The 120,634-nt window shown below is 37.2% G+C and overlaps 1 protein-coding gene across 6 annotated transcripts; it reads right to left on the bottom strand.

Moving 5' to 3' along the window:
• Window positions 1-16,905: 16,905 nt before the first annotated feature.
• Window positions 16,906-108,846, bottom strand: STXBP6 (syntaxin binding protein 6). 6 transcript variants are annotated; one of them, XM_085580422.1, is made up of 7 exons: window positions 108,038-108,188; window positions 88,873-88,935; window positions 71,828-72,013; window positions 39,415-39,545; window positions 37,465-37,630; window positions 21,147-21,304; window positions 16,906-19,987 (listed from the first exon to the last, which is right to left on the bottom strand). In XM_085580422.1, the coding sequence occupies exons 3-7, from the start codon at window positions 71,979-71,981 to the stop codon at window positions 19,964-19,966; spliced, it is 633 nt and encodes a 210-aa protein (XP_085436548.1). In that variant the 5' UTR covers window positions 71,982-72,013; window positions 88,873-88,935; window positions 108,038-108,188; the 3' UTR covers window positions 16,906-19,963. The 6 variants fall into 6 exon arrangements, with proteins under 6 accessions (XP_085436548.1, XP_085436549.1, XP_021394993.1 ...); XM_085580423.1 differs by lacking the exons at window positions 88,873-88,935; window positions 108,038-108,188 and adding an exon at window positions 108,724-108,846; XM_021539318.4 differs by lacking the exon at window positions 88,873-88,935.
• Window positions 108,847-120,634: the final 11,788 nt, after the last annotated feature.

Here is a 120,634-nt window from a genome sequence, read left to right on the forward strand (position 1 = left end):
AAACATAGGATTTAACAAAAAAGCTTCCTCATTCTGTGGAACCACCTGAACAATAATTTCCTTGATAACCAGCAGCCAAAAAAAAAATGGCAAGATCCATGGTTTTCTCAGAAATGTTGCCACATAGCAGTGAAAACCTCTCTGCTCTGAACGCCATTCTTCTGTAAAAGACTATGTGGGGTTTTTTTTGCAAGTTCTTCTCATACAATCTCATTGATTCAAAATTTGCACTCTTAGAAGAGCAACCTTCCCTTTGCAATTGGTGGAGTTGGTAGGAATGTCTCTTTTGACATTATTTTATGGATTTGTTTAATGATTTCTATTTTTAAGGTGCTTTGTATAATTTTCTCATGTTTCCCTGTCAATGATATTTCAAAATCCTACTCCATTGCTCATTTTCTTTCTATTTGATATTTTGTGGCTATACTTATTTAATGCAGGGTTACAGAGAACTGAGCAACACTTATAGTTTCTCCCACAATGTCTTTTATTTATTCCATTCACAGCTCTCCAGGTAAAACTGAAAAACAATTTTAGTAAGAGACTAAAGACAGTCAACTGTGACAATGAAAAAGGAATATCAGATGTTTTATTGAAGCTCATTATGTTATAACCACTATATAAAAGATTAGTGCCGTTTATAAGCATTAGTACTCATTTCCATAATTATCTGTTATTGTGTTTTACAAAGACCATTGAGTTACCAAGAAAGATTTTGCAATGTGTCAATTCGCAAAGAATTCCATCCAGCTCCTAGTGTATATTCTGTTATCCATGTTGACCTGCACAGGGGAGAGGAATAATTGCTTTTCGGACCTTGTCTCCTAACCATGTGAATAGCACAGGACATGCTCAGGTTAAAAAGCATTTTGGTGATGTCCATGGAATGTCCATGTGAACCTGAGTCCTACAGTTAGAAAGGCCTAATAAATTACCTGGTGATTACTGCTGTCCACACATCCTTCTCCCAAGACGAGGAAAACTCTCCAGTATGGAATGACGGGATTTATCAGGTGAGAAGCCCAGACACTGGAATGGGACTGAACAAAAACACACACCTTTATTCATGATAATATATTTATAATCAGGTACAATTCCTGTGCTAATGTATGAGTATAGACAAATACTTCATTATTGGAACATATCACAGAGCAAAATAATATGTTTAAAAAAAAATACTCAGCAAAAAAATCAGGTGATTGAAAGATGATGAAATGGATGGAAATTGCATATATCCTATGATTGCATTGAATGAAGAATAAAACATGGCTAAGGAAGAAGACCATAAGTATGTTTGGTTTACCTTTTTATTATATATATATTTTAATTTTATTTTAATATTTTTATGTTTTAAAAGCTGCAGAAATGTGCTTTCGGAAAAAAATTAAATCTTCTGAATGTTCTATTATAGAAAACAAAAGGAAAAACTGGGCAGAGGATGGCTCATGAATTTCAAAAATAGCTCATGAATTTGCAAATGTGCCTGCTTAGTGCAGATTGCAGGAACACCTCCTCAGACATCATGCTCTATAATACACTTCAACATGGTTACTTGAGAGGCAGTAAACGAACTGCAGTTCTTGTCCCCTATGTTTAATCAAAAGCAAACAGCCAAAATTGTGCCAGGTTTAATTCACAAAAAAAAAAAAAAAAAAGCACAGAGGAAATTAATGGGAGCATATCAAGTCTCTAAAAAGGTGCCATGAACCTTTCTAGGACAGCAGCATTTGCATAGCAAACCATCTAGAGGCTGAAAACCAATTTAAGAAAATAGAAAGCATCTATCGTTTGCACCAGCTGGGCTGCGGTGTTGTGACACAAGAAAATGTTTACTCTGAACAGCTATTAGCAGGATGTCAAAACAGACTATATTTCAGCATCTTCAGGGTTTATGACTGCATTTTGTAATAAAAAGTACAGTTAGATGTTGACTTGTTCTCCAAACAGAGAAAATATTAATAGCCTTAATCAGCTAGCCTTTTGCTTTACTCATTATATTTGGATTAAGTATTAAAATACAGACCTTCTGAACTATACCTCCAAAACAGAATAGAGAAATCTCAGATGTGTCTCCACCAGCTTCAGTGAGAGGCAATAACTGCTTATCTTTTTATAATGCTGGAGTTTTAAGGTCACCACTTCTTTTCTTTGAGCTCTAATTTTTTAAGAAAACATATTTCTTTCTTTTTAAAATAGGTTAACCAGACTGCAAACTAAGAAATTCAGTGTTTTCAGAATAGCAAAACCAAAATATATGAAAGTAAATTTTAAAATAATTAGAAATTTTCTGATTATTCTTTTATTTAACTGGCCACTGTGAGTACTTCTAAAAGCAAAATGAAAATTATAAATATCATTTTTAATACTTATTGTCACACATCCAGTCTTAGTTGGTCTCCTGACGGATAACACAATAACAGTATAGAACTATATAGATGTTAGTCTGTATACAAGAATGCTTTGTTAGTTCCTGCAAGCTGATCCATGTGAATGTCATGAGAGCTGCACATGTATACAAGTGTTTTTCAGAATTCAGTTGTGCTGTTCAGGTCTGACAACAGTAATTTGCTTACAGCATCTAATACAAGTCTAGCATTTTGGAAAAGGATTGTCATTAATTATTAAAAGAATGTCATGTTTCAAAATATTTAATACATCTCTAGAAATTCCTATTGCTAGAGACCTGTGATTATGAAATGCTTTTGTCTTTCCTTGAGAAACATGCCCCTCACAATGTCCAAGGTTGAAGGAAACCTTGTATATGTAACTTCATTTTATACTGGCAGCTCAGCAGTGGTCTGAAAAAAAGAATCATAGAATGGCTTGGGTTGGAAGGGCCCTTAAAGGTCATCCATTTCCAGCTCCTCTGTCTTGGGCAGTGACAACTCTCACTAGACAGGTTACTCAGAGTGCCATTGAGCCTGGTCTTGAACACTTCCAAGGATGGGGAGTCAACGAACTCTCTGGGCAATGTGTGCCAGCGCTTCACTACCCTTAAAAAAAAGCATTTCTTCCTAATCCCCAATCTAAACCTACCCTGCTTCATCTTTAGGCTATCTTCCCTTGTCCTTTTGCTACATGCCCTTGTGAAAAGTCCCTCTCCAGCCTTCTTGTCGATCCCTTTAGGTGCTGGAAGGCGATAAGGTCTCCCCAGAACCTTCTCTTCTCCAGGCTGAACAACCCCAGCTCTCTCAGCCTGTCTGCATAGGAGGTGCCCCAGCCTTGTAATCAACTTGGTGGCCCTTCCCTGGACTTGTTCCAATAGGTCAATGTCTTTCTTGTGTTGGAGGCTCCAGAGCTGGATGCAGTACTCCAGGTAGGATTCACAAGAGTGGAGCAGAGGGGCAGAATCCCCTCCCTCACACTGCTGCTTTGAATGCAGCCCAGGGTGCTGTTGCCTTTCTGAACTGTGAGGACATTGCCAAATCTTCTTGAGGTTTTCATCCAAAACCAGCCCCAAAGAAAAAAGAATCAACTAAATGACTTTTCTGCTACTAAATTTTCCAAAAATCACATATTACTGCAAGAAGCATTTCCTTGCAGATCTCTGGTATTTTATGATTTTCATAATGCACATTTATTATTTGGCATTTAATTACATGTAAGAAAACGACAAAGCAGCAATTTTTTGTTTTGTTTTTAATGCAATGTTTAGGCTGTCAGTCCCTACTTTGTATGTGATCCATCATCCAAACTATTCTGAACAGTGAATGATGAGTTTGGCTATGATTTCTCTGTGGTGTTTATCCCTGAATATAGTCCAAGTCCTTCTCAAGCAGTATTGATTTTCAGAGTACTTACTAGGGTGGGAAACATTATTTCCCACTTTATTTGTAGACTAAAAAAAACCCCCACATTATTACTTTAAGGTTCATGAATTGGAAAATTTATGGGACCTCAGTTTTTGAGCATCAGAACATTTTCTAAGACCCACTGTGGCTGAAGTGCAGCTGTATCAGTGTATACTCGGAAAAGTGAACCTTGAGGCATTAGAAAGAAATGCATTGGATTAAACAGGGAGAGAATCACACTCACATCAGATGAAATAACAGGGACAGAAACTCATTCCCCAAGGAAATCATTACCTGCCTGAATCCTGCAGTCACCTTTTCTCATTCTTCAGGCACTGTATCTAAAAGGGATAAAAGATGGACAAAAATTCCACAGAGTTACATCTGCAATACTATCATGCCTGGAACTAAGCCAGAGATCTGTGGAGAAAAGTTGGTGGCGTGACTGCAAATACTGAACCATAAACCTAAGAAAGTTAGTTACAAGTTGATAGTACATAAGCAGACTGGGTCTTTCTAACTATCAAAAGCCCAATTTTGCAAATTTAGTGTCTATGTACACCGATAGATATGGACATGTACATTATCAGCATATTTATATCAAACTTGCATACTCACAAAAGCATCTCAAAAATACAGACTTAAAGGTATTAACAAGATTACTGTTTCTTTACTGGTATAGGCATCTTATCATCTCTTTCAGCATCTATGATAAAGAATATTACATCCAATTAAAATTGCAATGAGAATTTGATCAGAGAGAATGTGGCTATACCTTATGATCAAGCCTGTTGAAGATGAGAGCCTTGCTTTTCCAAAATGCATAATGGGATCCCAAAATACCAAATGTGGTCAGAATCTAGCTTGACTCTCCTGCATAAATGCTACTTACATATCTCATCATTCATATCCAAGACTATAATGAAATTATTTAAGGAATTGAATGGGAAAAGCCTAAAGGAAACAGAGAGAGCTGCAAGAAAACCTGTCATATTTTTTGTGCCTAACCTTTGACCTATATCTTAAAGGGATGTATTCTTTCATTTCTGTCAGAATTTGCTTCTTGGTCTATACTATATCAATTGCAATTTTATATAAGAAAGTGTAGAGTTCTCTTCTGCTTCTGCATAGTCAGCTAGGAGGACAAAGTTGTTAATGAGGATATTTTAAGCCAAATTCTCCACTCATGTACATTACTGCAAACACATCACTCACCAAAGATAACCTGGAAGTGGTTTTAATCATGAACAAAGTCAATTAAAATGTGTGGGCTTATTCCTATAAATCCAAAGGTGATTTATGCCTTCACATTTGAATTACCACCTTCTCCAAAAAGCAGGATTACTTTATGAAAACAGCAGGTTACCAATGACAAGTAAAGATCCAGAAACCCTGAACTCAGTAAGTATTATGTGGCAAAATCATCCACCGACAGTCACAGAGCTGTATCAGGTAGCTTTGAAGTGTTATCCTGTTAAATTCGAACACCTTTGGTAGAAAGTACAATTTTTTTGCTCTTGATTTTTTGATACATTTTAACAGGAAGAGGAAAAAAAGATTTCAGCAAAAGTACCCACTGTTCCAATCACTTGCAAAACAGTAGGAGCCATTTTAATGGACACAATTTAAAATAGACCTTTAGCAAGCATGACCTTCTATTTAAAACTGAAAAATATAATGAAGTAATTCTCATGTTAAAATATAGCTAAGAAAAAGGCATAAAATAAGAGAATAGAGTTCAAATATTTTAACTTAAGAATAATTCTTTAATGCAGTGTCTTATCAGACAATTAATCTTTTTTCTTTCAGAAAGTGAAAAGAAACCAACCACAGCCACTAATGCACTCATTTTTAAACACCTTTGTTTTTGTAAAATAAAGCTAATAGCAATTGAGTTTAATCTTTTGGCATTCGCTATCTCCCCTTACTTCCATTCACAGGAGTTAAAGATACGGTGCATTGGATAACAGGTCAGAACCACATGTTTCATTGCAAGGTTAATCTCGTATATATTTGACCATCAACTAGTTCTAAAACTTGATATTAAGCAATGTTGGAAATAAATGCACAAGTGGTAGATTGATGGCTGTAGGGCCTAGTGAAAATAATCAACAATTACTCATTAAAAATGATATTTGTGATTTAGGCCATCTGAAGCATAATTAAAAATTAAGAAATAATGCTAGTATTGTTTAGAATTTTGTCTATTTTCTTTAATTTTTAATGAACAAAATGTAAAATTTTAATGAACAAAATTTACATTTTTGTCTATTTACTTTAAAAAGTGACTAAGGCTCATCATACAGTATCAGAGATTCAGAAGGAAGCTAGTTTCTTCAGCTAAGGAGGCGATAAAAAAGAAGCAACAGCAATGGAAGTTTTTCCTACCTGCCATGTACCTTAGCTCCTGAAGACCTGACAATGTTACCAAGATCTTCACCTCATCTGTTAGCTGAGATAATATCCCATATTTAAGGGATAAAACCTGGCTGGGAGTGGGACATCCTGAGAAGTTCCTTATCATTACTGGTTTCTGAAAAAATTAACATCAGAAAAGTTTGTAGATCAAAATCTCTAGGTCACTACTTTTGACCCACTAGGCAACATCAGACACTGACATGCACAAATTGCATATGAAATATCTAATTCAAACATGAGTTCTAAAACCATGTAATGTATTCAACTGCACATAGGGTAAGGTAGAGGTATTTAATAGAAATGTATACACTTCACTCTTATATCTTTCTTCTGTCCTTGATGTTTGGAGATACAATCCAAAACACTAAATGTTCTATATGTAGTGAACAAAAAGCAATCTAACAATTCTTTTCTAAGAAATTTTACATTTTTTTATATTCAGAAAAAGCTTTACAGAAGTTTTTACATTCATGTTCACTATTATGTGTGAATAAGATAAGGAAAGTAGAGAAAAATAACATACTAATGCTGCTAGACTTGGAGTCACATCCATGTTTTGTACTGTTACAACTTAGCTGTTCAGTTACATTCACAAAGATCTAAACAAGTCAGTTTTAATTAAAGGCAGCTGTGGACTTCAGACCCTGCTTACAGTGTTCAGTGACATAGTTCAAGACTATTCAGAAGTGTGACAAGCCAATCAATTTCATTTTTTTTCCTTCATCCTTGATCTTCATACTTCTAATTCCTTCTAATTTCCAAGTGGCCTTAGAGAGAGAGATGTAGTTCAGAGTAACTTCAATAGATTTTTCTACAGTGCCATGTACTGAACTGACACTTTATAACAGTCCTCAAGGAAAGGTCACTTACAATCTAATTTAATTCATGATGTAATGAGTTCATTTGAGGAGCCAGTACAAGGATAATGATGATGTGAAATCCAGTTTGATGGAGTCTATTTAAGTGAACAGTTAATAGAAAAGAGATCAGAAGTCATGGCACCATTATCAATATGGATGAAAAGGATATTGAGGTTATCTGCCCTGAGAGAAAATAAATCATAGCGCCATCATTTCTGGTCTTCATAAATGCAATGCAGTAATGCCCATTCAACTGTATTTACACCATTAAGAAATATTTTCTATTGTCTAACTTAAATATGTTTCCTGAATTGTAATACCATGGCTTCTAGTGCTATCTATTATGAAACACTATTGTTTTTGTTCTTCATGTTGTCTTTTCATATATTTGAAAGCTATGAGGACGCTGGACTTCATCTTCCCCAACAGAAAGCCATCATGTATTCTATGATTTTCTATGCTACAATAATTGACCTGAATACATTCAGACTTTACCCACTGCTTACATGTTACAGATAATTTTTATTGCCCTGCAGTTCCAGGCTACTCTTTGCTCATGTCAGACTTCTCTTTGTGGAAGAGAGAATGAGTGCACAAGAAATATTGGAAATTTTTACTTTATTTTTACATACCAAAAGTAACAAAAAGTATTTGTGACTTTGTGAACAATAAGTTGTTTAGAGTTTTTCACCTGGAAAACTTAAAACAAACAAACAAACAAACCCAAACCATAGGAACTTTATAGTCTGTTTTGTAGTGAAAGAGAAATAATGAAGAGGAGCATGCTGGGGATTAAAGGATAGCAAAACTGTATTAAGCAAAAGAGATGGCAATAAGGATAATAGCAGTGTATTCCAGCACTGATAGTTGAATGTTGCATATACTTGGGGAAAAGAACTGTTCCAGAAAAATGAAATTATTGCTCAGGTAAGATATCAGAAAAAATAAACAAAAGAAATTAAAAAATGCCAACAGAACTACTTTGAGAGAAAATTGTGTCTATTTGAACAGGAAAAATATTTGTTCACATGGTATTAATATCCCTGATGTTTGTTATTTCATATTTCTTGTCATGATGAGGCATTAGCTATGATATTTTACAGCCATATGTTCTACTGGTCAAATACATAAGACAGCCGTTTAACATACAAATCTTACCTCTGCTTTGTTAAAAAACAAACTTTCATGGCAAGCTCCTTAAAATATATTTGATGCAAACAACATGGGTGTTTGGATGAGTGTTAGAAATGTGTTATTTTAAAGAACTGATGTGCTTACCAGATCTTGAGCAAAATTCCCTGTACAGTATCCCAGCTCCTTCCATATGACTACAATAAAACTGCAAAAGCTGAACAGCGTCACCAGCCTTCCTTTTTTTGGGCTAACCAGACAACCTGAGTGCATATGAGGTCTTCTCTGGATAAAGGCAACATTTATTGCAGCAATATTCCTGCCTCCTCTTGTACATTTAACTAGTTTCTGTCCCTCCAATTTGCTGGAATAATCCTTCCCAACAGTACAGGACCAGCCTGTAATTTGCATCTAATAATAGACCAAACCAAGAGGTTTCTTGCTGCTCAGCCTTGCATTCTCTTCCCCATGCCACCAAGTGTGTCACGGAAGGGAAAGTGAGCAAGTGGCTGCATGATATATAGCTGCCAGCTGGTGTTAAATCATAACAGCATTGTATTACTATATTATTTCTAGGAACTGAATTATTAAAAAAGATAAAATTCAAAGATTCAAAATGAATTTTTTGAGAGGGAAGGGGGCTTGTTTGGGGTTGGATTTGCTTGTTTGGGTTTTTTCTGGTGATTTTTTTTTATTGTTATTGTTGTTTGGGGGTGGTTCTTTTTGTTTTTTTCTTTTTGTCCTGGCACAATTAACACCCTTTTGTGTGCCTTTGTTTAGTGTGTTTCTATAGAAACATTCATAAATACCATAAATACATATTTCTAAAGTCAGAGAAAATATCAATGCAAAGACTTGGGTAATTAAAGAACATTCTTCACACAGCAGCTTGGGTTGGCTTCTTGGTTGAAGGTCAGAGATATCATCTGCTTAAACTTCATTCTGATCAATCTGTCAGAACTCCTGTTTCTGCCCTTCAGCGCTGAACAGAAGCTGAATTTAACAGAGAGCAGGTAATCAATACCAGTTATGTACTGTAGCAAGGTGAGAAGGCACATTATTTGTGAAGGATGATTAAGGAAAAAGTGAATTATCTCAACAACCAGCTATCTCACAATAAAGATCAATTAATAAAACATTGTAGTTCAGAAACACATCTGAAATTAAATTCTGATGGGAGAATTCCTTTTTTTATACTTTATTTTTTTATTGGTAATGCATTAACTGTATACTAATACTTCCTATATTGTATGTAATGACAATGACAATTTATCCTAAAGATTTAAAGACTTTAGAGCTTTTTTTCAATTAAAATTAATATCGCTATAAGCAAACAAAAGTGACTTAATAGATGAGTGCATCAACATCTGATTGCTAAAGACTTATTGTGACATAGACAAATACCTACTGTTTCAAAAATAATTTTCTTAGACAATCTTTAAATTTTTCAGTTTCCTGGTTCAAATGACCTCATCATTTATCTTACTGAGATACAAATGAAAAACTGGGATACAGGTTAAGAAATTCTGCAGGAAAGTAGAAGATTTTTATGTGCAAAATGGGTCACATTGTGGTAATGTTACAAATTAGAGATATAATGTATTGGAGTATGGTTTTGATGTTGCATGTGCATATGTAATGGAAATTCTACAAACTCATTCTGTGCATTTGTGAATTGTTTTCTTTTCCATAAAAAGCCATGAAGAACTACTAGCTGGGTGTGAGTGAGACTTGTACAAGTTTGCAGTCAATTCCAAACTCCAGGGACAGTGCTTGAGAGATGAATGATGAATGTTTACATAAAAAACTGATGTAATTTTGATTTTAAAAAGTGAATAAAAAGGGGGATAAGCAGGGGTATGGGGGAAGAAAACCTATCCAAATAAAAGAATCACTAAACATCCAAAGAGAGCCTCCCTCATGCCAATATGGTTGCTGCATTGTTCTATTTGCAAATCAGTAAATATGTAATTTACAGGAAATTGAAATGAACTGCTGTGCCTGCAGAGGCTAATGATCATAAGCTGATCCAGTGCATGCATTGCCATACCTAACTCTATTGTGACCCAAAGCTATATTGACCAAAATATTTAAATTTTAGTTCCTCTGATTTTAAGTGCACATTGTAATTCTAACTTTAGCAATCACTGCAGTTAAGAAGGCAGAATTCTTTGTATCTCTTCCTCAGATGCTCCAGAAAGCCTGGCAAGCCCCTTTTTATTTCTTATAACAATCACAATTTGGAAATCTCTCACTTTTCAGATCTTAATCCTAGAACAGAAAGACCGCATCTTTCATTATTCTGTCTTGCATTCCTTGCCTGTGCTTCACAAGCCATTCTATGGTGATCTCAGAATTAATCTATTTCCTGGGTTCTACTTCCTGTAACTTACATTTTTGAGACATAAACAATGTTATCTTTTCAAGCTTTTCAAAGAAGGTTTAAGTAACAATTTATGATGTTGGGCAGGGTAGTCTCAATCTCTCTGTTTGGTCAACACTGAAGAAAAATGTTCTGTGCCACTTATCCCATTTGCTCTTTTCCTTGGGCACCTCAAAAGGGCTTCAAAACACGTGGCTCAGTGCCATCCTTTGTGACCAGGTACCATTCTTTCAAATGGAAACAAAGGGAAAGCAAAAGAGAAGGACCATTTGTTACCTAACTCAAGGATTATAATGAGGCTAAAGTTCCACTCCAAAATCTGAAATCTCAAATCCAGAGGTATCCAAGTGTATCCTTGACCACAAGTCAATTTTAACTATCATGCTAAGAACACCTACAGCAATAATAAATTGCACTATAGAATGTGTACTGTATTTGTAGTTTGTAACATTTAAGAGGCCAAATTAATAAATTGAAAGTTATTTTCTATATCATTGAATGAACTTGCAACACTACAAAAAAGACCATCACAAAATTCCATGTACTTCAGTAAAATAATCCCTTAGAGTAGACATAGTTTTAAATGCACCACATTTATGTCTTAATTACTAAGACATACAGAGAAGATTGACAAAATATGCTTAATACACAGAGAAGAACAGCAGGAAAACCAACCTATTAAGTACACATTGCAATAAATACAAAAAATTCTGTGAATTTCTCTCTAAATAAGTGCAACAGCATAAAAAGACACTTGCATGTCTTGTTTTAGACATATCATATGGAATCTTTGAAAATTTTCCTGGACAGCATGCTGTTTGCTGTACATCAAATTCAGAAGTGCCTTAATGTATTGTGCTGCAGCTCATAAAAATCTCAGAGCTGAAGCTGGGGCACAGAAATTGCCAAGGGAATTTAAGACTATACAAACAACCCTTACCTATCATAACCTCCTAGAAAGCCCCTGCTCTGTGTTCTCTAGGGATTCCAGTCAACCCTTCTCTTCAATTTAAAAAAATAAAAGACATTATTACTACCATTCCCTAAGCATTTCCATCATTTTTTACATTGATATAGCAAGAAAACTCCTGAAGCTATTTTATTTGGAGAGATTCCTAGGTTCCCCTGGCACAAGAAGCTGCCTTTGCAGCCCGACTTGGGGAATCATGGTCTGGCAAAATGCTATTCTGTTGATTTACAATCCTTGGAATGTAAAATGTATGACAGATTTTAATACAAGATCTACTAAGAGAGGAATTAATATTTACCAATATAAAATATTTGATTAAAACTTGACAATATTACATTGGTTTGACAAGTCATTACAGCTCATTGCACAAGTTGTCATTTCCTAAATCCACGATAGTGTATCTCAGATAGAAACTATGCTGTATAATAACAAAATAGAGACACAGACTTTATGTTCTTTTAGTAGTATTATTAAAAATACATATATATATCAGAAATGAAAAATTCCAGATGTGAAGACTAGTATCTGGAGGCAGATACTAGAAGCTTTCATTTAACCCCACTACAGGACAAGAAATCTTAGCAAAGCTGGTTAAATAATAAACTGTCAACACTGCAAAGATCTTTCATGTGAAAGGGATGACCACTTAACATCTTCTTGTATTTTCTGCCTATTTAGAAGGAAAATTAGGACATCTGTTTGCTTCTCATTTGGGTTAAACTAAGCTCTATTACATTAGCATTTGATTAGGAATGGAAAAGTTGCTTACTGCTTTGAGCATTAAACTTGAAAATGATTGAGTTAAAGCCATTATGAGCATATCTTGAAATTAAGTTACCTATGCTGGTAATTAGAGACAGCTAAACTGGTGTTAAAAAACAGTCTCCCTACTTTTCTGTTTATAATTTTTCTTGAATTCCGTAAGATCATGCATTCTACATGAATGCCTTGGTCATTCCCTTCATGACAGCCACAAATAACATATTTTTTTCATCCTGAAATGGTGAGTTCTGTTGCTCATTTATGTTCAAGGTGGCCCAGGTAGCATTTCGTTAGCATGACTGGTGTTTCTATTGCCTCCAGTGTTCAGCACATGACTCCCCTATGGGTCGCATACATGGGTAGTGACAAGTCTTGTTTTTATGAGTACTCTCATCCTATTTGTACCACATTGTTTTTTTGTAATATACCTTTCAACTGAGAATCAGAATGCTTTATTTCAAAATTCCAAATGAAGGGGCAGAAAATACTGTGAAGTATGTATTAATTGCATTCTGCTGACATGAGAAAACTACTCAAGTTTGGCTACCTGAAATATTTTTTGCAGTATGAATTCCTATAGCAAATACCATACTAGAATATGAGAATTTCTGATGCTTTATTAGGATGTATTTCCTTTTCTTGAATTATTGAATTAATTTTCCCATTATTTTAGGAGGGAGGGTTTATTTGTTTCAAAATGGCAGTTTAATGGAAGCTGACACTAAGCACTGTGTGTCTCTGACACAGAGATCCTTTTGTCCTTAGACTAAATCAGAGAATGTCAGAGAACTGTTTGAGCACAAGGCAATAGACATTTTTTCCTCACAGCTGCTGAAGCTTGTGACAAGAGGCATGCACACACAGCATTCCCTGAAATGCCTTAAACTGGCTTCTTTCATTGATACAAAGGCATTCGGCCTGAAAGCTGCATAATCCAACTAGAGCAGCAATGAGATTTTATTGCTGCTTTTTCTCCGCTTTCCTTTGGTGCCTCTCTTTCTCCAGATATGTTTTGCAACAACAGATTGATCCTTGCAAACAGCATATACTGCATGCCATGAAAGATACTATACTGCTGGAGCAGAAAGAAAAAATGTCTTGTGTTGGCTTTGGCAGTGGTTGATTTCCTTGACAATGGTAATTATATGGTTGTGTTTTGGATTTGTGCTAAACACAGGGTTGATAATTTAGAGGTGGGTTTTTTTACTGCTGAGCAGGGCTTAGAGCCAAGGCCTTTTCTGCTTCTCATACTGCCAGGCTGGTGAGGGGGCTGGGGGTGCATGGGAGGCAGAGAGGCACAGCTGGGACAGGTGACCCCAATTGACTAAAGGGATATTCTAAGACCATATGGTGTCACACTCAGCATATAAAGCCAGAAGGGGCAGAAGGAGGAGGTGGGGACATTTGGAGTGATGATGTATTAATTCTTTTCTTGCATTGCTTGTGTGCGTGGTTTTTACTTAATCTATTAAACTGTCTCTATATCAACCCAGTTTTCTAACTTTTATTCTTCAGATTCTCTCCCAGTCTCATTGGAGGAGGATTGAGTGGTTGCATAGTGCTTGGTTGCTAAGTGGGGTTAAAGCAAGACAGAGAGAAGCATGCTTTTGTATCCGATTTTTTTAGCAAATCAAGAAATCTAGAAGTATTTCCATTATAATGCTGAAATTTTCTATTAAGACTGGAGAAACTGGCGTTTATATTCTCAGATCTCAATTCTACTCTGCTCCATTAATTTACTGTAAATTACTTACTTCCAGAGCTAATTTTATACCTATGTTAAAGAAATCTGATGTTTCTCTCTGATTTCTTGTAGGGTGAAACCTGCTATGTTTAAGGTAGCGTATCATTTATTACCTTGTATAAATGATAACTTGTATATTTTATTACAGCTTCATCACAGACTTTGGAAAAAAAGCCTTTTGAAAGAGTAAGGAACACTTCAGCTGGTGATACAGCACTCTGAATTTCTGACTGCAAAATCTTATCCTAAATATTTCAGACATGCTGAAACATCTTCACTATAAATTTGCCCTTGTGGTGTGAAGTATCCTCATTTCATGTGCAGTACATGCCTACATCTTCATCTACAAACAACAACAATCTGCAGTCAATAAATAATGCAAGAGCAACTATTCAAACACCAAAGATTGTACTTCATGTTGAAATCTTGATAGCTCAGCTGTGGAGCCACCCCTTAGGATGAGATACTTTCAAGTGATCAACATGAAAAAAACACGACACTGAATATTGAAGAATATTCAAAATGGGAACTAGGTAGGACAGTTGGGGTATTAAAGGGAACTGTAGATAACCTTGCACATGTACTATGCTAGACAGAGGAACAGATTCTGTGAAGCCTACCCAGTCAAGGAATATAAACACATAACCTTCTCCTTTTTCAGTGCCATTGCAGAGATTGCCACCTAGAATAGACTTAAAAAAAAAATACAAACCAAAAAAAGGATTTTAATCTAACATCTTCTAAGTCTGGATGATTAGCAAATAGCTAACCATTAATTATGCTTTTGACAAGAATGGATGCCAAAAGTTGTGCAACCTTGCCTGGTAGATAAATGGTACCATTCTCAGCCATCTGTCTTACAAATGATGCTATATCTACAGCTATTATTTCACTCAGACACTGGAAGCTCTGCAATTGTTCATGGTCCCAGTGAAGAATAATACCTGTCATGCAGTTTCATTGCTCTGACTTTTAATAGACATGTTTTCAGCTTGTCTCAAATACCGAACAAGTGCACATGAGGAAGCACCAGAAAAGAACAGGTAAGATAAAAAACCAAGGGCACTCACACTTCTCTCTATGTAGGTTTAAAACACCTCAGAACTGTCCTGAAGAAAATTGCTGCCAAAAATTGCAAATGGTTCTTTACCCATTTGTGAGAAAACACCAGTCTGCTGCTTTTGCTGATACAGTTTTCTTCACAGAAGCAAGCAAGGGGCTGTGTTTTATATCTGGAAAGAGTGCTGATAATTGAGGGATGTTATCACCCTTTTAGCTACCATGAACCTCTGAAACTTTGAAATATCAATTAGTATTTTGTTAGATATCTATTTTCTACACTTCTTAAGCCACCTGACGTGCCTAGTTAACAAGGCAACTCTGGATACTGAACACTGAAGATCTAATATAATACTATGCCTCTGTGTAACAGACCTTTACACTCAGTTTACCTTTGTTCAGTCACTGTAAAAATAAATAGTGAAATACTTTTTGAGCCTGTAATCCCATGTCAACCCCTGCCAAAGCTAGCCACTATCACTAGAAAATGTTGCCACAATTTAGACTGCATGAGGTAACAGCAACAGAAAGACAGTAACAGCTCAAATAGAAAAAACATAAATGAAACAGACATTAAATACCATTCAGCACTTCCAGATGATGCACAAAGCAGGCTGTAATAATGTGCTACGAAGTAGAAGTTGATGCTTTGAAATTATTAGGGAAGCTGCTGTTTACATAAATTCATATCATTACCCCAGTGGCAGTTGACCACTTCCATGAGGGATTAACTTTGAAATAAGAGAAAGCCAGGAACACACTAACATACTTAGGAAACCTAACATATTGAACCAGCAAACATCCATGCTTGAGCTTCTTTCATGAATCAAAGATGACAAAGCCCTATTATCTTTTCCTTAATTTATACACAGCAACAAATAAGGCTGATGAGTTATGAAAATCGTAACATCAATTTAAAAAATGACATGGTGAAATTGATCTAAAAGAATGTTCACAAATGAAGTGAACATTTTGTCTTTCTATCCTATAGGATAAACATATAATAACAATAGAAAAGAACTGACAAATAGTCATGTTCAATCTACAGCAAAATGCTGTTCAGATAAAATTAGCTTTTGATCCATCAGAGATCTATTTCTTTCACTAAGAGGTTCATACAGGCTAGGCATTGGGGATGTATGGTACTCAACATCTATGGATAACAAATTCAAGTTAAACTTACCTAGTAACTAGAGTAATTGAACATTTGACAGTACTTGCCTACAAGAAATTTTTGAGATTACGACTTCAGAGATCACAATTAAGCCTGAAAAGAGACATGGCAGCAAAGTCACTTCATATTGGATATGGTTCTTGTGCAAGTAGACCTCATTTGAATCCAAGGGATTGCTTCTCTGTGTGTAGAAGAATTCTACCTTTATAGTTTTATTCTTATAGAGTAATTAAAATTGCTTGTGCTTTGATTAAAAAATTATCAATAAAATTAGATAGCCAAAAGAAGATACTAACAACTTGAAAATAAGCACTTCAAAAGAATGCAAAGTAAATTATCAGGATTCTTTTTAACCTACAGAGCCTTTAGGTAGGGTTCTAACTTCAATCTGTGGTAATTATTCTTTGAAATTTGCTTAGACAGGAAATGCTTTAACCTACTACTAACCACTACTTCTTTTAATTACAGTACACTAGAGAAAATTTTTATCACTATAACAGAAAATTTTTATTCAGTTTTGCTAAGGTTTAATATAATTTTGCTAGAGTGAAAAAAACCTAACTCAAAAAACAATTGATATTTTGAATAGAGAACTGCAATAATCCAAAGACAGTTTTCATCACAGTAAAGTATTTAATGACAAAAATCAGGGTTTCCAGTAGTAAGTCAAGAGAGCAGGTCCCACTTTTTTTTTTTTTTCTTCTCTCCCCAGAATAGCACAAAATAATTTCTACATCTTTGAGAACTTCCAAGGAATTGGTTACAATAGATATCAGCAAATATTACAATTCTGACATATCATGGCAAAATCTACCTACCTTTAAGATCAGTTTTAAGAGCACACATTTTTGTTAATATTTCACATAATACACAACTTTTGCGAGACACAAAAGTAACCTTTTATGACAGTTTGCAGTACAGCAGTCAATTCTAACAATACATTTTTTATTCTGTTCAGAACTTTAAAAAGATAAAGAAACTATTAATATTGTTACAATTTACAAATACATTCTTTCATATGAAACATTAATCTGAATCATAGTATATATTATATACATGACTATCTAATAATACTAGGTTCTATACACTACAAGCTCCAGAAGGAAACTGCAATGCTCTAATAAGATTTACCTTTGGATAAACATTTATACACCTTGATTTGTTTTCCCTAAAAACTACCAAACCTTGTAGTTTAATCAACAGAAAAAACAGAGTAAACACACAAAACCACTTTTCCTTCATTCAGAAGACTTAGGTTACTTAAAGTTCCCACAGTAAATGGCTTTTGATGGTTGGATTAAAGTCCTGAGTTATGACAAAAACAATACACTTAACTGGAAGATAGGAAATAACCCCAAATGCTGAAAAACTCAGTGGGACTAAACCAATGTTTAAGTACAGTTCAGCTCAGAAGAGGTTTGGATCTTGGCAGTGCAATTACGATCTTGTCCTGTCCAGCTGATATTTATGTAAACACTGGAAAATATATGCCTTTTTATCTACATTTAGACAACTAATTATTTTCAGGCTTATCTTACCTGGGTTTTAGACATTTCTTAATTATTTGCAAGCTTAGAGGACTGGCTTGATGACAGCACCTTCTCTTGAGAGAAAGACTTGTGAGGTTAGCAGCAGAATATAATTTTAAAAGAATGGAAAATATGACAAGAAGACAGCTATGTGGTCAAAAATGTACTCCCTGACTGATTTATAACCCATGTTAAAAAAAAAAAAAATAGTCTAGCATTTTGTATCCAGCAGAAGTTTAATTTCTGTTTAAAAAACAGATACTGTTTTCCTGGTTAACTGCAGAAATACCCAGTCATTACAATAGCATTCCAACATTTCCAGGACAAGCATTACTTACACATAACACAAGAGTGTTGAGAACTTGTGTTATTAATGAACCTCTTCTGATTTATAACAGAAGTGGCCAAATTCCCTTTCAGTAGGTGCTAGATTTGGTAACTGTTGGAGCTGGTGCTAAATAGAGCTAAATGATCCTATGGTACTACACAAATGACCCATTCTCTCAATTCCCTGTGTGAAATTAAATAAAAAGCTTAATACAAAACTGTTTAAATTACAGGAAAAAAAAAAATCCCAAAACCAAAACAGATGTTAAGTTGGAATGCAATCAGCTAACTAGACAGTGTGCTTATTTCAAATGAGAATACTTTCCAAAAGGCAAGCATCTTTTTACAAAATGGGCATTTCCATGAAATTTTTAGTTATTTCAGCTTGCAGTAAGTATTCTCAATTACTACAATAGCTTTTATCTCTCTTACAAGCACTGCTCTGAGGATTTTAGACTGTTGTGTCATTAATAATGCAAAAATCATATTCTACAATGAATACAGTACATTAACATAATGCCAGCTTTTCTTGGCTAAGATGAGGGCAAAAATGAAGAGTAGGCATTTTCAGGAGATGAAGGCTGTACCTTCTGCAGGAATTTCTTTTCTAGCTTACTGGTTTAAAAAAATAAAAGTGCAACCTCTTTTTCTTTTTTTTTCCTTTTCATTCTTGAAGCATATTAGACCATCTTATAAATGTTAAGGAAACAGCTGTGAAGGAAAAAGGTAACCTATTTATTTTTGTAAGAGAAATACAGTGCATATATTGCATATAGTGAATACAGATGAAGTAGTCATCCTTCCAGTGATAACATATTGAAAGCTGAGACTCAAACTAGAAGTTGATTCTAGTGTACCAAGACATGCTTTTTTGAAAGCCTCTATATTAAAAATCAGACAACTTGCTAACAGAGAAGTCATTAAAATCAGACACATTTCTAAAGTGTTCCAAAAACTGTGGAATTTATGAAAAACAGATGTCTTGAAAATAGTGCACTCTCATCTTCCCAGGCCTTTGCAGTCTCATTTACATGGGCCTTTAGCCACACAGTTATAAAGAAATGCTATTTTACAACAAAACTGCTAAATTATAGATTGTGTTTGAGGCACAGCTATGTGCGTATAGATGTAAAAATGACTTTTTCCCTCTATTTTGAAACTTCAAGCATACATTTGCTAGGTCTCAGTATACTATTCAAATAATCAGTCTGAAAGTGAGCATAGGAACATGTAAAATACTGATATGAATGAAATTTAGATATGCACTTCTGAATGCTGGTGCACATGCAACACTTTCCTACATTAGAAGAAACAATTTTTTTCTGTTTCTCAGGTCACTTTGTCCTCCACTATAGCTACAAACCCAGATGGTTAATTGTAACATTCATTCACATTCTGCTGATGCTACATTAAATGAAGAAAATTATACCCCTTCTTTGGATTTTATTTCCACATACATGTCCACAATCAGTTCAATCCTTTTTTTTTTTTTTTTTGTACAACCATGGAAGAATATTACTATTTTAATCCTGATCAGCTTGTCATTTGGTCCTTTTCAATGTCTGCTTTCACTCCTGTAACAACTGAAATACAGGTAGAAAGTACCGCAGGACTGTGTAGCCATATTAAAAAAGAGGAACAAAAGGAAGTCAGAAAAGTAGAAACGCAACACTTTTTCCTGCACAGAAACTGAAAGAATGCATCTCCACTGAATGGGAAGGAAAAAGCACACAGAAGAGACTGAATCTCCTGTGAAAGTTGCTGATTGTAGCCTTTTCAGCTTCTCTTGAGAAGATTTCAGCTTTGGGCAGTATCTCAGCATTTGTGCTTCATGGCAAGCTGAAAAAGAAAGAAAAAAAAATAATTAAGGAGATATCACCAAGAACGACAGCTGTATCAACTTAATGTGGCTAGTCTGGATAAGAGTTTGTAAGACCAATTCCTCAAAAGATGCCTGAAATCCACTAACTTCTTTGCACAGGGATATACAGTCATTCCCCTTCCTGGGACACACAGGCAAAGCCTCTCTCTGCCATGCTGAGGAGGCAGGATTTATCTGCTTTCCCAGCTATGTTTCCTAATGTTCCATTATTTTGCTATCTGTGAGGAAGGCTAGAGCAAGGCACCAGAAACAAAGACATGCTTAGATGAACAGTAATTTTGATCCAATTATTTTGATTATTAACTACAATCAGAAATTCCAGATAATTAATTTTAAACACCTATTTAAGAGCTCTGACACTACAGAATGATGAAAAATAAAGGACTGATTGCCTTCCCACCTCTGTGATTACCAATTATTTCTATTTCAAATAATTCAAAAATGCACTTAACTGGGAATGAGAGGGAGAAGAAAGAGATGAAAAGAGTTAAAACCTGTATAAAATGTGTATGCAAATGGACTTTGCAAACCAAGCAGAGAGCTTAGTTCCATATAATAAAAAATTGCTATCTGTAGATAATAGCATGCTAACAATGCTGAGATGAGTGAATCCTCTGGGAAAACACCTAGAAAACAGAACTGGTAGGGGCAGTTAAAATTCACTTATTTGCTATCGGTGAAATGATGACCAATAAATGATTCAAACTAAATTGACATAAACCTTTGATACTCAAGGATATAGTTATAAATATGCTTTTCAAAAAAATTAATATTTGTAGTGATATACTAGAATTGCATTTCAGCATGAAAGAACTTAAACCAACACTTTTCTTTCTTTCCTCAAACAGAATATTTTTTTTAATTGTGTCCTTGGCAGCCAACTCTGAGAAGTTTTTATTATACAGAATTTATAAGTTTGAGATCCTGTGCAGTCACCAACAAATGGAAAGGATGTTTTAGAGGCAAAGAAGGTGTCACAAAGAGGATTTGATACACACCCTGAGCTAAAGTCAAGCCTTTATACAACTAAGTATAGATACATGCTTTCATTCAACAAACTCTGACAGCCAAATGTCTGACTTCAACTTACTGAGTCTTATCCTGCTGAAATCTTACCTTATGTGCAGTTTCTGCGAACTGCTGAGCACTGTTTTTCAGCTCCTCTGTCTTTTCTTCTGCACGACCTAGCCTTTCACCACGCTCATTCAAGGCCTGACTTGCCTTCTGTACTGCACTTGTCACACTGTCTGCTGCTGAATGGAGTATGCTGTTTCCTGCAACAGCAAAAGAAGCCATTAGAGCACTCAAGTATATACATACTTTGTATTAAATACAAAGGAGTACATAATAAATACATAATAAATACATAATAAATACATAATAAATACAATGGAGTATGCTGTTTTCTGCAATAGCAAAAGAAGCCATTAAAGCACTCAAGTATATACATACTTTGTACTAAATATAATTAATTGAATGTATCATGTTCTAGAGCTGGTGTGCTATCTGGACTGGGCTCACTTCACAATAATCTCTCTTGAGGTGGCTGTAGAGAGTGATGAACTCTCCTCTGAGCCTCCTCAAGGCTGAACAAGCCCAGCTCCCTCAGCTGTTCCTCAAAAGACAAGTTCTCTAGATCTCTCACCAGCCTTGCCGCCCTTCACCGGAAACACTCCAGCGCTTCAATGCCATTTTTAAAGTGAGGGGCCCAAAACCGAATTGTGGCACCCGAGGTGTGGCCTCCCCAGCGCTGAGCGCAGAGGGACGTCCCTGTCCCGGTCCTGCTGGCCACACGATGCTGACACGGGCCAAGATGTCACCGGCCTGCTCGGCCACCTGGGCAGCGCCGGCTCCCCTGAGCTGGGGCTGCGACCCAAGGGCAGCCCCGGCACTCGGCCCCAGTGAGCCTCAGCTGCTGTCCTTAGTCTGAGCCCCGAGTCTGTCCAGCCCCTCTGCAGAGCCTCCTTCCCTCCAGAGGACAATACTCCCACCCATCTTAGTAACATCTCTAAACCTGCTAAGATTAGATGTGCCCTCAATCCCCACATACATATCATCACTAATATGTTAAACAGGACTGGTACTAAAACTGAGCCCTGGAAAACACTGCTAGCGACGGGTCGCCAAGTGGATTTAGTTCTGTTCACCACAACTCTCTGGGCCTGGACATCCACCCACATTTTTATTCATCAAAGAGTCCATCCATCCAAGCCACAGGCAGCCAGCTCATCCAGGAGGATGCTGTGGTAGATAGTGTCAAGCACTCTACTGAGTCTAGAGAAACAGCATTCACAGCTTTCCCCTCATCTACTGAACAAGTCACTTTGTCATAGAAGGGTACCAGGGAAGTCCAGCAGCACCTTCCTCCCATAAATCCATGTTGGTTGGCCTTTATCTCCTGGTTGTTCTGGCTGTCCTCATTTTTTCCCACAGCATTAAAACCAAATATATAATGCTCTTAAATGAATTATTCTGGTAAAGGTATGAAACAAATTCAAGCACTACAGCAAATCTACTGTTAAAGTCTGTTCTTACTAACTTACAAAGACAAGTGAAAACAGACGCAAACACACTGCTTTTATCTGAGAAGTGTACCTACTTCAAAAATATTCTTGGGTTAAAAAATCAAACCCAAACATTAGTTTAAAGGGCAATTTTGCTACTAGTTTGCTGTAGTTTAGCCCTAGCCAGCAACCAAGCACCACACAGACTCTTGCTCACTGTCTCACCAGCAGGACCAGGGAGAGAACTAGAAAGGCAAAAATTAGAAAACTCGGGTGAGATACAGACACTTTAACAGAGAAAGCAAAAGCTATGCACTAAAGTAAAGTAAAACAAGGAGTTAATTCACTCCTTCCCATCGGCAGGCAGGGGTTCAGCCATCTCCAGGAGAGCAGGCACCCATCACACAGTAACAGTTCCTCATAAAAACAAATGTGATTACCCCAAACTTCCTCCCCTTCCTCCTTCTTCCTCTCACCTATGTACTGAGCATGATGTCATATGGTCTGGAATATCCTTTTGGTCAGCTGTCCAAGCTGTGTCTCTTCCTCCCAACCTCCCATGCAGGACCAACTTCCTCGCCAGCACGGCCAGTACAAAAAGCAGAGAAGGACTTGGTTCTGTGCAACTCAAGAGTTGCAAGACCAACTCAGCAATAACAAAAACATCTCCATGTTATCAACCCCATGTTCACCACAAATCTACCACACTGCCCTGTACCAGTCACTGTGAAAAAAAATAATACAGCTGAAACTAGTACAGTTTCATCAGAAAAAAGAACAAACAATCCTTTCAGATACAATTTTCAAACAATAATCCTTTCCTTAGAAAGGCCAAACAATCAATAATAGTGAAACTGAAGGCTGCCCTGAGTAGCCTGTGGAGCATGGTACAAGCTACATATGCAGGAATTCCTGAGATAAAGAAAACTGCCTTACAATTTTATTAAACTAAAACTCAACTAAGTATTAAACTATGGAGGTGAGGGAGAGACTTAAGAACCTACACAAAGTGACTCACATATGATGAGTCAATATGAGAAATAGCAATAAAAGAACACCTTGGCTTTCTAAATACCAATATTGTTATATTTTGCACATGAGGAGTTAAAAAAAAAGTATATGTGGAACTGCTACAGGCTTGGGGTTTTGTTCTATTGTTGCATTTAGAAAAGGAATATAATAGCTGGCATTCTTGTTGAAGAGATTCATATCTAACAATACTGTGAGCTGGAACTTTGCAGAGACAGAAATTAATCTTTTCAAGTGATCTCTGTTCAGAACCTGAGGAGTTTGATTGTAAAACCAAACACCTTTACATCCTGCACATTTTCTTAATTTGAAATTTTTCAGTCAATTGCTATTTCGTTCATAATTTTTTTAAGGAGATTATTATTTTGGCTTCTGTTTGGGTAGCTTTTCCAATAAACACATGTACTGAGCAACACTGCACTGGAAATAGTTTTCCTTTTTCTGGTGGTGTGATCTAATGGCTTTGGCCTCTTGTATAATGTTAGTTCTCTAGGACAAGAGTTTTAAAAGCTCCTAACACTGAATTAAATCTGTTTTTTTACAACATCACAAAGCCTCTGCTGAATTCAAGGAAAGCAGGCTATATGGATAAACTTATAAAACTAAGCATCTTCCAAAGTCTTAAAATGTGCTGGGCAGCAGACTTTAACATATTTCTGACCTTCTGTCATGTAAATAGAAAACCACAGGACAAAAATATTTTTTCATTTTCTATATTCCTAAACATAATCTTTATTTTCTATACTTCTAAAACTGTTTGTAGATTTATGGCCAAAGATTGGTATCTATTTCTCCACATTATTTTCAGCAAAGAAGAATGAACTTGAAAGTTTGGCACAGTGACAGTAACTGTTTTTCCCTCTAACTAACACAATATTGGGTTTTCTCCAGGTAAGATCTGCTGTATTTTCCCATGAGCAGTGACTTACAGAGAAGCTGCTATTCTGAGACTGTTCTGAAGAACTTCTGGAGTATCCTTACCAATGGAATGTCAGTAAAACAATAAAAAAAAAATCTGCTCTCATCTATGAGCAACTCAGAAACCCACATGTCAGAAGTCTACAGAATTTCATCAGTGTATTTCTAGAGCATGTGTAGGTGGTTGCTGGTATGACTGACTATGCCTCATCCCTGTATTAGTATCACTGCAGGAATAGCAACACTTGCACTGGATGTACTGGACAATCACTCTTATGAATACAAAATATACAACCTGCAAAACTTTTAAGCTGTTCTTCAGGAGGTAACTATTCTGATTCATAATATCCTGAGAGATGTTTTCCATGTCAATGGATTCCTTTAGGATTTCAGTAAAGCTACTCAGACTGTCTTATATATCTTATATATATGATATGTCTTTCACAGGATCCTTCTGGACAAAATGCCCAGCACACAGCTGTATAAACACATCATGTGATGGGTGAGCAACTGGTTTATGGCTCAGGTGCAAAGGGTTACCGTGAATGAGGTGACATTACACTCGTGACCTGTCACTAGTGGGGTTGTGCAGGGCCCGATTTTCAAAATCTTCAAAAAGGACTTGGATGCAGGACTCGTGTGAGCAAGTTTTCAGACAATACTAAATTGGGAGGAGCTGTTGACTCCCTTAAAGGCAGAGAGACTCTGCAGAAAGACCTTGACAAATTAGAGGGCCATGTAATCACCAGCTACATGAAGTTCAACAAAGGAAAGTGCTGGATTCTGCACTAGGGATGGAGCAACCCTGGATTTATGTATAGACTGAGGAAGAAGATGCTGGAGAGCAGTGCCATGGAAAGATCCAGGTCAATGTCAAGTTGAATCTAAGTCAGCAGTGCTCTGGCAGCCAGGAGGGCCAAACCGGTCCTGGGGGCCATCAGGCACAGAATGGCCAGCCAGGCAAGGGACGGATTGTCCAGCTCTGCTTGCCTCATCCTGTGTGCAGTTTTGGGCACCACAACACTCAGAGGATATGACGCTACTGGACAGTGTCCAAAGAAGGACTACAAAGGTGGTAAGGGATCTAGAGGAGAAGTCATACAAGGAGTTTGGCTTGTTCAGCCTGAAGGATACTGAGGGCAGACCTCACAGCAGCCTACAAGTTCTCATCAGGGGAAGAAGAGGAGCAGGCACTGACCTCTTCAGTTTGTTTTTGATATTAGAAAAAAGTTTTTACCCAGAGGGTGGTTGGGCACTGGAATTGGCCCCCAGGGCAACGGTCACAGCACCAGCCTGACACAGTTCAAGTAGCATTTAGATAATGCTCTCAGGCACATGGTGTGACTCTTGGAGAGTCCTGTGCAGAGCCATGAGCTGAACTTTGATGATCCTTGTAGGTCCCTTCCAACTCAGGGTATTCTACAATTCAAGCTGTATCAAGAGGCTCTTACACCCTATGAAGTCAGCTTCAGCACTTTTATCATGCAGAATGAAAAGTACATCCTTTAGCCCCATACCCAATACCTGAAAGATACAGGAATACTGTCATAATCAAGTATGCAAAGAAACTAAATGGTCTCTAGAGATTCCATTATTTAGATTGCATAATCTGTTTTATCACACGTTCATAAAAGGTTCATTGCATTCTCTATTAGCCATATCAAATATATTTCAGCTCAATGCAGAGATTTATCTTTAGATTTGTGATCAGATTCTACAGTGACTGATTTGCAAACACAAGCATTAAATTTTAATTGTACATGCATTAATAAAACATTTAGCAACTACCTATTTCTGAGAAGGAAATAAATGCAGTTAACTTTTATTATTTGTTATTAGTATTCTTGCTGTTAGCGTTCATTTTCATACTGTTGCTTTCAGTAAAATCTTCTATCTCAACCCCTAATCTTTGCCTTTTGTGCTTTCTGCTGGAGGAGGATGGGAAACAAACGCTGTCGCAGTTTTGGTTGGAACACAAGAGAGAGGAATACCATTCCTAAATCACAATGTTGCTATAAAAGACAAAAAACAAGACTAAATAAATTTCACACTGATCTGATTTGAATGTTATGTTTCAGGAAAACTTCTGAAGATCTAAACAAAAATCAATGGAAAATTATGAACATTACAAAAATGCAAAAATCAGCCAATGTTTTCAATAAACCTTTTAGAGCAAAATAAATATAAGTGATACTTATCTAGTATATTTTCCAAGTCTACAATACTGTTTGTGGCTTTGGGGCTTTCTTGAGTCAAAGAGTACTTTTCATATATCTTGACTAAATTATTTCCATAAACTTCTCAAAAAAAACCAAAAAACACTCCTACTTTTAGCTCAAACAGTATCATTGCCAACATATCAAATACATCTGGATGATTTCTGCTGCTTTAACTCCCACATTTAAATATATGCAAACCAGAAACACAGAAATGAAAGAAAATCAACATAGACAGTTAACCAAAAGCAGCACATGAACAGAAAGAATGACTTCTGCAAACCATAGGAAATAAAATTTAATTAAGTCGTGAAGATGAGGTCTTAAAAAAAACATCCAACAAAACCATGACAAAATAAAATACCTAAATTACCTTAAGGGTTCAACAATTCAGTATTTTTATTGTTCACAAACACAGTGTATTCACATTTCTCAGAGTGGCTTGCAAAATCCCAGATCTAGAAACAGCTGTATTACAAAAAAAACAACGCTAATTATTCTACAAGGCACTAGAAAATTTTCTTCTATGGGCAGTTAAATAGGACAAGCTTTCCTGCTGCAGTCATAAGAAAAAAGAAGTTTTATCTCTGATGCTAGTGTCCTTTTATTTTAGATATAGGGGCATTAGAGTAATGCAAATAAGATTTTTTCATTGATGAGGTATCTTAATAACTAAAATACCTCCTGCTCTCCTGAGATTTTCTTTTATTCAGTACTCCACGGCAAGGATATAATGTAAATTATTAATACTTTTGAACAGCTTAATTCATTACAGAGTCAAATTTCAAGCAGTAGAATCAGAAAAATTACTTTGGCATTATCTTTGCATCTTTCTATTATAGGAATTTGTCTCTGATCATTACTCTGGTCAAAATGTTATTAATCTTGGGGTGGGGGTGAGGTATGTGGATCATGCTGTTAGTTTAACTATATTTTTAGCAAATTTATTCTTTTAAAGCAAGTATCGTCTTATAGCTATATCCCAACAAATTAAAATCAGTATTAAATTACATTCAATCATGATGATTAATATTAAATTGGGGGATTGGGCTAGTTGATCTCCAGAGGTCCCTTCCAACCCTAACAATTCTGCGATTAGTGCTTATATTAATGACAAACCATTATAGTCAAGATTATTAAGTTCACATAAATTTGCACCTTTGGGAAAAACTTCATTTCTGAAGATCCAAATGTGAAAAAACCCTGCAGGAAGAAAGTCTTCTTTGTTTTGTAGAAAGGGTAATTTCCCTTGGGAGTATAAAATCAATAATGTCCAAAAATCTTACTGTGCAGTGACATTTACCCATTACAACAATTTTGTGTTAAAGAGGCTTACTCTGGAAAAGTTCTGCAATTCAGCAGGATCTCATATTACAGCCAACCTGACAAGAAGCAGAATGTGTAATTAAAACATAGAACAGCAGCTATGCACCATGGCAAGCTTCTGTTTAAGAATGAGCTGACAAATTTAAATATTAATCTTAAGTGCTGCTCCCCCGTGGTCACAAGTGAGAGCTGTGACTGAAAAAACCTGCAAGCTTTTCTGATTTTGATCAGTTGACAGGTAAAATAATCTGGAAATGGTTGACTCCTATGTCAATTTCTACTGACATTGATATCATCCTATAAAGAAAAAGTATGTGGCTTTTTGGTTAAATCATTCCAGCCATTTCTCCCATTAGCAAAATGCTGCTCTTACTATATTTCTTCATGACCACAAGCTGAAATATTCAAACAAGTTTGATTCAAAATCAGACTATTTTTCCATAGGAAATATTCAGAATGATGAAACCTTTCATATAGAATAAGAAAATCCCCCAACCAGTGACTACTATAAAGAGTAATGTTTAATATTTTAAAGAAAAAAAAGCCTATAGTACAAATAATGGAAAATAATCAGTCATGACCCAACACTCACCACTGGCCTAATGCTCAGCTAGTCCCTGAGCAATGTCTACCTTGGGAAAGGGCAATTTCTCCTCCGGTTTTATTGCAAAGCATGCTGTCACATGGCATGGAGCACCTCCCTGGTCAGTTTTGGTAAGCTTCCCTGTTTGTGTCCCCTCCCAGGCCATTTGCTGGGGGGCAGGCAGAAGGAGGAGACCATGAAGGTCTTGACACTGTGTAAGCACACCTCACCTAAAACACTGGTGTGTTACCAACACAGTTTTGGTCACAAATCTAAAATACAACACTGTACTGGCTGTTATGAAGAAAAATAAGCTCCATCTCAGCCAAATCCAATAGAAAGCCCAATACACTTTTCCCTACCAAGGCAGTCCAAAACACGTCTCCTGCTGCAATTTTGTTGTTTTGTTTCAAATTGAATTCACCAAAGTATTGACATTTCTTTTAGGGTGGGTTAGGAGACTTAGACAGCCACATGCCCTGAAAATGAACCACAGAATTTTTCAAAACCAAGGTAGTTCTTGCAGACATTGTGTCAATACTATTGACTGAGCTTCTGCTTAAGTAGTGTTAATTATTATTGAGAAACATAATGCATTAACCTGCCACAATGGAGGCATGGAAAACAGTGCATTTGTCAACAGATTCCTAGTTCTTCATCAGGTAAGTGACTGAAAATTCTATGTTTGCTATTTAAGCAGCATATTCAAAATCACCAACTTCTATTACCACATAAACTGAAAATAAAGTTATGGTTCATGAGTAAGAATGAAGACTGAGTAAGAACTGGTCAAGATCAGGATGTAATCAGTCAAGAGTAATGGTTGGAAAACAGCAAATGAAAAATGAAGCATGTGACACAAGAGTGACTGGCTGTGCCAGCCCTTCCTCAGGGTAATCCAGGAGCTATATGTTTATAGGCAATATTTTAGCACCATCCCAATCATGTAAGATTGGCATATGTTTATGCCTGAATAGTTTTTTCTTCTAATTATGCACATTACTCACATCTGTTTCAATCAACCACTGTCAATAAAAAACAGCTTGAATATTGCTCTTATAGACAGCATTTGTCTGATCTCTTCTTCCAGCCTCCAAACTGTACTGAACCACTGAAAACAACACTTTAGAATGAAGTGAGTGACCACAGAAAGCTCAAGAGGCAACTACCAGTTTTGCTAATCTGAAAGTTTCTCCTGGTGTGTCAAGGTTCAGGTGACTCCCACATATTAGTTATATTCACCATTTAAAATCATACATTTGGTTGGAAGAAAGAATTATGCCATAAAAAAATAAATAAAAAGAGCTGCTCATTACTGCAACACAGCACATGAAGGCAAACCTCTTCCACTGCTAAGACTGCCATGAAAGTGCTCACAATAAGGAACGACTTAGTCTGGAACAATACCTGAGAAACCAGCACACACCACAATAATTATAAAGGATTAGGTGAACTCTAGGCTTCTAACTCAGGATGCTACAGTATTTAAAAATCAATGTATTTAAATTGATGAAGTTTCTACAGATGGTGGCACTTGACATACCCATTAGCTGCCTCTCCTTGCTGAGCATATTTGTTTGGTTGAAATCATCATTACCAGAGACATTTCCTAGACTAACATTAACCCATGGCTGTCCATCACATCTGTAACACAATAGCTGATTATAAAGATCCACAGGACAAACATGTTCTTCCCCTCCTTCTTCCCTGTCTGTTACACATCCTTTCATGCATATTGGTGCTGTGCTGACAGCCTTGGTTAAGAGCTTTCTTGAAAAAAAGAAGGAAGAGCCACTAAAAAGACCCAAACAGAAAAAAACCATTTCTGACCTCTCTTAAACAGCCATGTGAAAGCCTTATTAAACAGCTTGAGATAATATGCAGAAGATTATAGAAACAGTACTTCTGTGATTGTAATCCTCTAAGATTATACACTCTTGAAACTTAATGAATTCCAGTATCACACAAATGAAATGTTCTCTAGATAATTTCAATATTTAAATTATCATCCAGAAAGGACAACTAAGTGGTCTGAAAGACAAAACATTTATAAAAAGTAGAATCTTCACTGAATTTCCAGCTTTGAAAATTTGAATCTGAACTTGAATGTTAACATCAACTTCTCAATTTATCTTTCAAAGATAACTTACTTCCCAACTTATATTTGATCCATAAAATCTAGAAGTCTCAGAGCCTGGAGAGCTGGATTGCCATGAACTTTCACTCTCTTTGAAAGTAAATAAAACACTTCTGTAAATCTTTGCACCTGAATTCGGAAAGTTTATCACCTTCAAAAAGCATCAGTTATCAAGTCTGGTAATTATTTTGATCTAAGTGGTACATATTTTGCACTTAATTTAGCCTTTACTAGTCATGAAAACTTAAGAGTCATTGTACTACCAAGGGACACAATCAATGGTTCCACCTTTGTAAAAAATCTTATTCTGCCCTGAGAAGTTATAAATGTTTCAGACTAAGAAGTGATCTCAAATTTAAACTGGTTACAGTACTTTCCCCTGTTCCCATGTGGGCTAGGCAATTTCTTCTGACATATCTGGATCTTTTAATATCCATCAATACAAAAAATGGCCAGGAACAGATTTAAATATAAAAAGGTGGGCAAATGTTGTGTATTATGTTTATGCAAAGAGACTTAAAAATTAGTCTAATAAGTATTTTGTCCAAAGCATGTAAGACAGAAAAAATAAAATAATAAAAAAACCCCAGTATAATCGCTCTTTAAACTTCAATAAAACTATTCAGATTTGACCCCATACATTTCTGTCTTCCTGAATTGCAACACATGAAATAAAACCTGTAATATCAGTCATAGTAACATAGACTATTTTATATTGTAGTACATTTTAATACAATCCTAGTTTGTCACTTCATTGCTTCTGAACATTATTTACATCTCCACACAATTTATTTTGGTGTATCTGAAATCTTGTACCTTTAAGGCCAAAACAGGGCAAATTTATCTCAACTCTTATATGAAGAAAAAGCATATTTTATTCCTGCTAGTAATTAAATAATACCTATGACACTGGGAGTTAAACAGATGCTTGCAAATTATTTCTAACAATAACAAAGAACACCTTGTGCATCACAACATTATACTTCTAAAAGGTCCTACCAACTACAGAGGATGTAGAAGTCATCCTGACTGCTCAGCATCTTCATTAGCAAGCAGCAAAACAAGATAAGCCTTATTGACAACAGAGATAAATTTCTTCCTCTGCTCTCATTAGCCGTGTCAGCTCCTTAGATTTGCAAGGTACATTTTAAGATGGGGAGAAAAAAAAAAATAGTCTAGTGGGTAACATCCCAGTTTTGGCCTTGAGTTTAACCTATTTTCCACCAAAAAAAGCCAAAAAAAGAAAGGTATATGCTTTTCCTGCATTGACTGACTGAGGAATGTGTATATTTCAGATTCCTGCAATGCCTTCAGCCTATGTAGCCATTCCAGAGGTGAAGTGCTTCCTATCCAGGGTCTTGCAAACAATTCTGTCACAGCTGCACCCAGAAGAAGCTGTGAAGTCTGAGGACTTGTGTAAATGCTCTGATTTCCAGACTGTTACAACTCAATTAAGATTAGTACTCTACTCACTAGCTGAATTATGCTTGACATGTTTGCACGAGCTTTATTAATCACAACTTTGTGAAAATCTTCTAAATGAGAAACTGACAAAATAAACTTTTGGATCACTATCGAGCATGAACCTTGTAGAGCAATCACAGTATCCAGGTCCTCAACAGCCAACCAACTGTGAGCTGAAGCTCACAGTGAATGAAGAGTAAATAGTAAATAAGACTATCCAAACAAGGTCTTCTAATTTCTTATGTCAATATGGGAACTGTGAAAGATAAAGAAAATTCTAAAATGCCTCAGAATAGAAATGACATATGCTATGAAAGTAGAGAGACATTATACATACTGAACTGATCCTATCTGTGTCAACAGAAGAAGTTCAGAAGTCTGAAAATGTCAACACTAGTGAATTCCTGCTAGTCATAAGGAACTACAATGTACTAAGTTTAGAATGATTTTTGGAATGGAGACCATGCTGGACAACAAGTACAAGATAATTCACACTTCCTACTGACTTTGTTCCAATATACAGCAATGCCATTGCCTTGTGACTTTCATAGGGACTGATAATGAAAAACATGGTATACAGATTTTTCATACAGAAGATCAAGAGGTGCTTCTTTAGAGAGGTCCTTTCTGATAGACACTGGAAAGAATCCAAATTGAAAAAGGTATCAAAAGGATAAATGCAGGAACTATAAAGCAATTCATTAAGCACAATATATGTCTGCTTATTTCAAATGAGCTAGTGGCTATGTGATTTACAAACAAGATGTGGTAAAATATTCAGCGCAGGGTCATTAAGACAAAGCTGTTATTTAATGCTTAATTTGAGTCTTCTGGTCTCAAGTAACCTGAGAATTTATGTGAATTCTTAGACCCTTATTCTCAAGGGTCTAAGATGCTCAGAAACATTGAGAAATGTATCTGGGTTCATTCAACAAAGTATGTTCCATAGAGGTATTTTGCATAGCTATTAATATTGATGCACCCTTGCATTCATTTTCCAGACTGGGAAAAATGCTGCATTAAATGATGTAACAGTGAATAATGTGGAAATATAGGAAATACTGGGTTGCAGGAATAGAAAAGGAAAATTTCAATTCTTGAAACAGTTGGGCATTCAGGTGGTGGATTTTTCCCTTTTACCGATGTGTCTATCAGCTAAGGCTGCTTTTTTTCCTTCTTTATAAGAAATAGAAAAGCAATTCTATTTTACATTTCTAATAGTTCTGAAATTGTTATGAACATGGACAATCACCTTCCCACATCAGAGGTCAGCTAGATTAAAGGAAGTTTTATATAGGATGAAAAATCTCTGTCTGGTCTTGCTTGGTTACACACAAAGGTGATCAGAAAATGGCTGTCACCAATCAAGTAATCAGCAGCACAAAACAGAACTGGCATCCATCTCACTTTAAGTAAAAACGGATGAATTCCAAAATGCTGTAAAATGTATATTCAAACCCAAGCCTATGATTTATCCATACAAAATGTATCTATGTAAGTATGAATATACTGAGTATGTGCAAATCAGACTTATAACTGCAAAATCTATCAAAACCACTAAACTAATGAAGCTAGGTGAGGTGAAACAGTGAAAGATATCTTAGTAAAAGAAATCAGGGTAAAAATGGCAGTGAATAGCTCTGCCACTATGATTGTAAATTACATTCAAGATAAACTCCATCTCCGGTTAAGAAGTGCCTCAATAAGTCCTTGAGGTAGGCTGACAGGACTGACAAACAGTGTTTTTTTGTTCTTACAAGCTTTCCCTTTTAGCAGTCAATTTAGAGCTCAGATTATATGCCAAATTTCTATGGAAAAAGATCTCAACTATTCTTATCCATTCTAATTTCAATGCATAGCTTTTATGTTTAAGATCACTAAAATACATATAGTTAAGTAAAACTGCAAAGCAGAATTAATATTGACATGAATATCCAGGGCATAAAAGCAAGCATTTGAAATTATTCTGGCAGCAAAAAATTAAGTTTCTAATATTTTAATCTCTAGAATGCAATAACTGAGTATTTGGTATATGTTGGCAAGAAATACCTAAATAAATTGCAAAAAAATTGTTTCTTTTTGGGAAAATAGCTAAATTTGATGGGTAATTTCAAACCAGCAAAACACCACCAAAATAACAGATACTGCAGATAATTAATCTTTGTTGTTTTTGGTGGTTTTTTTTTTTTTTTGGGTCAAATTAATTTCTATCAGAATTAACTTACATATGAATGTCTGCAAGAGTAGTATGTTCAAATACACACTTTTTTCAATATCTATCAGGCAGGAACTGAAGCAAACAACCAAGGTATCTGACAGGAGGGAGGGCAACAATTTTCTTTTTTCCCATCCTAATTCACAGAACCATATAATGGCCTGGGTTGGAAGGGACCTTAAAGATAATCTAGTTCCAAACCCTCACTATGGACATGGATGCCACCCACTAGATCAGGATGCTTGGGGCAATTTCTAACACAAGTTTTCGTTTGTCTACTTTAGTCAGTCATTAATCTTGCTGTGTATGGTAAACACCACTGTAGGCTTAGCAGATCTCAAATGTGGTAAGCCAACATAAGTAATACTGTATGGAAAAAGTACTCGTTACCATTCTCACACTGGCATTGTATTCTTGAGGGAAAAATAGGGATTCATTAATAACTCCTGCAGGGTGTCCTACAGGAAAGGTCACAAAGGTAAAGATGTCATAATTTTGGGTTTCCAAGAATATTTTGATTAATTCAGCAGAACAATTGTTAAATACCAATGTGTAGAGGTAGGACAAAGTTTAAAACCAAATGCATTTCTAATATGCATCTAAAGGTGGCAGCAAATGTTTGTTCTTTATTATAAGGCCAGAGTTAATCTCCAAAGAGCTTCAATAGCTGTATCTCAAGGTTCTATCCAGAAATGAGATTAAATGCATCCTCAATGTCAGTTTAATGCTATGTCAAGAATCAAGATGTTCCAATGAACGCAACCTCTAAGGGATGAAATTTCTGCACACCAGCCATCTCTAACTTTGCTTTGTATAAGTAATACAACCTGACTAACACGGCCACCAAATAATAACATAACACAAAGATACTCCAAATTACACACATTCCACTATCAGAACCTGTATGTTATAAATTTACACAAGGGGAAAAAACAGTCAAAAAAAGCCCTCTAGCCCCAAAACCTGCCTTTTCTCCACCATAACATCCAGAATGCATGTAAGCTACGGAGAGCGCTCACCTAAATTCTAAACAAAAGACAAACCTGAAATATTTCACATAAGACACTAGTAGGACGAATCCTGTTACAGTCTGCCTAAACTTGAATTTGTTCTTTGTTCTCAGATTAGCACCCACACCTTCAGTCAGTTCTCATTATTGCTGCAAGTACTGATGTCATTAATCAAGAGAGAACAGTCTAGCCTATTTAACTCTGCAGACTACAATTACATGACATGCAAATGAAAATAAAGTAAAAAATTATTCTGCAGAAAGAGAGTCAGTGGCAGGGCTCTGGTCTACAGGGGGAAGTGTGTGTGTGTGTCTGTGTGTAAGAGAGAAAGGAGGTAAAAGGAGGAAGGCCATGAAGAGGGTTGGGAGTTCCACAGGAACACGCTTATTTACTTAAAGCTAAGATCCTAAGCACTTCCTGCAGAAACAGGAGCAGCATGAATTTCACTTTCTTCACTCTTATCCTTTAGGAAAGAATAAGGTTCAATAAGTTAAGCAGGCTTGTAAACAAGCCCTTCAAGTTCTTTCATCTTCAGTTCCACTTAGGAAAAACTGTTCTTCAGTGGCATTTTTTTAAAAACTGCATTAGCTACAAGATATACATTACACATATGATGGGCATATCTATATAATTACTTAAAAAAAAACATGTGGGTGCATTAATATATATATATATATTAATTCTTTTTTGTTTTGTAGAGTATTAGAAGCTAAACTGCCTAGCCATCCAAAATAAAAAAGTTTTACTTTTCACATCCCCAGAAAGTTCACAAGAACATCACTTAAAATGTTATGCTGCCTTAGCTGAGGAGATTAAATGACAAGCCTCATCTTGAAATCTGACTCCACTAAGAGTTAAGTATGATTCAAACATACTGTTTTGACTAGTTAGGAAAATACACCAACATAACAGCAACAACAAAATAACCCAAGTTGTAAATTCTCAACTGCATATAACAAATTTCAAACTATATTCTCAGGTCTCTATGTTCTTTGGTTTGCTTAGCCATATTTGGACCTTACTTTCTCTAGTCACATGAATTTGAGCTTGACAATACATTTCAACATATATTCCAGAAAATAATTCTTGCTATTTCAGCTTTTGGACTAAATGGGTTTTGATACAAACAGCTGGCTCAGTGAGGCTGACACACAGCAAGTCTCTGAAACTTAGAGTCAACTATTACTTGGTTTGCAGGTTCTGTCAAATTTAAACCTACCCACAGGAAGCTTATCACCCAGCATGAGGAAAACGTTGAGAGCTGAAGAACAGCAGAAGCACTGTATCCATGAGGAGACTTATTAGCTCCTATACAATGTCTATATGCAGCACTGTGTATGTGCACAGTCAGAATGACATGCAGGGAATATGGAAATGGTCACCATCTGCTCCTGAGGATTACTGAATACTCCCACTTTATCTAGGAAGTTGTCAAAGGAAGAATGTGGGTATGCATCATGGGACATGGCAGGGTCTAGTGTGCTGAAAAAGTAGAAGTTAAGCATATATTTATGAGTCGCAGTAGTATGGTTTATTAATAACAACTTATTTGCAGGAAGAATGGAAGTGAGAAACATTAGCAATCAGATAACCAACATGAGACTTAACGTATGAAATAGAAAAATTGTACAGTATATCTTCACCCATTAATGCAGCTCCATCCTCACCACCACACCAAGAGCAAAGGAAATCCTATTAATACGAAAAAGCATAGAATGAGAGAAGACACAAGAAATTCTGCACATTTTTTTCTTCATTTGAAAAGACACTAAAAGAAAACTATTGATTGACAAGGTTATCTGTATGTGTTATCAGTTTCAGTAGCTAAAATGAAAGGAATGACAAGGTAACAAGAGTGTGATGTGGTGCTTGGTGCAGAAAAGCTGAAGCCTAGAAGTTTACTGCTAAGTTAGCATATTCAGACCCATGATTTCAAGATGTCATTAGGCTGCAAGCTTATCTGAACAGAGAATAAATCACATGCAGATCATTTCACATCCAACTGCAAAGTATTAAGCTTTGATTCACTTACCTCCCATAATTTTAGACTGGCAGTTGATAAATTCTGGCTTCCTGTCTGTAAGGTATCGCTGACAAGTGTGATGTAGAACCTGAAAGAATGTGCATTTTTCTGAAGCTGTGTTTGCTACCCATTGGTCAAATGCATTTTCAAATAGTAAATCAAATTCTGGGGAATCCTAGAAGAAAAAAAAATAAGACTGTTGTTATTCCAGTTTTAAAAATGATTTTGAGAAAGGTATTTTCTAAAATGTATTGTGTTGCAAAAAGTAGAAAGGTCATGCAACTAATAGTCATCCTGGTATTACTGCATATTTTTGAATGAAAAAGACCAAACAGGAAGGGTTTTTTTACTATTATTTTCAATGAGGAATAGTCAGCATTGACAAAAAACAAATCTTGGATATTTTGGCAAAAATAATTTAGATCAAAACATTAAAAGACAAATTCTCATAAGAAACCATTGCTATCTTCAGATATATAATTATTTGTGTCTTCTATATTATGCAAGCATTTATATCTCTCAATACAAAATCTATGGTCACACTATTTTATAGAAGATGTGGCTCTGCTCTCCATGCTCAACCGAACAAATAAGCTAAGTCTTAAGCAAATAATAAGTCATAGTTATTGTATTTAATACATTTTTGTGAAGTGTTTCAAAGGACTCGGGATAACATGAGCAAAAGGCCACTCCCAGAACAAATCACAGTGCAGCTCCAATTCAGATTCGGCTGCCAAAATAAAAGGATTTTATGCAAGAAGTCATGCTTTATATTTCATATTTGTGAACCTTTGTTTTGCAATGTAATCTAGAAAATGTTTTTCTCCAGCTGTTGACACTAGGAGTTCACAGGGAGAGAAGTTTGAAAGAAACATTTCTAAGCTTAAGAGCTTGGTGGGACTTTCAAACTGTTATGTACCTAGCTGCATAGCAGATGCTGTAAAAGGACCTAAAACTCTTGTCCCTTATCTATTTGTCATTTCGCTTTTTTTCATAGTTCTTTTACCCACACAAAATATAATTCCACTCCTTAGGCATAGGGCAGTGGCCAAGGGCTTCTTTTTTATACCAAATTTTAGGTAGTAACTAGACTTGGTACTAGGCACTTAAGAACTAAGACTTGGGTAGAGACAATTTGGTGCACCACAGTTAAGACACTTAGGTGGCTGATCAGAGCTCAACTTAGAAGGAACCAAGGGAGTTAGTCACAAAAATATTTTGCTATAAAAAGAACACTAAATCACTTTGTAAGCACATAGCATGAGCCACATTTTTAACTTCTAAGTATGTTGTTTTAGTAGTGGAGAATTGTATTCATAAGCCTAACACATATTACTACAACTTTGTCTTGAGATAGCTCAAGGTGGGCTGCATAGCCCAAATTAAAGGGATAATTCCACAACTATTTAATACAGGATTGATTTATTTTATTTTTTGTAGTTTTTTGTTTAAATCGGTGTTCATTTGCCATTTGTAGCTAAAGGACATTACCACATTTTCTAACATAAGATAAGAAATGCCAGAATATCTGAGGAAAGGACTGTCCTAGAAAAAATGCAGGATTCACAAGATTTCACAAACTTTAATCTCAGCAACCTCTTCTGTACTTACTTCTACCTATTGCTCTATCTCACAGCACAGCTGCATGCCAAAGTAGACCCCAAGAGGCTTAAAGCTGAAGCAAACAAACTATTAATTTGCTCTTCCCAAAGGAAAGAGAAAGCAATAAGGAAAGTATGGAAAGACAAGAAGAAAAAATCCATATGACTGAGCTTTAGCCTCCTCCCATGTTTCCCATTAAAATTTACTTCACATATTCCACTTATTTCTTTTTTTGAGAATTTGCACTTAAACCTGTATCTTATATTTCCAGATGCCTTTTGAATAGAAAGAATGCCTGGTTCATAAATCGGTTACATAAAAACACAATTCATTTTCTAGGAAACTGTTCAAACTCACCCGATTAGGGTCTATACCATTGACCTGGCGAAGCTGCTCGAGCATCCACTGCGTTCTCCTGACAAATGATGTGGAGCCTTCAAATTGCTTCACCTTTGTAATAGATGCTTGAGCTGGTTTCTTGTTCGTCACTGAACATATAGAAAAACATATACCTGAAATGGGCTTTGTGATTCAGGAACATGCTGTTTACTTCACATGTCACCCATTCTGACAGCAGAATGCATTATCTTTCCAGGATAACACACTGCAAAGCGTATTCCTTATTGTCAGAATGGTGGTATGATGCCAAACAAGCTGTTTAGTACTCAAAACTGGATATATTTTAGCTGTTATCAACTTAAGTTACCAAAATCCGGCAAAAATCCCCCAAACTACAGCAAAGGTCTTTCCATTTCATTCTTACAATTACAGAATCACAGAATGGCCTGGGCTTGAAGGGACCTTAAAGATCATCCAGTTCTTATCTTCCTGCCATGGTCAGGGACACTTGTCACTAGACCAGGTTGTTCAGATCTCCAGCTGCTCTGTCCTAAACATTTCCAGAGACACGACATCAACTATCTTTCTGGGCAACCCATCCCAGTGCCTCACCACCCTCCTAGTAAAGACTTTTTTTCCTAACATCTACTCTCTTTCGGTGTGAAGCCATTTTCCCTTCTCCTATCACTACATGCTCTTGTAAAAAGTCCCTCTCCAGATTTCTTGGATATCAAATTTTACAGATGATATTTAAATACTAAATGTCTAATCTCAGCATCTCCAGAAACTGGTTTGTTTGACATATCCAAAATCTACTTCTCCAAACTTCTCTATATAGGATTTTTAATAATCCATAAACAGCAGCTTTGTCTTTGGAGCCATTAGCACTCTGCACTGCAGTGAAAGATTCACATTACATTTCCAAACTTCATCACCTCCCAAAAATGCCTGTTAGTGATGAAAAGCATCTTGATTAGATGATTGTTTCTGTATCATCCAACACATAATGCCGGGAGAGGCCAAGAGGGCTACTCTTCTATGGAGGAACCTATAAGGACCTTGAGTATGTCATCATGTTAGGCAGAAATTCAGTCTTAAGCTACATGGTGCTTTTCCCTTCGGGAAAACAGCAGCTCCTCCTTTACATCTCATACTCATGATTACTGTACACAGCCAAACAGATCTAGTTGCATTTCACCTTTCGTGTCTTAGTATTTTAGGAAACAGCCAGCATTTCTATAGCATTCAAAAAACCAGCTACACACAAACCCACCAAACATGCTCTAAAACCATCACTTAGTCCATGACAGCTTGACAGTAATATGGCAGTCACTGTAACTCTGAGAAACCCTTTGGCAGCTGGGAAAACCATCCTCACTAGCTGCTCATTATATTGCTTAAAAAACTAGAGCATTTCACCAGCCACTGAGTGGGAGTTATCTTGCAAACACGAAAAAAGTATTTTCGAAGAAAATGAAAAAATGTGGAAGCAATTACATATACCTAGATACAGTCTCTCTCTGACAAATTATTTAGGCACTTTTGCTAAGACCTTACATAATCATTATCTATTTCAATAAAAGCCAATATTTAAGTTATGCTTCAATTTTAAGTGGGTTTTTTGTTTGCTTTGCCTTTTTTAAAAACTGTAACACTATGCCTTCAAAATAAAAAGCTGTAGCAGTGTGGACAGAATATATTTCTATGGAACTCATCAATAAATGGTAGGCTCATATGGCATTTCTACATGTCGTACATGGAAATAAGATTTCTTCTTTTTAAGCAACATCGTTATTGGTGAAGTAAGAAAATGTGTGAGAAATCAGCTACAGCAATTTATGATGGAAGACATTGTGAGGTTTGGTGACTTTTTTGTATCTTTGTCCAGTCGTTCTGCAATCTTGTCACAGAGAATAAAGCACAAGTAACTTGTAAAATGCCCCAGAAGTTTGAGAAAGAAATATTTTTTGGGTTTTCTTTCAAATGTCAAAGTACAAAGCCTCAAAGAAAAGACACTAAGATATCTATGAGGGCTGGCCCCCATTTGCTATTCTCACCTATGTAACTCCAGAGCAAAAGGCAAGAAAAGATGATCTATCTCTATTCCTCCAGCATAAGAAGCTCTTCCTTCTGTCAGTAAAACAACCTTACAATTGTTTTTTCCCCCATTTCAAAATCTTATCCTCCCTATTTTCTTCCCAAAGCAAGGAAATGAAGACTAGGCAGGGGAAAGGACACTAACATATCTCCTTAATCGTTATGACAGAAGTGTGTATTACTCTGTTCTGCAAGGCTACAAGGTAGTTCAAGCTACTACTGTTCAAGTCACATGGTCCCCAAAGTATGGTCCTGGCAAGCAATGTCAGATTTTCCTACAATAACTTCCTGACAATAAGAAAAAAGAAGCTGAGAATTAAGATAGAGCAAACAGGTGCATTCTGACTTATTTAGGTCATGAGGAGGAAGATCCAGATATTCATGAAACTGTCTTAGTTTTATCATGAACTGATATTCATGATACCACGTGAATTTTAGGAAAACTGTTTCTAGTCTGCTTTACATGATGGTTGTGAGCTTTGCTACCTATCAATTCTGGCTTTGAGTTTGAGCAGCAAAACTTGCAGTGTTTCATGTTTTCTCAGAACAGTTTCACTAATACTGACTTAATGTGCAGTCTGAATTAATTCTAAAACCTTGAGCCTTCCCACTGCAATTGTCCAACTATTACCTCCTGCACACCCACCACACTTCTTAGACCTCAAGTATCTATAATACAAAGGGATGCTCTGAGAAGACTGTGGCAAAAAGAATTTAGACTTGTGTTGCTACTTCCAGGATTAACGTTTTTTTAGGTACAGAGAAAAGATGTGTTTGCAGCAAAAGACAGCTAGCCTCACTGAAAATAAACAAAACCAGCTAAAACTAGGGCAGGTTTAAATTTCCACTTGCTGGTCCAGTCTTGCCAGGTGTCAAAATGTTCATAAGTTGAGGACTGACTTCTCAGAATGGTATCTCCTATTTTTGCCCATATTTCCTCTTTCCTTCATTTGACAGTGTTGCTTTCTCACCATCTGGGATCTAAGGAGCTGAAAGCAGGGACAAGCAGCACAGTCCCACCTTCTCCACTTGCCAAATAGGACATGAGGATGTAAATGGCCCTGAATACACAGCAGTATAACCAAACATTAATTCCTTCTGTTTCTTTAGGCACAGCATAATGTTTTGACATCAAATTGGAAGAAAGAGAAGCTTTCAGATACAAAAGAGGCAAACTACTCCTAAGTCTAAACACATACTGGTTTTCCCACAGCCCCTCCCACTAGTTCAGATAACAATACGCATCATCTGTCTGCTTAAATCCGTTCTACTGCATCACTGCCCGTAACAAGTTGCCAGCCTCATGCTTCAGGATAAAAATATATGAAATGCCTCTCTCTTAATTATCATATATTCATACAATGTTTGAAATGAAGTTTTATGTAAGTAATAAATTTTCTTTCTACATGCAAGTTATCTTTATCAGTAAAAGAAAAATCAAGTACTAAAAAAATATTGGTTAACTGGGTTAAGATATTTGCTGTATCTACCCAAGATAAAGGATTAGATAAAAATGTGTTCTGGTGAATTTAAATTAAAAAATTTAAATTAAAAAATATTGCTTTGAGTTGCAATGAAGAAATGCCTTTTTTTTGTTCATGCGTATGACACCATGAAGTGTTATAACCCTGAAGTGAGTCTGTATGCTTTCCAACATGACTGTATTAATAAAAAACTGCTACTTAGAGGCAAAATGCCTTGTCTTTTTTCTCCCCAGAGATTTTTCTTTTTCACAGAACAATGTTTACATTACTTGTCCTTCAAATACCTGAATACTATTCAAATACCTGAATCCCCCATCATCCATATCCATTCCTCATTTCTATTACTCATCCTTCATTTCTATCCAAATTTTATTATTAAGATACTACAGCAATATAGTTTAAGTTACTGTTATCAAGGCAACTGCTTTTCATAGTGGCAGTTATATAGACAAATGTAGGTAACAGTGGCAAGAATGGCAGACTCCATTTTGTCTCCAGAAAGAAAGCTTCTGCTTAACTGCAAATATCTGCAAAGGAATCTTATTAAACACATTTTCACTTCCAGAATGATGACTGAACTTCCAGGTTTTGTTTGAATTGCCTTTTACTACTTTATGTTGCAAAGCAGCTAACTTTCAAACTTTTCCCACCTCCTTTTTCCTGAGGACAGTCAGCTGCATTTGAGGACTCAAGATATTTCTAGTCAAAGCCAGCAGAATTATTGTGTGTATGTTTTTAGTTAAAACCTAGTTGAGAGGACAGCATGGTGCTCAAGCAGATCTACCAAAGCAGGGTCACTGTAGGGAAAAATAACAGACATTCCAGCCAGATCCCAGGGAAGAATGATGAATTTCTCACAACCCAGACACCAAAATTTTCATCAGGGACCACTCAATTAGAATAGAGCTCAAGCAGATCCTGACCTAGAGCATTTCAGACTAGTAGCTCACCTTGTCCTGGCATGATAGAGCCTTGTCTCTTAACTGGAGAGTATTTGGTGATTGAGAATTTCAGTTCATACTATTTTTCTGGATCACTTATACCTTCAATCTTCTTTGCTCTCCTTTCCTTAAAAGGAAGGCAGCATTCTACACAGACTTTGCTGAACAGCAAGCATACTTTAAAATCACCTTGTAAGCATGTATGCACACTGCAGAAAATCTCACTTCAATTTAGCTTAGAAATCAAGGCTGAAGACACAGACCACACTGAATACATGTGTGGGCTGTCCTTTTATCACATTCTGGTCACTTCAGAACCTGAAACTGTGAGGAACCAATTAAAATCAATACCACAAAAGTACTTGTGAACTGAAGCGGAATTTGGCATAATTCCCATGCAAGTTAACAGATGTGCATCCTTAGCAGAGAGTACACTAGGAATTACCTCACCAGCCTGAAAACAATGTTTGAACTTCACAGCAAGTGTCCTGAGAGGCAGGAAGAGGCTCTGGAAAATTAAAACTTGAATTTGTTACTCAGTAACTCATACAATGAGCATGTATTTAACAAATAGTGCTTCGTTTCTAAGCTTGCTCAGGTGACTTGAGAGGCTTCAGGTTCTGAAACAAACTGGCCAACAACTTTTAAGATCCTACATTCTAAGAGAATCCTGTTGTAACAGGATAGAGGGTTTACTGGAGCTTTTAAAGTTACCTAGAAAACTGTTTTTTTCTTGATTTTACACTGAATCAATGACCTAAAATACAGCAGATGAGACTGATACTAAAGAAAATACTTTCCATTACCAGATGTAAGAAAGGACTATTACAGCCATTCAAGACAAAATCCCCAGCTTTCGCTGTACAATGGGCCTCAGTCAGAACAGCAGCAGGCAAATTATTCCATACACTTGTAACTCAAACTGTCCAAGAGAATTCTAGAGAACCCTTCACGTACACACATGGTATGAAAACATCTAAATCTCAATACAGACAACTAAAAAAGCCTGTCAGACTTCACCCACTTAAAGCTACGAAGAAATTCAAACACACTCATGCACACATCCCCAAACCAATAAACACCCTAGAAATGTGTCAGCGGGGAGGTACCTAAAAGTACAGCTGAAATGTGATATAAAGCCAAAAGAGAAAATAAATCAGTTTTAAAGTTTTAAAACATTTTAAAGTTTTATTTTGGGCTCCAGGTCAATATTGAAGTGTTATTCAACAAGTTTGTGTAGACAGAACTAATTTTGTCCATCATCTGTAAATGCCAACAATAAAACTCAATAAAAAATAAATAAAACAATAAAACGGAAAAACCCAATCTGAAAAAAAAAACTGCCATGAAGCCAGAAATAAACCCATGTCTGTTAAAAGCACTACTGCTGTTTTTTTTTTCTTTTCAAGTATCTGAACAATTGGATTTTATCTGCCCAAGTAGATAAATATTAATTATTTGAAAATATGTGTTTTGCCTGACTCTCTTGGACCAATTTCCTACAGGCAGTGAAAGCATAAATTAGTTGACAGTACACAAAAGATAAGGTAAAGGAAACTTATACTGAGGGAAGTATACTTTTTTTAAAGCAATATCCATTAGTGTGCCTAGACACAGTACACTAATAACAGGCCTTGAGGGGGAAAATCCAATTATTCTCTTTTGCAGATTTTGTGTATTAGTAATACATTTATATTTATAGCCAAATTAAAAAGAGGTGGAAGGAAAAAAGAAGAGTTCCTCAGATCCGGATTTCTCCTAGATTTGAAAGGTTATGACTAAAGATATTCTGAAGCAGATAAATGCAACAGTTTGAAAGACTAAGAAAAGAGAAAAAAAACACCCAAAGAACAGGCATGAAACATATAGAAAGTCTCAATCAGAGAGATCTATAATCTTAAATATTTAAAGTAGTTTCACTATCTAGGACACTCAGCATTTTGAACTTGAGACATCAGACATGACCCTTTAGCTTCTAGCCATGCTGTGAATGTTGGTACAAGATTTATAATGGATGGAGCTGCCTTCTGTCTTGGTGGGTGGTTCTACAGAGAACATTAGTAGTACTGCAGTCAAATTTAAAAGAAGCTCCACCATATATGAGGAGAGGAAAAATACAAAGTTCCAATAATGCAAAAAAGTCCAAAACCTTATTAGCATCTGGAGGACAGATAATTCTCCAAAAAGAAAAAGGCCGTAAGAACACAGCCTGGGTATAAGAAATCCAGAAAAATTGCCAACAATCTGAACATAGAGAGAACTGATACTACAAGCAACACTATAATGTCTTGAAGGTTTGTTCCCACTTTTGTCACTATGCATTTATGCAAAATGCAGCAAGAGTGGTGTATTTTACAGTGCTCATTACATCTCCCTGTACTTAACCCTTCTAACTGATTTTCAGCTTTCCTACAGTAGAAATTGGGGTGTAAACCAGCATATGATAAGGCAAATTTGTTACCTGGCAAGACTGTGAAAATGTGAAGAGGCCCACAAAAAATATTGACAGGTTTTTAAAACTATATATCTTGATTTATGAACTCTAAACACAAGCAGACTGAAAGACATGCACAAACTGAAAAATGAAATCTGACGTTGCAGCTTTTTTGTCTTATGACATTTTATCATCAATATTATCATTCAGTGAGGTTACTTAATTGCAAAAGATAGTACACCAAATGAAGAACTTCCTTTCCTATGGGGATTTTTTCCTCTCTTCTCCAGACTTGACAGGCAGCCCTCACCCCAGGCAGTGAATTACTGCAGACCAGGTGCAGGATTTCACATTTATCTCAGCCAAACAACAGGAAGTCCCTTTCTGTTGCCCCATTCCCACATCCAGAGCCATCTTATTAGTTCTACCTCCGTCCCCTTCAATTTGATATCACCTGCCACCTGCGGGACACAGCACATCCTGTTATCCCAACAATGGAAAAGGAAATGAACTAGGACTGGCTGCAGGATCAGCTTCCACACCCACCATGCCACCAAAAGCCATCCCATTATGACACTGAGCCACTGAGGGGACACAGAATCACATCTCTGAGCCCCTTGGTCCTCTCAGCTCTTCTCACCTCGCAGCCCACCTCTGCTATACAAATTACTGCCTACAAGGACAGTGGAAGCTGTGCTACATTGCTACAAGACTATTCCCATCTAAGTGAGGGATATTGGATCTACTCAGGTATTCATAAATTCCTTTACAAGCATCAATTTACTACTGTAATGTAGAACATTAATGTAATGAGCTAACCGTATTCTGTCTTCTAGTGTCAGTTTTATGTAACACAAATTTTTCCTTCACAAATATTTTACTTTAGAATTACTTAATTATTGAAAGCTCCAGGTCTAACACTTAAAATCAGTCCAATTCTGTAATGCCAAACATAGTGTTTAAGAGCCTTGCACTGAGCAGATTTTCAAATTAAATTTGATTTGCAATTTTCAATTTAAATAATTTTTCCATAATCTTACAGTGAGAGCTTGAATGAACTCTAAAAATACACAGAAATTAAACACTACTCTGTGTGAATAACAGAAATAACTCTGTTATTCAACTTAACTGCCCTCTTGCTGTCAGCATTTACTTCTGATCAAGTTCTATATTCTAAACATTTATGTCACTCATTTTTACTGTGCTGACCACTCTGTAAAAACTGCAAGTACTTTAAGGGAGGAGAATAAAGTAAAAGAAAAATCCAAGGTATTTCTACCAGGCTATACATTTTTTTCTCTTCCCTCCATTCAGAATTAAACTAATATAAAGAAATGGAAGAATCTCCAAACACCAGGACTAACAACTGGATTTTCAACATACACAAAACAATTGCTATTTTTCTTGTATGAACTGTATTACTATGCAACTTACATGCATTTTTGTATTTGAAGCTGTCTTTGTAAAAAGGGATTTTTTGTCAGTTGGTTATGACTTCTTGGGAATATATTTTTTATTCTCTGCTTCATATACCTCTAATACAGAAAATTCCATCCAGAAAGAGAAAGGCCTCTGTCTCTTCTAAAGTTTTATGTATAGTGGAGCATTTGCTTGATTTTTCTGTCCTCTAATACACAGTATTAATATATTATTCTAAGCCTCATAGCTTGTAAATTTGCTGCTAATAGCTTCTTCCCACTGCACAGTTCCAGTCAAGAATCACCATGACTGTTGGCTTGTCTGCTGCCTAATCCATGAAGGCTGTCCCATAATTAACATGTTAGAATCATCCATAAATACTCATTGATAAAACTAGACAAATGGTGTGGCAAAGAAGAAAATCTGTCATCTTGACTGTAAATTGTTTGGTTTAAATGTATCAATGTGTTTTTCAAGGGCTTGGAACTACACTAAAATTTGCTATGATGAACAGAATGGTTTTAATTGAGCTACCAAGTAGTAGTAGTAGTAGCAATAATACCACCACAGGTTTTTCAGTTTCCTTAAGCCATTACTCTTTGTGAAATAAAATTTTTTCTAAGCTTGCCAAAAGTCTTGAACATATAAAACCTCTATAGTGGTAGCTTCTGAGACCAGCAGCTAGCCATGTTCGCCTCAAAAGACAACAACTGGCCTTTTCAAAATAAAAAAGTCCAATATAAATATTTATTATAAAAATTTAAATGAAAATATAGTTGCATTACTGAAATTATTAGTATCTGCAGACAAAAACATGAGACTGTGTCCTGAGTAATATCTTTGCATAGCAAATCAGTATCACTGCAACACATGCATTCATATTCAGCTTTGGCAATTAGAAAGTAAATTCTGAATTCAGAAGTTACATCAAAGCACTTCCCTTAAGATACTCCATGAACTATTTCTGCTTATTCTACATGAATTAAGGATATATTTTAGAAGATACTGCAAAATTTTACTGCATTCTATGATTCTTTGTTGTCAATCTCTATACTAGAGCAATATTGCAAGTGTACAAATGTATAAAGTTAATTATTGCCTAAGATTTTTATATTCTTCCAATAGTCTAAAAATAACTTTTCCAAAGACACCACCATAAAGTAAATTGACACTACTTTCTTCACCTCCTATTAGTAATGCTATTATGTATTTTCACTGCAGGTTAGTAATTTCCTGGTATATCAATTAATGATACAGATGTTAAGTCACTGTAAGGAAAAGTTTACTGTCTAATGTCCTTTGAAATGACATTTGCCATGTGATCAAACAATCAACTAAGAACTAAAGTCATAACATTCAGAATGTAATTTACAGAATATATTGACTTCTGAGCTTAAAAGCATTAAGAAAAAGGTACACATAGATCAATGGCACATATAGCTACTTTTTAAGCTTAACATTCAAAAATCATATGATGAGAGCTGATCAACAAAAAAGGGTCAAAACTTCCTGAAGAAAATAATTTTCCTTTAAAATTGTACATTTTGTCAATTAGAATACGCTTCAACAACTTTGTCCAGTGATTTACATTACTAAATTGATCCCTCAAAAGTATTCATTTTAGTGAATAACACTTTTGTAATGCTACACAAAAATATGACACTGTCATCTCAGATTTAAAAAAATTAAATACTGTAGAATTGTAAGTTTCTGGTGTATCACTATCAACACATTAAAAGTAAAACTGAGTTAACTAAAGATACCCTATTTAGTGAGAACTTTAGCATTTACTAAAGACAGAAGACATGAAGTCCCTCTGACAGACTACAATATGTTATGCTATCTGTCCAGCTGGTTGACAGGCTGTCAAGAGGTGCAAGTCCCAGTCCAATCCTAATTTACACACATGGCCTTTATACCCACTCATCAACTGATGATGCAATCAATACCAATCCTTTCATGACTGTCTATACCAAGGACTTAAGATTGGATGTTTTATGGATTAAAGAAGCAAAAGAACAATGAAGTTCAGCCAAAGCAAGAAGAGAAGTAACTTCAGCGCCACAAGCGGTTCCAGTGAATGTTGTTTATGATTTATAAAGAACCCTCAAATTTATAAAAAATAAGTCCTGGAGAATAGTGTAACAGTAAAATAAATGTAAGCATTACAAGCAATCTATTTCTAGTTTTTAATGCCTAAATGCCACTTAAAGAGTTGAACCAGGACTTACTTCAGAGAATAGTGACTTACGTGAAAGCCAAAGAATACCTATTTGTAGTAAACACGTTTTAGACTCCTCTCCTCTGCCCCTTACCCCAGCCATCTCAATTTATATGAGTTTGATTTTTTTTGCATTTTTAGCCAGGATACATATTTTTGAAGTTATGCCAAAAATTAAGAAAAACACATATCTTATCTTGAAACATATCATCTTCTATATTCTAAGTATAACACTGTTTTACATTCTTCCTAAAATAGAGAATTTAACACTGAATTATCTGTGCTTCCTTTGCCCCGTCTTCTATTAAGACCACTCCCATCTAAATAAGAAAAAAAATCTCCTTTAACCAATATTCTTACGTAATAACTTTTTCTCATGCAGAGACAATTATACACATTCAAGAGTGACTATTCTAGCCTGGAAGCCAGCTATCCCTCTGAATTGTTTATGAGCAAGGCATTATTGGTACCACAGAAACAAATCCATATAACTCCAGTTAAAAAGTTCAAGCTTACAAGCAAAACCAGGAATACTAAACACAATATATGAGTCAGAAGGTTTGCAAAGACTGTACTATCATAAATTTTAAAAGGAATCACTTATCATTTCAACAATATATATTATCCAATACTAAAAAGGAAAGAAATATAAAATGGAGAGAAGATTAAGTAACAGTTATCTGACAAAGACAGACTCAACGTGGCTAAAGGAAAATGCTGAGCAGTGACAAGAACATTGTAAAAGTCTAAAGCATACTGGTATGAGCAAGTGAAAGTCTCATTTCTAATCAAAGGTTATTTACTTTACTGGGCTCTGCTCTACACAGTTGCAGCAAGTGGGGCTGGGAGATCCAGGACTGCAGCCCATTTATCACTGTTTCTCAATGCTTAGACCACACATTTGTATTACACATAACTACTGTCTGCACAGTTCAGACTCCTAACACTTCCCTTTTCTATCAGAGCACTGCAACAACGGTATGACAATCTTCTTAAGTCAAGAAAAAAGGAGAACAGACAAGGAGCTTTGTCACAATCTATTTTCTCCTAATGGTTCTCTTCTGCACCATTTCCCAGCCAGCCAGGCCCAGACACCAAGAGAGAACTGGATCAGAGCTTCATGTCTCAGAGCCCAATGTTTCAGGAGAAAACAGCTCCAGACCACTGTCTTAAACACACGGCCTAAGGCTAATATTTTATGTTTGTATAAATTGAGGACAATTCCATCCCTGCAGTGCCAAACTGTGTCCTGCTTCAGCAATAAATAACTGCTTTGATTTGTTCAGCCTGGAAGAACTCACTACATTGCATAAAGACTTGTTTTATTATTAAGATCTATATTTTGTGATTGGCTCTCTCAATGTTAGGAATCAATTTTTTGTACAAATAAGCTCTAAACAATGAATCACTTTAATGTTTTGTTTCTTTCAGATAAGGACACATCTTAAGGAGACAGAGGTAATTCAAAGCAAGCCAAATGTGGTGCCTTTATAGTTGGTTTCTCTGTCCTATACCCACTAAGAAAATACAGGGCACTTCCAGACCTTTTCCTTCTAGAAAATTCAGAGTATTGATTGAATACCTTAGAAACTAAAAAAATTAAACAGAATGGTTGCTGAAGAATTTCTGTTATAGAAGGGAAAAGCATTTACTATTTTTCCATAGGAGCAATAAAAATCACAAATTAGTCCCTGCAAAGACAAACCTATTCAACAAACCTATTTATTTTGCTTTCTTTTGCATACTAGAACCTTACTGAATAAATAAATTTCAGATTAGAGATATAAGCTGGGAACAGAAATTTAAAAAATGCTTCAAACAAAAATGCAAAAATCTGTGTACTTAAAAAAACACACAGGGTTTGCTTCACACTCTAAAGACTTGCTTTCACAGCTTTGAAGAATTTACAATACAAGCATATTGTCGACAGCTATCATAATTTCTGCAGGTCTGACCCTGTCTCCTAGTGAAGGTTGGAAAATCAAGTGGATATTTCCAAATCCCAAGACTGTACCAATAAAGCTATTGTATCATATTAAGTTGCTCCAGAGAGAAATTTAAGAGACATTTCCTAGAAATACAAGTTTTAAAAAATTATCAGTATTCAATAGCTTACTTACCCCTAAGTATACATTAATTGCAGGAGTTAGACATAGCACCTTAAAAAGGGGGGTGGGGGAAGGGAGAAAAAAAACCCCACAGCCAACCCTACAGGCTAATTCTCCTAATGAGAAATTTTACATTGTTTCAAAATATTAATTTCCACTACCTTTTCCATCTGGTAGTTATTCCCAGTTAGTGACCCATTGCAAATACAACCATTTCAGCTTACACTCACTCAAAACAGCATTCTGCTACTAGGTAAGATGTTCTACCAAAACCAAAGTAGTTGTACTTCACCCTGGAATACATAAATAAAACATCAAGAATAGGACATCTTGCTTTAAGGGGTTTTATTCCCCATTCCATCTTTTCAGATGAGCATTTGAGAACTCAAATTTAATTAAAATTACATATTGAAATCATTACGCCATCCCTTCCTTACTTGGCACTTTTTCTGTCACTAGCTTTTCAAGAAGAAACAACTTGTCTTTCAAAGCTTAAGTCTCTGTTCATGAAACAGAAAATGGGACATGAGAATACCTGAGAACCCCTGGGACACAGTAATTAGTACCTATCATTTGAGTTGCCTAACTCCTGCAAGAGCTGTTCATAACGCTTGCTGCAAAATTTCCCGTGGCATCAGTAAGAGGTGCCCACTGTCCTCCCAAATTTGAGAAAACTGAAATGGTTTTCTCTTACATGAACTAAAAAAAAAAAAAATCTTAAATCCACAAGATTACCTAAGAATCTAAAAAAGGTTTTGTCTGTTGGAAACAGCTATGTACAAGCAGTACATTGCAGCATCAGCTGGTTTAACAGTTCTTAAGTGAACACATCTGCATCCTAGTTCTTGGTTTTCACAGACTGACTATCACAGCTATACAGAATATGCTATTTGATACTAAAAGAAATGAGCACTACCCTAGAAAATTTAGATGCTATAGGAACAGGTATTCAAGTACTTAATAAGTTGGCACTGCTACAAGTGCAAGGGTGTGTCCCTATTAACATGTCAGGACAAAAACTGATGGTAATGAGGCCTTCAAAAGGCTCTTTAGAAGTCAATTTAGCTATACAGAATATGCTATTTGATACTAAAAGAAATGAGCACTACCCCAGAAAATTTAGATGCTATAGGAACAGGTATTCAAGTACTTAATAAGTTGGCACTGCTACAAGTGCAAGGGTGTGTCCCTATTAGCATGTCAGGATAAAAACTGATGGTAATGAGGCCTTCAAAAGGCTCTTCAGAAGTCAATTTAGCCTTTTCAGAGATTTATTGAATGTGGTATAATTGCAAAGACTGCCAACACAAGAAGTTGAACATGATCCAGAATATAGCTATAGAAACTACATCATGGAAAGAAAGCAAAGGCATTTGGACTAAAAGGATACAAGGACTAAAATTACAGGGGATGGGAGCAAAGCAGCCTTATCCCATTTGAAGGTTTCTGTCTTAATGTCTTGCTCTCCCTAGTAAAATTCAGCAGCATGATGCACAAGAAATACAGTAATAATGAACAGACTTTTAAAAGAAGCTTCTCAATAGCTTACTGGGCAATAATGTGGGAATAGCAAGGTCTCTATGTTTTAATTATATTTTAAAGGGATATCTGCTTCAGTTGTATTTTTTATGTTTGAACATTCCCCGATTAACAGGTATTGAATTTGACTAGCAAAAGTAGAAGAATACAGCCAGGACCGGATTACTTTAAATCAAATAATTAAACCACATCAACTTATCTTAAGGAGGGCTGAAAGGCATAATCAGTCAAGTGACATTTCACAGCTACAACACCCCTCCATACCAGGCATTTAAGAAGGGGTCTAAAAAAGGGGCAGAAACAGTTCCACACTTCTGTGTTGGCCAAAATATCCAGACATAAGTAATTAATTTAATTTTAAAAAGACCTTGCAGAAAGGTCATCCAAGCATCTGCCCACCCATGGGAACACAGCCATTAGTATTGTACTCCTATGAAAAAGGGTGCTATCTGATGCAATAGTTCTGCTTTAGAAAAAAGCAGTCCTGTACTGATATCCCTACTGATATCCCTACATACGCACAAGCATTAGAAGGTGACAATAAAAATAATTGCATATACTCTCCCAAACTCACCTGACACTGCCAATCAGAATCAACATTTCCCCTTAGAAAGATAAGGATATATTTGCAATACATGACATATTACGTTAATTAATTGCAATGCATATAGAAGTGAAGATTTGAGACTATCAGCAATGTTGATACTTAGTAAGACTTCATTCATTAGCAATTAAAGTACAATAGTTTGTGGAAATAAATAATATATTTCACATAAATCCAGTAGAAATAAACGTTTCAAGTCAGATATCCTCTTTACAATGGGCTAGTCATCTGTAAGGTTTAGGTGATTGAACCAGAACACTTATTTATTTGGGTTGTGAGCTGTTAATTCTGTGGCTGAGAATGCTCTTCTGCTTGTGAACAGATTCTTTCATGTAATGGGATGTTATGTCACTCAGTTCCTCTGAGTGTATATCCTAGTACATATAACTGATTCATTAAGGGGAGCCAATGGAAATTACTATTTTAGTATAAGGGGGGAATCACATTTGAAGTAAGCAGTAGGGTAACACCATTAGTTGCTGCTTAGGAAATCCCTTGCATAGTAAATCAGTCTTGTGAATTTCACTTTGTTCCTGATTTGATTACTACAACATAATATTTTTATTTTTTAATTTTAATAAATACATAACTTGTTTATGAAGACACCATTTGGTCTCAATAAATTCAAATACAGCTTTGGACAAATGCATGAAATAAATGTGTCCAGGATTTGTACCAACACCAAGCAAGAGCGACAGTGCAGAGGCAGCAGAGGTCATGGTCAGAGTTTGGTACCTCTCTGGCATAAATCAGGTACTGCTGTCAGGTGCCTCCTTCCATTGCCTTGGCTTTCACTCTGTCCCATGCCATGGCTTTCAGTCACAGGCAGAACCAGACTGCAGAGTGAGCAGGATGAAAAAGAACACAGGAAAATAAAAATATTTTTCAGCTGAATCAGTTCCTGACCTGGATCAGTAATATGACTGCACAAACTGCAGTGCCATTGGAGAAGGAGAGAATAGCAACTCCCTAGAGCCACCAAAGAAATAAAATAAAGATGTATGCTGAAGGACTTGCTTTGCAGATTCCTTTCAGACTTGTATTTCTTGTTTTTAACTTGTGTGGCTTTTCTTTTCTGTTTGCTTTTTTTTTTTTGTTTTGTGGTTTTGTTTTTTTTTTCCCCCGTTGGTTTTTTTTTTTTTCCCCCCTTCTGACACATCCCCTAGTACATTATTGAGCTAATTCCTTGTATTTCATGACTTGGACTATGTCAGTCCCCACTAGAACTAAGAGCTGACTAAATATCAGTCAAACGTCAGTTTGGTGGACAGACTTTTTTCTAATCTAATGTTTTGTAATTTTTGAAGTTCTGCTTCAAGCTGTGGTCTACCTGTTGATTTAATACTTGTTTCAAACTATTTCAAGAGAGAAAAAGCAAAAACAACCAATACTTAGTAGATTGAGTGAGAAACTATGAAGTTGTCAAAAGTTATATCACAGTAAGTCACTTTCATAAAGAAAACAGACAATACTAATTTAAAAGTTTCTTGACTTGTATTTCCTATAATTCTTTTCAAGATACTATATATGAATTGAACTCTATCTTCTGACATGAAATGAATTTAAGTATTTTACCTAATAACTTTATCTGAAATTATGCCATCTTAACATACGAGATTAAAAGAAGGGGTCTATATATCTTTCAGCAAACAGTTATATATGAAGCTATCATCAAGCAACTCAATTCCTTCGTTTTTATAAATGCAATTGCAGAATAACTCCTCTTGCCTTTGGACCCAATCCATTTTCCAATTCACCACAATGTAGCACAATGTGATACCATTAAAAAAATAGCATGTGAATTTTGTTCATGTTTTACATCTAACCTGTCTTTTACTGCTAGATTAGCCAGACACTTCTCTCCTTAACAAAACGTCTGACAAGAGACCACTAAGTACACTCTTCCATGACAGCACTGCCAATTAGACCTTGGTTGTAACAGTTAGAAAAAAAAAGGCAGCAAGAAATAGATAATTAAAATCTTACAACTACCGGTACAATAAGCACCACTGGATATATTACTAAATTCATCCAATATACCTATATTAATGCTGAGGCAAATTCTCTGGATTATTGCTAGAGATACTGCTGATCAGACAGGAATGAGAACACATGGATTTATGAAGCTGCTTAAGATACTGTATTTCACATATGCCTAAAGGGGATCCACCAGATGCATTTAATTGCAGATCACAGTAAGAAGATAAAGCACTCTAATCTGAAAAATCAAATTAAAACAGAAACACATTCACACTTAGTTCACAGAATTTTAGAATGGTTTGGATTGTAAGATACCATAAAGATCATCTAGTTCCATCTTCCTCTGCTATGTGGACAGGCCAGATCAGGTTGCCCAAAGTACCATCCAAACTGGTCTTGAACCCTTCCAGGGATGGGGCATCCACAACTTCTTGGGGTAACCAAAGCCTAACTAACACACAATATGCGAGTATACTTTTAAAAAATTCTACTTAAGTATCTAATAATTGATCTATTGCAGATCAATTATTTTAACATTATCAAACAAGGCTATTATTTCAGGATTTTCTTCATAAATCAGGTCAATTGCCAGAAAGCTGAAAATAAAACAAATCTAAGTAATAGACCTGTCCTGTGTTCAGCCTCAGATACATCCTTCTCTTTTTCCACCTTGCAGTCTTCCCTATACATAAGATCCTGACTTTCAACATTTGCAAGTTTCCCCACACAATTTGTTGCACTAGGGGTGAGACTACATGTTTGAACTACATACCAGGATCCTGAGAAACACCAGTGTGTGCTCTTTCATACCTATTTGTCTAGAAATTCCATGTATAAACACGAATTCTGTTTAAGAATGCCTGGAGTCTTCCTCAATACGACAAAAATCTCAAGTTCTACTTCACTGAGAAAGATAAAACAGCTATCAGAGTTGCATGTACTTCTCTCAATGAAGCAAGTAAACATGGATTCAAAAGCCCATGGCCTGGAATAACATTAGCTAGTTCAAGTACCTGGAGTGATACTTGGCTGAGTTACTCTCCATCCCTGCTTGTAGCTGTTTGAGAAAAATCAGCCATCTCAACATCTACTTCAAGTTCCTGGAATTCCTTACCCTTCCACATACACAGTTCAGACCAACTTCTGTGTTGAACAAGTCTGAGAAGGGGTTGTATCTTGAGAAATTATAAAATGTACAGTATTACATACAGTGTTTTGCAGGAGGAGTAGTTCTCCTATTTTTTAAGATTTTGCATCAACAAGCAAGAAATCCTGATACCCTAAGTATTAAAGATAATTAGACTTTTCAACAAATTATTTTCAAATCAGAATCTTAAACTATATGTACTATCATTGCTCTCAGACTAATAGCTCTTTCAGGGTTTTCCTTTACCAATATAGTATACTAATCAGTTAGCTTTAATAGGAATCCCAGACTTTACCAACTCATTCTTTCATCCTATGAAGGCCAATCTTAACTTTAAAAAACTATACCCCAAATTCATAGTGGATTCTTGCTGTATTAATGAATATGAACTTTAGAACTGAACAGAAAATGAAGCACAAGACTATACAAATTGCATCTGTATATCCCAGACTGCAGTAGATTTCTCTTGCCATTGTTATTAAACCTATTTTTATTTATACTTCTGTAATGAATACATAATGAAAAGGATTTAATAACATAAGCAGCATCTGCATCTTGAAAGGTGACACAAATGCTACCCACAGAGATCCTATAGAAATATGTAATACAAACAAGATACAGCCAAGACTGATTATCATATAAATGACCCTGCAGAGTTAAAAAACTCCCATCAATGCATAAACAGAAAACCATTAGATTTTATTACTGCATTATGACAATGGTAATCCATAGACTGGGGTTTTACGTATTACACAAGTGTAATCAATTGTACATTACTCATTTACCAGTACAACCCAAAAGATGGGGAAGACAATAATGTAATTTTGAAACATTCTCTGAGCTTCAGAACAACAAAACAATCCCAAAGGTGCACATATGAAAAGGGCTAACCCATGATGTCACTCTGCATTTCCTTTGAAAGTACACCAAATTCTTTAGAGATGGTCTTTCCCTGCTCAAATATTATATGATCCCTTCCAGATTCTAAGCCTTACCAACACATGGTTTGCATCTATTGATAAACATCAGATTAGTACATCAACGTCCTTTTGCATGCCTCAGTTTGCTTGTTCAATTCATTACTATAAACACTGAAAGGAATGCAAGTTCATTTATTACTGCTATAACTTCTACTATTCACTCTTTTCATACTGTATTACACTGGTGAAGAAACTCCTATAGATCACCATGGCATTTGAAATGTCCAGAAATAGCATCTTGATGCCTTGCTTAATCACATTTTGGGTGTTCTGCAGCCATCATAATTTCCAGTGAATAATATTCTTTGTAGTACATACTAATTTACGCTGCTAAGTCCCTTAATCCAGACTCTATTTCAATACAATGACTACCAAAAGCTAAAATACCAAATCTATGAACATGTGCCCCAGAGGTTCTGAGCCTCACTCACCTGTGGCTGATGATTCTGTGCTTTAAAAAGATGTGGCCAGAGAGCAGGTGTGAGCAGAGGAATTACACATCTGCACCTTGAGATGCAGGCTGCACACTCTACTGAGCACACCTTGCACAGTATGGCATCAGTTAGTCCTGATACTTCCAGACATCTGTACCAAGATCCTGTTCCACTTGCTTTAAAAAATGAAACTAAGTACTAGCCAACACTTAGGGTAATAAGGAAGTACCACACCTTGTGGAAAGGCAATCCTACAATCAACTACATTATGATTTGAGCGTTCTTGTAAGATATCTTTTGGTACTCACTATCCAAATAAGATAGAACTAAATTCTGTATAAATCACAGCCACATCAGTGTCAAACAACTCTTCTGAAGAATTAGACAAGAATTCTTAGATTTATACTGGAAACAGCAGAAGTGGGCAGTCTACCCCTTTTCTTTACAGTATTAATTACCCCTATGCAAGCTTATAGTCACATAGCAACTTGGTGGTACCTGCCTTTGTTTCAAGAATATTGATAACTAGATTATGAAACTACTGATTCAGTAAAAATAACATCTTAAAATAAAAGACATGTCAGTCAAGTTACTCCTCTTCTAGGAGTAACTGTGTGTACTCTGAGTCAGACTGCTTTGACAGATAAAGCACAGTCACGAAATAGCTTGACAAAGAGGCATGTGCCTATATTAAGTTTTCAGAATTTTATGAATATCAATTCCATCCAATTCTTGAAATGTTTGTAATATACTCAAAATGAAACAAGCCCCATACTTAAAAAAAAACAATTTCTATTACTATAGGAAAAGTTTTAATATCAGCCCTCAAACAGGGCAATTTTAGTAAAAACAATTTTAATATCAGCCCTCAACAACATTTCTGTTATGATTTAAATTAAATTTTCTGCTTAGGCAGCACTTAAAAGCAGAAAAAGTTTTCCTTTCTTCTATTCTATTCTCTATATACATGCAGATGTTTGAATAACTGTGTTATTAACATGCCACACTATTAGAAACAAAGTATTTTATGAGAAAAAAGTTAAGTCACCATATTACTTATTTTTTATCTGTATTCTTTTGCAAGAAATGCTGTGAGAAAACTTATAACAAATAGAGAAACTAGGTCTAAAGCTAATTTTAAAACATATGAAGGTGTGTGTGTTGAATTCAATTTGTACCCCTCTCTTCCATGTTAAGCCTCAACACATGGACAATGTAACAGACTAATTGTGATATGTGACGGTATTTGTAGAGGACAAAAAAAAAGCTGAAGAGTCTGTAAATTCTCTTTTCATTGAAATTAATAGGCAAAAGAGAATGAAGCATGAACAATAAAGCCTAAAAGCTTCCTAGGGGGAAAGAGTAATACACTTCAACAGGTGGAAAGGAAGCCAGAGCACAGTCACAGGAGTTTACAGAAGAATGTCAAACACTTAAAAGAATGCAACACAGTTGTTTCCAGTACTCCATCCCTACAAATGTGTCCTAATGAACATTTATTAACAGACAAAAATACAGCTCTACAAGGCTGCTCTAGTAATCATTATTTCTTCACTATTCTGTAAGCTTCTTACTTTTTTCAAATAGTTTAAAACCTAGCTCTATGGCCAAAAAATAGCCAACCATTTTTTAGGAACAGTTTCTCTGCCCTTCTGTTATGTGCAGAAGCTTCCAGCACAGAGCTGACAAGCAACTCCTAGGATTGCTTTAATCAAATATTACACAAATCAACTGAATATCTTTTGATCTCCTATTAGACAATCACTAAGAAAACATGGAGTTCACAAAACCTGCCAGAAACATCAAACATCCAACTGAAGTGCAGACAAAGTGTTCAGGGAAAATAAGAAATAGGAATTATGCACTCCATGTGATTCCTCCTGAACCTGGAATGAAGCCAAGTGATAGCATATCAAATTTTCATGGAAATGGCATAGCGGAAGCCTGGGTTTACAACTGCAGCAGGATTCTAGAAACAAAAGGAAAAACAAAGGAAAACAAAAATATGGTCCAAAAGAGCAGATGAGGTATTGAAAATTAAGAGCTTGACTTCAAGATGGAAAAGTCAGAAAGTGTATTCTTTAAAAACAGCAGGAAAATAAAAGGGGATGGAATAATCACATGAGGTTAACAATCAGCAACGTTACTAGTGTGTGTTAGGAACAGAAGAAGTTGGCATAAGTAGAGGAGGATTAGTGTTATAGTTTGTTTCAGAAAAGGATAGATTCTTGCACAGAGCTAGACAGCTGGAGATTGAGTTAAGCAGAACTAGTGCCAAGTGGACAATGGCTTGTTACTAGTGAATATTCACATTCAGGAAGGAAGTGCGCAAAATTAAAACAAGAATTAACTTGAAGTGAAACAACTATGTTTAGTGACGAAACTTCTTCAAGAAGCAATAGCCATGGCTAAATAATGCATTAATTAATCATAAAGAAAAAGGCATATTTTAGAAGTGGAAGTAACAAACAGAAACCTTGCCAAAGTAAAGCTTCCACAAATCAGAAGATTAAAAAGTTCTCCACAACTGATTTGTTTCAGAATAGGAGCTACTCACAGAAAGAGGGAATTTCAAACATTTTTTCCATTTTCTGAAGGCATTACAGTTGTGCAAAAAGGAGAAAGACATAATGAAACCAAGCTGATTGACCTAAATTATGCAGGTGTTTTTTAAAGACAGAAAAAAGTAAATTGAAATAAAGAAATGCTGTTTTAATAAGTTCACATTAAGCAGACCTGAGAACCATATGAAACCCTTTAAAGAAGTGACTGAGCGGAAACAGTGAGAAAGCAGAGGTTATGGATAAACAGAAAAAGCAGAGCAGTAGATAGTCACAGATACATGTAATTTTTACAAGATTTTCTAGACATCATTAAATTTTGAGTCCAAAGCAGTAGTACACCTCGGGTTATTCAAGTCTTTAAGACTGTGCTACCTATCTACATGAATGGTTAAAACTATTCTTGACACCATTTCTACTTGTTTAGGCTGCTGCTCCTCTGGATAATTCCAGCAGACACTCTGAACAATACCAATGCCTCACTACACACTATTTTTTTTAATATATTATTTAACAAATGAAGTCTGGACCAGATAATTATTTTAAGTCTCCTTTCAACATGGGCTGTTCTGCCATTCTCTGATTAGTGTGACGTAAGGACTGAAAAATGACTAAAGAAGGAAATATCACATTTAAAAGGCAGCTAGAGTCGTTAATGAAAAGTTGTTTTTTATCACATGGATCGCAAACCCTCACAACCATGACATACTTTAGTCCTCAGTACAGCCTGATACTTTAGGATCTCAGTACAGACTAAAAGCCCTAACTTGCAAAATGGCAACATCATGCTCCAACACATCTTTAGAGGCAAGAGAAATATGTGGTTCCACCAGCTGGTGTAGTTGCACGCATGGATTCTTCCTGTTCTGTTCTTGCACTCCTCACCCTTCTCCCTGGCCAGAATAAAAGCTATTTGACCTAAGCACAAAAAAATTTTATTAGGATATATCAGGTTCTAGCTGGAACACAAACAAACCTCACTCTTAGTTAAAAATGATACAAACACAAATCACAGAACATATCCCTGGTGTGCTACAATTTAGCTGACAAGGTGATGACTGGTCAAAGTTGGACTCAATGATCTTAGAGATCTTTTCCAACCTAAATGATTATATGATTCAATACTTCAAAAGCACAAGACAAAATCCAAAGGCAAACTTGCTTACTTTGTATTTCTGGATGGTCAGGGGAAAACAGGAAACAAAAGGAAAGCATATCTTTAAATTTAATCTTTTAAAAATGTATTTAGAAGTCCAGATGAATAAAATATGAATTCCTTTATCAGTCAGTCCATACAGTGGTTTACCAGTTTAGACTCTTCCTATTGCCACTGTAAAATCCCTCCCTTTTTCCAGTTCCTAACAAATTTCAAAGCATCTCCTCAACCCATTTTCTGTTCCTCATAGTAAAAGACATTTTTGTGCTGTTTTGTTTCCCAGCTACCTCTCATTACGGATTGAACACTGGGCAAAAAAGCAGCATTCCCTGAAATGGTACAGCTGAAGGACCGGTTGTACATTCGTACAGCAAACTTATGTGTGCTAAACCTAAGAAATACATTCTTAAAAGAAATCATAATATGTGAGTACAAAAAGAAAGGAGAACAGAAATTATTCCGGAACTCTTTAGCGCACTCTACCTAGATGTTGTTTTCTTTTGAAGTAAATTCAACAATTTTCAGCTGCCTAAAATTTTCTCAGATAGCATTCAAGACAACGTTAGATATTCCCAGACACTTAAACAGCTAAGTTTTCTTTAGCAACCTGTCATTAATGCAAGTGAATATAATGTCTGGAGGTTGAAAGCTTTTGTTTATTTCAGCTTCCAATTTTTTGCCTCGCTCAGAAAAAGCATACTTTGTGTAAATGCTTTAAATACATGTTGTAAACACTTCTCTTGCTAGAAATAAGAGAATATTCCTTAAACAGTTTTATTTCCTTCCAAGTCATTGATCCAGCCACAGCAAACTGCTCTTGCAGTTTCAACACACACTATGTGTGTTCCATACTATCTGTGTTCCACAGAGTGACATGAGGCACAGGTCTAAGAAAACTAACACAGCAGGAGCTGCTATCATACTATCCAGGAAAAGCATTTACCAGTTATTTCATCCAGCAAGACGTTTATGTAGCAGCTTCCCCTCCAGCTGAGCCTGTTCTCTCAAGACAGGTCTATGTACACAATATGAAAAGAGAATGAAATATTTAGTTTTCCAATAACTATTTAGAATTAGGGGCTAAAAATGCCCAAGAACTTCTTTGCCCGACAAGTATGTTCCAGAATGTTATAAAGTTTTCTCAAACTCAGCCCCTAAAAAATTCACCCATGAAATTTTCTTTAAAACAGTAACATCAGACAATTTGTAGGGTTTTAACTTTGTCATTCCCTGAGGCTACTGAGAGTTACTGTGTGCTGCTGAGCTCTAATGAACAGAAAAGCAGCTGACTGGGTGTGCCAGACTTTCTCTGTGAAGTTGTTCCAGCTAAACAGTTACTAGAGATTGTTTTAACTTGGACTAATGGGTAGGCTCCTCCCTGATACAAGGCCAACAAAACTTTGCACAGTTTATATTCTCTCACAGCCTCCCCACCCTTCATATGTTGTTTTTAACTTCTTGTTAGGATATGCATAATCAGAGTACAAAAACAAGTTACTAAAAATCTCAATGTAAGTAGGCTGGAGGAAAAACAATACCTGCTGTAAATGCAGAGCACTTATTCAGAGGAGCACATGTATTCTCATGCATACATGAGAATATGAGCTTGTTTTTATTGCAACAGTCTGAAACATTCAAATATTTTAACAGAGAGGGATGATCGGACAGACTTAGTTCATTAACTAATACCACCCTACTGTTCAGGTGTCTGGCTACTCAATTGGCATATGAGCTCCTGTGGTAGCAGTTTGCATAAACTGGGGGATACTGACTAAATACACCAGAAAATCAAGCATCAGTTCTGATCTACTCTTTTTCAATTTTACTTGCTTTAAAAGGATTACTTACAGATTAAAGTCCCAAACAGAAAATATTTAGATATCAGAACTGCATTATTCATCTTTTTCTTTGTCAAGGCAACAATAAAATCTACCTAATGATAGAGAAGCTTGATGTAGTATTCTAATCAGTTTAGCAGTTCCTTTGTTAAGTACTTTTTACGTGCTGCTCTGCACCAAAAATTATTTGATAGTACAAATAATTATTTGATATTTGGAGTACAGTATTTAGAGGCCAGGTGTATGGTGAAAACTTGCAGGATTTGACTCATACAGCCTGGAGTACCATAAAAGGATAAGATTTTAATCTGATGTTTATCTATAATAGTAATATAGTAAGCACTGGTCAAGAGAACTTCTGTCTTTTTTCATAAGATGATACTACTTCTAAGAGCAGAACTATACAGCAATCAACAGAAATGCCTTCTGAAATGCAACATCAAGGGAACATTCCAGATGTTTTCTGCCCAGTATGATTCAAGTTCAACAATCCATCCATCACTGCATTCAGTGAGTCAGGGTATTATATATACTACATTCCAGCACTACAGAAGCTAAGAAAACTGTTTGGAATGAATCCTATCGCAAAGCAAAACACAGCAGTTTCATGTGTTATGGTACCCCAAGAATAGCTTCTGCCAAAACTAGCAATTAGGGGATGCTCACACAGGTCTTATGTGCATGGTTGCTGTACTCCAACTTAAAGAGTTACCATGGAAATTTGTTTAGTAGAGCCTTACTTTACAGCTCTGCATTTTTATCGCATACAAGATAGCAACAAACCCTGCCAAAAGCCTCACTTGGACAAAGAATGAATAAACTATTTCTAAAGACATCATGACATTCAAACATTTTAACCTGGCATTAAACTTGATACAAGCATCTGCCATGTTCTGGGATAAACAGGGCACTGAAATACACATCATCACCACTGAAATAAGGTGCTGCCAACTCTTGAGGAATACAAACCCACCAGCACAAGTAATTACAATAAATGGATAAAACTCTACAGAGGCCACATTCTCTTCTGAACATGGAGAGGAGCAAGGGGGTCTGCAACATAACTACTTTGTGTAGTAATTCTCACAGCAATTTTTTCATACCTCCATGAAAAAAAAGCCACAAAGTCCAACTAGTAATCTCATCAAGTTTCTTTCATGATGAATGAGGCAACAAGCAGCTCCCGGTGCACAACTTCCAATCTACAGTTTTACAGCCGATTTGTTTAATCCATAAAATTTGCTGCATCAAAGCTGGCTTTGTATTTATGAATATTGAATTTATTCCTTTTAATTACTACAAATTAACATACGACTGAATAAACAGATCTGATGCCTCACATTTCCCATCAAGGTTTCAATGTCTTTGTTTTCCTCATATGTTTTCTTGTTTTTCCAAGATATCTCATTTGAGATTTTGGAAATCTTTCCAAGGAGTTTGTCTGGTTGAGGTGGATGGAAAAGGAATTTCAAGAGATCAAGTCTGAATAGAACTGAAAGCAACATTATTAACAGAAATTCTGTGTATTGACACATTTTAAAAACTGAAAGTGCTCAGAGAGTCATAGAATCATTTAGATTGGAGAACACCTCACATCATTAAGTCCAACCCTTGACCGGACATCACGATGTCAGCTATGCCATGGCACTAAGCACCACATCTGGTAATTTCTTTTGAACACCTCCAAGGATGGTAACTCCACCACCCTGAGCAGTTCATTCCAGTGTTTAAGAAACCCCCTCTGTGAAGAAGTTCCTCCTGATGTCCAGCCTGAACCTCTCTGCCATAGCTTGAGGCCATTTTCTTCTTGTCTTATCACTGGTTGCCTTGGAGAAGAGGCTGAACCTTCACCAGCTTTGTTACCCTTCTCTGGACATGCTCCTCAATGTCTTCCTTGCAGTGACAGGCCCAGAACTGAACACAGGACTTCAGGTACAACGTCACAAATGCTGAGTACAGAGGGACTGCCCTGGTCCTGCTGCCCACACTATTGGTGATACAGACCTTGATGCCATTGGCCTTCTTGGCCACCTGGGCACACACTGGAACATGCTCATCCAGCTGTTGAGCAGCACTCCTAGATCCTTTTCCACTTCACATCTTCCCAGCCACTGTCTCCAGCCTGTAGTGCTGCCTGGGGTTCTTGTGCTCCAAGTGCAGGATTTGGCACTTGACTTTGTTGAATCTCATACCACTGGCCTTGGCCCATCAATCCAGCCTGCCCAGATCCCTCTGCAGAGCCTTCCTGCCCTTCAGATCATCAACACTCCTGCCCAGCTTGGTGTAGTCTGTAATCTGTCTGAGGAGGCACCTGACCCTCTCATCCAGATGATAAATAAAGGTACAGATGATAAATAAAGGTATCAATCAGGACTGGGTGCAATACTGAGCTCTGGGGAACAATGCTGATGCACAGTAAACTGTAAAGCTTTGTCAATCTGCTACAATCCTATTCTGAAAGATTTGGAAAAAAAAAAAAAAAAAAAAAAGCCCTAAACAGCAGACACATAACTGTACACCTTTAGCTTGCCATTAGAAAATAATTCCTGCACATGAATAAGATCAATTAGGGTATCAGGAGGATGCACAGAAGCACACATACATTCCTCTTCCACCTTAAGAAGAGAAAAAAAAAGTAAACCAAAACACACCAATCTTAAGACTAAATGCTTTCAAATACATAATTCTGTAGCTTTGCTGCAAAAAAATACCCTCCTACACAAAATTCTTGTGGAAATGGACTGGTTATATTATGTTGGACAACTCAGAATCAGGAGGGATCAGAGTACCAAGACATATTAAGGATATAACAATAAAAGCATTCTATCCTCCAAAGTAGTTCATAATTTCCCTTCTATTTCAATATATGCAAAAAGATCAATAATGAAGAAGAGAAGGTTAATCTGGCTTCCAATCAAAATGTAGTAATTTTGTTTTTCAAAGACCCTTAAGAAAAGATTTTAAAATTTATTTTATAGAATGGATTTTGAAATTTATTATCGTTATAAGCAACTGATATTTGACCTTATAAAACTCCTTATGGGAACCCTGGAAAAATACCAGAAATACCTAACAAAGACAAAGTATGTTCTAACAAAGGAAGGAAAAGAGTCTTGGTTAAGAACTATATTCAATATCATAATAATTTATTATAAGTAGATGAAGGCACTTATGTTTTGACAGCTTAATATTAGCACTAGAAGCTTTATGCTGTATGTCTATATTTAATAGATATTTATTTAGCCACACAAAATACAGTACATGAATGTAACCACGCTGCACGACAATTCCAAAAACATCAGTGCTTTCCATTATCCAACTTATGGCCAGTTTAAAGCAGTAAATGTAGGTCACTAAGCATACAGCAAGAGGAGCTAGACATTATTTGCCCTACAGATACCTGAACTATTAAACCTTCACCTTAAAGAAGTCATTACCAAGATAAGATAGTGAAGAAAGAAGCTTTTTTTTTTTTTTCCTCTGTTCTGAAAAAAGGAACTTGAGTTTTGACAACAACACACAATACGAAACTTGTACTGGTCTCTTTTCCATCCTTGCTGAACATCCCAGTCTCTGCCCAGATGTTCAGCCATGATCCAGTCTGGGTCCATGGGGCTGGGCAAAGCACCACAACTGCCCTGCAGCTGTCTGCAAACAGCTGTCCAGGTCAGAGCTTGCAGAATGCTGGACCACCATTTGGCTGGTGTTCTCTTCTAGGCTGATCAAATCTCCTATGCCAGTCATGACCTTTTTTGTATAAGTAATCAAATATTTAGTAGAGTCTGACATCTAAGTGGGTCAGATTGAAAGTGAACATGATGAACACTGAAGTAACATTCTCACAGCATTTAAACAGAGGGGGAAATACTCTTTGGTGAGTAGGCCAATGACCTATATTTCTGAAGTTACCATTTAAGTATTTTATACTTAATTCAGAATTCTAAATAAGGCTAAGAACTATTTTAAAAATTATGTTTCAATTACATAAGACAATGGTGACAAAATTAAAACTTAGACCTGATCCAATAACTCTCACTAGGTCTGGTAGTGTGGAGGAGGTGATAAATATCCACTTTCAGCTTTGAATTTCTTGTCTTTTATGTGTTAAATCCTCTTTTACATTACAAAAAATCCCAGTCTTCATTTTCTCTGTTCTGCCTACAGCCACCCCACCTCTATGTTTCCCATTTGTCTACTCCTTTCTTGTTCTTCTTCAACTAAATAACTCCTTAAAGATCTGTCTTGGCTCTATTTGCCAACTTGGCTAGCTCCAACTCTAGATTAGAAAGCTGCAGGTAACCCAGCTGGTTTCCACCAGGCTGTCAAGCAGTCTTGCTACAGCTTTTTCAGATTAATCTCTGTCCAGTTTCAATTACAGGCTTTAGCTATACCTGTTTCAAGCATTAATGTTTACTTCTAACCATTCCGGTATTCAATATTGTAAAATAGAAAACCCCAGTATACCAATACATACATTACAATATTTAAAATACCAATAATAAGGAAGAATCTTCCTTACTCTCCCATCTTGCTCTGCTCAGTATTTGATTCTTTTAATGCTTCACTGCCCCATCTCTGAGGCTAATGGCATTCTCCCTGCTTGGTGTCTCTATCCACGCTTACAGAAATTCAAATAAACAGCTATGATAAAATGTCTTTTCAACACCAAACTTCAGTTTAACACTGAAAGGAAAACATTTAACTCTGGTTATAACAATCTGTGTAATTTCTCAGTTTCAAAGTGAGCAGTAAATAGAACTAGCTGTCACACTGGCTGATGTTTCATTTTCTGTACCATATCTTGGATGAAACTATGACTAGACAAGATGTTTTATATTTATAGCCCCTAAGGATATAAGGAGTCAGTTTCTATTCTTTCAACTGACAAATTCTGTTCTAAAGAGTAAATGATCAAATTCCTCTCAGCAAAGACCAAACTAAATTAGTCCAAGAAAACTATGAACATACAGATATTCCAGTCACTTTGTTTACCTAATACATAGCAAACCTGGCAAAAATGGGACAAGAGTCAAAGGCTGATAAAGGCAACTCCAGGGAAGAAATTGCAACACTCAGCACACTAAAGCACATGTTGCCTTAAATGTAAATACAAATTCAGAGCTAGCCACCATTGTGATTGCTTCACTGTATACATTACATCAAAAAAGGAAGGTAATCAAGTATATTTTGCTGTCCCAAGATACAATCCATCTTGGACTGTTTGGGGCACAGCTAAATTGCCATGACCACATTAACTTAGCCTTACTAAACAGAAACTTTTTTCTGTAACAACTTCGTGCTGCAATTAAAACCATTATTGCTTCACAGCCATTAGGAATAGGCAAAATTACAGTTTGTCCTCATCACAATTTCTTTTAAATAGAGTGGCAGAAACAGTTGCTCCCCAATGCACGGCTTTGTGCATTTGATGATTCCCGACTATGTAACTAATTGCACTTGACCCTGCTGTATTGCATAATCTTGCTGAGCAGACTGCTTGGAATGTGACATCAAGCACAGCCAGGCAGTCCTCTCCCTAGTCATTTTGTTGCCTACTGATATTACCAATCATATGTACTCTCATAACATAAACTGTAAATGTATAAGAGAAAACTTGGTCTCAGATCTGTGCAAACCCCATGAATAGTGAGCCACGTTTGAGGGTTCTTGCAATACCAATATGCCACTTTTCAGTGCCTGCCACAAAGTAATTTTATTTAGATCCTGAATGCTTTTTCTAATCACAAGTGACAAACTCTGCTTAAGTCAGGACATCCACTATTTCTTTCTTACTCATAAGAGTAAGTGTTTTACTCATAAGTCATAAGAATAAGTGTTTTACTGCTGTGGCAGTAAAACAAGAAATGCATTAAGACCATTCACTGCCTTAAAATCCATATTGACTGATACATTTGAATATGGGGTGGGGAAGTGGAAAGAGGGCTAAGTTTTACAGAATGGCAATTAAAAAAAAAAAAAAGACAAAAAAATCCACCTATTGAATACTTAGCCTACAGAAAATTGTAAGCATAGAGCACATCTCTAACCTTTAATCATGAATGAGCATATCTCTAACCTCTAATCATGAACATGGGTATCAAACACCTATGTATCCCAAAACTTACTGCACAGACCTAGAACAAGATTGCTCTTTACAAGAAGACTTAGGAAAAAAAATGGACTGATTTTGAAAAATATGACTGCTGAAAGAAGGAGAGTTTAGCTTTGCTTACTTAGGAACATTAGTGATTTGAACATTTCTTTAAGAGTTGAGAGGCTTAGGTTTCGTCTACACCATGAGAAGACTGAAGCATGCAATTCTTACATCCAAATAGAGCATCCCAACCACAAGTCTACAGAACAGCCTGGGGGAAGCAATTTTTAAATCCTTCCTTAAAGCTCTCTATGTGGGGAGAATGGCTGAGGTCACTTGGCTTGTTCAGTCTAGAAAATTGGACCACTGATAGGACCTGAGGAAATAGCATGAAACTCTCTAAGGGAAGGCTTAGGCTGGGTATCAAAAAGGTTCTTTACTCAGAGGGTGTTCAAGCCCTTGAAGAGGCTCCCGAGGTCACAGCACTAAGCCTGGCAGAACTCACAAAGCATTTGGCAATGCTTTCAGACACATGATGCCATTTTTGGGTTTACCAAAATGCAGGACCAGGAGTTGGCCTCGATGATCCTTGTGGGTCAATTCCAACTCAGGATATTCTATGATCCTACATGACAAGCAAAATACTCAGCTGTAAATGAAAGGCCTTCTGTTTTGTCTCACTGACCCCAGTATGCATGTGCAATTCCGCTGCAGTTTGTATTTTAACAGACTTATTTGTACATATGTATCTGAATAGCATCTCATCCAATAACATTCAGTAAATGTACACTTTTTGGGCAGATGTGTGATGTGCTAGAACAGTAGTAGAGTCACTGAGTTTTACCTCCTATGCTTTGAAAGTTTTAACATTATTTTAAAAAATAATAGCATAATTTGAAAGAGTCATGAGAGTCTCTTATTTAGTCCAAAAATAATTTTACTCTGAGAGTCATAGAACATTTCTTCTGGCCACTAGCTGTACTTCCAGCAAGATGCACACACTAAAAAGGAGCAATAAATCACCCTAAAATATCAAAGGTATTCACATATGCTCAGTTGGCAGACATTGAAACATGGCATAAAAAATTACATTGTATGTCACTTTATTGTTCTGCAAAGTTCATCCTTCTAAGAAATATCTTACTCTAAGGAAAGATTATTACCAAATATTCTATTTGTTCATACTCTGCAGTTGTGCTGTGAGAGAACACTTATATAAATATAAATAGCCAAGAGAACATGGTTCCTCAAGATAAAAGGTATAAGTGCTGTAATTCTCATTACATTATGAAGATTGGAATCACCCATCTCCTTATGGCTACAGACAAAAGCTAATCAGTTAATCAAAGATAAACGTAAACAAATTACTAGATGTCAAAAGTCATTAAACTTACCTGACAGGCAGATATATGTTAAATATTCACCCTGACCCCCAGTAGCTAGAAAAGGAATCTTTTTTTTTGTTCTTCTTTTCACTTGAACAGCTCCCAGCATCCTTTCATCATGTGGGGCAAAAATCTCTTTGCTGATTGCCGATTTGGCATTCATTGTAGATCACAAGTATAGTACACTGGTGCTCTCTAAAAATAAAATCATAAATATAAAACAATATTAGAATATCTTAATTTATATCAAAGTCCAGTTACTGAGGCATTAAAAACTCTGACCTTCAAAGAAAGTTTTTGTTTTTAATGCCTCAAGAATTTAGAAAATAATTTCATATTCTTAAAGGCAGAATTTTCGAAGTATTTACGTGTCTTCACTGAAGTTGTTCTCCACACTTCTTAAATTTGTTTATACTAGCTTAGCTTATTTTGGGAAGAAGCACTAGCACGTCAGTATGTTGCAAAATCTTCTCAGAGATACACCCTTTTAAATTCATGTAGCAAAAAAAGCTTCATTAATTCCCCCTGTGATAACAGAGGGGAACTCGGGTCTGTGTCCCGCGTACACAGGGACAGCACTGCAAGGGCACAGGGAAGGAGCACCGTGGCTGTGCTGGCACACAAGAAGTCACGTTCACAGGGGACAGAGACAGCTTCAGAATAGGTGAGACTGTTCTTCGGGAGCACTGCTCCTGTGACAGCACTTGATTGCACGGCTCTTGCACCTCTTGCAGCTTTAGCACCTCATCCCCTCCAACTCTGGAATTACTGACTGGGCAACTGCACAGGAAACAGTGTCAGAGACCATCGGGGTCAAGGCAGACAAAACCACACCTCTACTTTTGGGCTGTGTAATTTTGACCCAGGTCAGTTCCTCAATGTGTTTCATAACAAAACAGCACAGTTGACTTATGAGAGACATTTGTCTCAGGAGAGACATACACATTCATAGAGGAAAGAATTATTGTACAGAACAGGGAGGGAGGAGGGAAGCTGCTTAGTCATGCACATCCCAAAAAACAAACCTCACCACAGCTTGCAGAACAGCCTAACTAAAGGAGGGAGAACTCAGAGGGGACATGAGCAGGTTCTTTATGTAAGCTGTAACTCCAATTAGTTCTGCACTGGTCTTGTAACACATACAGAGACCCTCATTCATGGAAACTACTAAATGACACCTTTAATTGTTCCAATATAATGAACACTCCAATGCACATACTTTAATTTACACATTTCTGTGTTACTAAAACTTTCAAGCTGACAGATCTTTTTGACCCTTAGCTTTCTTAGTATGAAGATGATTATACTCAGGCCTGAATTACCTGATAATTCTGTCTGTCGGATCATTTGATATTTGCCATAATTTAAAAATAAATTTAAATAAACTACAGTCAAATTAGATTATGAAATAAAGAGGTTCATGGATTCATTTTTTTTGTGTGCATACAATCAGCAAAGTAATTGCCTTAACACTTTCAAGTCTCAACGTTTTGTTGTCACAATTTATGACATTCCCTTATCTTAAAAAAATGGGAAAATTTTAAAAAAAGTATATGTGAGACAGCACAACTTCATCCAAACTGAATTCACCACCTGCTAATTTTGGGATGCAAACAGAATCCTGTGCCAAAATAATCTATAGCAGTATACCTCAGTTAACCAATACAGAGGTATGTGAATTCTGACATGATTTAGCATCGGGTCATTTTACATGAACTTTTACAAAAGTGAATTGCTTTTAAAAATTGTCTCCATCAAAAGAAAAATCCAGACCAATTTCAAGGGAACAAAGAATGTATAGCTCTTTAACAATGAATCTATCAACAAGAAAACAGAATCAAAAGACTAAACTTACATGGTAGTTACTTAGAAAAAAGTTGTGAAAGAAAATGTGTTGTTTTCACATTCATCACATACTTCTCTCTTCCTCTGTTGTAGAAATATTTGCAGAGTACATCATACCAGCATTTAAACTGTTGGGACATTGCAAGCAGCTTTTGGGTTATTTTTTGTTTTTCATTTTTTTAAAAATTCAAGGCCACTGTTAACAACTATGGATTTAAACACACACACCTCCTCCTGACTAAGCTAGAGACTGATAATGTTTGCAAAACCCAGACCTTCATGTGCCTAAATGACTTTCAATGAATAGCTTTTTGGGAAAACTCACAGAAGTGCTGTCAGGTTAAAAGTGACATTCAACTGAAAAAGTGCTTTCCCGGTTGCAATGATCTGATGCTGTTAATTCTGCAACTGAAATGCTGAACAGACGTTTTCTTAATGGTCATGTAAATTAAAATATGACCTCAAAGATTACTCAGGGATGAAAAAGCTTCCTGGATTAAGAGAAGATGCAAGTTTTTCTTACCTACAGTATCATAAAATGTTAGTGTTTTATTGCTGCATGCTACTGCTATTGACATTTGCTATTGACATATAGCTTTGACATTAAGCTTGTTTTGTATACATCTACCAGAAGCTGTACACAGACACAGTAGATACCTGGATTGCGACTGGAACCTCCAACTAAAGTGTGGACTCCTGGCTTCAGACTGTGATCCTTCTGTTCCCAGAACTGGGCTGACAACAGCTTCAGAAGCCATATTCTAACAATCTAACACACAGTGTGTACTTGACACAACTGCTAAATCTGATGTGAAAACTTACACTAACACAAATCACAAAAGCCTGTTTATTTCAAGAAGAAAATAACTAACTGTGCCTGTGTACAGACTTCTGCGACTGAGATGTCAATATGGTTTAGATGAAGTTGCTTTTCATAGGTCAAAAAATCAGCAGCTGAATTCAAATAAGCAACCTTCTCCTATGCACTAGTAGATGTATGCAAAAGACATTTGTTTAAATAAGTTAAGCCTTCCAATGCTCCTTGTTTTCACAAGTGGAGATAATACAATCTCTGGCAGTTTTACTTAAAAAAAAAATACATACTTCCTCATGGAACATGAATAAGTCTCATTTTTTCCCATTCTCCAACAAAATGCCTCTTTTCATTAAAAAAAACAAACCCTCAAACCACTGCCTGTACATGCACAACTTCACGTTCCATATGCCTATTTCTTTGCACAAAAATGTTTTCTCTTGGTGCACATTCCAGGACAAATTCAAACCATCAGCAGTTTCCACTTAAGGCCCATATGAGCTCATGCACTGGAACACAAACTTTTTCCTCCAATTCATACTCAAATACAAAATAAAAAGCCGTAAAGAAACATTGTTGGAGGATGAGCACTCAGACCATGCATTACTGCTTGCAACATTAACCCCTCTGAGGTAATGGGGGGGATTTAAAGGTTTCAGTAAACCTAAGACTTCAGAAAGAGAGACCACATTTCCTACCTCACATACTTTGTTCCACATATTTACTTCCACTCAAATTATTATACTGATGCTTTTGGCTAAACAAAGACCCCATTTTTCTTCTTCAATTTTTCACTCCATCTACTACAGCATTATGGAACAGGATGTCAGCATTTACACTCTGGCCCCCAGCACACAAAAGAAACAGAGAGGGAAGATTCCTGTGTGGATTTGAAAAAGGGCCTGCAATGCGCTGCTCATTTGCATCTTGTCACATCTTTCTCTGCTACAGTTCTTCTCCATTATATTTCTATCACTAAAAGCTCCCTCTGTGAACAGCTGACTATTCCTCTAGAAGTATGTGAGGGAGCAATAATTAAGGGCAATTTCTTAAAAAGAAGATGAAAAAGAAACCAAGATAATTAAGCTGAATCCTTAATGGATTGTTCAATAACAAAAAAAAAAAAAAAAAAAAAACCACAAAAAAACCCAAAAAAAAAACCCAAAAAACAACCAAAACCGGACAGTTTTCTGGTCAGCCAGAATCTCAGATAGTTTTCAGACACACAGCCAGCAAATGTCTAATTTATCTTTACACCCACATGTTTCATAGGACTCTATGCAAATAAGTCGAAAAAGGGAGGTTTTACAGTATCTTTGTTGAGGGTATAGGTATGCAGAAAGAAAACTAATCCTCAGCATGTAGAATTCAAATAGGAGTAAATTACAATATAAAGCAAGAGCTGGAAAAGGACATAAAGGTTCCCAAAAAAAGGAAAAAATGTTCAGTATGCTAAAGCTAGCCGTTTTCAAGGATCTTTAGTTTAATCACAAACAGGGAAGGGCTCACAGGACAGGCTAACCACTGAAATGCTGCCTGCAGTGTGCAATCATCTGAGCAACCAGCTATTCCTGGAATAGTAACTCTAGCAAGCACTCAAATCTGCTTTTAATAAAGCCACTATCCTAAAAGATGACATCTACTTAAGGAAATCATTGCAAGACACTGTTGCCAAAATAACAGCTTTTCCTATTGTGATAGTTGTCTGGTATTTACTTGTTGGAAGTGTTTAACTACTTTGAATATTACAGGTCATCAAAATCCTGTATTTGCTGTCATCTCAAAAAAATAGCTAGTACAATTCTGAAAAAAAACAGAAATACATTTAAAACCCAAGGCAACTAATTTATAAATCTTTAAAGAACAAATATTATAACATATAAGTTTTAAAAGTTGCAATACATTTATTAAGTGTAACTTTATTCTAGAGGAATAATACCAAGTTTCATTAGCTCTGCAAACAAGGATCCAATCAGTAAATCAACCTTATTTGGAAACAGTCAAGGTAAAATCTTTAAAATGCCTGAACATAAAAAGTAAATCAGATCATCTGTCATCCTTCTATTTTCAAATCTAACTTTTGCTTGAAAGATATTTATTTATATTAGGACAACAGCAGCAGCCACTGCAGCAGCCAGAAAAATTATATTACTTCCTACTAACACGGGCTTATGACTTTTAGAAGTGTTTACTGAAAAAAACTCAATCATTCTCCAGAGTTATTTGTAGGCTGCCACATTTCCAATTTATTTTTCCAAACAACCTCTCAGCTAAGACTGGTTCATTTGAATAATGTATTAATTCCAAAATATGAAAATTACAAAATTGGAACTGTATTTCTAGCAGTTCAAACTAGAAACAAGAAATGTGTTTTCACTTACGTATGTAATTACAAAATAAAACTGCCCAATGAAGTTGAACAGGACATAAGCAGGCTTCAGAGAACAGTAGCTCCTAAATACAAAATTTGAATATTACATGCTAAAGAAGTAACTTCTTTCTGCCTTTTAAGTGAAAATTTATATTGTAGCCCACCTAATCCAAGACCAACATGTGGCAGAATTTACTGAAAATCTGAAATACAAGCTTTAACTTGGTTTGATTATGGGAATTTAGCAGCAATTTTTACTGAAATCCTCAAGAAGCCTTGTTTGACTCACCGAATTGCTCAAAAGCTCCTAGAATACACAAAAGAAACGGCAAAGACTGTACTGGCTATCATACTGTGTGGCCTGAGAACATGTGATGTTTTTAGTCAAGGAAAAAAAAATAGGAAAGGAGAAGTGCACAGTAATAGGATCTTACAGTCAGACAGTAAATACCTCAATGCTTGACACTTTTCTTCACCTGAGACCCTGAGCATTTCCTATAACCTTTCATTACAAGTGAAGGTGATTTGAATTCTGTGCAAGTTGTGAGGACCTACAGATTTAAAGACATAAAGAGCTCTGAATAGAATACATATTTATAAAGAGATAGTAAAAAAAAAAGGGTACTTTTGAGTTTCATCTGTAACACAATCTTTAAAAAAATACAACTAGAAGTTTGGTACACCTTCTCCATCACCCTTCAAAAAACCCATACATCTCTTTACCAAGACAGATTATCAGGGACATCACAGAAAGCCCATAAATGGGCAAATGAGAACCAGTCCCACTTGCATGTGGAAGTCAGAGCAGCTGCTTTCATTTCTGCACTCTGCTCTGCTGAGTGAAATACATACACAGAGCATCCTGGTAAGTGATACCTGTACTTCCTCAAGGCAGATGCAGCAAAAGCAGAAGATGCAGTATCACTTGGTTCTTTTGAGACTGTACCCCTAAACTGTCTCCAAATGGTACAGAAAATTAAGTAGGAGATGACATAAGAAGGCACCAGAAACATATTGAGAAATGGGTTACTATATATTCCAGGTCATATTTCATGTTCTGAAAAGAAAACAGCAATTCCAGATCTAGAAGCTAATGTCCTAGTAAACAATATCATACATCCCAGCTCACAAAAAGAATGTAATACTGAAATTAACCTTCAATCTGGGAAAAATACTGCAATCTGGGAAAATCCAACTCAAATATAAAACACAACATTTCTGTACTGTGATTCTGTGTGTGAATAGCTACAGACCATTAGTAGACTGTTTTAAATAGGTGTGCAAGAAAACAAATATATATTCAAAAACTGCAGCAAATTAAAACTAATTTCTGCTTCTGTTCTCACAGCATTCAAGATCAAGACGACATTCGTAAGAAATTAATAAAGTTATAATGCAAGAATCAGTGAACACTGATTCTTTCAGCATTTTCTTAACTGCCAAAAGCAGCAGTGTTCCCTAAATGTCCTCCCCTGGGACCAGTAAGAAAAGCTGAAGGTATTTCTGAGAGATGTCCCAGGGAAGCAAAGGCATCTCTGTGGAGGTGGCACAGCCCTCTCCAGGATTTTCTCAGTGCAGAGCAACAGCTAGAGATCCACTCATATTCTCCTTGTAACAATCTGAAAGTCATTATTTCAAGAATATAAGAATTTGAAAATAAAGATGGACAACACCACATTAAACAGCACCACCCAATCTACAAAACTGTTTAACAAAAGTCAGTCAAGAACTTCTTGGGAAGACTGTGCTGGAGTCATCCTTTTTGAAACAGGAGCACTTTGAATCACACAGATTCACCAAGAAATTTCGGAACTACCAGATGTTATAACAAAGCCACAAAGAGACCAGATTTGCATTTGTAGAAATTTGTCCTCAGGACACTGGGACATTCACAACAGTAAAAACTACTACTTTTGCATAACAACGTTGAAAAACAGAGTCTTAAGAGGTTAGCTTAAGTCTTATGACCTTTCAGAAGTGTTTAGATCTTAAGACCAGTCATTACACCCAACCTTAGACTTTCATTTGCAGGAGGGACTGTCACAGTTTCTTCTGCCATTCCTCACAGTTTTCTTCCTCCAAACACCTCACCTCCCTAGACTTTTTCCCACTAGCCTACATCTTTTCTGCAATGCAATCCTCAAGTCTGGACTCACAGTTTAATTGATGGCAAAAGAGTCAACTGAAAGAAGTATTTGTCCAGTCTTTGGAACAGGCTCACCAAGTAAGTGGTCACCTCACCAAGCCTGTCAGAGTTCAAGGAACATCTGGACAATGCCCTTATGATATGGTTTAGTTTTAGGTAGTTCTGTGAGGAGCAAGAAGTTGAACTTAGTAACCCTTCTGGGCCCCTACCAACTCAAGATCTACAGACTTCTATAAGGAGTATAAGGACTTCTATAACTCCTTATACAGCTACTGCCATACATAGTCAGCAAAACACAAGAGCTTCAGTTCAACATCTACCATGTTCTTCAATTTTTGTGGGGAAGAAAAAAAAAAGACATTTTACATCTGAATAACTAATTATTCCAACTTAACAGGGGATTTTTGTACTTATTGCTTTAAGGCTATTTCTCCTACTGTACAATAGTTTTACAGGCCAATTTTATCTTTTAACACTTGCAGTTCTCTAGATTAACACGCACCAAAAGTCAGGAGGTACATTCTGTGTGCCACCACTTTGGACAGTTAAAATTGTTTGAGACCTAACAAAGCTTCCTTTCAATATTCCAGTAAGAACTAGAAAGATACCAACTCTTTAGAATACACTTCTAAATGATTTCTGGTTTTCTACATCTTATGCTATTTTCATGTGAACCTAATTTCCTTAGTTTATCCAGTGTGACTAATATTACGAGACAGCATCAGAAGCACCATTAAAGCAGTTCCAACTTATTCACATGGCCTAATACTTTATCACAAACCGAATCAACTGTTCTGAAGTTGCACTTGAGCTATTATTGCTTATTCAATTGCTTGTCCATATTTTGGCAAAGAAAAATCACTAAAAATAAGAAATTAAATGATACTGGTGAGGAGCAGCCATGTTCCTCAAGGAAAGGGGAACTAGTTGAGAGGACTGTAGTTAAGAACATGCACAGTTTCTTTCAGTAGTTTGTGTTGCTTCTCATTTAACTTATGACCACCTCGAGCACTTGTACTGGCAGAAATTATTGATTTCATTTTGTACTTCTCTTCCTTATGACAGCATAAATGCTTCTGTGGTAGTGCACTGAACTAGATGAGAATTAATCCAGTTTTAAACTATCTTCAAAAAAACAGTGATTACTTTTGATTTTACCCAGATCAAGCTCCCTGATACAGTGCACTCCACAGCTGTGTGTCAGCACATGGGGAATGAAGTGCAAGTGATAAGATTAGGGCCCCCAGCAGTGTTAGTTTACAAGGATCATTAAATTATGCTTTAAAGAGGGAATGCAAAATGTCATGTACTTTCATCAAATTTTGAATCCACTGACTAAAGACATGGCATGGAGCCAATCTAGACAAAATTTTTCAAAATCAAAACTGGCTATGAAGAACCAAACTTACTAAAAAGTGCTAAAACAGGAGTTAATATGGGGCTCCTAGAAAAAATGGGGCCCAATATAGTATAAATTTTCTTGGTATACTGATTCCATTATTTGTTGGCTGAAACAGTGGAGTATCAAAAATCAGGTAAAAATCTGGCTCTGTTACACAGCTATCAGAACTGTTGTCTATAGAAATATACAAAATGCATGATGCAATGCTATTTCTGCAGTATAGCACCCAACACACTAACTCACATCACCTACTCTATCAAGACATCTCACAGGAACCAGATTCTGACTTATTATGTACTGATAATTGAAAAAATACATTAAATGTATGCATAATTTAGTATACACGTTGCCAGAGAGACAGGTTATTCCTATAGCATCAGCTGAAGGTGTTTTGAAGAAAGAAAATATAAAACCCCACAAATTTGTCTGAACTAACAGCTGGCAGGCACAAAGTACTCCTACCACTTGCTTTCTCCAACTAGTATAATTCAGTACATTCTGAAATCAGGTTTTACAAATCCTCCCAGTTCCATTTCCATTCCTCCTCACATAACTGATATTGGTACAAGTTGCAGTCATCCATTAAATTAAATATCCCCAAAGAGAAGGAGGGAACAAAGTCAGGCCCTTTCAGGCTATATATTTTCAATTTTCTAAACTGCAACCTGCAACACCCACACCAGAAAAAAAAAGGTTCCTTTATATTACTTTAATACTGGTGAAAAGTACAAAAACATAGTAATACATTGGGACGAGACAATAAAACATAACATCAAGGTGTTAAAGCATTTTATTTAATCCATTTAAGGTGAATCAACATTCCTCAGTGAGTATAAACAGTGGTTTGTTTAAATCACTCCAAATGCCTATGAGAAAAATTTACTAGCAAAATTCATAATGCTTTTAAGAATGAAATACATGTGGTTCTGGGGATATTAAAATCTCTAAGAGCAGACACACCTCTATAAACTACTACATGAGTGTTTTTCTTGAAGGAAAACAAGCACTATGTAAAAGTAGTAAACCATCTGTTAGCAGTGTAATGATACTTTGCAGCAGTTAAATAAATAATTCTCTTTTTGGCAAATAACACAACCTGAACACATTTCTGACATGCTGCATACTTCTTTCCAAGAATCTTCCAGCAATTACAAGCATCACTCACTTCAAAATGGGTGAGTTCAACAAAGCTTGCAAAATTGCAGAGTGCTCTGCAAATTTAAGAAATTACAAACAAAAATAAAATGGCCTTATCCAGTGTTTTGTTCATGGGACATTATCATCTCAGAAATTATTAAAAATGTAATCCACGGCTTTTAGCCCCCACTACATTTAATAGCTTAGCTCTGTTCTCCTGACAGAATTGAGTTAAGAAAACAATGACTGCAAACCTTGTACATTCAAAATTTCTGTGGTTTTGTGGAGGGGTTTTGGGTGTCTTTTGATTTTTTGGGGGGGCTTTTGTTTTTGGTTGGTTGGGTTTTTTTAAGGACTGACCTGTTCAGTCTCAGAGAAAGCTGAGGAAAAACTTAGAAAGGAAACTACTGGCTTTTCTTCTTTCCTCTCAAGTCCTCCTTAATTATTTTCATAGTAATTTCCAATCAGTGATAAGTGGCAGAATTATTTTATTTTAATACCTAGAAAATTTCCATCAAACATGGAGATGGTAATGCAGAAATTTTGTCGAGATAGCTGCTTAGGAACAAGAGTCTTCTTTCAAAATAAAAATATAACTAAAATACCATTTTCCCTCTTCACTCCTTGCAGGAAATAAGTAGGAACTCCTTGAGGTAGGAGAAGATTTCAGCAGCTTTATGGATCTGGACAAACCATTAAGTTTTAGATTAGTATCTCTTACAGATCAGCGTGGTATTAATCAATGTATAGGATACCTGTAAAACACATAGTGACATTTTGCAGTTCTACATTAAATTCTGAGAACAATAGTATAACAACACAGTGAAGGATGAAAGAACTATGGTAACCTAGATAGCCCAGGCAAAAAAAAAACAACATCCTTCTCTATTTCTATTATGTCTTTTTATATTTTGTCAAGGAGGAGACTGGAATGCCTTTATTTAAAGTGAAAACATTAGGATAATCAGGTCTGCTTTGCATGCCTGAAACTAAGACAATGCAACAAGAGGGTATGAGAAGGTGGACTAAGGGGTAACACCTACATTTGTTAAGAAGCATCCTGTCCAGGGAATGGGGATGCAGCAAGACAATATAACACAAACCCCCTGTATCATTCACTTCACATATTTAGGAGTGGTTCCATGCTTATTGCACATAGCACTTCGACTTACAGGCAGCAGGCATCTACCCATTTCACACGTCAAAGTAAGAGGGCTGTTTAAAAAAAAATAAACAAACTAAATAACAAAAAACATATATATACAAACCAAAATATACAATGTATGTCTTCCTTTAAACAAAGCCCAAAAGACACCAGCTCAATCAATGTATCACACACCCTTCCAACTTAAATGTCAACCACAACTTTGTAATTAATGATTTATGCTGTCTCTAAAGAGCAGGCATAGCTATGGACCCTGAAATAACAATCTCTTAGTATATCTTCACAGGCTTATGTAAAAGTAATTTTACCACCAAGTGCACACTTGTTTGATAAATACACATTTTAAAATTGAGTGGCATTTTTAATTTTTCCCTATCAGATTCGTAGGTATAGTAACTGACAATGTTCACAGAAACAAATCCTCTGCAACAATTCTGTGCCAAAATCAACTTCATACAACCCACATCATATTTTACATGGCCACACCCCTAGATAAAATGGCATCCAACCAAAAGAACAAGCATGTATTCCATATAGAATTAAGATTTTTATTCCACAGGTACAATCTGCACCAACAATGGGAAGAAATATATTCCATCTTTAACTAAGACATCTGAATACAAGGTAAAGGAAAACTGACAACCATGCAGCCCTGGTTGTGGTGTGCAGCCTAGAAAACAAATCCATGTAGATACAGATGTGTTTCTCTCAAATCATTATTTTTCTGCCATAAACAGCCTTTTGAAAATCCTCCTCTTGTGCAAAACTTAACCACCACTACGTAATAGTAGCAACTCATACAATTGCTCAAGGACAGAAATTTCCAGTTACAGACAGGAATACTGTTTCACAGAGAATAAATCTGGCTTATGCCAGATAAAATGTGGGATTTTGCCAAATGAAGTGCTCAATATCCTTAATCTCCCAGTATTTTCCTGATTTCTTAGAACACTCAACCTATACTAAAATTTGCAGCTGCTTTACATTAGTATCAAAACAGTGAGACTGTGGGAGGAATATGCACTACACTCTTGGCAGTAATCTACAGTTCACTAGGTTAATTCATTATTCAAACCTTACCCTCATCTCTGCACATTCCTTTAGAACCAAGCCCTAAAATTACATTCTTAAACTTCATCATTTTTTAATCCTGAACTCATTTCAGAGACAATGATATGTCCTGTTACAATGAACTTATAGATTCCTCTGCACAGTTTTTATCTTTTTCTTTCTTTACTCAACAGGACCCATAACCTCTACTAATCCTAACACCTTAATTAAAAACTATTAAACTACTTTGCCTTTGTAATCCAACAATCAACATATGTAGTTAAAAGCAATTCCATCATTCAGTAATTAACTGCTTACATACAGCATGCAGAAAATTTTGTAAGTACATCTTATGTTAAATCAAGTGGTGTTTTTGCTATAGGTTTTTCCTTTCATGTATTTTGCAGACATTGTAGCAACAAAACCCATAAAATTCATAGAAGTTATCAGTAGCACTATCTCCAGACTTGTACTTCTCAAAATCACCCATATAGAAATCAGCTACATTGAAGAGAATGGTTAATCTAATAACATGAAGGATTCAATTAAGCTTCACTTTACCCTTTACTTTTCACACAGTCAGTAGGTAAATAAACATGACTTTATAACCTGATACTTGGCCATTCATTAGACTTAATCACTCTAACAATTTACTTGAAACATAGTCATTTCATAATAGCTAACATAACAGGCAAAGAACCTTAAGAACACTCACAGGTGGCATAATTCACAATACACATTTACAACTTCCAACACCTAAAATATGCTCACATGTTTAAGGTATATAAGAACTTATTAAGACAAACAACATGAGAAATTAACATTAAGGCTTATTTCTGTGGCTTGTTGATCCACAGTGAAAATAGCACTTTGCCAACATTAAGTACATAATAAACAAAAAGCTCACTACATCTGCCTTAAAGCACTAGCCATCCAGATAGGCACCATGAGCACAGGTACAAGGAAGGTAAGATGTAGGTAAAACAAATATATGTTTGTAAAAACAATATGGGTACAGCCAAGAAACTTCAGAGTAATCCCAACTTCTAGTGAAGAAGGAATGAGACACAGAATATCTGTTGAAATAACAGTAAAAATCAAGTATAACTCCACAAGACACCCGTGATTTAGAAGCATTTGGCAAATGACACAGTAACAAACTACTTTACCACAAGAGATTAACAAAGATATCTTTGCATTCCAGACAAAAGGGTAAAACTTCTTTTACCCACATAACATAGTCATCTCCTAGCAGAGAGCAGAAAGGACCCAAACTTTAGCAGAAGAAACAAACTAATAACATAAATAAGTTATTTATAATAACTTATGAAATAACAGAAATAACATATGTTATGATAAAAAGGGCAGGAATAAAGCCCCACTTCTCAAAACACTATGATGATATCAGAAGAGAAATACATTGCGCTGGAAGTACACATCTTGTCATTTTGTTCAGCCTCCACAAGTCTCCTCTCATGCACTGAGGAAGATGTTTCTTTTATTGCAGAAACTCCTGTGCTAGTGGAAGCCAAGCCTCTCCACTCAGCAGCACTGAAGGTGGTCCTCACAGGCCATACTATGGAGTGTGAATGTGTGTGGTGAAATACAGGACTGGGCTTTACCACACTGGACTACAGCTATGCCAGGGGCTGGCTAGATAAGACTCAGAAAGACATGGGAAGCAATTCACTCTTGTGCCAAAATAGCCTTGCCAAGGATAAAAACAATGGTTCAGGCTCCAAAAGCCTTAGGATAAGCCTTCTTCCTCAATGTCTATGCATCTAAAACATATTAACATATATAAAATAAACTTTGGAAATTAAAACTCCCACTCTAAAGAGGAAAAAAAAAAACTATGCAAGGGCCTTTTACTAATGAATGGAGCACAGGAGCCCACTGCTTAATGAGATTGTCAGATAGAGAATCTCAGAGTGAGAATATATCCAAGAGACATGGAGACAGAGCCACTGATCACCATGGTAATAAAATATCACAAATGCAGGATCCAGCAGCTAAGGTATAATATTAGATTCTCTTAAGGGCCTGAGACTGGATCAGTTTCTATAAAAATCAAATTTATAGAATTTTATGAAGTTTCAGGAAGGAAAGTTCAAGTGCAAGGTGATTGTGCTAACATGACTGCAAGCATTTCTGCCAAGAAAATTACTGACTGTTTTCACCTTAACAACTACAGAACCAAATCTAGAGAATACAGATACAATAGTCTTGCTAGACAGTACCAAAAAATCTGCTACAACTCCTACAAAAGTTAGAAGGAATTAACTGAGTCAATTCAACTTGACTGAGCAGCAGTCAAAGCGCTGAGTCATTTCAATTTCTTCTTGTAAGCAAATCATAACTCAGATAAATAAACTAACATTTCATAAATAAAACCTCAGAAAAGGGAAGTGCAGAGGAACACAGCTTAATTTTCAATTACTATTTTCCATCTCTTAGTGCCATAATACAGTTTTTCAAGTAATTTACAGTTAAAATCTTATTTTGTTTGAAACACTTCTGGACTACTTTTAGTCAGATAACTCAATGTTTTTTCCCTCAATAATGGTATTTACCCATATGTTAGTTTAGGCCAAAACTGAATTGGCAACAACACACTGCTCTTTACCGCCCCTGACATTTTTAATTCTCTCATCTCATTCAGATTGTTAACTTTTACTAGTATAGAAAGTCTTGTCCAAGTCCCTTTAATGCATTTATTGGAGAATAAGAGGAAGCTGCTCTCCTAGAAGGCAGTTCCCAATATCATAAAAGCATAAAAGTAGGTGCCCATGTGCAAGTGTAAAAGGAGGGTAGGTTTTACTAACTTCACAACATATTTTTTTCTTTCTGGAAAGCACAGTGAAAATCCTTAAGTCGTCTGGTGATCTCATTGTGCTGAGACCAGCACAGTTCCCAAACCCATGACTCATTCCAATCCCAGTAAAAAAACTGCTGGAGAGACAGATGTTTTGTTTATGAATTAATTCCTTCAGTATGTCCTGCTCAAAACAAAAAAAAACACAAAAAACACTCAGGCTTTACTTTGTATGCAAAGATAAATCATGGCAGTCATATTCCTGCATTACTCTTCTCTACAGGGCCTGTGTCCAGCTCCCCCCAGGCGGGCACAGGCCCCACCAAGCCAGTCCCACGTCCCAGCCTGGCCCCGGCCAGCCCGACAGCCCTGAGTGAGCACAGCTCTGCCCAGCAGAGCTGTGTGTGACCCAGCCCGACAGCCCTGAGTGAGCACAGCTGTGCCCAGCAGAGCTGCCTGCGACCCAGCCCGCCAGCCCTGAGTGAGCACAGCTCTGCCCAGCAGAGCTGCCTGTGACCCAGCCCGACAGCCCTGAGTGAGCACAGCTCTGCCCAGCAGAGCTGCCTGTGACCCAGCCCCAGCCCGACAGCCCTGAGTGAGCACAGCTCTGCCCAGCAGAGCTGCCTGTGACCCAGCCCCAGCCCGACAGCCCTGAGTGAGCACAGCTCTGCCCAGCAGAGCTGCCTGTGACCCAGCCCGCCAGCCCTGAGTGAGCACAGCTCTGCCCAGCAGAGCTGCCTGTGACCCAGCCCGCCAGCCCTGAGTGAGCACAGCTCTGCCCAGCAGAGCTGCCTGCGACCCAGCCCGACAGCCCTGAGTGAGCACAGCTGTGCCCAGCAGAGCTGCCTGTGACCCAGCCCGCCAGCCCTGAGTGAGCACAGCTGTGCCCAGCAGAGCTGCCTGTGACCCAGCGCCAGCCCGACAGCCCTGAGTGAGCACAGCTCTGCCCAGCAGAGCTGCCTGTGACCCAGCCCCAGCCCGACAGCCCTGAGTGAGCACAGCTCTGCCCAGCAGAGCTGCCTGTGACCCAGCGCCAGCCCGACAGCCCTGAGTGAGCACAGCTCTGCCCAGCAGAGCTGCCGGTGACCCAGCCCAGCTGCCGGTGGGCTGGCAGCCCAGCCTGGCTCCACCGCATCCCCAGCGAGGTGTCCCACGCCCAGGCCGAGGCCACCCGACAGGCTGGACCTCACCATGCTGGTGCCACGGCCACAGGGAACCTCCACTCACAGGGCACCTGGGCAGGTTCAACCAACGTGAGAAACCAAAGATCAGCTTAAAACCACCAGCGGCTGTTTGCACAAGGAACGCCAGCAGCAGCTTGAGCAAACGCACTAGGCGGCAAACAGGATCCAAAGCCTGGGCTTACTCACGCCTTCTGCAGTTACTCCAGGTTCGTAAGTACATGGGAAGGGAAAACAAAGGCATCAAGCAAACAAAACTTGTTTTTACTCTCTTTTAGAAGTAATGGATGGCAGATCATGAGAGACACTACTGCAGAAGGTACCAGCAAAGGACAGGCAAAGTGTTGAGAGTAGAGAAGCACAAGGAAGGAAAGTCAGAACACCTAATCATTGCCTGCACATAGTAATGCAGCAGCAGTAGCCAGCTGGAGCTATTTCTTCTTCAAATAAAAGGTAATTACGCAAGAGACTGCCCAGCTCAGCAGTGGGAATGAAGACAACATGCATCTGAAAAGCTATACTACTGAATCAAAAACTTTCTGCTTATATGTGGTTAGCAAGGGCAGCAAGGACTGCAAAACTGCAGATGGAGATCTTCAGAGGGAGGGCTGCAAAGCTTCTGCAGAATGACAGCAGCAGCCTGATTTGACGATGGCCTAAAAAGGCTGCAGAATCTCCCTTAGTCACCACACCTCCTGTAGGCAAGCCTCAATGCACAGAGCCAAAGTAACTAATGACAAACTCTGAGCTGAGACTTAGTAGAAAAGAAAAATGACACAAGCAACTCCAGTCTAATAAAAGCACATTAAAAATTGCTTCAGTGACACTGGCAAGAAACCCAAATTTGATAGGAGGCAAAGGAGCTGCAAGCCTTGCCAGTTCTTCCACTCTAAGTCAAGATAACAAGATAACCACTTCAACAACAGTATGATAATTAGAGAGACAAATACATCCTTTATATGTCAATAAAAATTCCTGGTTATTCAAATACAACAGTTCATGCATAATAGTGCTCAGATTACAACTCATCAACATTTAGCAACATCCTGGGAGCATAATCCAATTCTAGTAAAATGATAAATAGAGCAAAGCAAAAAGGAGAATTATGCACAAAATGGTCTCGCTCACAGTTAAGACTGGCTCCTGTTCCATATGGGCCACCAATAGGCAGTCATCTGAATTTAAGAAAGTCTGTAAATTTGAAATTAGAACAGAAAATAAATCCTTGAACCTATAACCACATCTAAACAGAAAGAAAAAAGTTCAAATAGTTAGCATTGCTATTGCATATACATAACAGTGGAATTAACACTTAAAATCAGATTTTTGAGCAATTTGTGCAGTAGTTCAAAAAAAGTAAAAGCAGTTTCACAGATGTTCTAGTTTCACTAGAATATGTAATTATCAGTAAGACACTAGGGTACAAGCCTCAATAATTCTATCTTTCAAAATGCTGGGTATATAAAAAAAATAAGACTGCAACTTCTCCCTGAACAGTTTTGAAGTAATATTTCAAAATAAACCTTGCTGAATTTCAAAGGCTTATTTTCCAAAGGTTTTTCCTCTTATACCCACTTAGATTTTTTACAGCATTCTCTGTTGCATAAGGAGATAACATTTTGAAATGCAAAGCAAAAAATATCAATAAAATCTAAATAAACAGGTACCAATGATGGGCAAAATTTCAGTTAAGACTTACTCATAGTAGAACACCAAAAACAATGGATCAACTTATTTCTGGTGACAGAAGAATGAGGAAGTTTTTGTTCAGAAAGAAGTTTTAACGCTACTGAAACTCAGAAAATAGATTTCAAAAGCATTTCAAAAGATCCAGTCCCTAATGGGGGTAACTCAAACATATATTATTTACAACTGATATTTCTCTAAGCAGTTAACACCAACTCAAGGTAACCTCCTGTGGGAAACAGTAAAGGTAAGAAAATTTTCAGAAAGCTGGGAAAGCAGGCCTTAGAAAGAACAGAGAACTAGCTGCAGCTACATCTGTCTAAGTCAAAGGAAACCCACTTTAAGCATAAAAGATATAAATAAATGAATAAATAAATGGAACAAGCAATTTCTTGGCTTGTTTTAATAGCCTTTAGTCTAACTTACTACTAATGTAATTTCTACAATTTATACCTCAGCTGCATCTGCATAATACTTCAAACTCACAAGCACTGACAGAGTTAATAAATGCACTAAAAAGTAGTAATGAAACTAGCAATTTGACATTTCAAAATCAGAAACTATTGTCCCTGTCTTGATGGATAAAATTAGTTTGAACAGCATCAGAAGAAATACAGATTTATATCTTCAAAATTCAAATTTAAAACTGAAAAAAGGAAGAGCTTTCTATTTAGCACATGATAATCCTGTCATTTAGGAACTGACAGATCAAAAATGCCAAAAATCTGTCCATGCAAAGGATGAGCACTTACTTGGACATTTTGGTTGCAGAATATACAGCTCATAGTCGGCAGACGGACATGTCCTGTTTGAGCCATGCTTAATTACAGTGCTCTGCCAAGCATTCCTGTCTTACTTGAGCATTCCTTGTTACACACCAGGTTCATGCCTGTGCTTGTGACACATAAGCATGAGGTAGCTGCAGGGCTTATGCACAAGGTAAAAGTATGCAACAGTCACATGCATCCATGCTGGGATAGCTCAGCACTTTTGCAGAAAACCACAGACAGTACAATGGGCAAAGGATAAATGATGATCCTGACAAGTGTTTTATCCTTTCCACCTGATGAAGAGATCCCACACAGCCATTAAAAGCACTGCAAGGGGTTTGATATAATTTACAAGGAATTTGGAAAATTCATATCTATTTAAAAGTGGATTTGAAAACTGTCACTTATACTTAAGTTGTCATTTTCACTCAAATAAAAATCCACAATGACAGCCATCAAGCATTCCCAAAGGAGAAGGAAACTAGAAACCTAGAGCATATTCATAAAAAGAGGTTAGGTGAAGAAATGAAACCAGTCAAGTCTTAGTGACAGTTGAAATCAAATGAAAAACCTAAGATTACAATTCCTATTGAGTTTTCCCTTATAGTTATTAATTTTCTCAAATTATGAATTACAAGTCTTTAGGCAGAAAGCTTAATTGCTTGCTTTGTATCAAGCAAGTTCCAGACAGAAACAGTTTTTTAACTTTTCCAAAATTAGGTTTTGACTGAACAGAATTTCTGGGATGATGAAACATGCTTACCAAGCACGACCAAAAGAGAAATGCCATGTAACTTCCTTTTAGTTTCCTTTGAATTACTGCACATGTAAATTAGTTACCTTGAAGAACAGCAAATGATATTAACTACAAGGCATCCTTAAACAGTACGAAAAAGCAAGATGCCAGTTTCCACCTTCTAGCACAATCATACAAAGCAAAGAGGTTATCAATGAGCAGAGAGCACAGCTCTTCCTTCAAGCCAAAGCAGCAAAAGATATTATCAACTTCACTGACAAACTGTTACATTTTAGGTGGTCTAATAATACAAAATGCTCCAAAACACACACACAAAAAAAAAAACAAAAAACAAAAAACAAAAAAAAACACCAATTGAATGGTCAATCCTAAAGTAAAGAGTCGTAATTGTCTGCCAAGTACACAAACAGATGCAAAGTACACTGAAATAAAGCACTAGATTTGAAAACTCACATTTATAAGTTGTATCCTGCTGTCCCACATAACGTTCCCTCTTCCCATTTTAGTTCAGAGACAGCACCTCACATACTATAACAAAGGGGTTAACATGTGTTTATGTCCAGTATACCCATTCTATTAAACCAACAAGGAAAAAAAGCTAAAAAGAAAGAAGCAAACCCATATGCAAAGGTCAGGTTTCCAAACCATTCTCACCTGACTACAGGGAGAGTATCCATAGGGGAAGGCTCCCTTTCTCTTCCTGCTCTATTTCAAAATGACCTTTCTTTGATTACCTTCGTAAACTTGTTTTGCTAAATTAGAAATATCTACAAACATTGCTGTGCCCACTGGTGGAAAATGGTAGGCAAAAAGGACCTTCTTCGGTCACTCTGAATCTTGAACATGGAAAATAATGCAGGAAAGAGTATCCAGAAGAGCACCCATTTATTTTTCCATAAAATGATGTAAAGTATCTGTACTACCAGTGAAGTCTAGAATTTAGAACATCTCACAGAAATAATATGTATTAGGCAGCCACCACTGGCATTAAGCAAGCTTCAGTGTGACATCAGTGTTCTTCTTTTAGAACTCAAATCACTAAACAAGACTGATGCCTACTGACTTGTGGATTAAAAGAAACTGCTGGCAATGAAGCATTTGGTTGACTTAAGAGATTGCATTTTTAGAAAACCATTTTCTGGCAGTCACACTTGACACACATTAACAGAAGATCTCAGAAATCATATTCTAAGAGAGGAATTGCCACCTCCACCTTAGAAAGAAAAAAAATAATCCCAACTAACTTTATCAATATAGTTCTAATTCTAGTGTCTGGCAGGAACTGTCTGTCTCTTACTGCAGTGTTTCCTCTGATTATACAGTTTAAGAAAAAGATGTTTGTCTCTATGCTAAATCAGCCCCAAGATCCTTTAAAATTATTATGATAATGTAGGCATATAATTATTTTTTCACCACAGTACTACATTCTGTTCAACACCTCTCCTTCAATTCCATCGAGTTGTAACTCCTGTCAGGTTTCGATATAGTTTTGAAGAATGCCTTGAGCAATTTAAATCTGCAAATTTCATACCACAACCTGAATACAAAGAAGTGATAATGAACTTAGCTGGTTACAGGAGACAAAATCATTTCCCAATTTATGCATCTCCAGTATGTATTTTTTTGGGTGGGAGGAGTGGGCAGTACTATGCAGGTGATACAGAAGAAAAGGAATTGGAAGCAAAATGCTGGATCTGAATGCCATAACGGTGGAATATTACCAGTTCTGATCCACACAACCCTGCTTTTATTAGCTTTTTGAGTGTGTTTCCCAAAGAAGACATAAAAAGAAATTACCTACTACCACTTTTTACATAAACTTAGTTTCAGTAAGTGCTTACACTACTTTGTGCCTGATCTTTGAGCTTATATCTTCTAGTTCACATATATTGATAGACTACATTTTGGGAATATTTCAGTTTTGTTTGAAGAACAATTTTTTGATGAGAGAGAAATCTAGGACAGTTTTACAGCTTTAACAAAATGCCCTCATTGTTATTATTCAACACATTTTCAATGAAAATAGGAATGATGTCATTTATTTAAAGAGAGGCAGAAACCTAAACACTGCAATCACACATGACAGAAATTGGTGGTACAATCCCAATATAATTGCAAAATGTGAAGAGGCGTGTAGGTGAAAGGGATAACAACATTCCCAATTTGCTTGAAGTTACCCAACTTTAATGAACAAATGTGATTCTATGTATTTCAGGGTTTTTAAATCTACACTGAACAGTCTACTTGAAATTAACATGTTATTCTGGCTATTTCTGCTGTAATTGACAATGAATGAAGATGAAAGATGAAATTGACAATGAAAGAAGATGAATTTCATCTTCCCTTCAAGCCCATGTAATCTTTTTTCATTTGCAATTTGCCAACACCCAAAGATATTAACCATAGCCTTCAGGCCTATTCCCAGGCTTTATTATTGCAGGGACACAAAATGACAAAGTTTTCATGCAGTGCTTTCAAACCCAGTCAGTGTGGCTGGCCTCTGAAGCTCTGAGAAGAAGGTTACCTCATTTTCTCTTCCCTTGTGCTGCAAAGATGATGCTAACTGCACTTCACGCACAGAAAGAACTAGGTCCTTCAAACATCACCAGGTTTTCTCTGCCTTCTGTCAGAACTCACCCTTCCCAAGATCTTATCGCCCAGTAGTCAGGAGGGCAGTACAGCTGCATTCACACTGAGGAGATGTGTTTTCTATGTACCAGCACATTTGGTGACTTTTAAGTTTACCCTATGACCTGTCAGGTTTCCTAAAATAATGTACATATGTTTGCTAAGCATTCAAATGTGCGCAGTACCCTTCTAGCTTTTGCGGATATATTAACTGCTTCAAGGCATCTGACACCCAGAAAGCCCCAGGTGCAAACACCAGAGGAAAGGCATAAAAGGAAACTCAAATTGCTCACTTTATCACCAACAATTCCTGCTCTTCTACAATCAAAGCAGATAGCCTTGTTAAATAAACTATGCAAATCAAATTCAAGATCAAATGCAAATGTTTACTGTCTTTTGTCTTTCCTGCTGTACAACAGAACGATTTACCACTGATGCCTTTTCACAACTGTAATAAGAACGATTCAGATCTAGTACTTTACTTCCTTGTACTCAGCTCTGTCTTCACCAGAAACGCAATTCCCTGCTCTTTTCATTCCTGAAAGGAATAAAAAATGGCTTTACTCAGGGTGTAAGCCCTGTTACAAAAAAGTGGCAAGGCTAGAGAAGTGTGAAAACGTACACTAAGTCAGAAGGAAAATGTTTTTAAGCAAATTTGCATCAACTAGGATCTTGTTCTAGAATTGTAAAAATCTTATCCAGATTATTGTTACTAATACACTTCTGTGATCAGTACTCTTTACTGAAGTGTGCATGGCATTCTATATCTTGTTAAATATCAAGGTTTTGTACATTTTTGCTTAACACTTTTCTTTGACATCTTCTTTTAATATTAAGCTTTTACACTAATCATGTTGTAACCCAAGTAAGCAACCTGATGCAACTACAGTCTTTTTAATCACCCATACCTGTGTGAAATTTGGTGAAGGGATGGAATAGAAGATAAAAGAAAGGCAATCCAAGTATGTAACACCAGAACAATGGGAAACATAAGAAAGAAGGAAACAAGGAAGGGAATCCCTGCTACTTTTTATATAAAGACAAATGTGTAACAGTGACCAGACAGACTTAAAAGAAAGGAGAAATGTCTTCCTCCAAGAGGAAGAAAATCAGTAAGTGTCATCCATTCAAGAGACACCCAGAATCCTGTGAGGCACACAAGTATCTTTAAAGTTAATGATGGTCTGTGCTCATTATGTTCAACAACTAGAGAAATCCCTGAGAGAGATCTTCAGGACAGGTAGGTAAAGCCTCACAGATAATTACTTATACTTAAGAGCTCTTTCAGTAGCTTTCCCATTATGCAAGGATTCAGCCATGCATTTTATGATGGATGTTATCATTAATAAAACACATTAAACACAGTATAAACAAAAGACAGAAGCAAAAAAAACCCCAAACGAACCAAAAAATTCCCATACCCCACAAAGATAAGGCAGATGTTATCACTAATAAAATACATTAAACACAGTATAAACAAAACACAAAAGAAAAAAAAAACCCAAACGAACCAAAAAGTTCCCATACCCCACAAAGATAAGGCAGACCTGTTTGATTTTGCACACATTCACTTTGCAAATAACATTTTCATCCTCACCCAGTAAGTATCAGCTATCATGTTACCATCACAACAGTTTTTCAGGGTTGCATATGTAAGTTTCAGTCTTCAAGGAAAACAGCCCACCCACTCAAAGGTCTGAATCCAAGCCTTGGTAGATAAAAGAAATACTAAAATATTGTTTGGGTTTTTTTTTAATAAGGAGTTTACGTAAAATGCAGATGTACAGTATACATTTCAGGGGTGATACTGGGTCAGAATATAAATTTACAGCCTTTATTCAACCTGACAAGTACAGCGAGGCCACCAATGAAACACAATGTATACAGATAGGCAGGGAAGTTTCAAAAAAAGAGACCCACTAAGGAATATCCTTATTAGAGTCTTAGTGCACCCAAAATGGAAACTACATGTGCTTTCCTCTGGTCATTCATCACTTAGGTAGCAGAACTTAGTATTCCGCAAGTTCATATGCTTTCTAAAGTCCAACAGAACCAATCACTTTTTAAAAAGTGGATATTATCAGGATTGCAGTAATTAAAAAAATTTACTATTCCTGTCTACATGTGAGAAAGTTTTCAAAGATGAAAAGAAAAATCAACTACATTTTTAAAGTTAATATCCCTAAATGCTTCGGGCAAGGGGAAAAGGAGGGCAGGGAAGCTTAGGGTTTTGGTTTTTTCTTCAAAAAAGGATTCACATTACTCCATTTGCTGAAAAAAGAAAGAAGCATTTCATTTGCAAAGTACATGTTATGGACTACAAGATCTATGAGTATTTTAGAACCTTCTGTCTCTCCAAGAAAATGTAATACAGAAAGTTTTGCAAGGACAGGCAACTCTGTAAAAACCAACATCTATAATAAAAGAGCCATGAGTGTAGGCATATAGCACACGGTACAAATATTGTTCTTACAACTTCTTAAAAGGCTTTCATCTAGCTTTTACAAGGATACTAATTTCTCAAAAGCTACATCATTATAAGAGCTGCTTCTAAATCCTCATAAGAAAGAAAGATTCTGAAATTAAGAGAGTGTTAAGCATTCTGTGCTTTTATCCACTATGCCTACTGATGTTTCAGTCTTTCCTCAAAGAGCAATCATTTGTATGGCCATCTGCACAGCAAGTAAAGAAAGCAAGAGATTTTTCCCAAATAAAGATATCACAAAACTGTGGGTATAGCCCTAATAGCCAGATGCATACTTGGAATTCTTTGCAACTCATTAGTTTTAGTTGCTTGTTCAGCTTGACAATTCTAGCATCATTTATACTTGAGAGACTATTTTATTACTGTAGAAAAGAACAATTTCATAGGACCCCCAAGAGAACTGAGATATTTCCATCTGGAATCAAGGACCTACTGCTAATAAACTTTCCAAAACTTTTTTCTCAGCTGTCCATTCAGGCCAAAGACAAAAAAAAACAAAAAAAAAAAAAACAAACAAAAAAAAAATTTATGGTTATGCAGAGATGCAAATTCATCTCTTAAAAAGCAAGATCTCAGGTATACATAAATATGTAATTAATTTACAAATAATGTATACTAAAGATAACCTTTAACCAATAATTTTAAAGAAACACGATAGAAAATTGAAAGTACTATATAGATACTATATGTACTATATAGATACTATAGATACTAAGTATGTCTGACCATACTTAAAGTGCTCAGACATTTTAGAACAATGAAAAATGCCAACCAGAAGCAGCCCTTCAGTGTCCTGTACATCGTAATACAGATAATTCTACACTGAAATCAATTGCTCCATTCAGTGAAAGATTAAAAGATAACAGATGCATTTATCTTGCCTTTGAATGTATATTACTCACATTTTAAGCTTAATTAAATACAGAATAGTCTGCACATAATATATTAGATTTGCCAGCACCACACTGAGGCAAACAACCACCCACAACTTCAAATTTGTCTTTTTCTTTTCAGTGACCCTTTAGCACTGGCAAAGCACTAGCTTCTTTTGTTCCACAACAGAATAAGAAGCAACCATTTAATAAGATATCTAACATAATTCCAGGTCCTTCCTTATTCTATCTACATTTCTTCAGGCTTTTCATTTTAAAATATTCAGAAAAAAGTTATCCAGCTCTGCTAATTTAAAAGCATTTATTCATAACAGCTATTATTTACTCAGTGTGTGTAAAATATTTTAATCCCGTCACAGACTGTATTAACACATCTGGAAAGATCCAGAACATACCACAGTGGCATTTGTAGAACACTTACCTTTCATCCCTTATCATCAATAACTTTGTTGTTTCATTTAAAGCATGCAACTCAGAAGAAAAGTTGTAAAAGAGGAGTAGAATTGAAAGTATAGGGAAATGGAAACTATAAAGTAAGTCACACAACTGCAGAACTATTGAATGGCTTGGGTTGAAGGGGCCTTAAAGAATATCCAATTCCAGCACACACGGCTGGGTCATGTCCAGCCTCTACCCACAGCACCCCCAAGTCCTTCTGGGCAGGGCTGCTCTGGTCTGTCCATCCCCAGCCTGTGCTGGTACTGGGGGTTGTCCCAATCAGCTGCAGCACCAGCACTTGGTCTTGTTAACACTCCTGAGATTCCCATGGGCACAATGCATGAACTTGTCCAGGTCCCTCTGGATGGAATCCCATCTTTCAGGTGTGTCAACCTGAAGCTCGGTGTCATCTGCAAACCTCAGCTCCGTGTCATCAGCAAACTTGCTGAGCGTGCACTCAATCCCCCTGTCTATGCCAACTATAAAGATAATAAATAACACAGTTTACAGATCCCTAAGGGACACCACTTGTCACCGATGTCCCTTGGGACTCTGAGCCATTGACTACTACTATTGGATGGGACTGTCCAACCAATTTCTTACCCGTTTAACAGTCCACACAGCAAATCCTTCTCTCTTCAATTTAAAGAGAAGGATGCTGGGGAGGACCTTGTCAAAGGTCCAGATAAACAACATCTGTAGTTTCCCTTGTCCACTGATGGAGTCACTCCAACACAGGCCACTTGATCAGGCAGGACCTGCCCCGGGTGAAGTCGTTCTGGCTGTCTCAAGTCACCTTCCTGTCCTCAGTGTGCCCTAGCATGGCTTCTAGGAGGATCTGTTCCATGACCTTCATGAGGCTGGCAAGTTGGTAGCTTCCAGGATCCTCCTTTCTATCCTTTTTCAAGATGGGCACAATCCTTCTCCTTTTCCAGTCATCTGGGTCCCATCTTACTCTTCCCAAAAGTTACCTAGTTTCTAAGATAAACTAGAAAAGTATAATTATTTAAATGAAGATATAAGAACATGAAGAAAGGTGAGAAAATAGAGGAAATCAATCTCTAGCCAACTTTCTTTGACCAAAGATGCCAAAGTTAATGTTTAAACTGACGCATGACAGGGAAATACACACCTATTAAGTCCCTTAAGAAGTCCCTGGGGACCGCTAAATGAGGTTTGAAAGAGAACAGCCTCATGACTAAAATCACATACAAGGGTTGCTATGACAAAAAATAGTGATAAATGAGGAAGAAACAGACAAAATTACAAAGGCAGGAAACAAAGAGTGAGATTAGAAGGAGTTTAGACACAGCTGAGACCATATTACAGAAATAATCCTTGCCCATGGAAGACAGCTGAACCAGTGCTACTGGTTCATTAATCAGATAAATACCTCCCATAGCTCCCACACCTCAGAAGAAACTCATTGCACCTCTCTGTGTTTCAGTGGTACTGAACTCTCCTCCCATCTCAGACACGTTTGTAGGGGAATTGCTGCACTTCCTGGGAGTACTCTAGTATCTCTTTTCTATTTTCAGAAAATTTTATTCAACATAACAAACTACAATACATTATATCACAGTCTGGATTCTATTTTTCTGATCCCTACTCAGCACTGCTCACTAAGTGAAATGAAAAGTATTTTCCTCTTACTGCAAACTAAAATATGTATTTACCCCACTATCTGAAAAGCAAGACTCCCTTTTAATAGACAACCTCACCTTATGCTACCCTTTTGAAAAGGGAAGGAGGAGAAATTTTTAAATGAAAAGGCAAAAATAAGTATGAGTGCTCAAGTCAAAGCTGGAAACATCCTGAAATTCAGATAAGCCTGTGCTGTAAGAACATGAAATAAATCCACATAGTGGGGAGAACATAGAGAAAAAGAATCTGGGATTTACTGCTTTGTCAGCAGCAGGAAGTGAGAAAATGCTCATAGCCACCAAACCAGCTCCCTATGAAACACCCAGACACTACACCTTCACAAGGGTGGCTTTTATTGCTCCACCTGTGAAAATTCATTTCCTTCTGTGCACAGACATGCACAGACTCTGTGTGGGGTACATGCACAAACTATGTCAGACACAGAGGAAGACACAACAGATGCGCCACGAAAGAGACAGAAAAGCAGTCTATACACATCACTGCCTGTTTTACTATATAAACCTAAGTAACAAGTTTGTTAAAACTGGAAAAGGAAGATGTTTGTGTTATACATTGGGCAAGATTCTCTGTGAGATGAATTCACAAATTTTTAAGAGGCCTTCAAATGCACACTGAGTTGATTACAAGTTTCTTATTGAATGGCTTAAAAGATAAAGTCTGATATGCTGATAATCAATAAAACAGAAATAGATGTATTATCACAGTTTTACCACAGATATCATCTTGAACAACTCATTCAAGATAATTTCCTTTCCTCATGCAGAAAATGAGGGGTTGGTCACCACACCCAGCTCATGAATGTATGGGAGAGCTTGGCATCTGCTAAGCACTTATGAGACCACCAGGTCAGTATTACAGGGCTGCACAAATGCATTCTTCAGCTTAACCACTGCTCAGAGACAGCTGTAAGGAAGCCTCACTTAGCACCCAAAGTGGTACCTGGGTTACTGTCAAAGACAATCTATTCCTGCACTTTCCACTGTAACCAAACTAAATAGAAGAAACAAAAAACAAAATTCAAATTTAGCTTTTGAATGAATAACAAACCTACTTTCACACACAAAACCAGTCAATATTTTCAAGTTAAGATTTGAAGATATCAGCTATTTATAATTCCAATCTGTAAATAACTGATCTAATCCAAAACAAGTTCATTATTTATTACTGTTTGAAACAAGCAACTAATTACAAGCTATGTCCGCATCTTGGCTATATCCTGCTTCACAAGTTTCCATAGGGGACAAACATGAAATAAACATGTGTCTGATACTACTGGAGAATTCCCAGTTTTCTTTAGCCAAACATCCAGAAAACCAAATCAGCTCCCTAATAAACTAGTGAAGAGGAACAGAAAGCAGAGCTGCAAACATGGTCTTATCACCCCCTTAAGAGGAATGCAGAAGCACTGTTATTGCACTCCAAGGACAACAGGATCAAGTCATGCCTCAGCCCAGACCTGCCCACTTTCACTAGTAACAGTCATTTCTACAAGAATAAATGAGAAGATTTATACAAAAGTAACTGGAAGTAGAATTGGGCCCGCAATCATCTGGAACCATCATAAGCCTTACACTCCAACTCCAAAACACTGCTGTATCTTTCACAACAACCACCACCAAAAGAAGGGCAGTTTAATGTACTGTTGTTTTACATGACATGACTAAATACAGTATATTTCTTAGTTTACAGAGCTTATCTTTGAAGTTTTCTTTTTAGGAGGTTAAAACGCATGATGTTTACAAAAAAAAAATAATAATAAAGGTTAATGAAGTCCAGTATGTTTTAATTACATACTTCTTGTCCTCTAAAATGAAACATCATCTAGCAACCAAACAGAACCTGAAACTAGTCTTTTATGTAATTCTTTCAAGGATCTGAAGGTGCCCTATAGATGGCTCCTATCTACTAAATTCCTTAATCGAGGTATAGGCACACTGGCTTCTTAATCCTTTCAAGGCTGTCATATTAGCCTTTGGTCAGATAAGGGCTCTGAGTTAAAAATATTATATTTGACACAAAGAATTTACTTTTAAGACAGTAAATGTCATATTTCACATCCCATAAAATAATTAAAGCAAGTTAGAAGTCCCAAGTCCTAGCTTTCTCCAGAAAAAATTCAATAATAATAATCAATTAGCTTACCTTCCCAAGCTTTCTCAAGAGACACCCCCATGCAACTGATTTCCTGGGCTGGGAACAAGAACTGCCCACAATTCAGGATGACCTTGGCAAACTGGGGAAGCAGGGACAGTGCTGTGTCAAGATGTGTAAATGAGGTGTAACCCAACAGACACAGCTACCTTCAGCTAATACAGTAGTCACAAAATTGTATTGCCTTACTCCCAGCACACAAAAAAGCTATTTCTGTTCATGCTTTTTAATACTTCTTACTGAAGTAATGTCATTACTATTTTGTGAAACACTACAATGCTGTGCTTCATGCCCCCAAGGCTTTCAACTCCTTCCACTGACTTGACAGGAAATGTGGACACCTCAGGTCAGAAGACAATCAGGTGCCCAAGCAGACAGCATTAACTCACAAGTCAATGCAGAACTGACATAAAGACTCTCGTTTTAAGCGCAGACTCAATCACAAGTGCAATCTGTGTCTAAGTACAGGTTAATTAACAACTCTGCAAGGTACAACTGATCACCTACGGCAAATCCTTAATTTTGTATTTGGGTATTTAAACAATAGATCATATACTGTAACTGTGTCTCAGCATCAAAGAAACACATTACCTCATCCTATAGTTACATACTAAAGGAACATCTGAAGCCTAAGTAGATACATTGGGAACAGAAACATTAAAGCAACTCTATGAGACACAGCTTGCCTACCTGCTCTGTTCAAGTCTCACTGAAGTCGGCTACAGCCTTTAGCTTCCACATGAGTTAAATTAAATCAGAATCTTCAAAACAAACACTTCCATCGTGAATTTCTGTAAGTATATTTCAGGCCCTGCTAAACTGAAAGCGATCCAAATACCCTTAGAGCAAACCCAGTCTGATATTATAGTCAAACTAGTCAATTGCCCAAAAAAACCCCCCATTGAAACGTAGATATTCAGTCTTGGTTACATTTTTTAAATACAGATCATATGCTACCAATGATGTGGGAAGCATCCAGCACCTCATATGCTGTTGAATCATTCTTTGCTCCTCTGACAGTCACTTCTGAACAGCTGCAAATGCACACAGGCTACAGTAAAACCGATGTTTTAAATAAACAATTGACACATTAATTTTCTTAAGTTGTGAGTTTTACTGAAATCAGTCAAGAATAATGCTTTTTCAAAGAACATATTGAAAGTGTGTTAATACTGAAACTGAAATTCTGTACTGATTGAGACAAAACTTAATAGCTTGGGCACAATGTAAGATGATTCTAAAAAGGTCTCCATTTAAGGCTCAAAAAATTAGGTTAGGAAAATTTCAGTTCCAGAAACCAAGAACTCCATTCCATCTGCGGATGTGCCTCTGATTTCACTCAGCTGTCTGCTTACAAAACAAAGTCTTCTTTGTTTAACATCCCCTCATACTAGTGAACCTCTATATTTACAAGCTGCAACTTCCTTTCTGTATCTCCCAAAACAAATCATAGAACATCCTGAGTTGGAATGAACGCTCGAAGATCATGAAGTCAAACTCCGGGTCTTGCACAGTCAAACCCAAGATTCACACCACAGGCCTAAGAGCACTGTCCAAAAAAAGCTAAGCTTAACACAGCTCTTCTCCTAAAGAGAATGGTATAATAAAACTATAAAAAGAAACTCCCAGAGATCCCATCCCCAGTCAGCTCTTCTACAGTTCTGTGATCTCCTGGGGGGTTTTGTACTTTAAAGTCAGGCTGCTTCTTTAAGGGAATGCCTTCAGCATATATCTAGGTTGTAAAATGTGTAAAAAAACTAAGTTGTAAATTTGAGTTTAAACACCCGCCTTTAAATCTTTCCTTAAGACACTAAGGGCAGCCGAATACAAGGTTTTTTTGTTGGCCCTTTCTTGTGGAAAGACACCAGACACTTCCTTGTCTCCTTGAATCTTTCATGCAATGAAGAACGTGGTAAGTGCCCAGGTGCAGAGCCCACCGGCCGTGGATGCCTACCACCAAGGAACTGATGGCCACCAGGCAGCCAGAAAGAAGCCCCTTTGCATTGTTATGCACAAGCAGAGCACATCTCTGAGCATCCATCCTTTCTCCACGCTGCCTGAAAGCCTAAGGCCCCAGCACAGAGTCCTACAGACTACAAGGGTTTGCTCTTAGAGGTAGAGTTGATTGTTAACACTGAACAAATTGCGCTTCAAAAACTATTTGCCATGTTTACATTAAAGTCACAGAGGTGCTAACAGATTAGTCACTATCCTCTGGGCATATCAGAGCACTTGGACACATTATTACACTTTCAGGAACGTGCCATACAAGCTCAAGGAAATAAATGAACTCACAGGAACTCACTCTAACTGCGTAATTCCAATCTGTCAATAACTGATCTCATCCAAAACAAGTTCATCATTTATTACTGTTACATGTTTAATTGTACTGTTTTACACACAGACAAGAAAAACTCAACCTACCCAGAAACCTGTTTTCCAAAGTCTCTCCATCCTAAGTGTTTCATACAGATACACATAATCCAGGGGTTTGCCCTATTATTAATGGATCTGTCTGTACAGAAAGACAGCATGTTTCACACTACTTAGAAACTTCACATATAGAAAAAACATGGGCAGTCTCTAGGAAGGGATAATGAAGTGAAAATGTCTGAAGTTTAAAACCACACAAGACAATAAAGGCAGAAGAAAAAAAAAAAAAAAGATATTCCTGGAGCTGGCACCATTTTCATGTCTACAGCAAGACTAGTATCAAGTTTAAAGGGCAAAAAAACTCCAAGTCCAGCTTTCAGTGCTGGACTTTAATCCATAGTTCATAACCGTAAAACCTTCAGTAACCTGTATTCACAGGCACTGGTAAGAATTCTGCACCACTGAGCAACCTTGAGCTCCCACAATGCTCCTGTTTTATTAAGGAAAATGCTACAGAGCAGAAATGTCTTGATTTTTTTCCCTTGGGGCTGTTGACAGTAGATTACCACTGTTATATACATATAAAAGTCTGAAACTGACAATACACACATAGAGAAACTTGGATCTTCCAAGCATCAGAAATCCAATACAATTGCTGTCTTTTAAAGAACACAGCCCATCCTTCCAGGAACATTACAGTCCCGACAGGACTTCAGCACAGCAGGAATCCTTTCCCAAAATGATCTGCAAAGAAAAATTATGAAAGGGAAAGTAGGAATATGTAATATAACAAGCTAACTCAGTCATGCAATCCCATTTACAAAGGAATCTTTTATATTATGGCAAAGAAGCCCCACAGCACTGTCTGTGTCAAAAACCTCAGGTGAAGAGGATGTCTGCCTAAGCTTATGATGGAAAAGGCAGCTTAATGTTCAACTACAAGCTATCACAATGAACAACACATGCCAGAAGTCAGCTGGGGCCTCCAACAAATGTAACCTGGAAAAAGAAAATGGATGACTGGGAAAAGGTTTTTCAGGATGGAGGAGGATACTGGCATTTTTGAAAGAGCTTGAAAACAATGATTTTGTTAAATGGTCTAATATATTTTTGGTCCTCAGTTACCCAGTGAATACATTTCAGGAGTTTATTTCTGCTATAAATAGCTTCAGAAATGCATTTGCTTATGAAAAATCATCATTCCTTTCTATGATAGAAGATTACCCAGAGGAGGAAAAAAAAGGTAATAAGAGGCAATGTCCTTCCTCCCACTTCCCTAAAACCAGAGATCCTCAGCCTAATGTTCACAGCCATTGACATTGTTTAAGCAGGAAAACCAATAGTCTCTTCTCTTGTTAACATGGTCTTGTTTGGAATTATTATTACTATTTTCCTCTGCTTTTCTCCAAGCTTAAGAAATTTTTTGGGGATAAGATTAAGGATCTGTATAACCAAGGAATGCTACACAACAAGAAACTGTAAACAATCACACAGTGTTTATTAGCACTAGATACATCCTAGTTTGCATGTCCTGACTCAGAATAAGAAGAAATAGACAAACCAAAAGCCTAAATTTAAACATGCTTCTATGCAGTTAAACCAGCACTAACGGCTGAAGTCATACGCAGAAGTGTATTAATGAATTCACTGGCATGTCTGGATACAATATAAATTAATGTCAAGGCTTTTTAGTTCATCCATTTTTCATATCTCCAACATCACTAGATCATTAGCCCAGGACTAGGAAAAATAAGTGTTCCTTCAAGGACTTGATTTTTCTCTGCACACATGTTAGCTATAGCATTCCTGCTTGGTTAAAAACAGAAAACAAATTTGTCTTGCCAACATATTATCCAAACACCTACGATTAAAACACTTTTGTACAACCTTGACAATGTCAGCTTACCAGCTGGACACTGGAAATAGACATTAAGTTACAAGGAAAGAAGAAAGAACAAATGCACTATTACTTAGCATGCTTCTTCCCAAAGGAGACTAACAGCTACTATTTTACAGAGCTGGCATTTCACAGAATTTTATTCATCATAAAACAGAAGACATCTTATCCCATATAGTCTTATAGGCTGCATTTTTTAAAAAAGGTATTTTTAACTTTTCTAAAATGTATGCTTTAATCTAATAACAACACTACAAACACAAGTACCACCTATTAATGAATTAATCTGACTTAAGTGAACTTCTAGCAAAAGCAGCCTTAAGTAGTAAAAAGAAAAAATATTTAGCTAGGTGGAAAAAAACCCTTCATACTGAGGATTTTATAAATGGCTTATATCATCCTCACTGCCTAAACATCCCACATCCACACAGGACTGAAGTGATCTGAGCACAAATCTGTAAGAAAAAAAAAATAAGCACTTCTCTTTGAACCTTCCATAACTCATAACACCATGTTATCATCACACTTCCCTGACTTTACATGTTCCTATCCAGACCATGTCTAGGAGACATTCAGAAACTTGAGAATAAATGAAAGAGATGAGCAATGAACATGTGCAAGTTAACAGAAATCTCAGTTACCACAGCAAACACTCTTACTCAAGGGTAAGATACCCCTTATTTTCCATTGCACAATTCTTCACAGCCTTTTTGTTTTTCCACCTGGAAACTCCTTCACCTGAGGAAGCTATCACAAAATGGTGATTGGGCTAACTTCCAAAATAGTGCTTTCACTCTACACTCAAAATATTACAGTACTTTTTATTTTCATTGTTTTACCTTAGTGCATTTTTAAAGGTGCCATGCAACTTTTAAGGCATAGTCCTGAAGAAAATCAAGAGTAATAGACGGGAAATTAGGGGGCATGACTACAATGTAGCTGCATTCCCTCAAGCAGAAAGGCCTTAAATATTTCACTGAAAGTGACTTTTTCAAGAATTCATTAAGCAGACTAACATCAGCCCCACAGGGAACAGTCTTCCTGAGGGTCAGAAGTTGTAAATTTCTATTCACAGAACATGGAGGGGGAAAATAATGGCCAGCTCCCCATTATGATTACTTGCATTCAAACTACCACAAGTATTCTTCTGTGTTCATTATGTTCTGAGTTGTTAGGGCCTCATTACAATAACTTACTAGAATTACAGAAGAAATCAGGGGTAAAGTGTGCTTGGAAACTACAGATGTGAAAAAGAAACCTCTGAGTAGCTAACGCAATGCATCACCAGCAAGATACAACTTCCCTGCCCTCTGCTTACCCCTCCCGTACAAGAGATGACACGTTACAGACCTCCCCTACAGTTAAGTCACTGCAGCATTGATTAGATGTCATAAACAAAAGAAAATTCAAGATACCGTATCGTCATCTTCCATATTTTAGGAAGGAAAAGGTCCTGTCTGCCTCAGTAACGTTAAGCAGAGTCGCCAGATGATCCCCATCATATGAGCAACAACTCTTAAGACTCTTAAGAGAGGTGTCATGGGTCTGTGGAGCCTGTTCAAGCAATGAAAAGCAGTAACACTAGCTCTGACTCACAAAAGGAAAACAGCCAACTTGAAGACATCCTAAAAGACAGCTTATATTTAGAGAAAGATAGAGGGATTTGCAAAGTGATGTAATGCCTTAAACATAAGCTCCTCTGTTTGACAGGGGGCAAAATATGATGAAAAACGAATAACACATTTCTCTAAATAGTGGTAAATATTTCCTTGAACTTCAGATTTCATCAGTATCAGCACAAGACTAGTGGATAATGACAACAGTTTTTGAAGATTTTACTTTTCCATTATCAAAGCTGGCTCAAACAGCTTTCGGGGAAGGTGGTGCTGGCCGTTTCACTGGACTGTCAAGGTTACTCTTGAAACATCGCGTTGGAAGGCGACCAGTTCAGCAGCTTAACGTTTACTGGCCGGTTCTGCGAGGCTCTTCACCACCCGCAGAACCTCCCGAGGACGGTCGGCAGGGACCGACCACCGCCGGGCTGTACCAGCAGCTCCAGACAGCGCAGACTTCGGGGCCGGTGTCAGAGCAAAGCCTCCTGTGCCGGGGGGTGGCTGCAGGGCCGGGCCCCCCCGCTCCCACAGCCTCCGACGGCGAGGGCTGGAGGGCTGCGCTGCCGGACGCGCCGCCCGCCTCGCCCCGGCCGCGCCGCAGACGGCGCCCGGCGGAGCTCCGCGGCTCCGGCAGCGCCGCCCCCGCTCGCAGGCACGGCCGCGTCCCCCCGGGGTGCAGACCCGGCAGCCTCGGCCCGGCACCCCCGGCGCGCCCAGGAGGTCCCGGCGCCGTGCCGGGGCGGAGGGCGCCACGGCGGAGTTGATCGCTAACTCGCTGCCCCGCTCCCTCCGAGAGTTCCCCCCGCGGGCGCCGCGCAGCCGGCAGCCCCAACGGGGCGAGCGCGGCGCGCCACCGAGGGAGCCGATGGGCACATCGCCCCCGCCCGCCCCGCGGCCCCCGCGACCCGCAGCGCGGCTCTGCCGCCCCCGCACCCACCTTTCCGCAGGCTCGGCTTGACTCCTCGCTCTCCCTTCGCCGCCGCAGCGCCGCGTGCGGTGCGCGGAGACCCGCGCGGAGCGGAGCCCGGTGCGCTCCCGCCCTGCCCTGCCGTGCCCCGCGGCGGCGGCCGCGCTGCCAGCGCCGAGGCGAGAGGGCGGCCCCACGTGCGCCGGCTGCGCCAATCGCGGCCGCCCGCGGGCCGCCCACCGCCCCCGCCGCCACCGTCCCGGGCCGCCCGCGAACCGGCGGCGCGGCGGGGCGGGATGCCGGGGAGAAGCGGTGGCAGCGCGGGCAGGAAGCTGGCTTGGGAGGCAGGAGGAAATCAGCGCGTTGGAGCGGAGTTTGGAATCGCTGAAGGGAGGGAACCCCAACCGCTGCTGCTCGGGGGCTGCGCGCCGCTTCCGCGCCCGCGGGACCGCCGCGGAGCCGGGCTGGCGGCAGCGCCGCCGCGCGGAGCGCTCCGCGGGCGAGGCGCGCGCCCGCCGCGGCCGGGGAGCCTCCCGCGGGCCGGGTTCCGCCGCGGCCGGAGTCCCGCCGGAGCCGCTGGGGCAGGCGGAGGCGCCCGGCGCCGGGATGGAGAGTTTAGACGGGCAGACCTCCAAAATTAACGTATAAAGCGCCCTTTCAGCTCTCTGACGAGTTTTGCAGCGCTGAACGTGCTGGGGACAGAAACACGTTCTCACCTTGTCACAAAGCCCGCGGGGCGGGAGTCGGGTTCGGCTCTTCTGGCGGCCCGCGGGCAACGCCGAGCCAAAGCACGGAGAGCCTGGCATCGGTCAGGTGTGCGATGGCTGCTCAGGCCCCCAGCGGCGTTCCTGAAAGGCATTGTCTCCTGCTAAAGCGTCACACGAATAACAGAGGGTTGTTTCTCCACACTCATAGGATAAGGCTGGAAACAAATTCTGCTATTGTATTTTCTACATTGGGTGCCAGTGACGTGTCCAGATCCTGGGCCATACACGTAGCCTGCTGTGTGTACACTGTGGCAATGCTGGAAATGTAATGCTTGGAAAGAATAAGCTGGTTAGTTAGAAAATAAACATTCACGACATAGCAAAATATTTTTGTACTTTATTTTACATTATTTAACTCAGAGTTTTTGTATGACTGTCAACGTGAATCGTAGTTGGTACAACTTCCGTTAGTGAATAGAAATGTAAGTTGACTGTTCCCTCAGGGGGTGTGTATTTTGATCCTGTCATTTAATCTAATGGTTGTTGATGTTACATAGTGGCAGTTCCCTACAGCTTCAGTTTTTCAGACCATTACACTCGGTTGTATGCTGTTCCTTTAGATCTCTCTTAGAAATGCTGTGAAATCCATTCAGTGACTCATATTAATTCAAATATATTTTGCATAGATATCATGGAAATAGGTCAATCCACTTTTGTTGTAGGCACCAGCCTCCTACAAATGCCTTCTTATATTATTATTAAAAGGTTCAACCCCCAGTGGCCTTCAGCTGCCCCTCTGTATTAAAACCAATTTTTCAAAAGATAGATCCTTTTTCTCTCTGAGTATGATTGCCAGTAGAGTTCAGTGTCTCTTCAAGCCAGATGCACAGCCATGAACAGAAAACAGAGAGGACAGGCCACCGTTAGGAAAGGCAAAGTTGGAAACAATGTTATTTTTTTCATTTTTTCTGATGAGTCTGGGCATTGAGACAAAGTGTTCAGCATGACCTTTTTTTAGAAAGATAAACTTGGGAACATCCAGATGAATGATCCATTTTTACCTACTATCTAAATACCGAGTCATTTAAAATGTTATTTTCTAATTTTTCTGCAGCCATACAGACCAGTAATGCTGAAGTTATGATGGGTATTTAATTGCCTGATTACAGAAACCAAGAGAAAACTGAATGTACCTTCATGAACACTAATAATGACGCCTTTCAGCCCTTCAACCTTTCACTGCTTATTTTCTTCTCTTTTTAGTGTATTTTAACGAGATTTAGGTTTTGGGAATTTTTTTGTTTAGTTGGGGCTTTTTTGTTTTGTTTTTGATTTTTTCCTCTTATTTTGTTTTCTGGGTTTTTTTTTTTTTCCTCTTGTAGGTTTTTGCAGGCAATGTGTTTTAAGTAAGAGTAGAAATTAAAGTCCAGCTTTTATTCTTGCAGCTGCTCAGTCTTTTCAAGTCTCATTTTTGCTTCCATTATCTTTTGTACTGATAATATTTAATTTGGGTTACTGGATTGGTGTTGCTAGAAATGCTAAATTGTATTGATGGTCTTGAGATAATATTTTAGCATATAGGCTGTCATTTTCAGTGACATGTATGCTTATAAAATGTCTTCTTCAGTGTCCTTGGGCTTGTCAGGCTGAGTGGCGTGCTTGGGCTCAGCCATTGTTCTCCTCCTAAGGCTGGATAAATTTATTAGTTAGACAGATTAAGCATACAAAAACTGTCCAGCAGATTTCAACCTTCATGCCAAACAGGTCTAGGAAAGCAAGTGGGTTTCCACATGGAAGTAGCTGTAAACAACACAGAAAAAAAAAAGTGTCAGTCAACCATGTAAAATTATTTGAGTGCCTAAGGGGTCCAGTTAGATGAATGAATTTGAAAGGTTAATGCCCACTGCAGTATGCCAGACTTCTTCACAGAGCATACCATCCTCATAGTAGAACAGGACATATTTGTGTCTCTCCTGCCTCAATTCACAGTCTGTTATCTCAGTACAAACAAACCTCACCTCTAACATAAACATTCCTTGCAGCAGTCTCTGGCCAGGAGGCAGAGCTTAAACCAAGGAAGTGACAGTGTTTTAAATAATTTTAAATTATTGTACCAAAGCACATCTCTGAGAACCATAGTGTTTGCAGGAGGAGTGAGATCTGAGAAACAAACTCGGAGCTTGCCTGTATGCCCTGTAATCCTGTGGGATCAGGAGAGAGGTCCAGACTCTGAAAGGTTCCCTTTTTGTCAGTTCCACCAGAATAGAGATGAAATAGAGATATTGGTGGTTATCTGGGTTTAAGACCCACCTCAGTATTCAAAAGCAAACCTTAGCCTTTGCTCCAGGAACTCATGAGGCTACTGAAATGGTTTGTGTGCAAGATACTTAAAATTACATCTAGATAATAAACTGTTTCTGAGAAACATGACCTCAGAATTAAGACTAAAGAAGTGTTTTGCAGGCCTGGAGAGAGCAGAAGTCTGACTGTTAAAGTTATGCAGTTGAATCACCAGAACGTCACTGATAAGGAGCTTGATAAAGGACTAACAAGCGGAATACCTACAATTCCTCACAGCACTAACAGTGCAGGACACCTGAAGTCTTATATAGGAAATAATTTTTAAACATATTATTTAAAGATACGTAGCATAAACTGAACGTACAAGGCTGCTAATGACAAGTGCTGGATTATTGTATTGTGTTTTTAAGTTTCATGTTTTGTACCAGTTCTGTAGTGGTTCATCTCTTTACCCCCATTTCCCCCATGGTTTTACCCTGAACTACCCCTTTCCTTGTATGCCAATCCTCTCCTCCTTCCCTGATGTCAATCTCCCCCCAGTGTGCTGGATCAGTCCATCACTCAACTCCCCATCCCACTCATCCAGAACCTTCCACAAAGGGCGTTGAGTGATTGGACAGGGGCCAGGGGTCCCTCCTTCCCACCTCCCCTAATGAATTCCCCATGTGTCTGTCTCCCCACCTTCCACTCCCCTGAACATTCCCACTGGTGGGTGGGTGATCTCCCTCCATGTTTCCACCCCCATTTATATTGTGCTGCACAGCCCAGTCCGGTGCTTTGGTCGGCCGGTTCCCCTGGGTTGCGGATCTCTTAGGAGCTCTCCTCAATAAATCTGGACTTTACCCTCAACTGGAGCCTACTCCTTACTTCCACCATTGTCACATCCATATCACCCCACAAGGCCAAAATCCTTAGCTGCCCTCCCAACCTCCCGAGGCACGGGAGAGTTCCCCCACTGATGGCTGTGCCAGAGCGGGCCGGGAGTCCCCGTGTGGACACAAGGAGTGACACAGCATCACTGGACCCCATGCTTAGTACATAGCTAAAGTCATTAAGCAATTTAAGTGCTTTACAGTTGCAAGATAGAGAAAATAGATCATAAGAAAGTGTGCAATGCTATTTACTGATGAACTATATAGAGAGGGGAGCTGTTTCCTGGACTTTAGGATTTCTCAGGCTCCAGTGCTATAGGAGCCAGCACTGGGTTCTGAGTCACCTGCATACACTGCCCCCCTAGCTAATTGTTCTAGTCCTCTGATCATAAAACCCCTCATGGCAAATCCACCAAGTCTGTGGCTAAAAGTAAAGAGAGTCAGGGATTGGGTGGTGGCAGGGGCAGTCTCTAGGGCAGCCAGTGTTCCTGTTGCCTAATGGGAAAGCAGCCAGTCTTGAAGAGTCAAGATGTGGGCCCTTTGAAGAGCTGATGGCAGGACAGGTAAAACCTTGTGCAGCATAGTTAAAAGCAGAAACTTTTCACCTGTGACGAATGCATACGTACTGCAGAACTAAAGCACATCCCCAGTGTCTCATCTGAAGGACCACCACTGTTTTTCTTTTTGCTTCAGAATGAAATAAGTTGTATTGTTTCTTCTAATGATGAAAGAATGCGTCCATATGTGCAAAAGTAAGTGGACAGATTTGCTTCTGTATTTTTGTAAAAGATAGAAATAAAATTTTAACATAAAAGGATACTTCCCATGATCCTTGCTGAGTCATATTTTCTTGTGGAAGTCCTCAGTATTAGCAAGTGTTGCTTAACAAAAAGAAATTTAGTACAACCCAATCCACAGAATTAATATGATTTACTACTGTTTGCAAGAAAAGCATTATGCATCTATGCACTGCAAATTTGATGTTTATATTAATAGATACAATAGACTTCTTGGTGATAGTAAGGTCATTTGACAAATTGCTTCTAGCCCTTTCTTACCCATGGAGGGAGCATTCAGGAATTCTGCACTTCTTTCAACAGCAGAATGCATTGGCAGGTAGCAAAGGAGGCATTCCTTCTCTCTGGTCTTCAGGACTTTGTTCCTTTCCCATATAATAAAAACATATCTCCCCTCAAACACCTTCCTGAAAGTATTCCTTCTATGCAGCTGGAAGAACAGACACAAGGATTGAGCACAGGGAGCAAGAAGGGCTGAGCAAAAAAAATACATCAGGATACGGGATATTCCACAGCAGGATCTATGGGGCGTGTAAAGCAAAGAAAGTTCATTGTGGGCCTCTCATCTTATGGCACCATAAAACAAGGGCAGGGAGTTTCACTACTCCAATATGTCAATAAAAGAACAGTATGTGGAGAATGCTGTTCTACATTCAAAAGATGGTTTTATCTTTCTTTAAGACAGACAAAATGAGGCAAGAAAAAAATATCACCATTTCACTGTTCACTCTTTATTTGCTGATATCTTCTGGTGTTTATTAATTTCCTGTTTACACTAAAAGCAATATGTCTAGCTGCAAACTCAGATCTCCTCTAAGCCTGCCAATTGAAAATTAAAATGTTTAATTAAGAGCCCTGTCCAAAATAAATAGCCCTTAATTCAAATTAATTAAGATAATATCAAGATATGTAGAGACATAGATATTTGTGTATCTATATGTGGAAAATCCAAATCCCTAATTACTGGGATACATTAAAATTGTCCTAGTTCCTGCAATGAAGGTACTGGATCTTGTTGTCAGAACATGCCTGGACCAGTTTAAAAATAACTATGTGAAAATGAGATGAGTAATTGCCTTCGTTAACCAATGATAACTCCAAAGTCTTGCAGGCACAGCAATGCAGAGCAGGGTGAAGGGGCACAAGTAGGCCTCAGACATCTTGGAAATGTTTGTGATATTTTCCTAAATTTTTTTTAGAACATGCACTTTTCTGAAAAGACATACGGTGTGTTAGGCAGCAGTGGGAGCTTTTAAGGGATTTGATTTTTTCATGCTTATAGGACTGGAAAGACCCTGTCATTTTATTTGATCTGGTTGGCTTAGTCACTAATTACAGGTTTCTTTTGACCAGTAGATAAAATCTGTGCATAATGCTTATGATTATCAGGGGAGTGACATCATGTGCTGCCTGGCCTAGCACAGTATATGACCTAACCACAGAAATTCTGTGGTGATTTGTAATACTGTATGGGGAATGCAACATAAAATTATATATCATTTGCACAGTGTGCCTTGCTATTATTTATCATCACTTAATGGTTAGTATCATAGCCATGTGGATAGTAGTGTTAAATATCATGGGTCTGAGTATGACATCCAAGGACTTTAGAACAGTTAGAAATATGCTTTCATGACAGTTAATTTAAAAATTTTTACATTTTACTATTTCCTGTAGAGTCAAGAGTTCATAGAAAGTTTACAGCAATTATTTGAAAAAATGCCCTTCATGGTAAAGGGGAGAAAAAGCAAATAACACTGCATAATTTACTGTGATGCCTGTACAAAGCACTTGTGTAATGTTTTATCAGCTCCATAGTATTCTTCACTAAATTATGCCCCAGACTAGATAATACAAATGAAAGAAATAAGTTTATTTTTCTATTCAACTTGCAGCTGTGAATAAAAAAAGAGAAAAATCTGATTGTTTTGTGAAAGTTTTGTTCTTCTAGACAACCATTACTTTGTGTTATTTTAGTGATTATGAACCCTAATTTTGTTTAATGTGTAAACCATTATATGGTTTTATATTTGAAATATAAAATGGTCATGAAATAGATTTTCCTCAAATAGATATTATTTTTTAAATAGTATATTGGAAATAGCTTGATGATAATGAGAGGTAGTTTTAAAGACCATATACGTAGATAACTGAAGATATGTGCTACTATATGCTAGAGAAGGCATTGAAAATAGATTTCTGGAAATTGTAGTCTTTTTGTCAATATCATATTGTTGGTTTCCCAATTGTTTATGAAGATGCAAAGTTTTCAAAGCTGCCTCAATCTGACTTTTATTTTTGCATAGGCAAGTGACAAAATTAAGGCCAAACCAGCTTGCCTTTCAGTTGGCTTTGAAAGCTCTCTGAATGCTTTTGCTTGTGTGTGCAACTGCCTGGATTCATAGCCAATACATACATATATGTATGTACAAACACTCTAAATTTCAATTAAAAGAAAAATGTTAGGCAGAGTCTTTCATTCGATTTAAACTGTAATTCTATGAGACAGTTGAAGCTATAAACACAAATATTTACAAAAAAATTGCAATACAAAGGAATAGATATTTAATAACACATTGTACCTAAAAAAGAAGCATCTCATATTTCTTGTCTGATTAGCAGACTTTCTGATATAAGTGGAGCCATGAATGAGAGCTGTGGATAACATATGCTCCAGAGCAGTTATAGGTATTTTGAAGATAAAAGAGTGCTTTTAGTGAAAATCCACAGGTAAGGACAGGTTAAATTCACAATTCTAAACCAATAAACAGAGTTACTCCAATTCTTGACAAATGGCATGTATAGTAGTCTATAAAGTGTATTTTACCTTTCCAATTAAAGAAGGCCAGATATGCAAAAAACTGCATCTTAGACTTGAAGAACCATTTTAAATGCATAAAATAATATACAAGAATAAGAAATGTAAAGTTAGAAGTATATTTTAAAAGTGTGGCCATTATTTCAAGGCAGCTGGTAGGTTTGAAACAGTACATTTTGTTCTGTAACTGTGGGGTTAAGGGGGGCTTATTTTCTAAATGAGATACACCAATGTAACTATAATAATTTTTTCTCAGCTACAGTATTGTAGATAGACATATCTGTAACTAAATTCTTGGGCATGAGAGTGATGATACACCAGAACCAAGGGAGTTGTTGCTCAGGGGAGCAGTGAAATAGCCCCCTAGAGTGGGCAAATCTGTCTTTCAAGTGAGCCCTGCTTTGGGTTTGGACAAAATTACCTCTGAAGGTCTCAACCTAATAATATTTTCCTGACATTCCATGACTGAGTTAGATTCAAGTGTCCACCTGAGGAACTGGGAGTAGGATCTCTCTGAGGCCAGCACAGACATTTAAAATCTGCCTGAGAAGGTTTTATTCTGCCACAGCACTGAGGGGGGACACAAGGAGATGAACCTGGACCGCAATAAATTCTGCAAAGCTCTGCTTTGTCATTGTGGTCATCAGATGTCTTTCTCAGAGACTGAGAAAGTTTCTTGTATTTCTTGTAACATAAAATCCTTCCAGGATTTCCAAACTGTGTATTTCTGAATCTTCAAAGCTGGAATAAGGCATAAGAAAAATTGCAAGGATTCTCTTACTTGTAAAAAAAAAAAATGAAACCTCTTATAAATACTCATCATAATCAAAACACAATGAAAAGGCATGCTTTTGAATTACACACTGAACTATAAAAATCTTCACTCACCAATATTTTTCCTTATATTTTATATTTTTTAAGAATCATCAAATTAAACTATAAAAAATCAGAAAATCAATATCTGCAGAGCAGCAGATTCAGAATCAATCAAAAAGTGGAATAATATAAATCTTTGAGAAGCTTCAAGATCTTGCCAGGCTTTATTCTCTGGACCTCAGATTTGTTGTGTTAATGACTTACTGCAGTCAGTCTGAATAAAACACAAGAAGGCAGATACAAAATCTTGTTCCAGAAATAATTGTTCATCATTGCTCTTTGAATTGTGTTGACAATTTTTTTCTAATACAGATTTGTAACATTGAAATAGATTTCCTGGGGTTTTATCTTTGTTTTTCTACAACTGACCTTAAGTCTGCCTTTTGTTGAGGACATATTAAATTGAAAATAGTTTCAAAGTTGGCACAGACTTAATATCTGAAATATTGCTAAATTCAGGGCTATATTTGTATCTGCTTGTGGTAAAATTGGCCACAGGCTCTTTTAAGGCATTTAATGCTTAAAGATGTTCACTGTTTGCCAGTTCCAGAGGTTACACTGAAATTTGATTAGACCTAATTTGTGTGGACAGGTTGCTTGGATAGGGATTTATGAAAGTTAGAGAATGCAGAGAATGTTTTTTAGAATAGTAAGGATTATTATGTAGAAACCACTTACAATCTGAAAGGTGTAAGATATATTGCCCAATTACTGACAGTAAATTAAATCTTGTCTTCAGAGGCAGAAAGAGACAAATCAAAGGTCTTAAGAAGGAAATTAAGAAGTTATTTAATAAACCTTTTTTAATGTTTATGTATCTATATCCTACATATGCATATGTTTCTGTGGGGATACTCTTTAAGATTGTCACCTTTCTGAAATAACCAGTTCTTGAGGATTAAGTACAAGTCCCTGGGACTTTCTGCAACAGAGGTGAAAAAGCCATTTGCAGGGATGCCGAAGCAGTGCAGAGTGCATCCTCTCTGTGTCCCACCAGCCCTGGAGGAGAAATAAGGATTGCACAATCCTTGCTTCAGAGTGAAGAGCCTTGGAGTTCAGTCAGCTCCATCTCCACTTTAAACAGTTTTCACTGCATAGAAAAAAAGGAAAGCAGCAAGTGTACATACTTAATAACTTTTGAGTTTGTATTTAAGATAATAAATTTTCAGCCTGGACGTAGCGTAGTACTCAGTCTCTTTAACCATTAAAAAAATCAGTTAGGTGAAATGGCTTTGTGTACTCTGACAATTAATTAAATGCCCAATAGATAGTTTTGCACCCATAATTAGCTGATTAATGGCACCTTTTCCTCTGGAGACAAATAAAGCAATGTTTGTCAAAATAAACGGCTATGCATGTGTGCAGACTCATACATGTACATGCACAGAAAGGTAAAGCAATAGATATTCAGTCTGTTTATTTCTTTCCAAAATTGAGTCTGATCAATTCTGTGGTTTTGACCTAAATCTCTTACCAAATAATACAATTGATAACACCATAAGGTTTCTTTAAATACTAAAAATATTAATTCAATATCTGTAGCCAATATACAGATATGTATCTGTATCAATTTGGGGAGAGAGAAATTACTGTATTGATAAGACTGTATTTGAGGTATTTGAGCACATGTAATGGATAGGTACTTTAAAAATTTATAGTCTTGAGGGTTTAAAAAAGAATACTTTTTCTTAGTATTAGAAAATTAGTGTAATTACACACCCATTTATGGCCACTAATGTTAACTTCCCAACAAGGATCATAAACTCTCCAAGCACTTGAAATTTACTCTTCTACATATTCAGGTTATTTTAAAGTGTGGTTTATTCTTAAAAGCTTCTGTTCTCTGTATAATAGTAACAATAGACTAATTTCCTTTCATCTAATTATTGATGTAAACATTTCTTAGCATAAGTTAGGAAGAACCTCTTTGTACTTTAGACATTGTCTTGATTAGGCTTTATGTCTAACATTTCTAATAATGATATGATTTTTAAAAAAATGGATTCTAAATTACATCTTATCCTTGACTTTTACTTTCTGCAAACTAATAGAAGAAAAAAAAAAAGAGTAAAACATCCTCTGTCTATAAAAGAAAGAGATAAATTAATATGAAAACCAAACAAACTCTTAAATAAATTCAATTCTCGAAGTACATTGAGTATTGTTACCAGAAATATGTTTTGTGAGGTATTTAATACAATTATATACAAAATATTAGAATTGCCTTTTGTTTGATAATTTGTTAACAAATTCTGTTGTTGCTTAACAGAAATAATTATGAAAACAGTCAATGGATAACAGGTAGAATAATCCCACCCACCTCCCCAAACACCAAGATCTAGAAGCATATCTCTAACACTTCATTTTGTTACCTATTCTGCTTTTGAGTCTTACTATAATACAGGATAACTGAGAAAAGAAAATCTGTGTAGAAAATAAGAGCACATGAGAAAAACTTACTGTATATAGAATTAATTTTTTTCCATTTTTAGGCCATTTTGTTGCATCTGGAACAGTGTCATCCTGTGTTTTGCTTCACTGCCATGCTATTTTTAACTTCCATATCTCTGGCAAACAGGATAAATTCTGTCTTTTATGGGCACTTTGGTGTCTAAATAAGTAGTTCTGATGGAGCTTTCCATCCTAAGTGAAAAAAAAAAGTGAAAAAAGTGTAGATATTTATTGTATTTTTTTGCTTTTGTATCTAGAGATAAACTTTTGTTTTTTAAGGTGAAAGAAAAATAAATGAAATATCCATGTTGTGCAACTTCTGCCTCCTGTGGCTTGATTCCTTTTAAAGGGAAGTGAAGAAAACAGTCAGGCTAAAAATGCCTAAAATAAGAAGGGCAGTTGAGGAAGAGAAAACTGTAAAATTATACACTCTTGTTAACATCTGAATGCTGGTTTTTAGTGTTCTATGAATGAGAATGTTACTGCAGCTAACTTGTGTTTTTCCATTGCGTATCAATATTGATAATCAGGATGTGCTGGCCCTACTCTGAAATGTGCAATTTGACTTTGCTCTGTTCTTCTAGCTCCCTAATTTCAATAGAGTTACTTCTTGTTTTATCTTATAGTTTTCTCAAACATTTTTCCTCTCTGTTTTTCTTTCATGAAAGCAAATACTTTGCTTGTGTACCAGTAAAACATCTTTCTATGGCTGGAAAAACATTTTTTTTAGCTGTTGTTTTTCATACATACATACATACATACATACATATATATATATATATGATTTCAAAACGCCCAACACTCTTCTACTGCTTACAGTCAGTAAACCAAATTCAAAAGACATTTTTTCTTTTCAGCTGCAATCTTTTGTTTGCATGTGTTTAATATTCTGTGCAACAGTGCAGATACAAGTACTTAAAATGGTAAAGCCTTCTCCCCAAGATAACAGAGTACACTGCAGTAATACATAGAATGATATACAAATAACTTCACTGTGTCCTTTTAGAGGTTAATGCAGTTTAAACTAAATAAATTGAAAACATCATGGATCACTTGACAGTTTTCAGAACATATTTGATTCCAAAATACTGATCTGTGATTTGGTTCTCTGGTGATAATATTGAGAACTCTGAGTCAGGGAAATTTAGCTAGAAGGAGTATTTAAGATAACAAAAAAACTAAATTAAACTAGGGAAAAACTTTTAGGAGAGAAAGGATTCTGTTAGTACCTAGGGCCATACATTCATGTTGATTTAAAAGGGCTCCCTATGCCCTCAGCTCACTAAGTAGTGCAGATTTGAATAGGAGTAGGTAGGAGTGCAGAAAAGCTCATACTATGGCATTTACATCTGCACGCTCTGTAGGCATGTGGGAGCCATTCCAGATTGCCTGGTGTTTTTCCTCTGCTTATCTGCATGGCACACTGAGGAGGCTTTTGGCAGCTGGCTCCTGGGCTCTCCAGTTTCTTAGCTCAGCCCTGCAAAAATAGCCCCTGATAAAGAAACACATCACTGTCAGGACACCATTACCTTTCGGCCCAGTGATTTTCAGTGTACTCTCTAGAAACCTTTCTGGTCTGCAACCCGAGAGCAGCTGGGCTTTGGGAACAGAGCTGTGCAGCCACAGAACAGCTCCCAGCTCTCCAAAAACTGCAGAGTGGTAGGCAGGGAACAGAGCTGGCAGTGCAGCTGATGCATCCGACTGCCAGATGTCTCTCATAAACACCCAGGCACCAACACAAGGAGTGTCTGCAGCCTGGGGACAATGCTGGCAGCGCTGTAGTGTGGCCGTCAGTGAAGGGGCAG

The sequence above is a fragment of the Lonchura striata genome, chromosome 5, assembly GCF_050655825.1.
Source record: "Lonchura striata isolate lonStrDom1 chromosome 5, ASM5065582v1, whole genome shotgun sequence".
Classification (NCBI taxonomy): Eukaryota; Metazoa; Chordata; class Aves; order Passeriformes; family Estrildidae; genus Lonchura; species Lonchura striata.

Coding starts and splice junctions, on each gene's coding strand:
- STXBP6 (XM_085580423.1), bottom strand. CDS start 71,981: ATGAATGCCAAATCGGCAATCAGCAAAGAGATTTTTGCCCCACATGAT. Junction 37,631..39,414: donor ATGGTATAGACCCTAATCGG/GTGAGTTTGAAC, acceptor TTTTTCTTCTAG/GATTCCCCAGAATTTGATTT. Junction 21,305..37,464: donor CCAGTCTAAAATTATGGGAG/GTAAGTGAATCA, acceptor TTGCTGTTGCAG/GAAACAGCATACTCCATTCA.